This window comes from Poecile atricapillus, chromosome 15 (assembly GCF_030490865.1).
Source record: "Poecile atricapillus isolate bPoeAtr1 chromosome 15, bPoeAtr1.hap1, whole genome shotgun sequence".
Classification (NCBI taxonomy): domain Eukaryota; kingdom Metazoa; phylum Chordata; class Aves; order Passeriformes; family Paridae; genus Poecile; species Poecile atricapillus.
Window position 1 is genome coordinate 8,964,516 of NC_081263.1, and position 132,465 is coordinate 9,096,980.

Sequence of the window (132,465 nt, forward strand, 5' to 3'; positions counted from 1 at the left end):
TAGGAAAAAAAAAAAAAAAAGAAAATTTGTTTCCATCTCATTTTGGGAAGTGGTGCTTGCATGGTGTTTGCAATCCTGAGTGGTGCCTGTGTTGTTTTCTCTCCTAGATCTGCACACCAGCAGCAGGGACCAGCAATCCCCCTTGTCCTTGTTTAACTCCGTGCAGGAGCAGAAATCTGCCGGCTGATCCCACCAGGTGGGCTGGCATGGCTGTGCTCTACTTGCACCTGTACCTGACAGCCTTGGGCTGCTGGGTGACACAGCTGTCCAGCTCCTTCCTGCTGCCCAACGCCACCGAGCTGCTGTCCCCCCCCGAGGGCACGGCCGCGGGGCTGCTGTGGGGCGAGGGGCTCCCGCGGGGCCGGAGGAGGCGATACCTCTCTCCCCACGACATGAGTGTCATCCTGGACTACCACAACCAAGTGCGGGCACAGGTGTCCCCCCCCGCTGCCAATATGGAATATATGGTGAGTTGGGCTGTGCCAGGGTAGTTTTGGGTCCACAGCCCTGGTGGGCTCAAGGGGCTTCACCTCTGATGTGGGAGCCCCAGCCTAGCAGGGATGTCAGGGTGCTGGCTGGATTCCTGGCTGAACATGTGCCCTGGGGGATTTATTGTGCCCCAGGGGCTGAGCAGACCCGTGCAGCCTCTGTGCAGGAGGGATGGAGTCCCAGCACAGAGACATTTCCCCATGAGGGCAGATTTAGGATCTGTGAACCTCTGTCTGGGAGGTGGCTACAAGCATGAAAAGCTCAGGTCCCAGCCCAAAGCCCAGGTAGGAGCCTCTTCCCTGATTGCATCTGTGAGGGATGATCCCACCACGATCTCCAGGGTCCTCTTTGAGTGTTCCAAGTGGTGCCAGCTCCCAGGGGAAGAAACATGCAGGAGCCAAGGAGGGGATGCACAGCCTTGACAGGTTGGGCAGCTCCAGATGAGGGTCACCCTGGGCAGAGCTTTCCCCAGATTCTGCCCACCCTGCTTGGAGCTCCTGACCCCACCCTAAAGGTCCCCCAAGAGGAGCTCAGGAGGTGCCACATGCTGCTCTGCTCCCAGGAAGGGGTCCAGAGCTCTGAGGGAGCAGCTGGGTGGTCCCTGGATGCAGTTTGGGAGAAGCACACAGCAGCTCAGCTTGCTGGGTACCAGAGGAGGTCAGACATGCCCGGGAGCATCCTGCACTGCTTCTTGCTTGGCCTAAATTCCTGCCTTCCAAAATAACTCACACAGGCATCTCCCCAAAGGCGTTCAGGACGGGTGAGGAAGCTTTAAATAATGCATGAAGGAAGCAGCTGTGCTCACCGGTCAGGCTGTGGCCAGGGCTGCACTGAGGGCTGGGACAGCTGTGAGCTGCAGCAGCACAGGGCTGCAAGGTTTCACCCCTGTGCTCAGCTCCACCTTGTGCAGGAGCTCATTTCCAGAGGGAATCACACACACAGGGCTTGCAGGGCTGCAGGACATCCCTGCTCTGCTATGTTGTGTGTCCAGGTGCTGTGGCAGCAGCTGGGGAGGTCCATTGCTCCTGGACGTGCTGCTGTCCCTCGTTCCCCTGGGCATGTTCTAGCCTGCTGCATGATCCATATATTTTGGACACTCAAGGGCGTTCAGAAAACCCCCAGAGCACAAGGGAGCAGGTTTCTCCTCTTCCCTCCTCTGGGAAGCCAAAGCTCCTGCCTGCCCTTTTCCTTTCCTGTGAAGGTGTGGGATGAGCGGCTGGCCAGGGCAGCGGAGGCGTGGGCTGCGCGCTGCCTGTGGGACCACGGCCCCCCCGAGCTGATGAAGTATGTGGGACAGAACCTCTCCATCCAATCGGGCAGGTGAGTGCTCTGCAGGCAGAGTGAGCTCCTGGGAAACCCTCACACCCCACAGTGCTGGAGGAGGAGCAGCAGCAGCCCCTCAGTCAAGGAGCAGAGGGGCTCTGAGCTGGCATTGCACACGAGTGAGATAGAGCTGAGAGTCACATCAAGGACCCTGGGGGGAGGAGGAGGGGCCAGCTCTCACAGATGGGTAAATACAGGAAAGCAGAGGTGCCTGCTGCACATTTGGGAAGTGTGCCATTACTGCCCTCTCTGCCAGGCACCTGGACCAGGGATTATGGGTCCTGGATCTCCTCCATGTGGCCGAGCTCAGGTGTCTCTGGTCTTCTGGCCTTGAGCACAAGAGGGCTTTGCACAAGGGTGTCATTACCCCCCTTTTTCCCAGGAATGCTTGTTCCCAATGGGCTCTGGCTCCAAACCATTCCTCTCCTCCACTTCCTCAGTGTGGAGCTTTCCCTTCCTTTCCTTCACCCATCAGCTCTGATGTGGAGGAGATCCAGGTGACCTGTCTCACCATTGCAGGTACCGCTCTGTCATGGACATGGTGAAATCCTGGCACCAGGAGAAGCAGCACTACTCCTTCCCCCACCCCCGCGAGTGCAACCCCCGCTGCCCCTCCAAATGCAGCGGCTCCGTCTGCAGCCACTACACACAGGTGAGCACCACAGCCCTGGATCCAGATGCAAAGGGGAGCCTTGGGCATCTCACAGCTCCTGGATCCAGGACCAAACCCTGGCAGCTGCCAGCTTCAGATCAGGCAGTTGTCCTGGCAGCTGGCAGTGTATCTGCTGGAGGGATGCCATCGATGGCCTCCCATCCTAGGTTTTTCCAGCATTTGGGCTGTTGCAGGAAGGTCCCAGCAGCTCACAACTCACTGGAGGAGCAGCTGGGACCTTCTGGCCAGTTGACAAGGAGGTTTCCACTTTTTAAAAAGCTTTTCCCCCCTCCTTTGGCCTTTCTCTTCTCAGTGCACCTCTGGCAACTTAAAGGTGGTGAAGAGAAAAAAATAAGCTGCTTTGTACTTTTGCCAAGCATGAATCATCTTCTCTGTGATGGAACAGCTTCATAGCACCCAGCTGTTTCAGGCTCCCTGGGAATGCAGCCCCTTCATCCCCTGGCACATCCTGACAAAGCCTGGCCAGCACAAGGTGGAAAACTCCTCTGTTTTTCTGCCTGGCAGCAGAGCTGTGCCAGCCCCATTACCTCTTCTTCACAGCTCCAACCTTTACCTGAGCATCTGCATCCCCATGTGGCTCATACATGGGGGTACTCAGGGATGTTCTCGGTTGCAAAAGGGCAATATACACTTTTTATGGAAGAGATTTAACCTGGAAAGGCTTAAGGAGGAGCTTTTGTCTTTGCCTGAGCTGCCTGTGTGCAGGGTAAGCTGCTGGCTGTGGTTCAGTGTGAGGTTTAAGAACTAATCTGGGTAAATTGGAGCACTGACCCAGACTCTGCTGCTCATGGATGTGAGCTAGGCAAGGCAATGGCAGGTTGCAGGTAGGAGAGAGAGAGAGCAGAAAGTCACCCTCTGGTAACAAAGCACTGCCTGTGATGGGACAGCATCCAGCCAAAGAGACTGGGGCAGCGGGGATGCGATTCCCTGTACTGGTGTCCTGGGGCTATCAGCTGTGGGATGTCTGGGTGGATGGACACCAACAGTGTCTGTTCTCTGTCCTGGCACAGATGGTGTGGGCCACCTCCAGCCGCCTGGGCTGTGCCCTGGGCACCTGTGCCAACGTGCGTGTGTGGGGCAGCACGTGGCGCCACGCCATCCTCCTCGTCTGCAACTACGCCATCAAGTAAGTGACTGAGGAGAGCCCCCCGGGCCATCCTCCCTCCCCACACCAGTGTCAGCAGTGGGCTGATGATGCTCAGAGGTGTCACCCTCCTCTCTTTTTAGGGGCAACTGGTTGGGAGAAGCGCCCTACAAGGTGGGGCGGCCGTGCTCAGCCTGCCCCCCCACCTACGGCGGGGGCTGCTCCAACAACATGTGCTTCACCGGAGTCAAATCCAACCACGTCAGCTGGTTCTAGGGCTGCAGCCCCAGGAGGAGCCCTGGGAATGGAGATGGGGAGAACAAGAATTATTTATAACACTGACCCCCTCGGCAGCCTGGCTGTCCAACCTGCTTCATCCCTAATGCCATGTAGGAAAATGCTTTTCTAACACCTCTCCAGCAGTGTTGTCTGTCTGCTTCCCACTTTGGGGGAACTAGGGACAGTTCAGGTCCCTGTTTTCTGAAACAGGGATGGTTTAGGGGTCCATGGAGGGAGTGGGGCTGGCTGGCATGGTCCCTGCTCTGCAGACTGGGGGGCCTTTCCCCTCTGCCCCCCAGTGCTGAGGCAGAGGCCGGTGCAAGTGAATACCAAGACGTTCCCCTCGTGGTGAGCAGCTGGATAAGTGGGGAGCCCCGAGCATGCTCCTGCTCCACAGCAGCCCCTCTGACTAAGGGGCTCCCAGCTCTGAACCCCCCAATAAAGCAGCCTGGAGACCCCCATGCTGTTGGTTCTGCCTTACTCACAGCCTGAAGCCTCGGGATGACACCGAGTCATTGCCTTTGCTCTGGTTTTGGGGGTGAGCAGCAAAGGGGGTGCAGAAGCCTTCAGTGGGGCCAAGGGCTATGGGCACAGGAGATTCCTGGGTGCTTTGCTCCATCGTGTGGGAGAAGCCAGCACTGCTGGGACATGAGGTGATGATGACTCTGAAGGGCCACAAACTCCCTGTCCCTCCCAGGCTGTCCCACACCATCCCACTACTCTACCTCGCCCTCAGTGCCACTGAGCACCCCATTATCCACATCCCCTCCCTCTCTAGAACCTCTCAGCACCCAGCAGACTCGGGGATTCCTGAATTACAAGTCCTTGGATTTGAGCATCCAGCTGTGGGTTCCTGCAGCCCTTTGCATCCAGCAGCACTCTCCCCACTTCATGCTCCCTTGGGATGTGCTTTTCAGAAGAGCAGATATCCTTCATTTTGCCCCCTCAGGGCTGCAGGATTTCAATAGCTGAGGTTTTGGGGGGATCCTGAGAATGGCAAGGATCTGTGCCTCCTTCAGCCTGGCCTCTTCCTGAGGTTTTCAGGAGATATGGAAGGCTCTGTGCTGATGGATAATAATTTTTTCAGCTTCAGCTCTGGATTCCCCATGTACTTGGTGTCCTTTCAGCAACACTTCTTGCACATGGCCCTGCTGGCCTCAGCACAGCCCCTGGCAGCCCAGACTGCTCCTGTCATGGAGCCCCCAGTGGCACAGGGGCTGCCACAGCCTCGTGGGGAGGTTGGGGAGCCCATCTGCACATCTGCCACCATGAGGTCCTGCACACAGCAGTCCCAGAGGGAGCACAGATCACCATAAATGGCTGTGGCACCTCATGAATACCCCCGATGTGGGGAGCAAAGAGAGATGGAGAGGAGCTGCAAGCACCCTGTGCCCAGTTTTGTGCTCAGGGAATCACCCTGCATCCCACCACAGCACCCCTGCATCTCCCCATCCCCAAGCAACCTCTCTGCTTTGGCGCCAGGCTGACAAGCCCCGATTCACGGCTTGGGCGTTTTGCCTCTTGTGCCTCAGCCAGGCTCTGCTGTGCCATTGCCAGTTCCTACACTGGTCCCACAGCCCCTGGCCCCCAGGCTGTGTTTGCCCTTCGCTGTGAACAGGTTCAGACCTGGGTGGGCACGAAACGCTGCAGCACCTGGGGCGGCAGAGCTGGATCCAGCAGCCCTGACTCCCCGTGGCCAGAGCTGAACCCCGGCCCAGCGGCTGCCCCGGCCTTGACACCATCTGGAAGCGGGAGCCCCAAAAGAGTCCAGTAAAAGCCGTGTTTGAGTTTCTAGCTTGGCAGCAGTTACTATAGCTACAGCAACGGCACCTTGCAGATTGGTTTCCATAAGAGCTTGGTTACTATTTAACATCTCCACCCACATTAGCCCTGATTAAGCGAATCAATAAGATAACAGGAGAGGCAGGTTTCCTCGCCCTGCCTCTCCGCGCTCCCTCCTGCCTTCACCTAGTTCCTTAGTGAGAGACATTTTTATTTATTTATTTAGATTTCTTTTTTATTCCTCTACTTCCTCTGGTTTTCGCCCCAAGTGCCCATAGCAGTAGCCGGCGAGACATGGTCAATGTAAGCACCCAGCTAAGCGCTAAGATGGAGGCTCCATATGGTGAGTACAGCGTTCCCATCGCCCGCGCTGCCGGCCTGGCATCGCTCGCGGGAAGCGGGGCTGGGAGCAGCCAGCAGCCCCCAGCCCCACGCCCCAGCCCCGCCGCGCTCCCCGCCGCCTCAGGCATCTGCAAAGGCTGGAGATGGAGGCAGGAGAAGGGTTCTGGTTGATTTTGATATGTAAATCCTCTGTGTGTATTTCTCTCTCTTTCACTCTGCTTGACCCAAAGAGGAAGGCACGTGCCCGAGGGAGCAGCGCGGCCCCACGTGCTGGCAGAGGGGCTGCTGCTGCCGGGCTTGCAGCGCAAGTGGCAGCAGTTTAGAGGAGGTGAAGTGCTGCCCTAGGACACACAGCCAGCCCCGATGCACAGGCTGCAGGTGGCTCGTGGCATGCCCGGGCTGCGTGAGTGGGCACAGCGGGCTGTGCTAGCGCCGTGCTCCTGCCGAGGGCCGCTGTTACGGCTGGGCTGGCTTCCTGGCACGGAGTGTAGTGCCTGGACAAGCAGCAGCCTCCAGCCTCTGCGGGGCTCAGCACCAGGTGGCACAATGCTGCCTGGGCACCTGGCCACAGCGAGATGCCTGCCAGGCCTGTGTCCGTGCTCCCGGTGTGGCACAGCGGGCACCAGCCTGGAGCAGCCCCGTGTTGTGCTCCTTGGTTGTGCCAGATGCCAACAGCCAACAAATGCACCTGGGCCCCGGGGGACAGGTGCCCCTGCCCGGGCTGACATCGTTATCCTCAGGATGGGGCAACTGTGCCAGCATCCCCACGCAGCAGGTTTGGTCCTGTGTGTTCTGGGAATCCTGGTTCCCTGGGCATGGCCAGGCTGTGCAGTGAGGTCCCAGCAGCTGAGGTCTTACAGTTATGAGGTTCTCCATCACATCCTCATGGCTCTCCAGCACTTCCTTGTGGCTCTCCATCAGTTCCTCATGGCTCTCCAGGGCTCTCCATCGTTTCCCCTGGCTTTCCATCATACCTCATGAGGCTCTCCATCATACTACCTTTCCTTTCCTCACTCTGTTTTTCATGTCCTGTTCCTCTTCTCTTTTACAAGTGTGCAGCCCCTGCCCAGCCCACCTCCCAGATACTGTGTGTGCAAACCCAGGACCCAGGAGGGCTTCTGGGACTCCCAGGACACCTTTTTGCACTTTGCTCATGGCCTCTCTTTGGATGGTTGCTTCCCTTGATCCAGGCCTGCAGCCTCCCACGGGTGTCACCTCCAGCCCCAGCCCACCTCTGTTGTGGCATGCTGCCTTGTGCCTCCTTGCCCAGCCCCCAGCACTTTAGTACCCTGCAGATCATTTCAGGTCACATCACCCCATGGTGAGCCATGGTCAGGCACAGGGCATATCAGCATTTCAGTGGGTCCATGGCCTAGGGCAATGGAAACGTGTAGGAGTTGTATAGGATCAGCTGCAGTGTCACTGGCCTAGGCTGGAGCAGGCAGTTGTGATCAAGCAGTTATGGAATGCTGTTTTAGGCTGCTTTTATCAGGTTGCTCATTTGTGCATCCCCAGCCCGCAGGAGCCAGGTCTCTGGAGGAGCTCTGTTCCCTCCTGCCTCTGAGCTGCAGGAGCCAGCAGCAGGAAAATGCCCAGAAAACACTGTCCAGGTTTTGGTCTGTTTAGTGCAGGCTATGTCTTTGTGTCCAGCTGGTGCTGCTTGGACAAAGTGCAAGGGGCCTGTGGTGAAGGACACGTGTGAGCTGGTGAAACGAAGGACTGATACCTCTGAGATGTGCAGAGGGTCAGATGCTGGGGTGAGAACTGGCCCCGGAGGAGCCAGTGCTGAGCATCCTCCTGGATGAAGCCCCTGCTGCTGGTGGGAGACAGCTCCTGACCCAGCCAGCTCACAGACTGACTTGCACCTCATTTGCAGGAGAAGGGGAGGGTCAAGGGATGTTCCCATCAGCCTGGTGGTGCAGGGTGGCCAGGTCTGGCTGTGCCCACATCCAGGATGCCTGCATCCAGCTTTGCCCCAGGGTGCAAAGCCAACTTCATTTCTGCAGTGAGCAACCAGCTTTGCCTGACACATGAGGAGCTGAACAAGCTCTTTTATCACTTAGGATGAAGTTATTCTGCCCACTTGCAGCTGGCTCTAATGTGAGCAGCCACTTGCTGGCCCTGGCACATCAGTGACATTAAACACAGGCAAGTAAACTTTTCTGACAGTAATTTTCTCCTGAATTTTTTAAAAATGATTTTTATTAATTGTGATTTTTAAATTTGGTTTTAACTTTTCAGTCTGAGAGTCAGTAAGTGAGCCACGTGCTGAGCCTGGGCAAGTGCAGGCAGAGCCAGGTGCTGTGGGGTGGATGGGGAGGAATCACTGCCCATCCCACCTGTGGCCGCTCTCCCCATCTGCTCCTGTGGCTGAACAAAAGCAGGCTCTGGCCGGCACCCGCTGCAAGCCTGGGGCCAGGCAAGGGGGAGAGAGAAATAATAAGAATAAAAGAGTGAGATGGGCCTCCCAGACTAAAGTGAGAGGAAACTCAGAGTGTTGGCAGAAGGAGGGGAGTCCTCATAAATAAATCGGGTGAAAAAGTTATCCAAATAGAGGTGAGGAAGGGTTGGTGGGATGGGGGACTGGGCAGTGCCTGGCTTCCCCAGCAGCTCTGTAGGGTTGGGTTGGGGCTGGGCAGCAGAGGGGGCATCCTGCAGATGGCAAGGTGGTTGCCAAACCCTTCCCAAGGGGGAAGTTTACTCCCTTTGAAAGCAGCGTGGGAGCTCACACAGCAGTGGTGGTGCTGAGCCCCAGCCATGATGCTGGGGTGATGCCCTTGCAGCCAGCAGCTCCCAGCCCTCAGCAGGACAGGCCATGGAGCTGGCATGCCTGATGGGGGCACACCAGGGTCCTCCAGAGGAGCCTTCAGCCTTGGAGAGGGTCACAGAGTTATTTTCAGTTTCTTTTGGAAGATGGAAAGATTTTTCTGATTTTCCCTTCTCCCCATCTGTCTTAGGAGCTTCAGGATTTCAGCATCCATCTGAAGCCAGGGATATATTCTCTTGGGGAAGCTTGGCACTGGCATTCAGCCTCGGGACAGCGAGCAGGTCTGGCCCTCTCTTGGCAGTGGTGGCATCAGTAGGAGCATTCCCCCCACTGCAGTTACTGCAACCCTCCCCATCCATCCCTGCTCCAGACTATCACCAGCATTTCCCCTTAACGACACCCTAGGGACACTTATCTCCCTCCCATCAGACCTGTGCCTTGTGTAAAGGACTTGGAGGATGCCCTGCCAGGCAGTGACAAAGCTGGCCTGTCCCCAGCACCCTGGGTGGGTCCTTGAGGGACAAGGGACTGATGCAGCAGCTTTGGAGAGATGTGGAGCTGGAGGCACATTCAAAATCCTCACCAGAACCTGAGGACGGGCTGTGAGCTGGAAAGGGCTCCACTGGTGCTAAATCCCTGCAGGAAGCTGCTAATAGGTGTGTGAGAAGGTGGAGGATGGAGAGGGGGCAAGGGGAACATCTTCTGGGCAGCAAGGAAGGGACGGGCCCCTTGACCCACCTTTGTCCTCCCACTGAGACTTGGGCACAATTTGGGCAATTGGTCTCAATCCCAGTGCAGGCAGCACCACTCCTTCATGTTTTGGATCTTCTCAGAGCTGGGGATCCCCAGGGCTGGTGGTTACAGCAGGGACCAGCGCATGATCAGGGCCGGCCCTGAGCAGTAAAGCAGCTTTGGAAAACAGCTGAAAAATGCAAGACGTCATTGCTGCTCAGGAGCTCTGGTCAGATGTGGGGAACAGTTTCAACTGAGAAACAGAAGAGGGGGCCGATTTCCTGAGTATTTTTAATTTTCACTGACAAATACATCAAGTTTTTTACAGGTTTCCTCTAGATATGACCTCAACTGAACTTTTCCTCCTTGACTACTCACGTCAGCTGCTCTTTAACTCCTCTGTTTACTCCTTGCTCTCTGTGTCCATGGCCTAGCAGCCATCAGGGACTAATGGCTCTTAGGACACCTGGCACATCCCCCCTCCTTGTTCCCACTCTGGCCATCCCTGCTGGATGTTGGGGTGGCTGTAACACTGGTGCTGGCAAGGTCAGCACGTTCCAGTGCCTGAGCAGAGTATTGGTGCAGCCAGGAATAAACACAGGTATTTGCTGGGATGCAAAAGGGACAATCACTGTGTTAGCACCTTGGTCTGCTCCCAAGAGCTGTTTTCTGGTGCTTGGTGAAGGTTCCCTTGGGGAAGAGCTGGGGATGCTGCTCAGTGTCACAGGGTGTCTGCACTTACCCACAGGGCTGTGACTTCTCCCACCTCATTCCAGCCATTTATGGGGCCAGCAGCACACCCTCAACTCGGGCTTAGCTTGAAACACAATGGTATTTTTATAGAGAGAGTGAGCCCAGAGGGCTGCTGTCAGCAGGAAATGAGCTCCAGCTCTGGAAGGTGAGCAGCAAGAGGCTCAGGAAGGCTTGAGGAGTGTCTGAGAGATGTTCTGAGCTCAGCAGGGCAGGTGTAGGTCTGCCAGTCGTACTCTGTTAGTCATCTGCTGACATTTCTTAAATGGCATTAAACAATGTTTACTTAACATGAGTGCAAAGGGGTGTGAGTGATGGTGGTCCCACAGACAGCAAGGGCTGGGTGAGTTTCTTTTACATACAGCAGTATTTGCAGCAGGAGCAGGGCCAGCAGTGGGGGACAGGGCAGAGCCAAGGGGTACATCAGGGGATGCCTGCCGGCAGGCTTGGGGTTAGAACAGGGCAAAGACTGCAAAAAAACATCCATGACTGTTTGTGTTCAGGCTCCTTCTCTGTTTGCTTTCCTCAAATATTCAAGCAAACAAGGTTCCTGGCAGAAATGTATGTGGAAATGGCAAATGTTGCAGAATTTTCACGGAAGGCGAGTTTGAAGGTAGGGGTTGTATGGTGAACCCGGGGCTGAGGGGTCTGCCCTCCTGTCCTGGGCAGAGACACCGGGGCCTCTGAGCAAAGCTGGGTCCCAGAAGCAATTACTCCCAGGAATGGCTCCTGTCCAAGCTTCAGCCTGGGCATCAAGAGAGATTACTCAGCAAATCCCTTCAGGAAATACGTGTCTCAAAAAATAAAGGTAGGCTCAGGATGCTGCACCAAAGGGGTGGGAGGAGCAGCTCATGCAGAGCAAGTGGCTGTGAAAATGCACCAGCAGTCAAGGAGCAAACAGACCCTGGCTCTGCCAGGCTGGACCAGACTTCCTATCCCAAAATCCTGCAGTCACCAGAGGGATTCCAGCTGCATCCCCACAGTAATGGAGCTCTGGTGCTGAGAGACAGATGGGGACCACCACTGTGAGCTCAAACCCTTGAGCCTCCAGCACCAAGGTGTCCCTGAGGGCACAACTGCTGCTGGCAGCTCCTGCTGGGAAGAGGATTGGAGGTAGGGAATGGGTGATAGTGCGTGCCTCCACTGTAGGTGACCAGGCAAAGCCCAAATCCTCTGTGATGATGCTCTGGGAGCATCTTCTCCTTCTCTGCACATGCAAGTTGGTTTGACAGCCTGATCTTCATCACAGCCCTACAGACCTCAGACCTTGCTCGTTCCACTCCAGACTTCCCAGGGCAGTCTGCAACAAATCCCAACAAGTCTGCAAACCCTGCAGCTTTGCTCATCCATCTGTCAGGGTGGGTGCTCCTCTCCTGTCACTGAGCACAGGGAACCCAAACCCACCAGCCAGTGCTGGGGACCAGCAGACACCTTTCACCTGCCTGCACCAGAAACCTGTCCCAGCCATGGGTGTGTGTGAGCTTTGAAAGGTGATAACCCCTGGTAAAGTGGGAAACACAAGGAGAGACACACACTCAGCTTCCTGGCATGGTCCAACACTCTGGTTAGGAGAGCCAATGTCAACAGATAGACCTGAAGGAAGGAGCAAAACCAAATACATGGGCACTTCTCATAACAAGAGCTGTAAAACCTGCACAAACCTGAACAAGTGCCACAACACTGGTTTATACGGTCAGAATCAATAGTCGAGCCCACTCAACGTGTTTGCTGACACACAAACGACAGCCACCGTGCTGGGTTTATGGCCCAGTGCCCTTCATGGAGTCAGAGCCCAGCTCCTCCTGCCCCACTCAGCCACTTCTCTCCCCCTCTGTTCCCAAGGGATGCTGATCATTTTGCCACATGGTCCCCGAAGTCTTGATACCCCATGAGAAGAGGCTGGTGCTGCTCCTCTGCAGCATTCCAGCCTGCCCTGGCTTCCATCCAGCTGGACAATGCCTGCAGCCCATCCAGCAGGTGGGATGGCAGCAGCCACCCCACCACCCTGGTGAAAAGCAGCAGCTCAGCATGGGAAGAGGATTCACTAACACCACCCAAGGAATCTTGCCATGGGCTGTGAGGCTGGGCATGGTGGCAGGTTAATGGACAGGGCAGCACCAGGGGCTCAGCAGGTGTAAAGTAGCAACTGCTGCAGGTCCTCATCCAGCTCAGCAGCCTCTCACCTGCAGCCACTGCAGCCTGAGCAGGTGCTGTGCCAGGGACACACTCAGGTGGATGCCTGAGGGCTCATGCAGAGCTTAGTGCTGGCAGGCCAAAGGTGGCAACAGGAAATGAAGAGTGGAATAAGGAGGCAGGAGGGACAAAGGGACAAACAGCCAGGCTTCAGATCCACAGCCCTGGCTACTCCCCTGCCTGGAGTCTGCTGCCACCAAGGTGGTGGGACCGAGGTGGTGGAAGCAGAGCCTGTGGCTCATCCATGGGCGTGTGCCTGGAGACTGCCATTGTCTGGGAGAAATGTCTGTTGACTTGGGTGTGTTTCCCTGTTACAGCCACTAAAACCTGTGTGGCAACACAGGGGTGCATGGAGGTGTCATGGGGTTACGCACAGTTCAGTCCCAGCCCTGCCCTTGATGCTGCTCCCTGCTCCACGTGGGAATGTCGGGCATCAGCCCCTGTTGCCAGCACTGAGCTGAGGACAGAGCTGAGGACAGAGCTGCTGGTCCCCTCCCTGGGCACAGAGCTGAGGGACAGAGCTGCTGGTCACTCCCATTCCTGACCCACCAGCAGCATTCTGGAAGTTGCTGACTGTGGGCACTCCAAATTAACTCAAATATAACTCAGGCAGTTCTGAGTGGAAGCATAAGATTGTGGAGACAGGAATGGCTTGGGAATGCTTTTGCTCCATTAGACTGGTGCCTTTGAGGTGGTGCTTGGGACCTGATGGCTGGAGGGTGAGAATGAGCTCTCTTCTCCTTGGCACAGCAAAAGCACAGGTGGGCTTGGCAGGAAAAGAGTCATCTGAGGAGGAGGGAAAATGCAGGGAAATGGTTGTTTCAGGTGGGTCTGTTGCTGAATTGGTTCTTCTGGACCCAGAGGCTGATAAGACCTGGCTCTAGTTGGGTCACAGCCATGTAGCCCAAGGCTGAATTCAGAGGTGCCCAGGCCTCCCTTTCAGCAATCCACTCAGTGCCTGTGAAACCCCAGTGAAGTGCCACTCTATTCCCTCACACCATTTTCCTCCTCCATTATAAACAGGCCCACACTTGCCAGAACACACTTCCTGCAAAAAAGAAAATTTTGGGTGTTCAGCAGTGTCCCTGCTCCCCTCTGCACTGAACCATCCTGTGTTGTGATGTTAGCTGGGAGGGGAAAACAAGATTGTTGCTCAAGGACATGGTGTTCTGGTTATTTATATAGAAACACTTTAAAGCAAAAGCAGTCAGCTTCTCCCGGAGGAGCCAGACCCACTCCTGCTGTTAGACACACCCAGGCACATTTTCTGGATCAACCTCCAGGGCTGCACAGATGGTCAGGTACTCCCTGCCCTAAAGAAACGCAGTGCCAGGCCAGAGAGGAGGGTGAGGGACCTCAGAAAGGTGGCCCAGAAAGCAGCGGGCATCGCTGCGGGCACTGGCAGCAGGGCACAGACCCAGAGCCACCTTAGAATTTTCCTCCGGGCAGTGGCCAGAACCCTTTAAAACCTGCAGCTCTGCGGCACAAACTCCTGCTCCCCATCAAATCTCATTGTGACCAGCATTAAGGGATTAGCCTGTCCCTGCCTCTGCGCCACAAGCAGCTCCTGGGCATGGCTCGTGCCCCGCTGCCCGCGCGGGGCTCGCCGGCTGCACAGCCCCATCCAGGGGCGAGACTTCCCTAGCTCTGCCCACGCAGCTGAGCGCCCCTGGAAGATGAGTGGCAGCAGATACGACCTGTTCCAGGAAACACCAGGTACCCCCCTGCTCCCCCAGCACTTCAGCAGGGAGAGAAGCAGCTGCATAACCAGCGCTGCAGAGTTTATGTGAATGAAGGGCATTGACAGGGTGTCCAGTGTGGATTTGGAGCTGCCAGAATATGCTCGTTCCCACTGGTATTGCTGGTCCCCACCGGATGGGACCCCCATGTCTCTGGTTTCTGTTTTGCTTCGTGCAGGGTGAACATACCAGGTTTGTGGGTGGTGATGGCTCCAGGTTAGTTCTGGGGCTCAAGAGAGAGATGCCCCAACATGGGCAGCATGGTGGGTGCTGTGACTCCTAGGGGAAGAGGTGGTAGAGTTAGGCTGGCATCCCACGGGTACCCCAGTGATTGCCTGTGCTGTCTGGGAAATTATTCAGTCATTCTCAGGTCAGTTCCCAGTGCCTGGCATTACTGCCCCGGGCTGCAGCCTCAGCTGACTTGGGGACAGATCCTGCCACTTGCAGCACAGCCTCTGCTCCTGAGCCAGGTCTGCAGCCCAACTTCCCAGCCCTCATAATGAAAGCTTAGAAGCAACTAAGAGAAAATACTTCCAGTGCAAACTCTACTGGTTGCACAGAGTCCTTACCAGGACTTACACAGGGTTCCCCTCTGTGGCCCTCTCCAGCCAGCTCTGTACTCAGCCCCTCGACCCCAGCATCCACGGGGACCTCGTTGTGGAGGCCAGGAGGCTGGGTGGGCTTAGGATGCACCACACGTGTCCAAGTTCCTGCAGACTACTACCAGCACCGTGAGGAACTTGGACATGTTTGGTGCTCCCTGAGCCCTGGACCCCTATGCCTCACACAACCTCATCCCCAAAACACCCCAACAGCCTCCATTCCACTCCAGGACTCAAAAACTGAGCTGTTCCTCTTGCCTGAGCTATTCCTCCCAAGCAGGGCTTGTGCTGGTGGTGGGGTTCGTGCCTCCTGGGGTAGCCTGCACCCCCAGTCACCATCCCACTGGACGAGCTCCCCATGCCAGTGGGGAGTCACATGCTGGGGGCTGCTCCCAGCAATATCTGCGCTCTTTTATCAGCTGGCAATTGATTTAGGAAAGTTCATGGCTTCAGTGTCCCATGATATGTTTACTAGAAGTGGTTCATTTCCTCAAATGATGTAGTTTATGGTCATAATACATTTTAATTTCTTTATGATACAAGAGGCCAATGGTACTGGGACTTGCAGGAATGTAAAGGGACAAACAATTGCGTTACCCAGTGTTGCAGACCTAGGTCGAATACTCACAGGCTGATTAGCAGTTTCCCATGTTTGTTAGCTGGGAGCCAGGTATTTGGCCCTACAGTGTCTGGCCATGGCTTTCTGGAACTGTAGGGACGTGTGATCTTCTGCCTTTGCTGTCCCCCATGCAACAAACCTTTCATGTAGAAGGCTCCCATGTTCCTGTACCTTGCCTTCTGCTGTGTTTTTGTTTCTCTGGCAGTGGACAGGAGGGTTGTGTCACACAGGAGGGTGTGTGGTGGGTGTGCAGCTGCTGTGGACCTGGAGCTCCTGAGTGTTGTCTGGTTCTCACTCACCCCTTGCTGTGCTCTAGTGATTGAGGACTTTGGGGACATGGCAGGTTATTCAGGCACTCCGCACACTCCTGCAGAGAAAAAGCATTTTGCATTAACTTATTTCCTTCTGTCTCCAGAAACTAGAATCTCCCAAATTTTAACTTACCACCCCTTTGTGTTTTATGGGCTTCTTTTTCATGCCCAGCCTGCCTTTCCTGATTCAGACCTGCCAGTGCTCCCACTTGCAGCAGCCTCCCTCCTTCCTCATGCTTCCTCCCACCAGGCAGACATGGCCCTGTCCTGGGCTGTTCCCCCAGGTTCAGCTCCCCAGCTGGGGCTGACTTTGCCAGCCAGCCTGGGGCAGGAGGGCAGCTGGAGCTGTTGGGTCCAGGAAGATGCTTTTTGCTCTTGAGGTGCCCTTGACTTGCCCTCCTCCAGGGCCGTGGGCTCAGACTGTCCCCTGACCCCCCTGCCCTGTTGCAGCTCTCCCTCCACCCCTCAGCAGCATTGCAGTCTTTTGCCTTAATTTTGAGGGAGAGCTGATCCTGAGAGCCCCAGCAGCCACTGGAGGTCACTTCCAGATGTGGCTTCCCGATGCACTCAGCTTTTCAAAAAGTTATTTAAAAAAAAAAAAGCTAAAACTTGATGTTTAACCTCTGTTGATTTTGGCTGTTCTCCTCCTTCACCTATTGCTCCACAGCTTAAACGATTCAGGGGCTGTTTCATGTGTGTATAATGAATGTATAAATGTCAATGAAACGTAAAAGCCCTGCAAACAGCTGGCAGGGCTGAAGGGAGAGACTCACTTGTGTGCCAGACTGTGAGCTCAGGAGGGATCCTTTTCCTTGGAAGCTTCAGGATTCCTTCAGGCCCAAAGGAATCATACCCATCTGCTAAACAAGTTCCCCCTAGGTCCAGAGCAGGCTGCTGAGATCCCTGCCACACTGAATGTGTGAGCTGGCCAGGCATGGAGAGCAATAGGTGATTGCTGCTGACAGCAAACCCTCTTTCCAGTGCTGCTGCTTCCCTGAGGCTCCTGCTCCCCCATTTAAATGGGGCTTAAACCACTGGATTTCAGCCAAGCTTTTGCCAGTGTAGTCAGTGAACCTGGAACAGCACATGGCAAAGTCAGAGCTTTTCTGGACTTCCTCCCAAACAGGCAGGAGAGTGTTAGCAGGAAAGTGTCCGGGTTGGGGTTTGGATGGAGTGCAGTGCTTGTGGTGTAGGGCTCTAAGGGGGCAGGTGGGATCAGTGGTGGGAGCTGTAGCTTGGGCCAAGCTGCAGCTGGTGGAATGGAAGAAGATGAATCTATTCCCCTCCCTCTCTTGGCCCTGGGCTCATTGTGTGGTTTTACAAGAAGACAGAGCAGGCAGGTTCCCAGAGTCACAGCTACAAAACTGCAGGCCCCAGAGGCAGATGCTGCTCTCAGGGGCTCAGTGCAGACAGAGGGATGGCAAATACACATCTGCAAGAGCCCTGGCATTTTCAGGTACAGCCATCCTTCTGGGAACAGCTCAAATTCACTGTCCTTGCATAATAACAGCTCTCAGGAGAAATAATAATTACTTCCTCAAGAGTTCAGAGCCCTTGTTAGGCAGGATAATAAACCCCTCTCCAGTCCTGGGATGAAAAGCAAGCAGAGTGTTATCACCAGAGCAGTATATGCTGAAATGGTCTGTCTGTACCCATGTTTGCAGTTCTTTCCCTACCAGTTTTGCAGAGCAGCTATTTATTTTAGCTCCAATAATTGCCTCCAGGCCCAACATCATCCCAGCTGAGGCTGAAATGCACATGTTGCTTTTGGAGAGGAGTTCAGGCAGAGTCTTATACCTTCTTTAAAGTAACTCTTCCCCACACCCAAAAGCTGCCTCGATTCTCCATACGGGGATTTTGTGGTCTGGGGACAATATTAGTTGGTTTTGATAACGTTGGTCAGAAACAGCCTAAGGTTGCAATGAAGCTGCCTCTGTCCCCCTGAGCTGTGCTGGGGTGCCAGCACATGTCACAAGCTCAGCAGTGGCAGTGTGTCTGAGCTCTGCTCAGGGATTGTCTGTCCTGGGCAGTGCCCCCAGCTCCAAACAGCAAATCTGCCCCAACCCCAGCCACAGGCACTTCAGACCTGGGGAAAGTAAATCACCAGGAGTGATTGCTGTTCAACAGGATGATAAAATTGATTGTATCTTCCCCAGGCAAGGTCTGGCACGTGGCTGTGGTCTCCTCCTGCCTCTCATTGCTGGATCTTTCCACTCCACCTCCCTGGATGGAGCTGGTGGCTCATTTTCACCTCCACAAAGTGTTTTGCTGGTGCAGGGATGTGCAGTGTGCAGCTGGCAAGGGGCAAACAGACCCTAAACAACCTCTGCTGAATCATCTGTTTTTCTGGAGGCTTCTCACAGCTTTTGGGGAAGTTCTGGGGAGGGACATGGGAGCAGACCCCCATTTGTGTGTCTGTCATATGATTGCCAAGAGCAGAGGCAAAGATCTGCCCCCCTGAGCTGGGGGCTTGTGCTGACCTGCAGCCCCCCAGCCCCAACAAATTCCTTGGAGCTGCTTATTAACACTGACAACTCTGCTCTGGAGTCACGGCACGCCAAGGCAGAAGGCAGGAGGGTTTGACAGTATGGCCTAAATACCCCTGTTTACAAAAAGTCTGACAAAACACAAGCCCTTGGCTTTATCTTTCCCATTTGGAAATAGTCACCGAGCAAATATACTCAAGGCATGAAAGGAGGGGGGTTTATATTGACTTTAGAAAAAGCTGTTCTTTAAAAACAGGAAAAAAAGCTCATCCTCGAGCTGTGCAGACTGGCTGCGAGACCCAAAAGTCCTGTGTAGGGGCTTAAAGCATGCCTGCTAATCTGTAGCAGCTCTGTGTGAGCAAGTCATGCAGTAAACTGCTCTCTGTTAATTTTTTAATGCAGAATAAACAGGTCAAGAAATGATTAGCATGAGAATAAGTTGAGCTTAATTGGGAGAATCAGAAAAGATGAGAGGGAAGAGGCAAATTGGAGTTATCAGTTAACCATAAAGAGTGGCTCTGCCTCCACAGGCTTATGTTTCCTCTTGTTTTTCATCCCCTCTGAAGCTGCTTTTTTTTTTCCCCCTTCCCTTACTTAAATGATGAGCTAAAATTGCTGGTACAAGCACAACGGAAGCCCTTGTTTCTCCTTCTCATTTTCTCTCTGCAATGCCTGGCCAAATGAATTGCAGCTGATAAGGCTCCTACCTGGTTATTCCCGAGGTTCTTCCCAGAAAGGAAGCTGCTGACATTAAGTGCCAGATCCACTTTGTGCAAGTACCAGTGCTGTGTTCCAGTGCAAAATTTTCGGCATGATCCTGGGAGATCCAGGGACTGAGCAGACAGGTCCATGGGCAAGGGGAAGAGCAGTCCTCGGGACTGCTTGAAGTGGAGTTTGGTCAGTGGTCGGAGATCTATATTCTCAGATAGGCAGGACTTTGTCCACAAACTGGAATTTGAAATTTCAAAGGGGAAAAAAAAAAAGTCAGAAGGGACCTTTGCATGTGTGGAGATGACTACGCTGGTGACGTTCCCCTGGGACTTTTGTTCTTTGTCTCGTAACTGGGCTTCCTGCTTCCCCACACTCGCTCGTGAAATGGCGATGGGCTGAGCAGGGCCCTGGCCTGTTCAGGGCTTTGCTGCTCTGGAGAGCTTTCACACCTCAGCCCATCTCTGCTTCGTGTGCATGTGGGAGAAAAAAAGCCATGTGAAATATTCCAGCTCTACAATGGCCTTGGAAGTGTGAGTGACACGGGAGCAGAGCTCTGCAGTCAGGGCTGCAGGGCCAGCGGTGGCACTGCTGATGAAAGCTGAGGGTGATCCCCCTGCTGGCTCTGGGCACTGCCTTTTCTGCCGGGCATTTCTTAAGAGTGCAGAGCTGTGAGAGGGCAGGAGGGCCCCTGGTCATGGTCAGTGCTCAGAAAGTCTGCAGACAACCCCAGATTGGGGCGCCTGGTCGATCCACTGATGGGCAGGGCTGTGTCCTGCATCAGGCGGGAGAGCTGGGCCAGCAGCAACTGCAGGAGCATAACACACACAGAACAGCAAAAAAGTGTGGCCAAGCTCCTCACCAAGCACCTCAGGGTGCATGGCTGGAGATCAAGAGGCATAAAAACTGGAGAGAGGTTCAGCCAGTGTCTAACCATGAGGACAGTCAAGCACCAGCTGGCTGCTGAGGCTGCTCTCCATCCTTGGAGGTGTTCAAGACCCAAATAGATGAAGCTGCAAGGAACCACAGCTGGCCCTGCTTCCAACAGGAGCCTGGAGCCGGGACTCTGAGGTCCCTTCCAACATCAATTATCCTCTGATCCTACAACAGCCTGTTCAAGAAGCAACAGAGATGAGCCCCTTGAGAGGAGCCTGCTCACCTGCTTGACATGCAGAGCTAGCAAGCACAGGTGACGGCATCCTTACCAAAAATGCCCTATTAAATACTCTGTTCCTGATCCTCACCTATTGAGAAGCACAGATCTTATTTTCAGGGAATCCCCTTTAGGTTTGCATAAATTTGCCAGATGGTGATATATAGATAAGGCAAGAATTAGTGCCATGATGTGCCAGTGTGGGAAAGGATTTACTGCTGAACAGATAAAAATTAAATAATCACTTGGCACAGAACAGGTCATGCCCCAGAGCTGTCATGGTCTCCTTTGCAACCATGTCCTGACATAGGAAACAGTGGGTGCAGCATACAGAAAATGGGGACAGGAGAGAGGGGCAGATCTGGGAGCTGAACTCCCCCAGAGCACCTAGTCTGGGAAAAGCCTTCACCTACCAGTGAGGGTATAACACCTATGAGTTGTGTTTCTGTGGAATAAAAATGGCTAAACATCCGTAGCCAGAAGTGTTTGAAACAGCCCCACAAGCAGCTCCTGACTCAAACATCTCCCACCCAAAACAGAGCTGTGGGGTCCTGTTGGCCAGTACAAGCCACGAGTGCACTGGCAAGCTGTCCCAAAACTCAGCACACAACGATGCCAGGGGGAGATGAGGACTCCCCAGGCAGAAGACACCAGGGGAGACATCATCTCCAGCAACAGGGCCCAGGGAGCAGCCAACGCGTTTCCAGCGGAGCCCATCTCCAGGGCAAAGTGCGTGGTGTCCTTGGCTGGTCTGGCCCTCGACCTCCACACCAACATGAGGGATTTGGGAGGGGGCACTGGTGACCCACAGAGGACACTGGCAGTGAGAACACAACAGTCAACACAACCCTGGGTGGAAAACACCATGTCCCATTGACAGCCCCGGCCTCGTGAGCCACCTAATGCTCTCCAAACTTCCCCGCTCCTTATCTGCCGCTCTCCCGCACACGCTGCCTCTCCAATTTCTATTCCTGGCCCTTTTAATCCTTCCTGCCTGGGAAGTAAATGGCCTTTGCAGCCTCCTTGCTCAGCAGGCTATTGAAGAAAAAGGTTTGTTTTGCTGAGCAGAGCAGAACAGGCCCTGCTTTTACGATATTTTACTAGACGCTGGGGCAAATCCTGCACATATTTGACCTGGTGTCTGTAGCATTTATCTAATCAAAGGGATCACCATGGCCTGGCCAGGATTGGGATGGAGGTCTCTGGGACGAGGCTATCAATGGGGCTATGCTGTACTCTTGCATCTCCATCCCAGTCTGCACATCATAAAACCAGTTTTTGGCAAGGACTGTATCTGCCTAAAGGAAGAGCCACCAGCACATGAGTGCCTGTCCCACAGGAGCACTGACCGAAACTGTTTCCCCTGCAGCAAAGGATCATTTCTCACCTCCCAAGTATGGGAAAGCAGAGGGCTCTCCCCTGTGCTCAGATTCACTCCTGCAGACCTGTAGCCTCAGGGTAGAAAGCTGTTCAGAAGTGTTATGTAGGTCCTAGTTTTGTGGGAGCAGACAGCTGCTTGAACAATTCCATGTGCTCCTAAAATGTGAACAGAAAATCATGACCAGCATAACTTCCCAAAGGCATCTACTGGTGTGGAGCCAGAGACTGGATTTGTGTCGTGGCAGGGCAGCTTGTGGTGGCAGTGGGGTTGGGGCTGCATTGGGGTGCCTGGGAAGAGCAAACACAAGGCACTGGGAGCCCAGACTGGCAGCGTGTGGACTCAGTCGCTGCTGGTTGCGAAACCACGGGGCTGTTTTCACTGCAGAGCGAACTGATACCAAATCATTAATTGCTGGTTCTCTTGCGCCATGCAGCCGGTGCCATTCAGAGATGGGTTAAATTCCCACTCAATGATCTCGCAGTTGCACAGAAAAGTCTCAGTTCTGGCTGAAGTGGAGGAGTGATGTGCCATGGGGCAGCTGGGGAGGAGAGCTCAGGCAGCTCTGGCCCCTCTGCCCAGCACCAGCGGGGTCAGACCCGAGGTCTGGGTGAGGCACAGAACCGCTGTTGGTGCTGGCAGCAGACAGTGCACCCGCAGAAGGAAAACTCCTGCTGCTCCCTTGTAACATGTCTCATGAAACTTTTATGCCATATCAGCCAAAACCCAAGGCTGGGGGGTGTCTGGCACAGGGTGATTTCAGCTGTGGGACAGGAGCCACCCTGGTGATTCCCAGGGTGTCTGTGCCACCCCCCAGCCCTGCTCGCTGTTTGGCCATGGCTGCAGGATGGGATCTGTTTATAGAACATCCAGCCCCCTGTAAATCTTGGTTTATAGGGAAGTAAAAGGAGTCACACTTTTTACTTTATATAGCAACATGTAAATTTCCAGGCAGGAGCTGACCTTCTCTGACCGTGAGGGAGAGAAAAGAAGGACTGGAAAGGATGGAGGGAGCAAGAGAAGGGAAAAACAGGGGTGTAGTCAACCAGTGGTGACGAGAGGAAGGCAATGACAGAAGTGGAGAAGAACCTTATTCTCCTGCTAGGGCTTTTTCCAAGTTTTCCACCCTAGGTACAATTAAGAGCAACACCAGCAGCTCAGCATCAAGGTCAATAGCCCTCGGTGAGTGCCTGCTCGTGTGGTGCTGCCCGGATCAGAAACGCCTTGAGATCCAATAATAAACAGTCAACAAGAATCACTGCTGCTCCACCAAAAAAAAAAAAAAGAAAAAAAAGAAACCAGCTTAGCAGTATTCGGCAATGGGTGAGATGATTAAAGATTAACCCCCTGCCTCCTGCCTCCACCCCTCTGCGAGTATAGGCCTTGAGGCTCAGCAAATCCTTTCAGAGAAATATCTGAATTAAAAGACAACAGGTAGGGGACGCAGTGAAGACAGAGGAAGGCAGGAGGGCCAATAGCCTGGGACAAGGGAATCGGTACAATCTGGCCCGTGTTTGCCGAGGATAATGCGCCTTTCCAAAGCCCTCATAGACATGGAGATGGCAGATTATAGCGCAGCGCTAGACCCGGCATACACCACCCTGGAGTTTGAGAACATGCAGGTGCTGGCTATGGGCAATGGTAAGTCCCCTCTGTCTTCTCCCCTCTGCTGGGTGGGATGAGCCGGGGGCTGCAGGAGGAGAAGTCCCTGGGGTGGCACCAAAAATGTTCCTGGGGAGGGAAGGGGTGTCAGATGGGGAGCTCCCAGGGGGATTTCTGCTTCCCCAGGGGAAAACAGAGCAGGGACACAGAGCTGTGTTTGGTACAGGGATGGTGTCCTGCAGCCCAGAGCCCTTGGGAGCAGGCACACACCAGGAGCTGGGTGGAATGAGAGGTCCCCTCCAGACATTCAGCCCAGGGAATGGGGCTGGGGCTGAACATGGTGGGGGTCTCAGACCTCAGCCAAAAGTTTCTGTGTGAAGTGCTGTTGGTGGTTCACCAGACACACAACTGACCCTGTGTCTCCAGAGCTGAAAGCCAGTCCCTGGAGCAGAAAGGCATTTAGCACCTGGTAAGGGTGAAAATCACCACCAGAAGTGATTTAGGCACTGCTGCTGCAGCTGTTCTGAGGCCACAGCCCTCCCCCAGTGCAGCTCTGGGGTGTAGGGGTGGCATCCCCTTTTCTGGCTCAGCCCCCAGTAAGAGGGACAAGGGGGCCTTGAGGGGATAGACAAATGTTCCCATCCCTTCAGGAGGGTAGCATCACACCTAACCCTCCAGAATTCAGAATGCTGGCCCATCCATCTGGGGACCAAAGAGTCTTGGTGATTAAATGCTCAGAGATAACAGGAGATTCCTCTCCAAGTCCCCCCTAAAGTCTCTCTAAATATGAGGTTAATGACTAAGCCAAGGCACAGAACATGGCTCCCCGAGCCCTTTCCTCCCATGTGCTGTGTCACTGGGGCTGCTGGCCACCTCTGTCCCAGAAGGGCTGTGCTGGCTGTGTGGACTCTTCCATCACAGCCTGTGTGGGTCTTCCCTGGCTCGTGGCTCTGCTCTGTCAGGGATGTCACACTGTGGTGCCAGAGTGGCTCTGCTGTGCAGAAACCTCCTCCACTCTGGGTCCCAGCCCCTTCTCCACTCCTGGGGGCTGGTCCTACCCATTTAGGTGCCACAAGTCACCCCCTTTGGCTCTGCTGATATCCATCTGGGCACTCTGGGACAAGCTCAGGCCTTGCTCCCTCTCCATGCCCCTCTCCCACCCAGCAAGCATCTGCACAAGGGGCTGTGATTTTCCCACCCTGGGCTCCAAGGGGCAGAGGGACAGGATAATTTCCTGTGACAAGATCCAGTGTGCTGTGACACTCCAGGAGTGGATGAGTCAGCTGGGGCAGGCAGCACCAACTCCTCTCCTCCTGGGCCCAGCTCCAGGGCTGTTCTGGCACTGCAGGAGCTGCCCTGGAGGACACACCTCCTACAGAACCTCCACCTGCAGAACCTCTGCCTCTTTTTCTGGCCAAGGACTGCCTCAGAGCCCAGCCACTGCCCTGCACAGCTCTGCAGCTCCAGCCCCAGGGTGGCTGCTCAGCAGGGACCAAGTTTGCCTCTCATAGGCAAAATGCATCCTGTGCTTAGACAGGCTCTGGGACCTCTTGAGCAGCTTCTGTCCTAACACAGGGCTCAGCTGCAAGGTCTCAAAATCAGATTTTTTCTTTCCTCTATTTACCTTAACTCCAACCACTTGATTGCAGCAGCCAGAGCCCACATTTTTGGCACATATTTGGCAAAATAAACTTAATTGGAAAATTATCCATTAGGCAATAATTTCATTGTTGTTGACTATTAGACTGAGATGTTGCAATTTCTTTGATAAGAGTGCCAGTTTTTCCTGTTCTATGTTCATCTGATTACAGCGTGGTAGATTGCTAAAAAGGGATTTATCTGGGCTCTCGCAGATATACAAGTAATGGGATTACAGGCAGATCAGCTCTTCCTCTCACATCTAAGTCCTGTGTTTAGCTGAAACTGGGAATTTGACTTTCCTTCTGGAGTGACGCAGCTGAGCCCTCAGGATATGTATGGAGGAAGGATGTTTTCAGAAGCAAGCTGCTGACAGGGACAAGAGACAGCCAGGACAGCCTTGGGAAGGCTCAGGGCTTTGGGAGTGGAGACAGGAGCTTTGCTCTGGTATTGCTGTAGCTGCGTGACAGGGAGTGCCAGGCAGGGACACAGAGAGGCAGCAAACTGACTCAGAAAGAAATACAGGAGGGACACGAGGAATTGGAAGGACAGGAAGCAGGCAGGGAAATGAAAGATGCTGCCAGAGGTAGGGAAGACTCAAGAACCCCTGTACCCACTCACTGTTGCTTCTGTGCCAGTTGCTCCTGCTGAGGGGTGGCATGAGCAGGATGTGCAGCACCTGCTGAAATACCCCTTTCTCTGCAAAACAGAAGCTAAAAATGCAGCCCTGCCCCAGGCAGACTTGCCTTGCTCCCCCCAGCACCCACAGCTGGGCTAGCATGGGAGCCCAGCTGGGAGCAGCCCTTGTGCTGGGTGCCAGGTGGGAGCAGCTGTGGCCCTTCCAGGGTGAGCCTTAACTGAGTCCCTGCTAAACCCCAGAAATCAGGGGCCAATATGCTCAGGCATTAAAAATCCCAGCAGGTTTCTGTGGCTTTGTAGATCCTGGGTATGATTTGTGACTGGTATTTCCACTGAGGGAGGAGGATGTGCCTGTGCTGACACAGAAAGATGTACATGGGAGGGGTCAATTAGATCAACTGAATTAAGAGCTGATCCCTTCAGCCTTGAGGGTTGTTTGGCTTTCTGGAGGGGTTTTTAGCCTTTCAGATGTCCTTTCCTCCAGAGGCTGCTGCAATTCCCTATCCTCCAAAAAAAGCCCTGCAAGTCCCATTCCCCCTTGGTCTGCAGAGACTGTAAGACAAATCAATGTTTACTGTGATCCTACCAGACTCTGGAAGATACCCAGCCTACAGCCTTCTCCATGCCAGAGTGCCACCTTTTTTCTTTAATCAGTCCTTCCTTGCATGGGTAGCCTTTGCCCACATGAGTTTTCCAGCTGAAGTCATTTGAGTTTGTTATTCACCTAAAGTCTTGTTTTCCCAAAGAAGGGTTGTGCAGGCTGGAGCTCCATGCCTGCAGAAGGGAACTGTTCACCTCATCTGCTCAGGGCTTGTCTTGGGCTCTTTCAGTGCTATAACACAAACACCTCCCTAATAAATCAGCTGCTCACCCTGAGCTGTAATACCTCAGCTTTAACTCTGCATCAGCTTTTTCTCTGGCCACACTACTGCAGCCCAAAGTGTCTGCAAATCCCCAAGGAATTTTGGCTCTGCTCTGTCACTCCTGCAAATGGGCTTTCACTTTATCTGAAGGCATTGCTGCAGCCAGGCCTTTGGGAAGAGGGCTCTCACCATGGAATACAGGAAGTTTTAGTGCACCCAAAATGCAATTACTTAAGCACCGAGAGCTTACACACACCTCTCTGGCTGGCCCCTGCCACACAGCCAGGCTGCAGCTGCCTGCTTTCCCCAAGAGTCTCTGGCTGGTAGCTGAATTAAAAAATGTTGGCTGGCTGTCTTAAGGTCTTCTTCTTGCTGTGTCCATCCCCTTGCAGACACATCTCCGTCAGAAGCAGCCAGCCTCAACACTTCCAGCAGCATTGGGGTGAGCACGCTGTGTGCCATCTGCGGGGACCGCGCCACGGGGAAGCACTACGGGGCTTCCAGCTGCGATGGCTGCAAAGGCTTCTTCAGGAGGAGCGTCCGGAAGAACCACATGTACTCCTGCAGGTGAGGACAGAGGGCACAGAGACCCATGGCTCAGACAGAACGGCCCCTCACGGCTCAATGGCAAAGCCCTCAAGGTGCAGCAGAATGGCCCTTCATCCTCTGCAGCTTCTCTGCATCCTCCTCCATTTTCCCTGACATAAACCCTCAGCTGGGAGGGCTCAGTGACTGCCCTGACTTTGGGACTGCCCTCCACTGATCGCTGGGTAAAGACCCTGAGTGGTGTTGCCCCACACTTCAGGGGCCAAGCACATGTTCCTGCAAATGGCTATGGCCAACCATACCCAGCAAGCAGCAAGAAGCCAGGGGAGAAGCCCCATTTCAGGGACTTAGCACTTCACCACTCAGTGCCCTGCATGCAGCACAAACCTTGCTCACTCCCTGGGGGCAATCCTTCTCCATCACGAGATGGATGTGTGCCTGACATCCAGCCACAGTGCCTGCCACATGGTGCAAGAACACCTGAGGAGCTCCATGAGGGGCAGCACAAGGTGCACTTTTCCAAGGACAAGGCACTCGTGTTGCTCCTGAAACTCATGCTCTGCACCTCGTGCCATTGGTGGCAGCCACGGCTCTCCTGTGCCATCAGCAGCTGTCACCTGTGTGCTGCTGGCTTGGAGCAGCTCACATGTAGAGAGTCACAGAGGAAACTGAAGAATCCTCAGTTTGCAGTGTCTAAAATCCCTTGGGCTTTTTCAGTCAGTTACTCCTGATGGCCTGACAGACACTTGGGGAGCATAAAGAGCAACATGACTCTAAAACCTAAGCGACAGAAGGAAGGCCCAGGTTTATGAGTGCCTGTGAAGCACATCATCATTTGCACCCCAGGGTTATTTAAGGCTGCTGCTGCCCAGGGAGCCCCCTCCCCACAATTCCATCAGAAAAGCCAAGGTGCCCAGTTCTTTGGAAGCTCAGGCTTTTATATGTACTACAGGAATATTTTCAAAGCTGCTTTTGGGTATCCATTTAGGCAAATCATAGCTTGGGGGTTTTAAAAAGCACAGTAGAAGGAAGTCTTTTCAAAAGCTACAGAATTCTGCATGGCTGGGAGCCCTTCTCCAGCTCTGTACTTCTTTATCTTTACTCTGCAAGCTGGATCAATCTGCTGTAAATTAGAGCAAATTTGCAAGTGAAATTCATGCTGCAAGTGGCCACCAGGCTCGTGAGTCACACACATGGGAGATCAGTGTTTTCCCCACCATGTGCAGAGGATTTGGTGACACAAGCCTGGAGGGAAGGAGCTGGTTGATTCCCAAGTCCTCTCTGAAGTGCAAGTGGCAGCAGAGCAGTTTGCACACCAGCAATGCTGTCCAGAGGTCAGAAACAACCTCTGAGAATCTCAGACACAGCCCTGGAGAGATGCAGGGACTTAAACTGACTTCTTAACCTCACAAACCTTACTACAACCTTCCACCTCTTTTTAAAATTCAGAATAAATACATTCTTCTTTCCATTCTACTGGGATCTACAGTAGCAGCTTCCAAGTTGGTTCTGACTCTCCTGGATCACACTTTTAACTTCCCTGGGGTTTGTTAGTCCACTACAGACATCCTATCCCTAATGGTTACTGAGTAAGACCAGCAGCCTGAGCTCCTGCCTGTGACTCAGTTCTAGGCTGTCCTTATTGAACATCCAGGGGTAGAGGGGAGAGCTGAGATGTTCGGTGCAAAAAAGAAACCACAGGCTAAAGCTAGAGTGGAAAAATCCCAGAGTGGGGCTCCTTTCTCAGGGTGAGCCTCTGGGAACCTGCTCTGAGCACATCGTGGAGCTTGGGGCTCTGTCTTGCCCTGCCTTCAGGCTCAATCTTGCTGCTCCTTACATCTCTCTTTCTCTCTTTCTTCCCAGGTTTAACAGGCAGTGTGTGGTAGACAAAGACAAAAGAAACCAGTGCCGGTACTGCAGGCTTAAGAAGTGCTTCCGAGCAGGAATGAAGAAGGAAGGTGGGTGACTGTGGCTTTCCCCCAGCAGCAGCCCCTCACGCTGGCTGTGCATATTTGAGGAAGCCCAAGGCTGGTCCCTGCAGATGCACACTCACCCAGCCACCTTAGCCCTGTCTCCTCCACACATCCTGACCCCACCACAGGGGGATTTAGGGACACTCCATGCCTGTGTCTCAGAACTGCCCGTGCTTGTGCACACAAATCACACCAGGGCTCTTCAGCTCGCTCGTGCTCACACTGACACACACAGCACTTGGGCTCCCCCACAGCCAGTCCATCAGAGGGGTCTGGGAATGCTTCTCCACATCACTGAGCAGCAGAAACTTCAAAGAAGGCCTGGAAATTTGCAAACACTTCGGTAAAACTGCTCAAAGTGCTGTTGTCCCAGAGTGACCACAAAGCTCACAGCTGGATGGGTGAGTCCAGCCAAAGTCACACTGACATTTTGCACCTTTTTTTCCTGATAGATATATCGGTTCTTGCTGACCCACTGCAGAGAGGCAGTGAGTTTAGTTTAGTTTCAGCCACAGCAGAAAGGATCCAGAGTAAAGTGAAGCAATTTTGCTATTTAACTGTATGAAAAGAGTAGAGATATCCCTGCATGGCCCATATTCACCCCCTCAGCTTCCCTACCTCCCTGTCTCTGCAGCCCTTACAGGTCCCCACAGCAGGATTCTCCCCCTATTTAGCCCCATTTCAGTGAAGTGGCAGGAAAACCTGGTGGCCTTGATGGTGGTCCTGTTAGTGGAGGGACAAAGTGCCAGGAGCAGAGGCATCCCCCAGAGCTCACCCCACTCCTGTCTGCAGAGGGACAACTGGGAGGCATTTGGCCCTGTTATTTCATGCAGGGAAATTAAACCCCATGCTCCTCCCAGTTCACACCTCCTCAAGGAGAAACTTTGGAGTAAAAGGGTCCTTGAAGACAACAAGGAAGTGCCAGTGGTACGTTGGTGGCTGCAGGAAGACCTCTGAGCAGGAACATTTATTCCCTATAAAAGGGGATGAGGTATCACAAGCAACTTTTCTTGACTTTCCCTGAAGAATATAGGAATCCTCCTCTCCAGGCAGTTCATCCCCTGCCCAGAGCTGTGCTGTTGTCTGTTAATATTCAATAGAAGTTACATTAGGTGCATGACCAGCTAATACTGAGCAAACATTTGGAAAACATCATGGCATGACTGAACTCGGGGGCCTGCTACTGATAACAAGCAGCATAACCTTGAGAGCTCTTATTTACAGCCGCTGACTGCAGGGCTTTTCTCCTGGCCCAGCCTCATTATTGCTTTTTATCAGGCAGATTTATACATCGAGAACGTATCAATCCAGAGAGCCACCAGCCCAAGGCAGGGACTGTGCTGCTCCCCCTGCCACGGATCAATAGCTTATTTGAGCAGATGGCTTTGAGTGGCGTGGCCAGGGTGAGTTATGGCCTCGTGACAGACAGAACAGGCAAATCCTCCCCCTCAAAGCCCTCAAGGCTCTCAAGACTAGACCAAACAGGGAGGCACACTGGGGTCAAACCTGTCCTGGGATGCTTTTGCAGTAAGGTGCGAGAGAACTCTTTTGCTCTGGATGGACAAACGGGAGCAGTTCAGCACTTCCTTCCATACTGTAGTTGAAACAGAAGTTTTCCAGTTACACCTGCCCAGTGCAACAGCTTTCTGAATGGAGCTCACAGGAGTCATGTGGGCAAGGAAACTTTGCAGATACTCCTCCATTTCACACATCAGCTTTGGGCTGAGTACATGAGTGTGGCCATCGTTTCAAACCCCGTATCATGAAATCAAAACACTCAGATCCTTTGCCAGGAAATTTTCCCCGCTGAACTCTACAGGTGTTTGGGTTCTGAATCAACCCCATCCCTGGAAAGTCTAATAAAGCAAATAAGAAATCAGATCCACCAGATGTAGTCGGCTCTCGCTGGCATCCCATCACAAACCAGACACAGCTGCACCTCCGCCCTGCCTGGCAGGGAAGCTGAGAAACTGCAGCTAAGGAAGGGGAACGCCAAAAGTCTGTGCTAGTTTTTAGTGTGCATTGCCATGAACGACCTGCAGCTCAGCCAAAATCCTCTCTTGCAGCTGTACAAAATGAACGGGACCGAATCAGCACCCGCAGATCAAGTTACGAGGACAGCAGCTTGCCCTCCATCAATGCCCTCCTGCACGCAGAAGCCCTGGCACAGCAGGTACTTCTTCTTTCTTCTTAGCAAATGCAAAAGCATCAGGCACTACCTGGCTTGTAGAGACAGCTGAGTGTTTAACAGCTCAGTCTTCAAATTATCACCTCTTTTCTAAGTGCTTTTTCTGACAGCTCAACACTGGTTTTTCAAAAATAAATTGTTACCTGAAACCATCCCTTTAAATCTCCTTAGTCCAGAACTCAGTTGTAACAATATGCAGTGATTTGTTCTGCTTTAGGAAGGCTGGAGAGCCTGATGGAAGAAAACAGGGTAGAATCATTGCAATCCAAAGAGCTGCGGCTGCCTGAGCCCATGAGGGCCTGGCCTTGCATGAGCAGCCTCCCTTCCCCATGAGCTGTCAGGAACTTTGGATTCCTGCACAGTTTCATGAGGAATCAGTTTCCTGCTTGTTTTATGCAGATACTTTTTCCAGTGCTTGCTTGAAATTCCCTGTTTCCACTTGCGTGCTGCCAAGATTTGTTTCCTAGAGCGTTCACATTGAAAAGATAGCTCTGATTTAAGAGACTGGGTACTGTAAAGGCGTACACAGCTCTGGGAGGACACAGGACAGGATGGACACACACAGCCTGCAGGGAGGGTTTGTCTGTGAGAACAAGTGATGAGGATGGAGCTGTGCTGGAGGCAAGAGCTGCTGCTCTTCATGGGAGCTGGGGAGAACAGCACCCTGTGTCCTGGGCAAGAGCAGGGGGCTGAGTTGGCATCCACGCTGTTTCAAGGGTCACTGTACCCCGAAGGCTGCCCTGGGAGATGCTCCAGGACAGGACATGCTGTGCTCTGGGCTTCACATTAGGCTCAGGCTGTAAGGTCCACTTCCCCAAGGAGGGGATATGCCAGAAGGGCCAATCTCATACACAAAAAGGATATCCAGTCTAATCCCACGTCTCACCTTGTCCTATGCAGGCCCAAATATATTTATATACCCTATAAAAATAAGCTTGGTGCTGCTCCCAGAGGTGTGAGATGATGGGGTCTCGAGTCACCAAATCTACAAGGGAAGGACATTTCCAGGGCTCAGAGTCCTGCAGGGCCATCACATGTAAGCAGGGTCTGCAGATAAAAACTACAGCCATGGACAAATCCAGGGGAGCTCCTGCTCTCCCACAGAGCACAGAGAGACTCATTAAACAAGGCAGGCTCCAGCACAGTAATTGGTAACTTTTATGTGCCTGGCTAATTAGAACAAGATACTGCTGAGGAGCTGCTTTCTCCAAGATCTAGGGTCACTCACTCAGAGGTCTTTATTTATTTGCTAAGCCTTCCGGGCCCTCTGATTAGGGTAATACATGGTGAGATTTTTACAATCTTATTTATTCAATAATAGCTGGTGAGCTGGAAAGCCTCCAGGTAATGCAACCTGGAAAGAAAAAAAAAAAAAAAAAGTGGTATTTGAATTTTATTTCTTTGGGGAGGCTGGCAGGGTCCAAGCTGAAAATGCTGGCAGGAATAGGACAGGAAGAGCTGATGTTGTACAAGAGCACAGAGGGCAGGCAGAGGGCAGTGATGGGGTTGAGTTAATTGCTTACAGAAGCATGAGGATGAAGTTGTGACTAAGGGCAAATTTTCAGATGACCTGGGTGAGCAGCTATGCATGAGAACCAGGCAGGAGGTTGGGTGCCTGGTTTGGGGGAGATGTTCTGTCCAGCTCTGGGAGACAGTACTTGCCATGTTGTCAGGTTTGTCCTTTGCAAATGAAATGGCAATCACAAAAAATTTGCCACGTAACAAATGTGACCTGAGTTGTGGGCATGTTTGCACTTGCCCAGTTTTGCCAAAAGGACCTAAAAGCCAGTGGGAGGTGGGAGGCTGTTGTCTTTAAATCCTGTCTTTATCTATTCAAAGCATGTGATGTCAAACATTAGTGACCAGGTGCAATGTCAGACCTGCCAAGCTGTGCCCTGGTGTGCTCATGATGACTCAGGAGAGGGGCAGAGCCTGCTGGCCTCCTGTGGAAAGCAGACACAGCAGCTCTGGCCAAGCGCTGCCTCTGGAGCAGGGTGGGAGAGGGAACAGTTCCCTGCCCTTTGGTGGGACCAGGCAGCTTGTGCAGCAGTGCTGGGTGGACGTGTCCTTTCTACTGGTGAGGCTGACTGCCACACAAGCCCCTCTGTTCCCTCCTGGATCTTGGCTGAGTACATTTGTTCAGTAGGAGGAAGATCCTGGCTTTAGGAATGTTTCTTCTGTGCTTTCCAGTCTATTCAAAGCATTCCAGTTTATCAAGATGATCCACAGCCTCTGCTCTGCAGCCATTCATGTTCACAGATCCCCAAGCTGATCTCAGCTCCAATGAGCCTTGTTGGGTCACCTGCTCTGGGAGCAGGCTGTGTGCAATAGGAAAATGTAATTGTAATTTCTGGAGTGTGCACCAACACAGCCCATGGGCTGGGGATTTTCCTCTCTGGGGTTCCTCTGTGGCACTGAAAGCTGAAGGATCTCTCCTTCCAGATATCATCCCCGGTTCCTGTGCTCAACGGAGACATCCGAGGGAAGAAGATTGCCAATATTTCTGATGTGTGTGAGTCCATGAAGCAGCAGCTGCTGGTGTTGGTGGAGTGGGCCAAGTACATCCCCCCATTCTGTGAGCTGCCCCTGGATGACCAGGCAAGTCCCCCCATCCACCCCACCTCGCTCTGCTCTGCTGAAGTCAGCGGGGAGCCAAAGCCAGCTGAGACCTTCAAAGAAAATGCTCATTGTGCACTCTGTTATCCTGACTGCTGCAGCTGATTGGGAACAGCATCCATACAATGCCAGCACAGGCCAGGCATCCATACAATGCCAGCAGTGACCACTTGCATGTGCTGCTAATCAGCCGATGAGCACAGCCAGATAACGCTGAGCTTGAACTGGGTCCTTATCAGAGCAGCATTTTGGGGTCAGACAGTCATTTATTAATTATGGTTTGCGCAGCACTTTGAAAACCTGAAGTGCTATACAAATGCTTGGGGTAATCAGAATTAGCAGCAGAGATTTCTGGCCTAAGGTCTGCCCAAAACCTAAAATCTGCCTGTCCCTTGCTGCTTCCTGCCTAGGGCTATGTTTGTATCCATGCTCTCAGCATGAAATTTTGAAGCTGAGCGCTAGTTTGCTCCCAAAGCAGTAGAAAATATTTTTTCAGGATTAAAAAGCAATAATATATTTGCATGTAACAGAAATTACTGAAATGACATTTGCAGGTTGCCTAATGCAGATAAGCACAGTGGGTTTGGTGTCCTCCATAGAGCTGCACTGCAGGATCTCAGGCAGCCTCAAAGAGGTACAAGGAGAGGCCTCCTGTGGAAGTCTAAATTTCAGAGGTCTGCAGCAGGTGTTGAAGGACATGATGTGTGTCCAGTCTTGAGCAGCACATGTGGCTGGGACAGCACTTCTGGCAGGGCCAGCACAGGTCCTGTCACAGGTAGGAAGGTATTTCCAGTCTGTCCAGTCACAAAACCAGCACGTGCTCTCTTCAGCTAGGACCAGCCTCCAGCCCTATTGACCTAAAGGTAATTTTTATGTAATGAAGAAAAAGGATATCCAGTTGAGAGTATCCAGCTGATCAAAACCTCCTAAATCCTAAATCTGAGCTCTTTAGTAACCACCCAGCAGCTCCGAGAGCTCTGGGGAATTCAGCGCTCTTAAAAGGGGAGCATGTTTCCTTCTTTTCTATTGTCTGCAAGTACTGTATTGTTTAAAATTATAAGAAATCTGTTAAATTGCTGAGGAAAATACAATTCATAATTTATATATGAAACTAAAATATTATATAATAAATATAATATATAATAATAAATATATATATGAAACTATATATTTATAATTTATAATGAATATTATTTATAATTTATAATGAAACGATGTATCTCAGGTTCATCACTGCAAGAACAAATATCAAATGACATGGTTTGGTCTTCTTGAAGGTTTAATTCACTTTAACCCTGCTCAAACAATGAAATTTATGGACACAAAAAAGGGGGTTACAAACTGAACCTTCTTGAATTTGCAATAGGCAGGAAATTTCTAGGTGGGAGCTTCATTCCCCCCTGGGACTGGCAGTTTTTTCCTTGTCAAAGTTTTTTCAGGTAGGAAAGCTCAGTGTTGTTAATTCCTGGTAAAAAATTTTGGTAATTCAGGTAATTCCAAGCAGCTCAGCTAACATATCCACCCATGTTTGGACAGCAACAGAGAGAGGCTAGATTTTGGCATCTAGATAAAGATTCCCCAGTGTCATGTGTGTGCAGTCTTTTTGCAAGGATCTCTACTCTGTTTATTTTGCATAACCTATTTTACCATTTGGGGGAAAAAAACACAGTCCTCTACTAGACATCAGCATCTTTCCTAACCAGAGCTCTCTTCTGTGGGTGATACATTCTCCTGGCATTTCTGGTAGGGTGAGACTTCTCCTGGCTTTGACAGATGCTGAGGATAACACACTGGAAAAGGGGACCATTCCCATCAGGACATACTTTTCAGCATTTCTCTATTAATGTTTAATGATTGTTTTCCCCAGCAGAAGCTCCTGGCTGGACATTAAGAAGCCTCTGTGTCAGGATGTCCAATTGTTAACTTCTCTTTCTGCCTAAATCTCTGAAATTTTAACTGAAGGAGGGCAAAAGATTCAGAACATTCTCAGGAGCCACTGGAGGGTGTAAAGCGAAACACTTCAATCATTAACATCAGGGGAGAAAAACATCCCTTTGGCTTCCCTGTCCCCAATTCCTGTGGCTGAGGAGGGCCAGCAGGACATGGGTCCCCAAGGCTGTGGTTTCAGTGGCAGGTGGGCACAGCCCAGAGGGACAGCAGCTGTCCAGCAGCAGATTGTGCTTCACCCCACTTCCCAGGGTGGAGTGTGGCCCCTGGTTCTGCACTTGGTAGGAGCTGTGTGCAAACAGCCCACAGTGCTGGGAGATCCTGGGACAGCCTAACACGGTCTTGCTCATGACATGTGTCCTGAATATGGGATATTTCAGGTGCTGTCTGCTGGTTCTGCTGGATTTATAACTGGTTTAGCACAGACTGTTTTTTGATCTCTTTCTCTGCCTGTAACTGAAGAGGGGCCCTCACTCCCCATCCCTGAGTGCAATACAGGAATGCTGACCTTTCCCTCTTGCTTACATGAAATCACAGCTTTGTCTCAGTCTCTCCATCACTGAAATAACTTTCCCTGCCCTTGCAGGTAGCACTGCTACGTGCACACGCAGGGGAGCATCTGTTACTGGGAGCTGCCAAGAGGTCCATGGTGTTCAAGGATGTCTTGCTGCTAGGTAAAAATTGCCCTTCTGCTCCCAGCCCATCTGCTTCTGTGACACTTCTCTGCTGGGGTGAAGGAGAGGGTGGTTCAGTGTTTGTGGACATCCTTTTTGCAAGGGTGGTGGCTTGAGCTGTTCTGTATTTTAGCAAGCCCAGCAAAACCTTTGAGTGCAGCTAGGCCTGGCTAACATTGACATCAAGGCCATGATGTGTGGGGGCTGTGTGAGCATTCATGGTGCACCGCCATGGTTTGTGTAAACCAGCTGTGATGGGATTGAGAAAAAAGCTCTCATTCCTTGGTCAGTTTTTCCTCACTTGAGTGGCTCCTGGGTAATGAGAAGCTGCTCTGGCAACACAAATCAAAATTTCTGGTGTTCTGAGACAGGGTTGGGGCTGAAGGAGGGGCTTCTTAATTCCTCCATCCCCATGATTATCTCAGCATTAGTTACCTGCATTTTGAACTCCTTGTCACCCTGGATAAGTGTTGAGCAATGACAGCATGATGGTGTCTGTGCTGCTTGTCTGAAGGAAATGATCACATCATCCCACGGAACTGCCCCGAGCTGGTGGAGGTGAATCGTGTGGCCATCCGCATCCTGGACGAGCTGGTCCTGCCCTTCCAGGAGCTGCAGATAGATGACAATGAATATGCCTGCTTGAAAGCCATCATCTTCTTTGACCCAGGTATGCCCCAGCTTGGCAAGGGTTCCCATCAGAGGGGCCTAGTCTGGATTATGCTGACTAACACCATGGTGGAAATGGTGCCTGGTCTCCTGTCTGGGCCAAACTGTTCTTAGAGAGGGAGGGGAGAAGTCAAAGAAGAGAAGGATTGTCCGTCACAGCAGACGATGGGGAAGCAGAGGCAGCTCACCTCAGGCTGTGCCCAGACTTCATGCTGGCACTGGCAGGCAGCTCCCAGGGGAGCAGCCTGGAGAGTTTGCTGTGTGGGTTGTTGCAGATGCCAAGGGACTGAGCGACCCATCCAAGATCAAGCGGATGCGGTACCAGGTGCAGGTGAGCCTGGAGGATTACATCAACGACCGGCAGTACGACTCGCGGGGCCGCTTCGGGGAGCTGCTGCTGCTGCTGCCCGTGCTGCAGAGCATCACCTGGCAGATGATAGAGCAGATCCAGTTCGTCAAGCTCTTTGGCATGGCTAAGATTGACAACCTGCTGCAGGAGATGCTGCTGGGAGGTGAGTACTAGAGGGTCTGACAAGAGGCCTCTCAGTGTTCCCTGATTATTGTCCCCGTGAGACCTTCCTTAGTCACTGCTCCCTGTCTAGAAAAGTTAGAGACAGCCAGCCTGCAGGTCAGCCCTTGACTCACACAAAATCATCTCCCCTGTCCTTGACAGGGGTAACCAAGGGTCCTCTACTTCTTCTCATCTAAAGAGATGCATTAGCTGTGCCTGTGTTTACAGAGGCATCCCCAGCCCCCTGCACACGCAGGAGCTTTGCTGTGCACCCCCAGACACCAATCCTCTTCTGCCAGAAGGGACTCATCAAAACAAAAAGGTCTGAAAGCTCAGGTTGAAAGAACATCCTAGATTTTCTAGTGGGAGAATCCAATGGGACAAAACAAAATGAAAAGTTCCCACTGTGCTATTCTTCACGTGGAGGTGTGACTAAGGAATATAATTGTGTATAAGAGGACATGCAGGCAGCAGGCAGGGGTTAATTAGTTCAAGGCATCCATGGAGAGAAAGGGAAGGGTGTGCTGCAGTCACTTGTGCACAAGCTAACTGTGCACAGAGCCTTGGAGCCTTGGGTGCAGTGGGTCTGCCCATCTGAACTGTCTCCTTCTGCCATTGTGGCAATTAATGTCTTATGCATGTTCTAGGCTCATCAAGTGAAACGCCGCACACCCACCACCCCCTGCACCCTCATCTGATCCAGGAGAACCTGGGAACAAACGTCATTGTGGCCAACACAATGCCTCCTCAGATGCACAACGGGCAGATGTGTGAGTATATCCAGAGAGACAGAGAGCTCCTGGGAGAAACCAGGAGCTTTCCAGTGTGCCTGTGGAGGTAATTTCTATCTTGCAAGGAAATCTGCAAGCAAGACAAAGTCTCTGGTAATGAGTGTGTGAGAAATTCCTATGCAGAAAGGAGGGAAAGACAAACAGAGAGGTGGGTTAGATTAGATTAGGCCAGACTAAATGATTCAACAAGATACTCCTTGGCAGACTGTAACTTTTACATAGCCCTTAAGGGATGAATGATCCTATCCAGAGCTTAGTGAAATCAGTGGAAAGGCTCCCCTTCCCTTGAATGGTTCAGACATACCTCAGCTTATCCTCTGAAAAAACACAGGAGGACCTGGCCCACCACATGGGGCCACCACTGGGGACCTTGTGCTGAGATGACCTTGGCTGACCAAAAATGTGGTTAGTACAGGTCCAAACATCAGCAGCTGCCCGTATTTGATGTTGGTTATTGTGGTTCTCCTGGGGCATCTAACCATGCCTGCATGTCTGGGCTGCCCTAGAGCAAACACACAAGCCCTTAAGAGGCTGTGCTGACATCTGAACCCTGCAGGACTGAGGACAGATCCCAGTGCTGTCAGGTTTGTGAGGCCCTCTTTTAATTTGGTTTCTTTCTCTTCAGCTACTCCAGAAACTCCACAGCCTTCTCCACCCGCGGGCTCAGGATCAGAGCAGTACAAGCTGCTGCCTGGAGCCATTGCAACCGTGGCAAAGCAGCCCACGTCCATCCCACAGCCTGCCATCACAAAACAGGAGGTCATCTAGCAACCCCCACAGCAGCCAGCCTCCTTAGGAACACCGTGTGGGAGAGAAGCCCGAACTGACTCTGCCACTGTGAAAAGAGAAGCCATCCAGAGGTCCCTGGGCACAAACACACGGACTGGTTTGTTGGACTGGCCACCACCAGCTGTCTTCCTGCAGCTCCGGACAGCACGTGCCATGGGCAGCCCCAGAGTCCCAGAACTAAGGCTGAAGCCAAAACTCTCTGTCCTTGTAAGGAGGGCCAGATTCCTGCCTCCCTCTGTGGGGAGGTGGCAGTGCCTGGCTGGGGACAGGCTGCTGCCCCACTGCCACCTCAGCACTGGTTCAGCACACAGCAGACCCTGTGAACAAGCAATTCCCTGTGCCATGGGAGTGCAGGGCTTCCCTCCCATGGCCGTGCCAGCCCCCTGCAGTCCCCAGTCCAGCCAGACTTGGTGGAGGTGGAAGCTCCCCCAGGAGCATCACAGCAGGTGAAGCACATGGGGTTTGCCCAGGCAGCACTGCCAGAACTGCTCCTCAGCCTCGGCTAGTCCCTGGTCTTTGCGTGGTGTCACTCTCCAGCCCTCTAAGCCCCCCAGCCAGATCTAAACAAATCTTTTCAGCTGATTCTGGGGCAAAGTCTGGCCCACCAAGATACCCCACTATTTGCATCCCTTTGCCTCTTGAGGGTGTTGGTGTTTCTGTGCCATGCCTGCCCTCTCACCACAATGCTCGGAGAGGCAACCACTGCCAAGCCCTTCCCTTGCACCACTCACTGCCTCCTGGGAATCTGAGGGACCATGGGACTCCAGAGATTTCAGCTAATGGGATGGGCTCACCCCTTTACAGGCTGGCAGCAACTGCCCAAAATATCACTGGCCCAACTACTGCTTCTCAGCAGTCAGAAGAAGGCCACTGGATGCCTATTGGGAAGGAAGTGGGGGAAAGAGGTAGGAAGGGGAGAGACCTATGAGTGTCACAGATTGGACAAGGTCTTGGGCTTTCTAAGTGCTGGGAGCATTGGGATGCAGGATCTCAGTTCAGACCCAATTTTAATGCTAAGATATGCCACACAATCTACTTCTCCAGTGCAGTGCCACTCCTTCAGCCTCAGCTCCTTCAGTGGGTGGCTGATAACAGATTTATAGGTCTTTATAACATGATAAGAATTGATTATGACTCCTTCAGACCTCTGAGTGTTCAAGAGCACCAACCTCAAAAACAGAATCTTCTTCGAGTCCTGCAGAGAAATGTGACAGAGGTCAAGCAATAACCCTGTCTCACCCAAACCCCTTGGGTCTGCTCACCCTGCTGTGCTCCCTCGTGCCCCTGCCCCTGTCCCTCTGTGCCTGCCTGTGCCAAAACCTGTGGATGTGACCTTTGGTTTACAGCTGAAACCAGGAAAGGAGCTCTCCTGCAGCCAGCAGTGCCAGCAGGGCTGAGCTCCCAGAGCCCTGCACCACTGCAGGCCTGAGTCATTGCTGGCCTCTTGGGAGGATGAGGATGGTGGGCCCACGGCTGCCAGGAGGTCTCTGGTGGGGACAAATCTGAGCCAGCTCAGCCAGAGGAGCTGCAGCTCTGTCCCTTGATTTCCAATGCAAAAATGAAACACCTCGTGCTGGCGGTGTCAGAGGTATTGTAGGGTCTCAGTGCTGGTGGCATCGTACCAAGTAACTTATTGCAATGATGAATCCAATCATTTCCTGTAAATTATTTTGTAAATCACATTGATTATTTATAATTGGGAGATTAAATGCAAAAAAACCTCCAACCCTGTAATAACCAGGCTGTCTTTTCCAGCTGCAGCAAACTTTTTTCTTGTATGTAGACATACTTTGTGGGGAATCCTTTTTGGTCCATTTGCACCAAGTATTCTTCGATATTGTACATTAATTTTTGCTCGTTTCTGCCTTCCAATGGAAACAGAAGAATATTTCTTCACAAGGATTTGTATTCATAAAAAAAAAAAAAAAAAAAAGAAAAAAAAAAAAAAATAAATGCAAAAATATTTTCTAACTTTTCCCAGACAGATGGATTTCTTTCTTCTGGGAGGATTTATTTTAAATCAAGGAGCTAACCTCCCTGTTGGTCTGAGCACAAAGCATATGTGTATGGAGAAAAAAGCCCAAACAAGTGTTTGATGCTGTTGCCAGCTGTCACTATTTCCTGGCAAGCCCAATGCTGGCTGGTATCTGTCCTGAAGCCACGTGTGCTGGAATCATAAGACTGAATGACAATCCCAATTTTCATTAAAAGAAAAACAAACATGAAGAATAAATATTTGCTTTCATGATTCCGGGGAGCTTAAAGGCTTGAAGTAACCACATTCGGAAAGCCAAGCAAATGAAACTAAAATATCTTATTCACATTTCAAACATGTTCATTTTTATGTCACTCTTGTATTTCAAAGGTAATTTCTGAGCACGTTGGGGTGGGTGATTGTCCTTTGTTTCAAACACAGCCACCTTATTGCTGGCAGCAGGTGGAAGCCAGACTGAGCCTATAGGGCACAGTAAGATGATCAAGTGAAAATCAATTTATCACTGGCTGTAAGGAATACACTAGTAATTAGTGAAGGTTCTTAACGACCTGCTTTTCTGACCACAAGAGCCTGTGCTGTAGCCTGAGCTGTAGCCTGCCCAGGAAGAGAACAGGAAGAGGGGAGAGAGGTGTAGATGGCTGTAAAGATTAGGTCTCTGGGAAGGAACACCATCCAGCATTTTCAGCTCTGCTCTGCGGGAGTTTGCCCTCACGTTCCCCCATCTCCCACCTCTGATGAGAACTGAGGTGGGCAGTTTCACCCTAGGTACAAGGGATGAGAAGCAGCCTGATTTTCCATCCCATTAGCACATCCAGTGGTGTCCCAGTCCCAGTCACACTGCCAGCAGGGCTGAGATGCAGGGATGAGATCCAGCCTGTGTTTGAGGCATTTAGAGCCTGTCTCCACTCTGAGTCAAGGACTTGGGAGAACAGGACAGGTCTCAAATAACCTACCCTCACTACCTATGAGGATCCAGAGCCCCAGCATCACTGCTGAATGCCTGAACAAGGGAACCAAAAGCAGTCACAGGACATGTCATCCCAGCACACACGGGACTGAGTGGTTAGTCCAGGCAAGACAAAGAAAAGGAGTTAATTCATTTTTTTTTAATGTGGAACAAAAAAACCCTGGGACTCATCTGCTGTGATTCATGGTTGATTTTACCTGGGTATATGCCCTAAAAACTCCATATAAGTAATATCAAATCTTTGAAGCAATAAATTCTCCTTCCCATTAACTGCTCTATCAAGGTTGCCCTTTACCTGGTTAATCTTAAATCAGTGCACTTCCTACAGGAGATTTCTTATTGCTGGATTCAGCTCACTTGGAAAAAAAAAACCCATGAACTGTCCCAGAAGCAACCTTGTCCTTCATTGGTGTCCTCCATCCCAACTCTCACCTCTTTTGTCACTCCAGCCTGGAATCATCCTGAAACACTTTCCACTCCTGTGTTTTATCCTGCTGGGCTCCCTGGAACCCTCAGGCCATGTCCCATGTCACAGGAGATGGCTGCTCTGAGGACTGGCCTTCGACACACAACTTCCCTTACATTGTTTTTGAACACAAGAGCTTTCTGTGCCTGCAGCTCAGCCTAGGGATGATTTCCTGGAGAGCACCATCTCCGGCTGCGGAATCTTTTCATGATGTCCAAGCAAAGATCTGTGAAAGTGGTATTTTTAGGTCCTTTGGCCACTATGAAATGCATTCTTTTCATATTCCTTATATAACTTCCATCTGAAAGAGCCAACAGGCTTTGGAGCCTTTTCCACAGCTTTCCTATCTTAGTGGGAGTGGGGGAAAAAAAAGGCAAACAAGTTTTATGGCCTGCATATCATCTCTGACAAAAGCAACTATTGCTGCTATTAAACTTACAAGTGCACACACAGGCACAGATAGTCATGAGCACCAAGAGGCAGCAGGGACAGCTCAGCAACGTGGCACTGCTGAGCCAGGCAATTCCATGTGCCAGGCTGGCCAGTTCCCTCTGGGCTTAATGCAAATATCACCAACCAACTGGGAAACTCAGGCCACACACTGCACAAATCCTTTCCACTCAGAGAGGCTGGAGAAGAATGGTAAGGTGTGGGTATGTCTAAAATCCCTCTCCCCATTCCGAACTGAGGTGTGACCCTGACAATCATAAACACACCTAGCACCTGAAAAATTACCAGCCAGGCCAATAAAAATGGCAATATATTGTCAGCTTCGCTATGTGAGAGTGAGCAGGAGAGCTTGGTACAAACAACTCTGCAGTCACGACCTGCAGTTCAGTGTCCTGTGAGAGAGGAGAGGCTGCTGGGACCAACAGAATGCTCCCAGTTCAAACCCAGGGGAAGAAGAGCTCTGAGTCTAACCTGGGTCTGGGAAAGAAGGTGGTTTGGGAACTGTATTTCCTAGGCTTACTCTGACTTTGGAACTGGAGTGATGCCAGGCTTTCCTGATCGTGACTAAAATCTTCCAGAGGCCTTAGGGCACCCCTAAGCTGGAGTTTAGTCGTGGGTTACACAAAGCCCCGGGCTCTGCTGCCAGGCTCCACTCCAGCCCCTCACATCTGGTGGCTCTGCCTGGCTGGAACCTGCAGTCCCATGGGACCTCATGGATTCACAAAGACCAAGGACCCCTTGTGAGCCTGGGGGACCCCACACCAGATAAGGGGCCTGGGGGAGCTGTTGTGATTCCCCAGCTCCTCCTAGAAACTGCCCTGGGTGCAAGAAACAGCACAAGAGCTGCCTGAGGGAATGTCTGCATAGACACCCACCAGAGAAAGCATCCCAAGCCAGACAGGAATTCCTCTCTGCTGCTGCCAACCCAGGTGTCAGCACTGGCTAGAACATGACATGTTCCCCCTCACTGACCAGGAAAGTCATTACAATAAAGTAACTCATAATATTCTGTTCCTTTCCAGGACTCTCCAAAACATCACTGTGCCTTAAAAACACTTTTTAATTAATCCTGCTGATGGGTTACTTACCATTAACCACTGACATGGAGCACATTGGCTCATGCATGTCCTGGAATCCACTCAGAGCTGATTTTGCAGGGACAAGCCACTGAGAAAAAAAGCTTGAGGCAGAAGCAGCAAAGAGAAACCTTAACACCTAAACCAGAATTCCTGACTCAGACCTACAGCACTTCCAGCACAGATAAAGGACAACCATTGGGATCCTCACTTCTGAGTGGGTTTTAGCCTTCTCTGAACCATATTCTAAGGTGTGGGATTAGAGTAGCACTTTCTTGCCTGGAAGAGCACACGAGAGATCTGCTGTGCTGCACGCCCATTGGGGAGGCAGTGGAGGCACCTCCAGCATTCCAGACTCTTAATTTTCCATTGAAATCCTACTATTTCTTGCATGCAGCTCCCCTCCTCACAGTCCACCACACAGCTGCATTCCTTCACCCTAAGGATGTGCAAAGATATCACTCAGGGGTTACTCTAAAACCCAGCCCTGCTTCACTCCTTCCCACTGATATATGAGCTTCTGAAGGAACCCCAGGCTGACAGCCCCAAGAGCTGGAGCACCCAGTCCAACCCAGCAATGCTTCCCCTGGAAAGCATCTCCAACATTCACCAACTGGTTTCTTGCAGGAGCAAACCTGAATGTTTCTACTGCTCCAGCAGCTGCAGCCTGGGCCATGGAGGGGCTGCAAGGAGAAGCTGCCAAGGTCCCTGGGCAGCCCCATCCCAGCTCCTTTCGAGGGTTAATCCTGCCAGGGATCCATCCTGCCTCAGAGACAGCTGCTCTCCTTCCAGTGTGCAAGAGTATCATGAAATGCAGCAAAAGGAAATGCTCAGTTCAGGACAAACTGGGTGTTGGACTAGATGCCCTTTAAAGGTTCCTTCCAACCTAAGTTATTCTGTGATTCTATAAAATTAAACAACAGAAATCCTGTAATATTTAAAGCATTCAGAGGTCCTGCCAAGCACATTCCTCACCAAGCTTTGGCAAAAAAAAACCTGCTCATCTTAAACCTGGTAAAGCCAAGGAGAGGGAAAGTCATCCCTCAAAGCCTGGGCTGGGTAAGGCTGTGAGTCTGTGTCCCACCACACACACTGGGCTGTCTGGGGGTCTGCCAGCACCTTAGCACAGCTTTATGTGCCTGGGTGGTGGTGCCTGCCTGTGTACAGCTGCTTTGGCAGCAGATGCTACAGATTTGTGTGCATTTGCACATTAGTGCCGGTTTGCAGCGTTGTGCATGTGGGTCTGGCCTGCCATCTGTGCATGGGGAGGGCATGAGCAGAGCAGGGATGGTTCCCTGCAGCCCAGTGTGTGCTGCTCCCACCTGTGAGATCCCCTCCTCACACCGCCACACGCAGGGTGACAGCAGGCATAGAAGCCTGTCCTGGAGGATGCACACTTCCAGGCTTTGAGTGCAATATTTATGGTCATTTAGGGTGTATTTTCTTAGTCACCTCATCCTCTGAGTGCAGAGGAATAGCTGCTGGATTGTATCACAGCCAGGCACCATGTCTGGAGCCTGGTACGGCCCTGCCTGGGGTGATTAGTAGGGACTGCTGCTCCCCTACAGCCCTTCCCATTCTGCTGCACTGGTGCAGGAGGAGCAGCTCAGGCTTGAGATGGAAGCCTCACGCTCAGGCAGACCTTGTCCAGCACTGCAGCATGAGTGGCTCTCTGCTCTGACGCTGAGTTGCCCAAAAGGGTTCTGTAGTTTGTGGGGCCCAGAGGTTTCACCCCTCCTGGACTGAACTGCTCACAGATTATCTTTATTACAGGACTGTTATGTTTGCACAGTTTAGTGATTTAATATCAGTTTAAAGCCTTCTCTGTGAGCAGTGCTGTTTGAAGTCATGCTCTCGCTTTTCAGCCTCAGCTTGCCAAGACTGTAAAACGTTTATTGCTAATGGTGGAAAAGCTTAAAGAAGCCAAGATAACTTTCCCAGGCTGGGTATTAAGAGTGGGATCGGGTAAGTAAATAAGTGAAGAGTATTACATGGACTTCATTAAATATCAACCAACACCAACAGCCACTCATTTATAACACAACGGCAGAGCATGGGAGCACCCAGGAGCAGAGCTGAGAAAGGTATGAATCACATGTGATAGGAGAGATGAACAGGAGAAGGGCTGGATTCCCCACGGGGCTCCGGGTGTGGTTCCCAAGGTCACAGCACAACTCCTGATGAAAACTCCTGCACAGACTGTAGGTTTGGACCTGATGGAGTGGCAGAGTTGGTGGGGATCATCTCTCATCTGAGGAGGGTCGTGGACATGTGGTGCCACATGTCCTTCTCCCTTCTGATGCAGTGGACAAAGGCAAAACTCTTCTTCCTAGGAAGGAGAGTTTAAATTCAGTCTACAGCTATCACACCTCCTGTGACTGTCAGTTCTTGGACGTTTGTTTTCAGTTTTTAGCTTTTACTTCCTTATAGACAGGTTCTGCCTTACTGGTTTCTAGTCACAGGATGGTAACACCAGGAAGAGTAAATTACAGCTCTTGTTACAGTTCCTCTGATTTCCTGTGCCAGTATTTTCAAACTCCCCCAACAACTTGGTTTGATGCTTGAACCCCCTCACTTCCATTCACCACCTCCTGCTCTCCATAAGTTCAACATTCCCCACATAAAAAAAGCTGAGGTAAGACAGTCACTTCATTTGGGGGCCATCCCCAGATTATATTTCACTCCCAGCTCTTCCTCACTGTGCAGTATCCTCCCTTCAACTTTCCTTCATCATTCTCTCACCTGCCTAAGGCTCTTGCACTTATTTTAATTTTATTTTCCATATCTCTCAATTGATTGGTAGTGATTCTTATTTCCTGCCCTTCATATTTCCCAAAACAGAGCTTCATTCACATGTTGCTCCTTTCAAACATCCCTGCTCACTCCTAACACCCTGCTGCAGCAGCCATTAACCAGTCAGGACTGGAACTGTCACCTCCCTGCTAAATTTTCCTCCCTTGTTTGAAAGGTGTAAATTCCAAGCAGATTTTGCAACCTTTAGCATAAATTGCTGTTTGCAGCTCCAGTTCTTCCCAGCTGTTTGGTGTTTTGAAGCCTTTTCTCAGATCAGCAATTAGGTGGATCAGGTGATCCAGGAAATTCTGTCATCCCTTCAGCTGGGAGGCCACAGATCCATCTCCACACCTGGGACTCCAGGTCCCACCTGGCTGCTTCTGTCACACTTGTGCTGCAGGTCTCTGTGCCCAGGAACTGTAGGAATGGAAATGGGAGTAATACAAAATCTCTTGTCCTCCTGAGATCCCTTCCAACCTCATTTATCCTACAAATCTACTGGAAGGGGCACGGAGCAACACCACAAAAAGGTCCAGTTTACTCAGATCTGAGTAAACTGGACCTAGCTTCAGACACCAGATAGCCAGGTTGCACCCAGGTGAGGGTTTGACCATGAGCACAGGCTGGAATGAATGAATGAATTCCCCTTCCCTGGAACAGCTCTCTGCAGGAGGATCCTGTGACACACTCCACTTGTTTCCATGTTGGCGTTTCCCTTACCGGGTACAGCATCACTGAAACATTTTTTTACTTTGGAAGGGTGAACCCTTGGCAGAGAAACGAATCAGCGCTGAATGTTGTATGCTGCAGAAGGACCCTGGTTCCCACTGTAGGTTCCTGGGATTCCCACTCTTTGTCCAACTATCCTTGACTCCCTCTCCTGGCTGAGAGCACGGCTTACAGCGAGAGGGAAGAGCAGAAACCACCGCCCTGGGACTGTCCCTGGCAGGATGCTGAGGCGTTTGCAATCAACCTCTGCGTCCCTTCACCTGCGGGGTTAAACGCGGCATTTCCCCCTCCCCAACACTCCCCGGTGAGTTTGAAATGCAGCAAACCTGGGAGCGACCATCGTTTTTATTACAAATTCCATGCGGACAGGTCAGGCGTCACCACCTGGCCTCCTGTGAGCTGCCTTTCCCTTCTGTTCGGGTCTCACAGGTACCGACCTGGATACAACGGAGGGACAAAGGCTGTGCTCTGGCTGGGAGAGACCCTGGGATGCAGATATATATAAATATAAATATAAATGCTATATATATTTTTATATGTATGTATGTGTGTGTATATATATGAAAATAAAACGTAATTTTATATATGTGATTATATATTGTATATAAATGTCATCTATATATAGGTAAGTATATTTGCTGTATGTTATATAATTACATATATTATATAGCAATACTATATATACACATAACATACATAATCCATGTGTATTTAAATGTATATGTATACATATATATACACATACGTATAGAAAATATTTTATACATAACATATTCTATACACATAACATGTATTTTACAAGCGTAAAATGTATTTATAAAATGTGTTTTATAAAATATATGCATTATTTACGTATTACATGTTGGTGTGTATTATTGCTGTATGTATTATATTTATGTATTATATGTTGTGTGTAGATATACATATATATATATACACATGTGTATGTATGTATGTACATATATATATATATATAAAATTCTGCCATCGTGGCTCACGGCTGGAGGCAGTGCCCTGCCGTTGTCACGGAGGATGAGGTGGCACTGAAGGGCCGATGTCCCTTCGGGAAGTGTCCCCGGGGCTCCCCCGCTGCACGGAGCAGACGCCAGAGACAGAGGAGCCCCAAATTTTGGGCGGGAGGCGGAACCGCTCGAGGCCGCTGCCGAGGTCGCGGTGCCGCCCCGGGGCCATGGCGCAGGCGCGGCGGGGCCGTCACTTCCGAGCGCCCGGGGCCGTTCCGGGGCGGCGGGGCCGGGACGCGGCTGCTCCGCGGGAGCTCCGGTACGGGCGGGCTGCGGGCCCGGGAGCTGCGGGGCCCCGGGGCTCCGGTACGGGCGGGCTGCGGGCCCGGGAGCTGCGGGGCCCGGGGGCTCTGGGACGGGCGGGCTGCGGGTCCGGGAGCTGCGGGGCCCGGGAGCTCTGGGACGGGCGGGCTGCGGGCCTGGGAGCTCCGGGGCCCGGGAGCTCTGGGACGGGCGGGTCTGCGGGCCCGGGGACTCCGGTACGGGCGGGCTGCGGGGCCCGGGGGCTCCGAGACGGGCGGACTGCGGGCCTGGGAGCCGCGGGGGCTGCGGGGCCGCGGCTGAGGAGGAGGTCTGGCGGTCCCTGGCAGCCTCCTTGCCCCTGTGCCTGTGCGGACGCTCGGGGTTGGGTGCTCCCGGGTGAAACGCGTCCCTGGGAGCGATCCCGAGGGCCGTCCCGAGCAGCTGGGGAAGCTGAGGTGGGAGCGGGGCGTTGGGAGCTCTGTCAGGGCAGGAGGAAGGTGGCTGCGGGTGCCCAGTGTCCCTGTGGCGGGCGGCTCCGTGTGATAGCCAGGAGCGGTGTGATGTGCTGTGAGTGACTGAATGCCAGCACCTCAGAAAAATAAAGCCTGCCAGCCCCAGGTCCAGCTACAGGAATTATGGCAGGCTTGTGATTTTCTGACTTTTACTTGTCTCTATCCATTTGTGACTGGGTTTGGAATTTCAGGTCCCAGGTCAGACATCTTGGCATCACACCGAAAAGTTAAAACTAGATTAGGCCGGCCTCAGTACCCATGCAGTGCTGGCATAAGAGTCTGTAATTTTCTTACTTGCTCATCCAGCTTGTTTACTGCAGCCATTTCTTATATTCCAAGTGCTGCTCCTCCTGAATTACTCAAAACATTCACCTGGGCAGAGGTGCTGGTAAGTGCATGTGTTTGCCAGAGAGGTTAAGCAAAACTCCTGGCTTTCTGGGTTTAGATGGGGGAGCTTCTCAGAAGGTGTAATTTGGCCAAATACGAGAATCATGACAAACTGGGATGTTTGCTTTGCCTTAGTTTCCAGCTGGACGTAGGAAATAAACATTAAGGCAGATTGAATTCTGTGTTTTGCAATGGAGCTGTGTAATTCTGTATTATAACTTTATTGGGTTAGGTTTCATCCAGGTTTCATTCTACCTGCTAGGTAGGATAAAGAGATTAGAGTAACTTGCACTTTCTAATCCTGCTTGGAGAATTAAAATCAATGGAGTCCCTTGACTGTAGTGCTGCTTCTTGGAAAGGCAACGTCTTTAGCTAAGAAACAGGGATACAGAACATAATAAATATGTAAACAGACAATGGGGTTGTAAGTCTGAGGGTTTGTTTGTCACATGCAGCATTTATTTTTTGACAGATTGCTGCTGCATTATGTCAGGAGAGAGCGACTGCACGAGGACAAGTCCGTCAGCAGGGTCTCCATCGGACAATGAGCTCCTGCCAGACCGGCCAAAGTATGTTTGTACCCTGTCTCCTGATCTTGTTACCAAAGCCCGGGAGGAGCTCCAGGAGAAGCCTGAATGGAGGCTCCGTGATGTGCAGGCACTCCGAGATATGGTGTGCAAGGACTATCCTTCCCTGGGGACGTGCCTGGACGATGCTTTTTTGCTAAGGTTCCTCCGAGCCAGGAAGTTTGATTACGATCGAGCGCTTCAGCTCCTGGTGAACTACCACACCTGCAGGAGGACCTGGCCAGAGGTGTTCAGTAACCTGAAGCCATCTGCAATAAAGCCTGTCCTGGAGTCAGGCTTTGTCACTGTGCTGCCTCACCGGGACCCGCAGGGACGCCACGTCGTCTGCATCCGCCCAGGTACTCAGTCCTGAGTGTCTCTGTTCCCCATCCTCGAGGTCTGTCTGGGCCAAAAGCCTATTCCCTGCTCTCCCATGAACAGTGGTGACTTGCACAGAGTATGTGGGCTCTCTCAAATTTGAAAAGCTGACTGAGGAAGGCACGGGCTGGTCCTTAGCCAGCATTATTCCAGTTCCTTTGCCTGTGTCAGCAATAACTGTGATCATGGCAAAACGAAAATGCAGTGAGATGGGTCGATGAAATATTAGGCAATTCAAGAAAAATTAATATGCAGCAACTCAAATTGAAACAGGGCTGCCAGCCTACCCTGAGAAGCTTGTAATTTGTTTTTACAATAACCAGAGAGAGAAGCCTATAGCTGTGACTCCTGTGTAAATAATCAGTCTTTCATGTGCTTTTGGTGCTGCCAGGCTTGCTGTAAATTTCTCTTCATTCATTCTCCTCTTTTCCATTTACCTGCCTTCTTTCTGAGCTGAAAGTGCTATTAATGAGCTGTGCTGGGTGGAGAATGGGGTTCTTAAAACCATTGCCTTTGCTCCCTGAAGTAAACATGAGTTGCCATTTACCAATTGCTTAAGAAAGGCTGCTCTGAAGTAGAACTGTGGCTATACAGAATAACTTTTGAGTCCAGAAAAACAGAAAATCAGTTTTTTGGAATGTGTATTGTTAGCTTATCTTCACTCTCCGACTTACCATCCCTGTCTTGTAACCTCAGACAGATGGACACCCAGTAATTATCCGATTACTGAGAACATTCGTGCCATATACTTAACCTTAGAAAAACTCATTCAGTCCGAAGAGACCCAGGTGAATGGAATTGTAATCCTGGCAGACTACAAAGGAGTCAGCTTATCTAAGGCGTCTCATTTTGGTCCTTTTGTAGCCAAAAAAGTGATTGGAATTCTTCAGGTAAGACCTGAACTGGTGGGAAAATAAGCTTGTGCATTGTAAATGATTGCTTCTGTGTGCAGAGTTCTTGACTATATCACCACAAACTTCATCATCTTGGCTTTCACTAGAGCAGAGTTAAACGTGTCTCTGCCCAACCGGTTTCTCACACCCTTATAGCCAACTTACCTCACTTGCCCCTTGTTTTTGACTTTTGCATTCCTAAAACTGAATTTACATTAGAAATGCAGACTTTGAGTTGGAACTGACAAAAGCAGTTCGGCTAGGTAGTGGTAAGGAGGAAAGAGAGAGGAGACAGTGAGGAAATGGCCTGATACTTCAATAGTTCCTGCCAGCCAAGATGGAGCCATGGAGCAAATGCAGGTTCCAGCTCAAGTGCTCCTGCAAAAATTTTCAGAGGACTTTTGGTTGAGTTTGATTTGAGGAGGATTTCCATCCATGCCCTGAAGGCAGAGACTTCTTTAGCACAGGGGCAGCAAAAGAGACAGTAATGAAAACATCTCTGCCGGGATGTGTGGAAGGAAAGTGCTAGAGAACAAGTTAGAGCAGGGGTGTAAACACAGTGAAGCTGGACAAAAGGGGAAGGAAAAAGGACTCGGGAGTAGCCTGGCCAAAGTGGCAGGAACGTCTGATGATTTCACTTGATGTTGATACAGTCTGGAAGAGTGAGATGAGAAAACTTCTCTTGAATGGGTTCATTCCATCATTACTTTTGTTCTGGCCTGAGCTGGTTACATCCTTTATTGTATCCATGGGGGAATCAGGAGGGATAGGGTGAATCAGGGGAGTGTATGGAGATGAGATTGGTGAGTTAAGGAAGGCCTTTATAAGAACTCACTCCTTTACATTTTTATCTAAATGTGTCATTTAACTGTAAGCCTATATTTAATTTGTACAAATAAAGCCATGGGTGTCCTGCTGTTCCTGCTGGAAGATGTTCACAAAACAATAGCTGGACTTGGGGAAGGACATAAAGGTATGGTGGAATATAAATGTGTTGTGCATCAGCCTTGCTGAGCTGCAGCTCCTGCAAAGATGACGTAATTCACTGACGTTCCTATGGAGAAAAATACTCCAGCAGTGCCTCTTACCTGCTTTTCACTCCAAGCACTGACTGGTTTGTATATGTACAGCTGGTTATAGGGGAAAGAAACTTCACTGAATCCTTAATTGCTGATCGTGAGCTTTTGCCTATGAAAAATATTTCTGCAAATAAATTTCTGCAGCAAAAATCCTATAATAAGATGTTGTTTTGTCCTATGGGAAACAGTGTGTCCTAGTGATATTAGATTCCTTCTTCACATAAAAATACATTTTAGAGTCTCCTGGGCACCAAATCTTGTTGCTGGACACACTGTTAGAGGGAGCTTGCTTGGGCACTAAGTGTGGTGCACTCCTCAGGAGCTGCAGACATCACTGTGACTGCATCCTTATTAGGGCTGGGAATACCCAAAGGACAGGGGTTATCTGAGTGGTTTTGTCAAGGGAGATAAACATCAACATTGGAAATGAGGATTTACTGACAGCAGTGTATTTTTATGGAGGTTTTTCTTGTCCCTTGACTTTGTTTTTATGCTCACAGATGTCATCCAAGGACTGCTCTCTGTAACAAGTTGAATTTCTATTGTTGTTTGGTTTATGTTGGTACCTCAGATTAAAGTTGGGGAGCCAGTGGGTTGTGCTGGCGGTGAGTCTCACTTTAAAAAGAGAAAGATGGCAAATGTTTTTTTAAACTGCATTATAAAAATCTTCTTTACCCTTCAGGATGGATTCCCCATTCGAATAAAGGCTGTTAACATAATAAATGAGCCTCGTATATTCAAAGGCATTTTTGCAATCATCAAGCCTTTTCTGAAGGAAAAGATCGCAAACAGGGTAAGGTGTGATTTTAACATCAATATTAATGTTTGTAAGTTCCTTGCTTGGCCACTGTTAGAAAAAAAGAAAAATTGTAATGCTTGACAGTTAGAAAAATGTTGATGCCATTTTACTTTCTGCTTTAATTTTCAAAAATATGCCTGTTGGGAAAATTCTCTGTGAGACAGAAACTTTGAGGAACTCAATACTGGCAAAATATTAAAATGGAACTTCAGTACATGTGCTCTGTATCCAGGACATCATCCCTGGTTGGATTATTTGGGCCAGTAGCTCTTTGTTCATGAGGTGGTGTCACAGGAAAACTCTGCTGCCCCCTCCTTGCTCTTTTCCCTTATGCAAAGGTCCTGTGAGGCACAGGTGTCCTCTCCACAGGACTGGTTGCCAAGGATGATTTTTTTTCCCACAAGGATAAGTATCTTCAATCCCATGAGCAAACTTGGGGATGAACTGAATCTGGAACCTCAGCCCAGGCACATGTGAGGTCTCTTGCTGGGATTTAATCTGCACAAGGTGTAGATTGTCTCAAGACACTGGTGTGTCTGACTGCATTTGCCCACTATTCTGTGCTGCCATCTGCCCATGAACACATCACTTCTTAAAGTTGCTCTTCAGCTCAAAATAAGCTTGTTAGCTGACTGTTCAGCAGTTTGCTGTAAAGTGTTTGATGTGCAATTTTAAAGCTCTTTTGCTTTCTCCTTCAGTTTTTTCTTCATGGCTGTGATCTGAATTCCCTTCACCAAAACATTCCTCCAGTGATCCTTCCTGAAGAGTATGGTGGCACTGCAGGCAAGCTGGATATCTCTGCCTGGAATGAGCTGCTGCTGGCCTCTGAAGAGGACTTCCTGCATGATTTCTCAGAGCTGGTGCTCCCATGTGACAGCTCTCCCCATGACCTGCTAGTGAGTGGGGATGCTGATGAAAAGCAGTGTGATGATTCCCTGCGAGGGATGAAACCTCAGCTCTATTACTGTTACTAACAAACCACTGGAGGGAAGTTTTCCAGCACAGTTAAGATCTGCTCTGCTAGGTGATGTTGTGAACTCTGCCTTACTCCTAAACCTGCAGTTTAGGGACAGACTGCTGAGGCACTTTACACTGTAGAACCAAAGGAAGCTGGAGAGGGCACAATGGGGGCAGGGCAGAGTTCGGGGAGGGTAGAAGCAAAGAGCACAAGTTGTGTAGAAGACTTGAGGCTCATCAACCTCTGTGTGAATGGTGCAAACTGGCCTATTCTTTCCAATGATAAAGGGAAAAAATTATTGCAGGTAGGTAAGCTTGACAATTTCTTGTCCCCGCCCCACACAGGTGATAAGTGAGGATGATTTAGGAGCTTTGTGATCATCTGGTCCCTTCCCCTTCTGCAAACACCAGTAATCCAAGACACAAAAATGGCTTTTGAACCCTTCAAAATATAATTCTGTAGTGAAGATTGCTTAAAACCATAAAAGTCTAACTTGGCCTGTCCTCTGTCATATGGTTCAGATTGTGAGTTGGTGTTTCTGAAATATCTCAGTGAATATTTGTTCAAATTAATACAGAACAAAATTTATTCATGAATACCTGTATGTAGGTCTTATCTTAAACTTCCTCACAGTTGGAAGAACTGTGACTGATGGATTAACTACCATAATATCCATACCAAGGTTTATACAGCAGGTGCAATCTTCATTTTTAGATCATTTACTAAGGCTTTTGATTGGACAGCAGCTTCAAATAATGAGGTTCAGGATCAAATAAAAGAAAGCCATGTCAGCCACCTTCCCACATTGCTAGTTCTTTTCTGGTTGAGATAAGAAATTGGATAAGTACCTCATACCCAGGATGTGTGAGGAGGTTTTGTAGCAATTGGCATGTGATGTATAGAAGGCAATACTTCATTAAGACAGCAAGGTCTTGCTTTAGCTTGTTACTTTGGGCTGAATTTGAGTTCAAAGTCTGTGAAACCAAATGCAGACAGGCTTTTTAAAAGCACATTCTTAAATTTCCTGATATTGTAGCATTTTGTTCACTGTGCTTGTCAGCTCTTCTGTGAAATGTTACAACTTGGTTTACAACTTTGTTGACCTCTTTTGTCTTTGGTTGTCATGTTCCTGTATGAAGTTAGACTTGTATCATCTCTGTGATATTTACCCATAACTTGTATGCCTGTGCTTCTAGGTCTTTGTCTAGAGACAGAACTAACATTGATGTCAAACCAGGGTAAGATACCTGTGTCTGAATAAGCTGTTCCCACTCCCCAAGTTCATTTTGTTTAATGGTCTTGAATTAGAACCTAACTCTCAGCACACTCTTTGCACACATTCTTCTGCACTATTATGGTGTGGAGATGGGAAACCTCACTAGGACGAGGAAAGCACAGTCTGTTACTTCAAGGTGAAATAATTCACTATTTGGTGGAGAAGAACATCCCTTCTGATTGGGAACTTATCACTAGAGCACTTTCTCTGGATGAAATCTTGATTTAGTGCCAAATGTGATTATAGGCACCAGTTATGTTTCTGTAAATATAAAACTAAATTATCTTGAGGATCTCAGATGTTCATTTTTCAAAGTGCCAAACTCTGTTTTGAATGTCTTTCTTCCTCTCAGCCCCCTTGCAGCATGACTGCACTGCCAAAAGGAGGCTCCTCTACAACTGTAATGACTGACCTGGCAGCAGATCTCCTCCTGGAACTAAGGGGTGACAAATGCCACACCTGTCATCCCAACATTATAAAAAGAGACTGGGTACTGAAAAGGGGTAAAACAATGAAGCTTTTTTTCTTTCCTGGGTACCAGTTCAGAATCTGTAGGAGCAGAAAACTCATCACATGAACAGTTGTAGATTAAAGGTGGGAAGAGATTAATTTTCCTTATGTTTCTTACATTTAGAAGTCAATTGTAACTCCTCTTTGGTAACTACTACCTTTAGTGCAGGGAAAAAACAAACTGCCATTTTCATCTACTTAAATAAGGTAAAAGAGTACTGCTAAGCAGCTCCTCCTTTGTGACCAGAATATGCTCTGTGTTTTGCAGAAGTTAATTCAGTTTTTTGCCACCTAGAAGCCAGTAGCACACAGCACCAGGACTTGGACAGATAAGTGGCTGCCCACACTGCTAAACTGCTAGAACAGAGAGAGTGGTGCCTGTGTTGTTTTAGTGCCTCTTAATTCCAGTCACAAGGTACAACTGAAAAAACCAGGATGGACCATTTTACCTATAGATGAAGGCCTGACTGATAGTCTTTCCTTAATTGTGTTGCAGGGTTAGAAGTGGGGGTATACTGACTGTAGGAACACTTATATAAGTAATAGAGGGGGAGATTGGGTGTTCAAAATTCAATTTAATGTCCTTCAAAAAGAAATAAATCTAGTGGTGTTCAGCAGAAGGCCGAGGAACCTCTACTAAACACCCTTTTCCAGGCTTTTATATTTTCTTGCATGCCTTAAATAGTAGGCAGACTAGATCCACCCTCTTCTTTCCTCTGCTCACTAATAAAGAATATGATTCAAACATAATAAATGAGGTTATATGGTTGTGCTGGGTTTGGCTGGGATAGAATTTTCTTCACAGGAGTCAGTGTGGCAGCCATGGTGCTGGCTGGGGTTAGAGCACCACAATTTCCAGTGCTGAAAAGTGCCAGTCTTGTGGCAGAACTACTGCAGAACTTCTTTTTCTTAAAGCTAGTCCGGGGCAGTGGATGTCAGGATGCTGAATTAAGCCAGGCTTTATCAAGCATCTGTTATTTCTAATTTGCTGTTCCTTGGCTTTAGAACTCAGCCAGGAATTGCAGCTTCACTGAGCTGTGTTTCTAACCCTGAAGTCACTCTGACCAGTGCTTGGCATGTCTTACAGAAAGCACAGCTCTGGCTTCTGTGTGCCTGGCTACAGAGCTGAGAATGTTCTTTGAGCTTTAGCACTCAGCAGCAAAGAAATTAGTTTGTTCCCAGAATTTTTCATGTCAGCATTTGGAAAATAAACATTTGTGTCAAGTATAGCATCTCCTTAGCTGCAAGTGAAGAGGATGGCTAGAAAAGCTTACAGGATGGGGTTGTCTTTTTTTGCTTAGGGATTGTTTGGGTTTTTTTACAGCTCAACAACTACTTTGGTCCTTCTTCCCACTTGAAATAACTTTGTTTTCCAAGGTTGGATGCCTTTCCCAGTACATCAGCCATCCCTGCCAAATCCAAAATGTTGTAAGGAAGGATACTTGAACTGCATTGGCAGTAGGGGGCACAAAAGGTAGCTGCAAACTGTACATAAAAGTACTTGAATTTATACTCTTGCAAATGGGTGTTATGAGGTATTTTCAGGAACTGGCTGAAGTATCATTTTTGTTACATCTCATTTTGGCATGAGTTATTCATCGTGTTATTCAACTACTAATTTTGCCTTCTGTTAGAATTCTGGTAGGGCTTAGAGGTGTTGGGTGGTTAAGTGTACATCTTATTTTGATAAAATTTATTTTTATATTGCATTTTATAAAACAAAGTCGTCAAAAATGTGTATGTTTATGATGCATGACTGGGTGATTAAACACATTGTAACAGCTGCTCATTTGATATTTTCAATACCTTTGCCTCGTGTCATGTTGGGATATTTTACTGTAAATGTCAATAACACACAAGTTCCACACTTACAGTTGCAACTACACATAATCACCAGAGCACTGCATTAGCAAAAGATGTTGCTTTCTGTTGGAGAAGTAGAAATTTACTTGAACTGAGCAACTTCAAGGAACAGGATTTGACATTGACAGCCTCATGGGGAAGATAGTGTTTGTTTCAAAAGAAAGATGTCACTTAGTATTTACTGCATAGAGCAAACACCCAGTCACATCCAGCTGGACAGGGCAGCAGCTGATTACTGCAGGTGCTATTTTCCACTAGAGAAGTAACTGCTATTTCTTAACACTTCAACAGAGCTGGGCCACTTTCAGTAGTTAGTCTGCTTTATTCAAATGAGTTTACAGTGCAAATGCCTTAGAGCCAATAATAATAATTCCATGTCTGTTACTTTTATTAAACATATTGGACAACTGAAATCAATCAATAAGTTCTATTTTCCAACATAATCATAAAGTTGATTAAGCTACTCATACACTTACCACTCTATTTGGCAAACAATCTAAAAAAGAAGTTACCATAGAAATTGCCTCTTAAAAAGGGCAAGTTTGTCTTAAAAAGAATTAAGAGTTAACCAGTTTTTCGACTTCAGTTCTCATCTTTTGGTGAGGAATAAGGGTGCTTTTTGCCACAACACAAAGTTAAGTAATTTAAATAAACTTTTCCTGTAAATAAACTTTAGCAGTGGAATGTAGAAATCAAGCAGTATGGCTTACACTTCCAGAAACTGAAGCATGAGCATAGTAGTGCATTATGCTGATTATAATTGTTCTTTAAAATATATTACTTCATATTTAACTAAATGATAACTTCTATTCAGTAGAAGGTTGTGGCTTTCGGACAGAATAGATAATTTCTTTTGTGCTTTGACAGCACAGCTGTAGTGAATTTTAAAAATGCAGTAGTAAGATAACCCTGGGAAAGGTTAAAATAGAAAGATAACTGATAATTTTGATGCTGCATCAAGCATTATGCAATATGTAACTATCCAACTGCATTTTAATACCAACATAAGAAACAGTAACTAAAGCAATAAATGAACATTTTGGCTTTTAGCAAAGAGTTCCTCACTTTTGTAAGCTTAGACAGGTGCAGGAACTTAATTGAAGTCTCTATTAGTAAGGACAAGAGGAGCCACTAAGGTCCAGAGATAGAGAAGCAGACAAACCCAGCTGGAGGTTATCTTCACCCACACGGCTGGCCACTTACTTGTCATGGTTTTGAAATCTGCATCAGGGCTAAAAAGTAAAGAAGTCCATTAGTAGTCACAGAAAGCACTTCCCAGTATTCCTTGGTACCTCTCATATGAATCTGAAGTGAGGGCAATCCTTTGGGACACTCCAGTGCAAGACCCTTTGTGAGAACACAGTGAGACAACTAAACCAGGAGTTTCCTGTTCCTCCTTCGCAGGCTCTTGGTCTTGGAACCCAGTTTTCAATCCTGCCTGCCCATGCTGATGTGCTGCTGTTCAAGGAAGTATTTGCATGAGCTCTGCAATAGACTCCTGGTGGCTGCTGATCTCTAAGTGTATTTGCTAATTAATAAGTATTCAGAATTAATACTGTCCTGGGGGCAGTGGTTCTGAGCTGCAGCAGCAGAGCATATGTCCAAGTGTTTCCAACAGATGTAGGAAATCACATCCTTGATAAGCAGCACATCTGGCTGTCCCTGCACATGTTTCCCAGGATGAAGAGCCACTACCAGCAGGCTGGCTTCTAACAAACTTTGCAGGAGACCACCTGAAACCAATTCCATGGCTATCCTTCCTGCTACTCATCCAGCTGAAGAATGGCAGCCACACTTTCTGCCCTGGCAGCTCTGAAGTAGTGCCTTGGAACCACAGCTGCTGCTTGTGCTGTGCTCACATTTTAATTCAGCAGCACTAAACTGAGAAGGCACAACTCTAATGCCACTGGCACAGGGACACCTTCACCAGCTTGGCAGGAGTAGGTGGCACAAAAGATGCCCCCACAGGGCAGGAATCTCCTATCCACATGGAAACACTGGCACACAGAAGCCATCACTTCCCATGTGGCTCTTACCTGTACCAGTTTGTCAGTGTCATCATGATGTAAAGGGAGGCAAGGAAGAGCATGAAGTGGAAGAAGGTGTAGCTGTACTGAACCCCATCCTTCTCATTGTCCGTGACACGGCGCACTTCTCCATCCTCGGCAGCCCCGCTGCCTGTGCCCACGGTCTCCTCCAGGATGGCAGTGTCACTGCCAGACAGCGTCAGCTTGTTCACCTGGCTGTTACTTGAAGAGCGGATGCTGCAGTGTAAAGAGAGACCTGGTTAACAACTCCTTTTACAGGCAGGTATGTTTGCTAGTAAAGCAAGCAATGGACCACAATGAATGTCTAAGACTAGCAAATAATATTTTTTAAAACCCATTTGGAAGCGTAAGGAAATTCCTCCAATTGTTTTTATCCAAGCTTTTGTTAACTTAAACAGCGTTCCTAGTCCCAAATCATAGAAAGGTGTGGTTTGGAAGGAACCCTAAAGATTATCCTGTTCCAACCCACTTACTGTGGGCAGGGACACATTAGACCCTAGACCAAGGACAACAGACCAAGTTGCCCAGAGCTCCATCCAGCTTGGCCTTCAACACTTCCAGGGATGGAGCACCCATGGGTTCTCTGGACAAACATTCCAGTGCCTCACCATCCTCACAGTGAAGAATTTTTTTCCTAATATCTAATCTAAACTTACTCTTCCAGTTTTCATCTGTGTCCTTGTAAAAGTCTCTCTCCATGTTCCTTGTAGGCTCCCTTCAGACACTGAAAAGCCACAATTAGGTCACCCCAAAGCCTTCCTTTCTGCAGGCTGAACAAACCCAGTTCTCCCAGCCTTTCCTCACAGGAGAGGTGCTCCATCCCTCTAATCATCTTGTAACACATGTTGTTCTATCGATTTGGCTTACAAGGCTTATCCTCATGCACAAAACAAAAGCAGGTTTATGAGCCACATTTGGCCTTGGGCCTGAGCCAGCAGCTGGATGTGAATAAATGCAGGTACATTTTGCACTAGACCCAGATTCAAACCAAAGAGGCAGACAAATCCCAATTCTTTATCACTGGTTATCAGTGCAGATCCTACCTGGAATACAAGAGGCACAGGACAAAGATAACCAGTCCAACAACACTCTGGGCATCCCACCACTGCAGGGACTTGGGTGGAGCAGGAGTGGCAGGTGGGACAGTGGCATTGGCTGGAACAGCTGTGGGTGCAGCTATCTGGGTGATGATGTTGAGCAGACTTGGGTTACAGTTTCTTTCTGAAAGGGATTTTAAGGCAGATTAGAGGGATGAGCTTTGCCAGCATGTAGCTAAGAAAAGATGACAGGTAAACGTGCAATTTTTCATTCCCTTTAACTGCTGATCTCTTCAATTCTCCAGAGGCAGAAATTGCCTGCAATATTTTTCCTGCCTGTGAGCTAGACAAGGGCATAATAAATAAATAACATCAGAATTCCCTGACACTGTTTCTTTTTCCCCCCTTACAAACACCCCAGTTTAGTTCTGCAAAGAGGCAGTTTGATGGTTTTGGTCAAGTCAGCTTTTCAGCCTCACTGGATTTGATCTGGACAGATCAGCAATTCCCACAGAGTGATCTGTAATAACCATCAGCAGCTTCTGCTTTGACACCAAAATATGTGACTGGAGACAGCATGTTCCTTACCAGGCTCATTGGACATGGCTGCCCAAGTGAGGTACATGGTGTAGAGTGTGATGACAGAGGACTGGAGGAGGCCAGAGCGAGGCTGATGTTCCTGTTTCAAAGCAGAAGAGCGAGGTCAAAAGGGCAGGTTTTACCTAGAGTTGTATAGTTTTACCACTGCCACAGAAGAAACAATTACTAGCATGAAAACTGTTGCTGTAGAACAAAGCTCAATGCATTTCTATGTTCTAAGACTGGAAGAAACTCCTTAGAGTCATTTAATTTATGCAAAAAGCAACTCAAACACAGAAGGAATAAGCAAACCAAATCCATTTTTTTTGGTGCCCAAGACTCAGTTATGGGCTCTTACTGAGTTAATCTCAACCTTTTCAAACAATTTTGTAGATGTGAATCTAGCATGTGATTTGAGCAATCTCAGTTCAGAATCGAGTAACATGCAACTTTCCTCTTATGTTAAACAAGCTAACCCCTAATTTTAAAGCCACAGTATTAAGCAAATAAATCTCCAGCTATTTTCCTACTCCCTAACAGATTTCCCTGCTCTGCTAGAGCCTTCACCACTAAAACCATGCCAGCAGTCTGCCACATGGAAACAAAGTCCAAAACCATGTTAGCTCAAAAAAGCCTCTCTTCAGAAAATATGTCACTATGTAGTGCAATGGTTTCAGACCAAGATTTTTTTTTTTAAGTTCCCAACTAGCATAGCTTTTATAGCCAAATTTTAAAATTCTTATGTCTGACTGAACTGGTACTACATCCTTCTCACTTCCCTGCTTGGTATGTCAGAAGGAAAGAGCAGATAAAAGTAATACCTGAACTTTTGGAAGGATAGAAACGATGGAGACAACAATGCACAGGATCATGTTAAAGCTTATGAAGAACTTGTTCTCAGTGCAGTCATCAGGCTTCGTGTAGAAAACGTAGAAGAGAACGACAAAAACCAGTGACAAGGCATAGAACAAGCTTGTACAGGACAACAGAGCTGGAGGAAAAAAAAATTTACATTACACATATAGTTTTAATAGTCCATCTAAAGTGGCTTAATGTCCAGCTAACACTGGAATAAGATAGGCTTGCTTCATCACCTGGCAGTCTGAGTCACAAAACCAGACTAGCAGACTGAATTTTTGTAAGGTCTGGCTGAATTTCTGCTTGGGGTCACTAAGCAGCACCGCTCAGAGCAAGGCCAGTGCTGCCATCAGGGGAACAGGACTTGCCTTTCAGCAGCAGTTTAATTAGTTTAACTGGTATCAGGCCACAGTGGCATAATGAGAGTGCTTTTTGCACACTTCTCATGCACATTTATGTGCCCTGGATTCCTGTGCTCGAGGTCACCCATTTTGATTTCCACTCTGTAAGAAGCTACAAAATGCTGCTGTAGCATTCTTAGCTATGAGCTAAGAACCACAACAATTAGCACTTTGTAATTAATGGCCAGCTGGGGAGCAGGCACCAAGGCACACTCGGTGTGGTACTGCAGCCACTGTCACAGACACAACTGAGCTCCTGGGGACACAGCAGGGGAGGGGCAGTGCAAAGCTCAGGTTTGAAGAGAACCAGGCTCCTGGTTTATTAGGACTGTCAGATGTGCTACTCACAAGCCTAAAATATTCTGCATTTTAATGAACAAGAAAAAGGAAACACTGCTGCTATTAATTCCGGGTGTTAACAGCAGTGACTCAGGGACAATAGGGAGTTTAATTCTAGCTATGTCTGCAAACCAGTAAATGATATTCTGAAGGGTACTGGCCAGTACAAACCAATCCCTTTACAGGTTAAGATTCTTACCTGCATACCAGCATTTAGAATTCCCCTCTTCCATTTTCTCAACCCAGCTCTCATTCCAAGAGTGAGCAAAATCCACAAGTAGAACCAACTGGATAAGAATGAAGCAGAAGGCTCCAGAAACACCAATCCAAAACCAAGCTAGAAAAGGGTGCAGGAAGAAAAAAGGTTAGCTTTCATCATGTGCATGCTACCTCCATTTAAAAACAAAAAAACTCCCAATTATACTACAGACAAATAATGAAAAAAACTCAAACTGTAATTAGAAAAGCAGATGCTGTTAATCACTTTGGCCTCAATCTGGCAGGAGCATGGGAATGTTTAGCCCAACATGTTTTCAGAATGAAGGCAACATCATGTGGCATCTTTGTGTATGTAAGTGCCATCATGCCATATTTCTTGGAGGGTCAACAACCCTGAAGTTCCTCTGATGTGACCAGACAGTAGAAGTTTCCCCCACAGATTTTTCAGAGACTCTAGCAAAGTATTTAGCACTTGTCAGTGTCCTGAGTTGCCCCCAGTCCAGTGCCAGAAGACTCAGCTCAGTTGTGACTGTCTCATGAAGTAGAAAATTATTAATAACCAAAACTTAGGCAGTTGAAAAGGGATTTCTTATTGCCGTAACTTCAGCTGGTCACCAAAATGCTGGATGAACCAAGGTATTCCAAGAAAGATGGGCAGAAACTGCATCTTCTACAAGAGAACTTTCACTGTTGCCTAATAAATCTGTGAAAATGTTTGAGCTTATACAAGTCAGATTTCCATGATGAACATTAACTGTACCTCTTGTGAAAGGCCCTTCAGGGATATAAAATGCTCCAACCATGATAGCCACAATAGCAGCTATTTTGAAGAACCAAAACCTTTAAAAGAAGAGAGAAGTCATAAATATTAGTCTTATTCTACACACAGTTCACACACAGTAGTCATGTGCTACATGATCTGTAAGCAGCTTGGTCCTGCTCCAACCAAGGCTTTGGATCATATGATCCTGTTGACTGGGGAGGTTGAGGACTTCCCATCACTGGAAGTATTCAAGGCCAGGCCTGGATGGAGCTTTGAGCAACCTGGTCTAGTGGAAGGTTGGAGGGTTGAAGTGGATGATCTTAAGGTCTCTTCCAACTCAAACCATTCTATATTTTTATGATTTTATGCTCTCCAAAGGTCCCTTTCCAATTAAATTACTCTAAATGATTCAGTCATCTAGTCCAAAATTAATTCAATTAAATCAGGCAATTGGAAATCAGAAACCAGTTTCTGCTGGTTCAGTCAGACTGGCCTTGAGAATGACCCAATGAGTGCCAGAGGCTGCACAAGGTTGGAGATACAAATTAGCTGCAATCTGACATCTCTATGGAAACACAGAGCACTGCCCTTTTGGTTACCCCACCTCAGAGTGGCCCCCTCAACCAGGACACTGAACATCTTACATAAATAGGAAGCTTTTAAGGAAACCAAAGCACTACTCTGTGTTGGGTCCAAAAGAAACCCGTCCTTGTATGCATAGAGGAATTTCCCCAGTGTTCAGCAGAGAAGCTGGAGGGAGGAAAGCAGCTGAAGGGCAGCCAGCTGGCTCACACATACCCATTGTGAATGGAGGCTCTGGGGTCGTTGCTTGTTTTCACTTCAATCATGAGCATGGAGAGGAGGAAGAAGAACACGGCCATGGCAAAGCTGACACGATAGACAGCTCTGTATCCCACAAACACATCACAGCTGACAAACCCATCCAAGTGGGGGATCTGAGTGTGAAGCCCATCGTCACAAAATCCAGGTATCTGGGTAAAGACACATTTCATTGGGAATTTACATCTATATTTGCAATTACATTTTCTAAGTTCTAAGTAACAGCCAAGGCTTTCAGTCAAAAAACTTATGAGAGATCAGAGAACAAAAGACCTTGTGCTCACACCTTATTATCATCTGTCTCTCCCCATGTCAACGCTTTTCACCCAGGAAGGCTAAGATACCACAGCAGCAGGCCTCTGATAACAACTGGCTGTCTCCAGGTCTGGTCAGATTTCAGAGACCAGGCATGTACTAAAAAAGGAACATTTGCTGAATTTGCTGTTTCCACCAGAAGCCATTCAGTACGTGCAGCATCTTAACCCAGGAACAAGGACACTCAGGTGTTTGTGTCTCACACATAACCCATTCCAAGAAAAGAAAATCAATAGTCACTGGCACAAGTGATGACATTTAAAACAGTCAGAAGGAGGTTTTTCCCCCTCCATACCTTTTTCAGCTGCTCTTCCATGCCTGGTGCCAGCATAATGCAGGCAAGCACAGTACTGAGGAGGAGGAGGAAGGCATAGATAAGACGTGTCACTGTCGAATTCTTGCTGTTGGGGCAACATCGGCACAGCAAACACGAGGCACCGCTGCACAGACAGGGAATCTGAAGGGCAGAGACAGGAATAGTAAGGGCATTCCCCTCGCAGCTGACACCGGCGCATTAGGCGACAATGAGAGGAAAACCCGAGCCCCATTTAGAGACACTCCACTCCGGGGAGCACAGATAAATCGCTAATCGGCCTTTCTGACCGGCAGCGCGTTTGCAAACAGCCGGAGATAACCGGGTTTATCGGCCTTGGGCTGCCCCGGGGCCTCGCCAGGGCGGGCCCGTCCGCCAGCCCCCGCTCCGGCCAGCCGGGCCCCGCGGCTCCGGGAAGGGCACGGACGGCTCCAGCCGGGCACCGCTCCGCTCCGAGGGGCTGCGGCTCCGGCGGGACCGGGACCGCGCCCGCGGGGACTCACAGCGGCCCCCCGCCCCTGGGCCGACCCGAACCGCCAGCGGAGGCACCGCACCGGGCAGGGCCCGCTCCCCGGGATAAAAGGAGAGGTTGGGGATGTGAAGGGGCAGGTTTGGGGTAGGAGGGGAGCCCCGCACTCACCCAGCTGGCCACTGAGCAGAGCCCCAGCACGGCCCCCATGGCGCCGCCGCCGCCCCTCCGCCCGCTTCCTGCTTCCGCCCAGAGCCCGCGGCCTCGGGGGGCGGCGCCAGCCCGAGCCGCCGCCGCCGCTCATTGGCTGCATTCCAGCCCGGCGGCGGCCGCCAGCCAATGAGAAGGCGCGATGCAGCCGGGCGCCAGGGGGAGGCGCGGGAGGGTGGGCGTGGGCAGGGCGATGTTGTTTATAACACTTCTTCCGTCTTCGCCGAGGGAAGGGAGGACGTTGATTGGTCGAGAGATCAATGAGTGGGCGGTTCCTACAGCGTGACAGCCAATGAGTGACGGCGCTGGGGAGCCCGGCTGCTGTTCCATCCCTGCCCGCGGCCGCTGGGGGCGCTCGCCGTGCCCGGGCGCGCGGCCGTTGCCATGGCAGCAGCGCGGGCACCGGGAGGCACCGGGAGGCACCGGGGCGGCACCGGGAGGCACCGGGCCGCGCCCGCCCCGCCCGGCATTGTGGCAGAGCGCACCGCCTTTCCCGTCCCCTGCAATCCCGCAGGATGCTCGTGGGCCGGGTAACGCCGAGCCCTCGGGCCCCGCGGGGTGTGACCTGGCGCGGTGACAGGCGCCACCGCTGACCTCACCGGCGCCACCGCCACAAGCGGGATGCCGGAGCGAGCGGGCGGGCAGCCTTCTGCCACTTGATGTACATCTGTGCGCATCGTGCTGCGAGCAATGCCAGTGGCCCAGGGGCTGGCGACACTGCTGTCACCTGCCCTGCCGGGGGCCGCCGGCCTGCTCAGCCTCTGGAAGCCGTTTGACCGGGGCACAGTGTGTAACTCATTCCCCCTCTTGAGCCATAACAGACACGAGTGCTTGTGCCCCAGAGCTCACAGCACACAGAGTGCTCCAGGTTGGAAGAGATCCATCAGGATCATCGAGAGCAGCTCGCAGCCGTGCATGGGACGAGAATCCCACGGTGTGCCTGAGTGTGGTCAAACACTCCCTGAGCTCCGGCAGCCTTGGGGCCTGACCACTGCCTTGGGGAGCCTGTTCCAGCCTGTCCTTCAACCTTCGGATGAAGAACCTTCTCCTAGTATGACTTTGCTTTTCCTAATATTACTTTGCTTTTCCTTTATGAATTGCTGAGCACCGAAGGGTGTCCATGAATTTTGCCTGTGTAGTTAAACCAAACTCTGGGTGGAAGTGAGAAAGCTTAGGAGCTTTTCAGAGGTGGAATTTCTCAAGGAGACACTTCTGCAGCAGCTCACACCTGCCTCAGTTCGTACTTGGAAGGTGCACAGCTGCAAAAGCTGCAGATGGGCTCCTTTAACATGGAAGAAGAGGAAGGTGGAGGAGCCAGGTGAAAGGAGGTGTTGTTTCACAGCTGCCCTGAGCACAGGGATCCTGCTCTGGATTCCCAGCACACTGCACAGGTTGGAGCCTGAAGGAGTTGGAGAGGGATAGCTGAATGATTTCACTCCTCCTCACAAAAGTCTGGGAGCAAATGAAATGGATGAGAGATGGCTGTGATGATGTAACAGCACAAGGACTTGACAAAAGTTTGCACAGAGGTTTAGGAAAGTAGTTTGCATTGGTTTTACTTGTCATTAGGGCTGAAAAATATCACAGGACAGGGTCAGAACTGACCAGCTCAGGTTACAGGATATTTTCTGGCTGTAGCAGTTCCAGCTGTTACACATCACTTTACGCTTTGTCAGACCCTTCACACAGTCCCTGTCCAAAAAACCTGCTTCCATCACAGAAAGGCACTAATAATCAAAATGACAGCTTTACTGCCATCTAAAATTGCCAAGAAATGACAAAGAGCATCCAGTAAACCTGCCACTTATTTTCCACAGCAGTTTTAACACTCAGAATATATGAACACTGTGTTAACAGTATCATCTCTTGCAATCAGCCTTATTCATGAGGACATACAGGCTTCTTTCAGAAAGAGGTCACTCCATAAATCATTGGAACTGTGCTGCTTTCAGATAATAGATGAGCCTTTACTTTATTGCTAATGTATTTTTATTACCCTTCTGGTTGCGCTAGCTGGATCTCTGGGAAAGCTTTTGCCATATCGCTGCTCCTTCACTGTTTGTTCCAATGAATATACGCAGAATAAAGGCACAATCACAAGTTCTGTGTTCCCAGTAATTCTGGGCAAATAATTCAAATATATTGGAATATTGTGTATTACTAATGCAGTGATGAAACTTATCTAAATCTTAAACCTGCAAGTGTTTTCTTCTTGAGAAATTTATGAGACAAATAATATTTTAAGTACTGGTGATCCTCCACTGGGTTATGCTGGGCAGAGACAAGGGGTGCAGATAAAAAGCTTTTTCCTTCCACTGTCCACGTAACAAGAGATTTCCAAGTGCTCCTTTTACTTCCCAGCATAAACCCCTCTGATTCTGCATCACATCACCTAAACCCCTACATGTTTAACAGGAGATAAGGATGAAGTCAGCCTAGGGACTGTCAGCTCTGGGAACAAGACAGGATATGGCAGGAGGTTATCCTGGTTTGTACAAAAATACCCTGCTCTGGTTTGTTAATCAGCTCTGACAGCAGAAAGAAATGGTGCATCCCTTCTGTATCTGTACATTACATCCCATACATATGTCAGTTGAAATGCCTAGAATAAACCCCTTGGAATTAGGTAATATTTAAAGGAAATGTGTCAGATTTAGTCATTTGAAGGCAGTTCTCTGCAGTTCCTTTGTGCAACTGAGCTCATAAAAAAATGTCACTCAAGCTTGTGCGTTAGTGCTATTCTTGTTACTCTCAAGGGTCTCCTTTCTGTGATAACAAAAACGCAGAATTTTTCCTGATGTTCCCCTGAGTATTTGAGGGCTCCTGCTTTGCATGGGCTGTGTTTTTGCAGGTAATAGATCACACAGACACATTATAATTCAATACTCCTTTGACCATCCGGAATCTTTTAGTCAGGCGATGGAACCTGCAAATTGGAATGGCTGTGCCAAACTGCCTGTAAAAATTAAAAAATTGTAATCAGACATTGTCTGTGTTTCTACAGTAGCATTGGCTTGACTCACATGCAGGTATAAACATCTTACTGTCTCTGGCCTGCATAAACTTCCAAATTTAGATGTATCAGCATCACCTTTCTAATATAACCCTCCTAATTATTGGACTTCTGTAAAGTTTAAGCTACATTTACATCTGTGCTTTGATTTGAGCTCCAGAGCATAAAGAATTTTGCAGTTTTCTTGGGACAACTGCTTTTCCAGCTGTTTAGTCCAGAATCTGAGTTGAGCTCTGCCCAACCATTCAGATTTTAACCAGTGCTTTGAGAACATCTGTCAAAGCCCTCATCCATGAGGAGGTAAGTCATGAGATAATGGGCAAAATACTGCTGTGGCTGGCACCACCAGTGCGTTTAATTAGTCTTTAAACGTTCAGAATTAACAGCTTCTACAAAATCACGATGTACCAGCAGGGTAGGAAGTCCTGCCAAGTATAAATATTGTTAAGTTTGTGGATGGCTTTCAGTGGTGTGTGATCTCACTGTGTGCTGTGTGTACAGGGGCTCACTCAGCGCTGCTGTGCAGAGACCAGGGCCAGCTCTCTGCTGCCATTCCCTGGGGACACGCAGGTGAGGGGTGCCAGTGGCCTGGCTCATCTCTGCACACAGCCTGCCTTCACACTCACCACCTCCTGATGTGACACCAAGAAAAATCAACCTAGTCCATGCCCTTGAGCTGATTTCTCTGCAGTCCCTCGCTCATGATTTTATAAATCTCTTCTCCCCCTGACTGTGTGCTCTGTGACTGTATTAGCACCTGCCTCTGCACTTCTTAGGCTCTCTATTTTCCTATCATGTCATGGATACGTGAGTCATCTTATTTGTGATCTGCTGAGCTGAGTGAGAGTCATAGTAGAGTTGTGTGCTTCAAGGCCATTAGTAACGCAGCTAAAACTTGCATAATATATTCTTCTGTGTCTAAATCCCTGAGAGATTGAGTAACTGTTTTCTTTTTCACCCCAAGTGACTATGCAACAGGATGAGTCATTGCTGTTATGATAGAGGAATTGTAATCTCTGTGTCTTTCCAGTTCTGTTTGGCCAGAAATTTATTTTATAGGACACCTTTGTTCAATCTCCTCTAAGTCTTTATGTGTCACCAGAGACCTTTTCACTCTCTTCAGTTCACTTAAGATCATGTGCTCTGGTCTGGAAACTACATTAGTTTAGGTTATTGGTGAAACAGATGGAGAAAAATGTTCACCTTAATCTAATACCGTGGAATGATATTACTGAGTTCTTTCATCTCATTATTTATGGAAGCATTAAAGAAACATAAATGTATTGAAAAGTATTTAAATAAAATTAAATAAAAGCTTATATAAAAAAGCCACCCATAACAATAAGACAAACAGAGATAGATTGGAGGGAATATTTTGCACAAAAGATCTGCAGTGACATCTGTGAATGAACCATGGAAGGCACTAGCAACAGATGGCTGGTAAAAAGGAGGAGGGAGTGAAGAGTTTCATGACAGGTGAATGTGGTGCCCTGTAAACAACACAGGGTGCTCAGACAGGGCCCCCAGGGGTGCAGGATCTGACCCAGACAGGGCTGGCACTGTTGGATCAGCCCCAGCCCTGTGCTGATGTCAGCTGCTTGTACCTGTCCCAGGAGGAGCCTTGGGGGCAGAGGCATTGCTGGAGCTGGCACCTTCCCCATCCCAGCTCAGCAGAGCCAACACCAACCCCTGCTCCCCTGGCAGAGCTGGGCTGGGCTCACCTGTGCTGCTGGAGCACCTCAGGCTGTGCAGGGCATTGAGCACCACACTTTTAAGTAGCCACTTCAAGAGTAGGCCACAAAGCAAGCCAGTCTTCCACTTGAGCATTGCCAAAGCACACTTATAAATGTTGCAGAGTTTATAGTTTCAAATGGTTTCATGCCTTTTCCTTACTTGATATATTATCTTTTTATTAAGGCAGGATTTATTTCCCCTCTCTCTGTGACCCCATCTCTCCCCTGAGAGCCTGCACTGAAATCCAGCTGGCCAGCCTTTGTGTATCAGCAGAGCAGCTTCTAGTGAAACAACAGTGGGAGGAAAAGTCAGGAATTTCTTGATTTAATCCTGCCTTGAGCACCAACAAGTTGTGTGGCTTTAGGTGAGCCACCAGTCTATGTGAGTCAATATGTAATGTGAGAAAATAAGCATATCCCAGAGTCATGGCAGACTCTGTTCATTCATCTTTGAATGCAGCTTAAAACCCAATGAGTGCCTGACCCATTTTTTTCTTGCACTAAAAAGAGCAGTACAGAATCATACTGGCCATGATAATTTCTCTTAGCTGGAGACTTTTTTCCACTTCTTTTCCACTGTCCCCCCCACTGCTGCTTTCCAAGATGCTCTGAAGCCAGTGAAATAGTTCTTTCTCATAAATCTTTTAAATCATGTAAATCCTCCCAGCATACCAGCTGACATTTCAGATGTTGCATTTTTGCATTTGTGCCAGGAAGCTTTGAGCATGTTACAGTTGCTTATGTTGTTATATTTTTTTAAAGGAGGCAAAACAGTTCCTTCCTCTTGAGTCTCCAGCAGAGACTGTTTCTCCTTGAGAAAGGAGTTCACATGATCATATAGATGCGTCAGATAAATCCCTTCCCACGTTTGATATTTGCTAAGTTGAATGATTGTTATTCCAAAGCCATAGCTGGGATGGTTGTGTGATTTAACATCTCCAGAGCAATTTTTTCTTCTATTCACAAGCTTTAAAGAAATAGTCTAAAAACAAAACCCTTCAACTTAGAAAGACTCAGTAATTGAACACACTCAGCCATGTTATCTTCACAAATATTTCTCCCTGTTTGTTTGTTTAAAGTTGGCCAAGAGTTCCAGAAATACTTTTAAGATAACCAAAATGGGCATCCAGCTCAGACAGGAACTCTGTATTTAGAAACTCTGAAATACGACTGGGGGGTGGCTGTGCTGTTAACTCTTTTCTGGTTGTCCTGAACCTCCGTGGCATTGGGGAATGAGTCATGACATTCTTTATCTAACTGTTTTTCCCATTCTAGATGACTTAGGAGAAAAAACGCGCTGGGGAAGTCTAATAATACAATGCCATGCTAGTCACATCTCTGGGGTCAGTAGGGCTGTTGCCCAAGAGGGTGTAAATCAAGAGGTTTGCAGAAGGCAGCGCAGGGCAAGAACTAACAAGGCTCAGCATTCACAGCATCCACGTGCACTGGGGGCAGAAACAGCCACAATCTTAATCCTGGAAGGGAAGGAAGGGGAAGAACTGAGGGCTGAGTGTTGGTTTATCAGGGGATCTTACAACAGCTTCCTGCTGCAGAACACACTTGAGAAAACTGAGCTGCAAATGCACGCAGTCGTTTTGAAGTGCACGTTAAGTGTGTCGTGTTCCTGCGAAGCCGAGCGTGTCCATAGGAAACAAAAGCAGGTCACTGTGCTCAGCGTGACGTACTCAGGTGCTTCAGTGGCAGAAGCAGAGTCATTTCCCCCTGTTACAAATAATAGTTCAGTTCTGAATTTGTTGGCTTTTTTGAGGTGATGGCAGAAATTTCTTCAGACTCTACAGGACAACTTAAAATTTTTAATTAAAAGGTGTGCTGGTATAACTGTATTTCTTACCTTGTTTTCCCAGGCTTGTGCAGAATCCAATGCCTGGACAGGCACACAGTACAATTCTTGTGGATATTTTCTTTACAAAGCTGTTTGGTTTTTTTTCAAACATGCATTTTGTATCATTACAGTCTTCAAACAATTTAATGCAAGATCCATCAAAGCAATGCCCCTGTGTGTTTCAGTGTATGCCACACTAACAGTGGGTTCTGGCTGAGAAGCAGTCCCTGCAAGAACTGAGCTCTCCCTCCAGCCAGTGAAGGTGGACAGACAGGATGAATTTCTCTCTGATACCTGATCTACCACCGTTCCCTTAGTCCTGGCCTCTATTTACTGTCACGGGAACTTTCATGTCTTATTTTTAGATGAGCTTTTGTGGTTTTAAAATTAAAGTCTGATTGTAGCTGGGTATTAATTTCAGTGAAAAAAATAACGTGGAAAACCTGACACATGCTGGTCAGCAAGAAACATGCTTGAAGAAAATTACCTGTAGGGCTTCAAATTTACTTAGTGTTTTATGGTTAGGCACCAGCTGATGTGAAGATGTTGCTTAACTGAAGAGTCATTATTTACCATTAATAAAACTGATACCATGACAAATTCCTTATGGCGTAGATGTGCTATCATATCTTGGCAACGGTAGCAGAAGAAATTATTCTGCCTGGCTTGCAGGCTTGTCTTCATTGTAAAAAGAAAAATAATGAGGCTGTAATTACCCAGCTTGGAACTAAACGAACCCAACTGAAAGTGCTGAATGATTAAAGATGACTCCTAACTGCTTCCCAACTGTGGCTTGTTTGGATACCATCACTGACAGTGCCAGCTCCTGGCTCTCCCTGGGCTGGATCCATGGCCAGCAGGCACAGCTCGGTTGTTTGGACTGTGGTGGTGTCCCAGTTTGAAGCACCGTGGAACAAATAGTGGTAAATATTCCACAAGCCTTGCCAAAAATGACCTGTTTGCATGAGGAAGTCAGCATGCAGCAAATTGGGATGAAACTCAGAGCACACAAACCCCTCCATATAGTTTCTTGGGGTAAAGAACCTGATCAGGTAATGGTTTACTCTAAAATAGTAATTATTTTGCAGGTGGGATCATACACTTCTCCCTCCAACATCCAACATTTCAATATGAAATCTATCATGTTTCTCTAATTTTGCATCTTAATTTTATCTAATAAACCAGTAGATTCAATAGTCTGATTTTTTTCTCTTGTGCAAATAAATATGGGAAAAGCAGGTTTTTTATTCTATTAATTCTAGTTCTCAGTTTCATACAATTTCTTGTTAACCAGTAACACAACATCTAGCAGACTTACTTCCCAGATTGGTTTAGATACTGAAAAGCTGGTGACTTTTTATCTTCAGGACAGAAGTGGAGAGGTAGGGATGAACTTCCCCTGCAATGAAGAGGCATTAAAGAATGTTTCCAGATGCCCAGCTGGCTATGTTCTTGTACAACTCATCCTTGAAGACAGCTGAGATTTAATTATATTATTAATGATAAATTACAGTGCCTGGAGACTTGGATAAATAATAACTAAAAGGGCCTCTTAGCCACAATAAAGTGGATTTTCCTTCCTGGTTGCCCAGTTTGAGCCCTTGTTCCTGCAAGAAAGCAGGTAGTGCTACAGTGGAGCACACACCTCTTGTCTGACCTGTGAGATCTCCTGCTGGTTGCCATAGAGATGGAGAGATGAGGCCCTTTTGTGTAAGAGTTCTGCTCTGCAGGTGCCTCTTTGGTCCCACGTCCCCCTTGTCAGCAGCTCAGCCCTGGGACCCACGGCCGCTGCGGGACACGTGCAGGTGTCCAGTGTGGTGTGGAGACTTCTCCCTGGAACACTCCTGTGCAGAACAGGCAGCACATCAGAGTGGGTTCAAAGAGAGAAATGGATCTGTCCATACAGAAATAACAGCACAACTGGCACGCTGATGGCTTGCTGCATACCTGGCAGGTCACATCCCTGCCACCACCGCTGTGGGAGTCAGGAGCCATTGGGCACCGCAGCAATTTGGGCAGAGGGTACTTTGGGTGGTGACTGGCATTTACTTCTCACTCAGAGGGCAAGGAACCAGCCCCAAACACAGACTTTTCCATCAAATACAACTGAAAGTTTCTGGCCCAAGACAGCCTGGATGGTGGCTTTTATTAAAAGGTCTTCTGCAAGACCTTCCTGAGACATCTAACTCGGGACTGTGTGGAGCTAAGGTTTTAACATATAGCTCAAGAAAGCTGATGCCTATTTAAATGCTATTGCTAGATTATTCTTGCAATGGATAATCAGAATAAAGACCCTTGACCTTTATCAGGCCAAGTTTTACAAAGCTGAAAACAATTGCTCGAGAGATGTTATAAAAAGAAATTATTTAATCCACAGAAGTGAGTGGCAACAGGGGTCTGTATGAAAACATTTAACTCTGTCTCCAAAAGGTCATAATCCTTCCTAAAACACCTGTCCAAGAAAACCCAGCCCAGCACTGGGAGAAAGTAAGAATCTGAAACAAACATAGTGAACTATATAGTGAAGTAAGAGAGTAAGAAGAACCCTTTAAAAACTGGAAATCCTGGAATAACCATAAGGGAATAATCATGACAAACAGTAGCTCATAAAATACTTCTCAGAGCAGCAGGGAGTGAGATTTGCCATGATTAGGTGAGGAAGGTCTGTCTGCTGGCACAGAGCCATTGGGCCATCCATCTGTGATGGCCATGGAGGAGCTGCCAGTGACAGCAGACAAGGTTAATGCTCTGGGCTGGGTGAAAATCTGTCTCTGTAGCGGTCATTTAGCTGTCTGTCCTTCCACCAGGCACCTGCCAGAAGGAGATGATAGTACAAGTACCTCTTTAACTTTGTCTGTCTTGGCTATTTAAAGGAATAAGACTTCTGAGGATGGGGCTTTGCTTTAGGATCTACTGCTTCAGTAGGGAAGGAGCAGGGATCTCAGATTGAGACACTGATGTCACTCACTGAGAACTGATGGCTCTGCCTCCTGGCAATTCCCATGCCCCACAGCATCCTGCATTCCTCCCAGGAGCCAGCACTGTGCCCACAGCTGGCAGGGAAGAACAGGGCTCCCTCAGCCACTGTGCTCACCCTGGGGTGGCAGAGCCTTCTCTGGGCCACCCAATATGCAGGGCAGCCCTGTCACCACATCTTACACCTCCCTGCATCAGCCACTGTGCACCTGGGCAACACCTGAAACCCAGGGCATGTTGCCAGCACGGTGCTGGGAGCGGAGGGCTGTGTGCAGGGCCCGAGTGAAATGCTCCCAGGTTACCAGGCAAACCCTGGTTTTATTTCATTTACACTGTTGACACAAACAGAATATTTTGTTCTCTGACCAGAACACAGAGCTCTTCTCATGGAGCACCCTGAATTCCTGCTGCTCTCAGACAAAGTCACAGTGATGCTGCACCTCCCTGATCTCAGGGTCTGTGGCCTCGGGAAGAGCTAGAATGGATAAATGGCACCATGTCTAAGGGCATGGGATAGCACAGGACACAGGAGCAGCCTTGCTGGGCTCATCCTGGCTGTTGCAGTGGTCAGCTGCTTCACAAGAAGGCATCTGGTTACAGTACTCCCTTAATCAACCAACATGGAAAGCAAGGAAACGTAACAAGAGGTTAGGCTGAGGTTTTTCCCCACCATAGGTAGAGTGTGAGTGTGTATGGTGAAGCCTGAGGGTTGGAGTCCTCAGACTCACACAGAGGATTAAAACCACCAGTTGTATCCCTCACTATTCCAGAGCAGGAGTCCTCTTTGCAGACTTTGTGGAATAAAGTCATATAAAAGCCCATTTAGCTGAGAGCACAAGTTCAAATCAAAATATTTACTTGTCTGCTGCACATGGGCAACAGGAATCTTTGTGTGCCTGCCAACCACCGGTGAACAATCAGCTGTTGGCTGGGTGGCTCTGGCACATATTAAACACTGACAGGGATGACTATTTGCTTCTCATTTATCAACAAACCCCTTTGCTCTTCAAAGGGGAGAAGCACGGCTGCCAACCCAGCCTGCTCCTTGATTTCTTCCAGCTACATTCTCTGTCAGAATCAGAGAGACAAAGGGAAGAAGTACCTGTTTATGGACCTCAGGACATCTCCTGCTTCCTTGCCAGTAACACCTGAGCAGTCAGTCATGATCAGCTTAAGCAATACCTCTCCTACTGCAGCTTCTCATCCTGACAATCATTTTTAGATTTTTCTCTATATCTGACCCTTGCTAGCAAGCAGGATGAACCTATTTAATTATTACTTGTATGTTCTTCCCCCCTCTGAACACATCCTGAGCCAACAGAGATGTTATTCACCCTGTGTCCCAGACAAGAAAGCTTTTACCACAAGGGATGATTTTCTGATGAAGCATGTGCTGGATGTGTGACCTTTGTGGGTTTACACTGGAGAAGCTTCTGGAGTCCTTTAGACAAACAAACCCCTGAGCAAGCAGGATTTGTGCGTGTTTTGTAGCCTTTGTGCCCTGGAGCCGCTGCCACGCTCGCTCCCATCAGCAGCAGGTAAAGTTCCTCTTGTAGAGAGTGTGTGAGGGACTCTGGAATGGGCTGTGGGACCCCTCGGGAAGAACGAGGTGTAGGCAGTCTGTCCTTGGGACTCTGGCTTGCCATGAGAGCCGAGCTGGAGATCTGCTTGTGTTCGCTGCAGCTGCAAAGAGGTAATTGTCAAGTGACTTCTTTCTTTTGCTGTCAAGTGACTTCTTTTGCAAGAGCCTGTGGACAGAAGGGATTTTGCAGAAATGAAAGATGAGAGGGTGCATGTCCATGATGGGCTTCCAGTAAAGCCCTGGAACTATGCTTTGGGGACTATCAAAAACAAAATTCATTTATTTTCTGAACTGAAGACGTTCTCCAGGGAAAAATGAAAAGAAAAAGTTCGGGCTGAGACTCCCATGTATCTAATTGGGACAAACCTTTTGGAGGTGTTTGGCACAGAGGCAGAGGAGATAAGGTCAGTGGAAAGACGTGGCCGAGAAGGGGGAAGGGATGAGCTCGTGGAGTGAAATTGCCCAGAAGCAAAGCACAGCCACTCACTTTCCAATGAAAAGCTTTATCATCTCTGCACAGATTAGTGCAGCTAAAAATAGCTTCAGCTCAAAGTAAACAGTTTTTTGAGTGTGCTCTGCCCTGCTGGAATGCCAGCCCCACATAGAGCCACCATGCCAGCAGCCACAACCGTGTCCCCACGGTCCCAGTGCCGAGAGGGGCTCCCCACAGCCCTGCTCAGCTCCTCAACCCTGGAGGGGGGTCACTAATGAGTCTAGCCTCATTACAAGCTTTTTTGTGTCTCACTTGTTGAACCTTTCTGGATGAGCAACTTCTATAAAAACAAAATGGGTCTGAACACCAGGTAATTCATTCAGACATCCCAACACCCACTCTCTTCCCTAATCAACAGCAAACTGTGTCCCTCCCTTAACAGCAAGAAGAGTGGCTTGTCACTAAAGCTGCTTTTACTTGTTGGTTTCTCTTCTTGTAAATCTCCAAGTGAAGCTGTTATTTGATGGCTTAAGATATCCACTCTTGCCTTGGGGAGCCCAGCACATCAGTGAAATATGTTCTGTGGGGTTTTTTTCAGATCAAAAGTAGTTTATTTAGAGTATTTATTTTATGGGAGGAAGTCTGGAAAAAAAACAGGTTGTCCCATTTTTTCCATGTGTATCTTGTGCCATTCCACATTTCCTTGCAATCTCGATGACATCAAGTGACACGGAGACCTCAGTGCCTGGGAAATGCAGCGGGAAGCTGCTCTTACGTGAGGAGGCTGCGTGTGCATCAGCGGCTGCCACAGCGCTGCTCTAACCCTGGCAGCACGGGCTTCTCGGGGAAACGAGGCTTAGGCTGCAAAAACATTCAGGTCAGAGGCAGGTCAGATCCTTCTGGAGTGACAGCCTGTCTCCTTGGGCTCCAGAGCTTCCCAGAGTGCCCTTTGTGCTGGTGGCTTTCCTTGCTGGGGCAGGCAGCGTGCAGTCCAGCACGGCAGTGCTGCCTCAGGGCTGGGCTTATTTACACTGCACCTCTGGGGATACTCTCACCTCATTTTGACATTTGCCCTCTAAGACATTTGCTGTGAGTTTGTCTCTCTTCCAGCTAAAGGTTGACAGTCAACCTGCAGGGGAGCTTCTTGCTGTTCCTTGAGCCGTGCTCTCCCATCCCATGTGGCACCAAAGGTGGCCACAGCATGGGCTGCCAGCCAGCACAAGCCCATCCTTTCCCTGGGGCACTGCTCTCTGCATCCCATTCTGTGGCACAGAACTAAAAAATTCACAGTTCACTGCAGACCAGCTGCAAGGTCAAAAGCAGCAGAGCCAAACCTCCAGTTGTCCAGAGTGGTAATGGCACCACCATCGATCCTGGACTATGCAGGACAGCTCGGTGTGAGGCAGATGGACACCACAACCTCACCAGAGACAGATGTGTGAGGAGAGTAAATCACTAAAGGCTGATTGTGGCTGCAGCCGAGTCAGTCAGCTCAAGGCTGTGGCAGCATCCGTCACACACGGATCTGTCTCTAACATCTGCCCGTCACCTCTGGATGAATGTCTTATGGTGGACAAAGCAACAGGACAAGAGATGGTGAGCATGAGCATCAGCTAGAAGTTGGGGTCATTGTAAAATGTCAGCTTTTGCTTAAGAACAGGAAGACCGAATACATTGGATGCCATGCACTTTTATTCTAATACGTTAAGATTTCAGGCAAACTTTTTGTCATCTTGGGACTGCCACCCCTTCTCCTGCTTGTGAAAAAAAAAATGCAACCTGTAGAAAAACTGAAACTGCATTTTTTTACTTAAAAAGAGTTTTGATGGAAAATGTTTGACTAGTCCCTGTAGGAATGGTGTTAGATGAGAAAGCCACTGTAAGGATTGTGTGCAGAAAAGGATGGACTTTGTGGCAGGTGCCTTGGGGGGCTTGTTTCCAGGGCTACACACAGGATTGGGAGCTTTGAGTGAGACAAGACTTGTCTTAATTTAGAGGATTATATTTAGGAGGTCATACCCTGAGCTCCTGGCTTTCCAAAGGACTTGGCTGTTGCCATTGTTCTTTGTTGTCTGTTCTGTGATGTACTGGCCACATTCTGCCAAAGAGATGCCTGGGTAACTGGTGTAGCACTCGCATCCTTACCAGACTTGGCCTCCAAACCCTGCAGTGCAAGTGTTAGAGTGAAGCTATAACCTTCTGGATCCTTTTCAAATGTAAGCTGGAGTAAAGGGAAAACTGCAGCCTTGGCCAGACCAGCACAGCAATCTCCTGAGGCTGTGCTGGCCCTCAGCACAGCAGAGCCCTCCTCCCTCCCTGGCATCTCATGATGACAGGCAGAGCATTGTGGTGAATCCCTTACTGCAACACACAGCAATGTGTGACTCAAAACAGCTGGAGAGAGATGGGTTCTGCCAGGTAATGCATCTCAGGAAATCAAGTGGGCTTCCTGGGGCTGCTTTTGGACTAAAACTGAGTTGAGTCAGGAGGCTGCAGAAGGTTGGTTTAGGGATGCACTGAGCATGGGTGTGTTTTGCTCTATCGAGGTCCACTCCCCTTCATCTGTGCCTCAGTATTGTCATCAGGGTTTCCTGTGCTGCTTGCTGCTGTTGGTGTTTTTATCTCTTCCTCTGATTCTGTGGGTATCTTTCACTCAACCACAACGTTTTTGGGCACTCACAGATTCTGGCTGGAGGTGGTGATGGCAGCAGAGGTGGAAAAGGTCCAAGTGTGCAGGGTGGTGCCAGGGTGGGAGGAGAGGCTGGTGCTCTTCACCTGGCACTGAGTGACTCTGGGTCCCATCTGTCATGGGAGAGCTGCAGGAATGCAGAGATGCTGCTTCTGTGCCTGTCTGGTGCTCAGCGAGGGTTGGGAAAGTGCTCCTGGCCCACACCACTCCCTTTGCATGCAACCTGGAACAAAAACTCACCTAGCTCGAGTGGGGACTGGATCCATTCCTTGGCAAACACCCTTTGTGCTCCCCAGTTGAGCTGGGAGGACTTGAGTGTTCTGACAGCAGGGATGGAGCAAATCTTTCACTCTGTCAGCAAAGCCATTCCCAGCACTGAGCCCCAGCGCTCAGGCAGGAGCAGACAGCACCAGGCACATTCCTGTGTGCTCACACACCTTCCCTCCACACTGCTGGGGCTGGGCTGGAGCTCAGGCACAGAGGACAACTGCAAACACCTTGATTGTTTGGTTTCAGCCAGCCAGTGGGGTCTGCAAGGCTGATGGGACACCAGGAGGTGATGCCAGCCAGAGGGACGTTCCTCAGTCCGTGAGGTATCGAGAACATCCAGAATTTCATCTTCTTCTGTAGTGACCTCGAGCTCACTGAGAGCTCCCAGGGTGTGCTTCTCATAGCAGGGTGGCTACAAAGGCGTGTGCTTTAAATGGGTGCTGCCTTTGCACCTTCCCCCTTAAATCCAGGTGCTGTCACCAGCTAGCTCTGCATTTCACCCCCAAATGCAGCTGGCACACAGGGGCAGATGAGCTGAAGTACTCCTGGGTTTTACTCCATGGGGGGCAGTGGAGCAAGAAGCACTCCAAAACAACACAAAACTGGGGTTTTCTTGGGAGGCACTTCTACAGTGCTACACCTGGTAGGACAGTTCAGGCTGCACGGGGTGTGATGGTGTCTCTGGCCAGGCCCTGGTGGAGAGGATAAAGGGTGGGATGCAGGTGGGACGTGGGATGTGCCGGGAAAACCTGGGGGAGCAGGAGGGAGCAGAATCCTCAGCGCTGAGCATGGAAGGGAGGATGCTCGGGCACACGCAGCTGCCGGGGGATGGGGTTACAAGCCGAAGCTAAACAAAGATCCCGGTGAAAAGGAAACGGATCCCTCCTGCCGACTGTAAGGTAGGAGCCGAGCGGGAGCTGCTTGACATCATCGGGCAGAGCATTGGATTACAGCAGGCAGGGACTGACTCGAGGGGAGGAGAACACGCCCCTTGGCCCCACAAGTGCAACTTCATTTAGCAGCTCCCAGCAGAAGGAAACTGCAAGTCTGAAAGTGGCTGCGAGGCTCCCGGCCGGCTTGGCCGCTCGCCACAGCGGGCAGAGGCTGCGGGAGGGTGAGATCCGAGCCAGCCGAGAGCCCTTCCCCGGCGGCGGCACCGCGGCACCCGGGAGCCGAGGAGCGGCTGTGAGTGGGGCTGGGAGGCTGCGAGTGGGGCTGGAAATGGGGCTGGGAGTGGAGATGTAAGGCTGTGAGTGGAGCTGTGAGTGGGGCTGTGAGTGGGGCGGTAAATGGGGCTGTGAGTGGAGATGTAAGGCTGTAAGTGGGGCTGTAAATGGGGCTGTGAGTGGAGATGTAAGGCTGTAAGTGGGGCTGTAAATGGGGCTGTGAGTGGAGATGTAAGGCTGTAAGTGGGGCTGTAAATGGGGCTGTGCTCGCTGCGGTGGGGCCGGGGGGCTGGGGCAGGGGGTGACCGGGTGACAAGGACACCTGCCCGGGAGTGCAGCCAGGAGTTCTCCGCCTGCCCACGGCCGCGCCACGAGGCTGGGGTTTGTTGGGAGATTCGGTGAACTTTTACCCACCCCACTGCCAGCAGCGAGGGGCTGGCTGCCGGCAAACCGTGGGCTAAAGAAGCAGAGCAGATTCCCGGTTTTTCTGCTGTTGGGAGAGAGAAGCCGCTCGCAGGCTGGTGATGGCAGGGAGGTGCCGGCTGTTTCGCTCGGGAAATAACGCGGTTCAGCGCTCGCCGCGAACGGGGAGCAGGGAGAGCAGACAGAGGATGGAAATCACAGAGGACCGTGGATCAGTGACCCCCGCGGGGATTTCTGGCCTCATTTCCAACATGTGTCGGTATATTCTGAGCGGTGTGCCGGAGGGAATCCCTTCCAGCACGGGAATGGGACGGGCTGGGGATCCATCCCTGGGGATGGCAGAGCCGTGGAGCTGCCCGGGGCTCCCCTCGGAGCTGCGGGCACCAGCAGGCTCGGAGACTTGCTGGCATCCGGCTTTCCAAGCAAATGTTTGAAAAGGCAAAGACTCGGGATAAAAAAAGAGCTGCTGTGCGGTGGTATTCTCAGGAGGCTTTGCAGATTCCTCCACCTCGAAGCTGTGTGTCTTTCCTCTCTCTGGATTCCCCTAAGCAGCTGGTAGCGAGCCGTGGTGGGGAGCTTTCACATGCATGTAATGCCTCGGCCCCGAAGGCGTGTTTGGGAAATTTCCCTTTGCTTGGAAGGGGTAAATGCAGATCAGGAGCCAAGTATAGCTGTGAAGCCAGAGGCAATGCCCTGCGTGGCTGTGCTGGGGACTCAAACGAGGAGCAGGACAGGCTGGGCTCAGCGGGGATGCTGCTGCCCTGCCAGGGTGAAGGGGGATTTGTGAGGGGTGGCTGAGGGTCTCCGGTGGTGACAGCCCCTCGAGCTCTGGGCTGTTTGCTCGGTGTGCCTGGCTTGGTTCCTGAGGGGCAGCGCTTGGCTTCAGAGACTCGTGGCTGGAAAGAGCCACCCTGCCAATGTGTGGCCACTCAGCTAAGAAATTGGCACCGTCCAGCTCCAGTTAGGGATGGTGTTCAAGAAAGAAGGATCCATGAAGAGGTCCCCAATGCTGTATTTCTTTATAATACAGATGTAGGTTAAATGGCCATTTATAAACGTGGATATACCAATAGAGCTTAATGTACCTTGGGCCCAGAACGCAGCACTGAGTCCTTCAGACAGAGTTCCACAGGGATGGGAGCACCCCATGCCATCGTTTTGGGGAACACTTTCCCCAGAGTGTAGACTCAGATGCCTCAGAGAACTGGACACCATTAGCTACAGTACAGAGGCAGCTTGGTCACGAAGAGATGAAACCCAGGAATGTTCACAGCTGTGCATCTTCCAACCACCTGGCACTTCTGTAGCCAGTGGCTGATTCTGAGGGGTGTACAGGCTCATGATGAGCCAGCATGAGGAGTTTTGCTTTATCCTCTCATTCCAAAGAAAAATCAATGTACTTTTGATCCCACTCAGAAGAATACCCACAGGCACACAACTTTGCCACCCAAAATAACTATGGAAGATGTTTTCCAAGCTTCTAACATTTCCTGATCTCCCACATTTCAGAGCCAGTTCCTGCAGCACACTGCTGTGCATTAATGCCTCCAGCCTGTCTGGGCACCCAAGCACCAGCATCATTCCTATTTTACATGGGGCTCACACAAAGCAGGTGATTTCTCTGAGCTCACACAGGTCTCAGGTCTCTGGCAGAATGGGGAATGAATCTACAAAGCCATAAGGAAGAGCAGAAGCTTCAACCTGAGTTTTTGTTTGCCTGTGTCACCCTGTTTTTATTGCTTCTATTTTGACATTCCAATTGTTTCTTCAGACCCTTAGGGGTTTCTTTAATGTCACCAAAGCTGTTTATATGGACTGATCTGGAAAAATTTCCATCACAACACTCATTTTAGAGAGGATGAGAGGGGGAAAAAACCCACTGCTTCTGGTTGTCTTTTGCTCATGACTAGAAAAAGACAAGTCATGAGGGAAGCTGCTCCCCAGGCCTGCCAGCAGCAGCCAGGGAGAAGGGAAGGTTCAGGTGTTCCATGGGCCTCATCCCAAGCTCCTCGTGGTGGCAGTCAGGGAGATTGAGATCGCTCCAGACCTTGCCTGGAACCTGCAGCACAAGCAGGAAGAGCAGCAGTTGGACTATGAACTGCCCTGGGCCCCACTTCAAAACTCTCACTCTCCAGCCTCAGGGAATATGTACTTTACACCACTCATTTCTGGTTTCCACAGCGAGTTCCCCAGCACTTCCCTTCCCAGGAGAGCCCAGAGAGGCTGAGTGCTCTTTGCACAGCTCCTCCATGCAGGCACATTGCTGCTCACAGGGCCTGCCTGGGGAACTCCCTGCCTGCTGAAATGCCATTTCTGTTGATATTTGCAGTGATGTAATAAGCCAAACATATCCCCACCAGAGCGTCACCAACTTTACTGGAGTTACTGTTTCCACAAAGTGTAATTAATCTGTGGTGCTCATTGCCATGAGATAGCGGTGGAGCAAAGAGCTCCGAAGGCATTTTAATGGATATCAGGTAGTTATCTTGGTAACAAAACAATCCTGGGTATGATTAAGAGGATATTGCATTGTAAGGATTGTAACACCTCCTAGTTCAGAGTCATTAGTGACTTAGGAAAAGCATTCCATTACAATTAGAGGTTTTCTTGTACCTCTGAAGCCGGGGATGCCAGCTGCTGCTGGAGACAGGGCACTAAATGAGGCAGTCTGGCTGCTCTGGGAGGACCAGGCTGCTGCCCTGATCAGCCACACATGCAGCCTGTTGTTTACCCAGCAGCCAAGAGACACAAGAACAACCTTCTCTCTGCTGCCATCATCTTGCTTGAAACCAGGGAGGATTTCCTCTCTGGATCAAAGCAGCACCACAACAGCTGTTGTGTAGAATAGCCTTGAATTCTGCCAAAAAAACATTCTGGGGTGTTGGTTTTTTTTGGAGCATACATTCATTTTGAAGCAATGCTGAGTGAACTAAGGTTGTTTCATGTGTTTGCTCCTTTTTGGGTAACAGCTGATCAGCATGGAGGGAATCTGAACCTCAAACATGTGCACTCCTGCACACTGAATAGGACAAGAGAAAATGGTCTTAAGTTGCACCAGGGAGGGTTTTAGGTTGAATATTAGGAAAAATTTCTTCACCAAAAGGGTTGTCAAACACTGAAATAGGCTGCCCAGGGAAGCAATGGAGTCACTGTCCCTGGAGATACTAAAAAAAATGTGTGGATGTGGCACTTGGGGACATGGCTTAGTGGTGGCCTTGACAACCTTAAAGATCTTTTTCAGTCTAAATGATTCTAAAATTCTATGCTAATGCCCTTGTAATTCATTCCTGATGGGGTATGGATGCTCATCTAACCAATGAACATTTCCACTAGGGTCCCAGAATAATCCATGGTACCCTGATGTGTTCCAGGGCTAAACCACAGAACAAAGTGTTCTTTAACAGGTCACTGTAGCCCTTCCTTGGTGCCACCATTAAAGTTCCAAAGTTCTAAAGTTCCAAACAGCCTGGCCTTTGTGCTGGGGGCCCTCTGGAGCTCTGCCCATCACCCTGGGAGCAGCAGGACCAGGTGAGCCAGGAGAGAATGAGCCTTTGTGGCTAGAGCAAGAGGGTCAGCTTCAAATCTGCAGACTCCAGATGCCCAAGCAAGGGCTGTGGGGAGAAACATCTAGGTAGAGTTGTTTCCAGCCTGCAGGGTTGGAAAGCCAATACCAGCTGCTAAGGAGATTTTGTCTCCAAAATCAGCTGGTTTTTGAGAGAGAAAGTTGGGGTTTCCCACCATGTCCCATCACGAGCAGGGCTGATCAGTAATAACTTCTGCTTCAGAGCATCATTGCTCCAGTTTACTTTAAGCCTCTCTTGGCAGAGGCCCACGTGTTTTGAGATATTTTGCAACACTGCTCAAGTGCTGGAGGTTTAACTGTTTGGGCAGTGTAACACACAAGCCAAGGCAGGAAGGCAAAGGAGGAAAATAAAGACTTGTGGATTTCCAAAGCTGTGTTTCTTCCTTCCTGCTTTTGTTTGCTTGTGTGGTGCCCGAAAAGGGCAATGGATATTCCCAGAGTTGTGGGAATACTATTTCTTTTCCGGTTCAGTGTTTCCAGTAAGCACTTTGCTATAAATGGGGTTAAAACTAACAAAAGTTTATTGTTAAATCCCTGTGTCTTTGTTTAGCTCCTGTCATGATCATAATTAGCATTTTCCACTTCTGCAAGCCTGTCATCTGCAGAGCTGAAAGTGCTTTAAAATATTTGAAGCATCTAACAGGGGGAGGGAGTATTAATAGCTCCATTTAACAGATGGGCAAACTGACACATAAAAGCAGCAAGTGCCCTGTCCTTGAAGCAGGGCCAGAGCCAGCAAGTAGTCGGCTCCAACTACAAAGTTTTGAAAGTGGGTCAAAAAAATAAAGAGGAAGGCTGTAGATCTGTCCCAGTTTGGAAAATGATGGGAAATAGTTCTAGTAGCAGTGGTACTCAGCCCAGATGGACCAGACAGATGAACTGTTGGATGAGCTACTGCTTATATGGTTAAGTGGCTCATCTCTTGATTTCTGTTCTGCTAACATTTGTCCCTGGGACAAAGGGAAAAACACAGTCCATGATGTTCCAAAATAGTCAGAAAGCTGAAACAGCTGCTAAAATAAGCAAGTGTCCTGTTGGCTGGGCTCTGCAGGTCAGGGATTGCAAAGCACCCACAGATGTTGAGGCCACAGAGGAAATGTCTTTGGGCAGGGCTTGGGGACAGCAGGAGGAGGCTCAGCTGTGCACAAACAGCAGAGACCCAAGGAGCTGGACACAGACCCAGCAAAGCAGCCAGAACCAGATTAAACTTCCCCTTCCACCTCAGAGAAGCTGATATGGGAGTTTCACTTCTTTAAAGGGCACCAGAGCTGCAAACACCAATATTCATTTATAGTCTGGAGGCAGCTGCTGGTCCCTGCAGTGCAGGTCAGGACATGAGTTGTCTCAGTTCTCCCAGCACCTGTGGGAGGGCAAAGAAAGAAGAAAAACCAAAGAGGACTTCTCTGTGCAGCCCAGCTGGACTTTCCATGTGCTCTAACACAACAGTCCAAGTCTATTATCCATGCACAAACCCTCCTGAGGAGGTGCCATATGAACACAACATCCCACAGCCCCTGGGCTGGTGTCTCCACCAAGCCAGGCTCCATGTGAGTCTGCTGGGCAGCCCCTGCCACCCCTCTGCTATCCTGCTCACAGAGAGTGGGAAGAGCAGCTGAGCTTTATGCTTCCCAAAACAAGCACAGATAATGTTTTCTTACTTTTTTTTCCTTCTTCTTTCCCAGAAGCTGTTGTCCTGCTGTGCATGAAGCGTGTTTGAAGTCATGTCCAGAAGGAAAGTGCTCTAAATCAGGTAGGGACTCGCTATGGCTGATAAAGCTTTTATTCACAGGGAAATATTGCAAACAGAAATGGGTTTTTTCCTTCCTGTAGCATCGAGTCATTTGACCTCCCTCTGTATTCTGAACTACTAGATGCTAGAAGGCTGCTAAGAGGAGAAATAATACCAACAATTCCACCATAATGACTTTCCTGCTGTATTATCCACACCCACAGCCATGTCCTTGTAGCAAGCCACATTGCAGCTGTGGCTCCAAGCAGCCCCAGTGCCAGTTGTGCCCCATGGCCTCTCCCTGGCCATGTGCTGTGCAAATCCTGCTGAAGGCTGCCCACATGCAGGAATGCTGTTTGCCTCTACAGAACAATGTAAGAGTTCATCTCTTGCATCCAGCATTTTCCCTACGTGTGCTGGAGACACCCCGTGTCCTTCTATGCCCAGGCTGTAGACCATGAAATACTTGGCAATTGATTTTATTAGAAGCTTTCCCTTTCCTGAGACTACAGCTGGCAACAATCACTGAGCATTCCCAGTGCTACAGGCACATCTCAAGCACCACTTCAGCCCAGGTTTAGATGTCACATCCCTGGGGACTTAGGCAGAAAGATTTACCCTTCCTGCAGGAAGGATCAGGAGCTGCTGTCACCTGACACAGATATGAGGAAATGTTGCATCTGTCACAGAAACCTTCAGCAAAGGAGGTGTGCAGTGCTTTCCCTGCCCAGACAGGGTCCATCCAAAGGGGATCCTGATTCCTTTGGCAGCAGCAGCCAGGGTGGGGTCCCAGCAGTGCCTGTCTGTGCAGTGGAGCAGACACATGGGGCAGCCAGCTCCAGGGAGCAGAGCTAAGCCTGGGTTTGCTAATCAGCTTCATTCTGTACAGACACTCTTATGAGGTGCCCTGGTTATTTTTAGGCACCACTGGGAGCTGCCTGAGCTCCTGCACCCCAGCCTTTCTCTCAGCCCCTTACACTGCTCTGAGTCAGGAGGACTCTTTGGATGCTGGATGCAAATTCCTGTGGGATTCTGCAAGTCTCACTGAGGCAGAGCCAAGGCAGGTGGCTCTCAGCTTCAGGCACCCTGTGCTAAGCAGAGCTTCCCCAAGCAAAGCCTCCTCAAGCAGCAGCAGCCAAACCTGCCCAGTTACAGCCCTCACAACTGCTCTTCCAAGCTCAGCTCCCCTCCCCAGTCATGCTTCCCCACAGCAGCAGAGCTCAGCTCCTCAGATGACAAAGAAGAGCTGGACTAAATAGCTCTATTTCATTTTAGGCATAAAAATGAGGCCTCATCCTTGCTTACTTCTGTCCTTGTAGAAAGGTCTCCCTCAACCCAGAAACCACTGAAGGCTGCTGTGGCTTTGCCTTCCTCTTATGTGTGACAAGGGCAGCTGTGCTAGAAAACAGCCCCAGATGCATCTCCTCAGTGCTTCTTTGACTTGTCCTTGCCCAGGGAAGCCTGCAAGGTACTGGGGAGCTTGTGCTGGGGTGGAGCATCCCTGGGCCAGGAATTCAAGTGGGGTTTTAGAAGGTGATGTTCACTCAGAGGTCAGTGCCTCAGTGTGATCAGCTCTTCTGAGCTGTGGGGCCACGGGGGATTCTCCAGCCTTTGAGGTGGAATCCAATTGGACTTTTCTTCAAGAACAATCTGGAGGAAGGCAGGAACCCAGGCCAGAAGGGGATCCCCATTGCACAGGGATTTACCCCATGGCCCGGGTGTGATAGGGTGACCACATATCACAAGCGGGGGGAATCCACGGGATGTGCCTGCCACAGCAGCTCTGGGACTTCTGTAGCTGAAGGGTCACTGCTCTGTGCTTTGTCTGCTTTGTAACTTCAGGCACTAGCAGATCTTCCACACAGTTGTTTGTGTAAAAATATGTTGACATATAAAGGCAACTAAGTAAAAAGGTGTGAGAAAATAAAAGTAATGGAGAAGAGACTCATAGAGACTCCTAAAGGCTTTGAAAGGGTCCCTGCAGGGAACAGGGGGTCCTGTGGGTGCCCATGGCTGCTCTGGGTGAACAGGAGGGATTTGGCTCTCTTCCCTCTGCCACAGAGCTGTGTCCATCCAGTGAGAACCTGCCTTGAGGGGGTGAGAAATGGGCAGGGAGAAAGGTGCCAGCCTGCCACGTCCTGAGGGCCTGCTGGGGCTGAGCCTTGTCCCTGCTGTCAGCCATCCCTCACAGGGATGTGTGTCTGTCAGAGCTGGGGACAAAGCAGTGTGCCCTGGTTCATTAGCACCTTGGAGCTGAGAGATGGGAAAAACAAGCTCGACCTGGGAACAAAACAAAAATACAACTGCTGTCACGGCAACTGTCTCCAGATGCACAAAGAGACCAATTATTTCCATTAATCAACTTAGCTAGAAGCTGCAGAAGAGGCTTAAGCTAGGTAGTGAGGGGAGGGAGGAGCAGAGGGGCTCCATCTTCCTGTGATTCTTCCTGTGGTGGAGGATATTTGGAGCAGATTCTCAGCACCTGTGCCTTGTGGGGACTGACAGAGGGGTGCTGCCTGCCCCAGGCATGGGGATGGAGGCTGGCAGCACTGCATGGCCAGAGCTGGGCACTGGGCTGCCTTCCTGGTGGATGGATGGATGGATGGATGGATGGATGGATGGATGGATGGATGGATGGATGGATGGATGGATGGATGGATGGATGGACAGACAGACAAGCAGCTCTCTCCCACCATCATCCTGATGCTAGCAGGAGGCCACTGGGGCTGAGCAATGCCCTCCTGCCTCCCTCAAGCTCCCCCTCTCCCCTGGGAATCAGAGCAGAGCACACAAGGACTCGCCCTACCCCGATGCTGAGGGTCAGCTGCGATTTTGAAATCCAGCTGCAGCATTTCTTACATCAGTGGGGAGCCAGGCAGTGGCTGTGAGGATGTGGGACAGCAGGAGGTGCCTTGGGACACTGGGGGGCTGTGGGGATGTGCTGAAGGCCGTAAGGGAGGGGAAGGAGACTGGGGAGCTTGGCAGAGCTAAATACAAAGTTTGTGAAGTCACACAAGAGTCAGTCTAAGCCTAATCTTAAACATGGGGCTTAGCAATTGGTTATCAGTTCTACAGGCATTAAATGATCTTTATACTGTAAAACCAGGCCAAATGAAAAGAAGGGATCTATTTGTGGACACTGAACCTCAGCTGTAGCTGCTCTCCTCCTAAAGGAATTAAAATTTTCCAGCAAGTCATAGAGAATGCTGGAAGCTCTGTTTCTGCAGAACCTTTGCAGTGTCTGGAGTAGCTGTGATGTCTCTCCTGGCTGAATTTATCATATTTAGTTAAGAGCCTGAGGGTGCAGAGTTTATTACAAGGAATCCCACAACAAAAACCTTCCATAAATACAGATGTGCCAGACACAACTTGATGTCTCTTCCTCACTGAAGCCTGGTGAGGGCTGAAGGCTTTTCTGTGCTGTTCTCTCCTGGACAGAAGCTGCTCATGAGATGCACACGTGTGCCCTGGCAGGAATTCAGGCTGCTGCCCTGCTCCTGCCTATTTTCTCACCAAACCAGGACACTCAGAGCTCAGCAGTTTGGAGCACAGCAGTTCAGGCCAGTAAGAGCCATCACCCCCACTTTGTGGAGAACACAGAACCAGCAGGAAAGCAGGGGAGCTCTGTGCCTGGTGCAGACCCTGCCACCAGCCTTACACAGCTCTCAACAGGAGCATCTTCATCCTCAGCTGCATCTTCAGCTCAGTTTCTGGCCATGGATCTGAGCTTTAGTGCATGGGGGCCCTGAGACATAGCAAGGCCTTTATGGCACAATCACAAAATACCCCAATAACACCATTACAGAGCCCTTCTTTGATAAACAACCCCTCACGCATGTTCCCAGACAAGACCCAGTGGAAAATTTGCTGAAATTCCAGCTGGACATTGTCAGATAGTTGGTGGAAACCCCCTGACCTCAAGTGCTGGCTTCAGCCCTGCGGGATATTTTTTTCTCCTCTCTGGATGTGACTCTCCCAGCAGGAAACCTCACAGCGAACCCACAGGGAGCACAGAAATCCCGGTGCTTCCATCTTTATGCTCTACCAGGCCCCCCTCTTCAGTAAACCATCCTACACTGTAAATATTTTAAAAGCCCAGCAGGGCTGTTGAGTATGTTTTGCTGTTGTTATGGATCCAGCCCCAGCAGGAGAGGTCTAATAATAGTCCCTGTACCCTGGAATGAAAGGGCAAGGGGCACTGCACAATACGGAGAGCTCCGAGGCGACTGCACCGCTTCGTGCCTTGGTGGTGGGATGTGATGCTTGAGCGGAAAAAGGGGTCAGATCCCCGTTCCCCAGCAGAACTTCGGAATTTCACCCCAGAAACATGGCAAGGTTTTGTTCAGCTTCGGGGCTTTACAACTCCAGAAGTTTGGGGAGTGCTAAATCCACCGGTTAAACCCACCAAGCCGGAGGGAGAGCGTGTCCTGGGCTGGGATGTGGGATGAGGGAACCATCTCCAACCAAAACCTGCAGCTCTTGGTCCCAACTGGCAATGGACAGCCTGAGGCCAAAGTTGGGCTGCAGCACCTCAGGACAGGACTCTGCCAGGGCTCCTGAAGCTGGGAATTCCTGCAGCAGGCACAGGGAAGGCTGAGGTACAGGGCTCCCTGCCTCAGGTGTCAACACGGAGGGCAGGGCTGTGCTGGCTGCCTGAAGGGACAAGGATGTCCTAGCAGGGGTCTGATCCACCTCCTGCCTCAGGGATCTGTGCAGAGAACAAGGGGAGGAGGAGGAGAACGCTGGGAAAGGTGAGAGGTTAAGGGGCAGAGCAGGAGGCACAAAGCGGGCAGGGGGGGAGATGGCTGAGTTCAGCCCAGCCTGCTGATAGCCAGCACCAGCACCCAAAAATAGCCCTTCCTAGCCATAAAAAGTTTACCCTAGACAAGGGACAGATGCAGTATCATGTGGAGGGTTTCCTTGAAACTGGAGTCAGGGCTGGGTGTGACGGTAGCATCCACTGATCCCAGGGATCAGCCCTGGGCACTGGCTGGGGTGGCAGAGCCTGGGCAGAGCCCTGTGCTGAGGGTGACCTGCCAGGTGTGCCCAGGTCACTTCTCTGCACTCCTACGTTGTTTGCTGTAGTCCCTGGTGTGTGTACTGAGAAGCAGACAAGGGGGACACAAATTAAATGCAAGCTTGTCAGTGGATGGGTCATGGAGCTGAGCCACAAAAAATGCCTCAGTTCATTCTACCAAAAGGGAGAGGAAATATAAAACCTTTTAATTTCTTAGCACCCACCTTCTAAGTGGGCAAAACTCAGCCCCAGAATGAGTAGGGCTGGTTTAGCTGCAGCCCCCAGAGTGGAGCCAGCTGCTCTGTCAGCTGCTGGGTGATTTCCCTAGAAAATGCCAGCAAGCCCAGTCACAATCCAACAGCAAAACCACTCAGGAAACCAAGTCCCCACCAGCAAAGCCAAGACTATTACAGCTCAGATTCTTTAGTACTCACGAGACACTACAGAAAAATAAGTCCAAAGCAAACAGAAGGCTTGGCAGATCCAGGGACAGGAGCTGAGGCAGCTCTGGGGACATACCTGGTGTCAGTGCCAGCTTGTGAGGGGCTTCTTCACTTGTGGCCAGCTGCCCTGGGACAGGCAGCACCACGTCTCCATGGCAGAGGGGACAGCCTCCCTCCAAGCAGCAAATTTTTTGAGGAATGTGCAACAAGCAGCAGATCCCAGCTTCCCAGCCCCATCCCTGCGGGCTGGCACGCTGTGCTGAGGATACAGGGACTGTCTCTGTTACCATCAGCAGCAGAGAGGAAAGGGAGGGCAGGAAAGGACCCTCTGGGGGCCAGCTGAGTCACCTCTGTGAAGCACCCTGGAAACCTTTGTGCACTGCGTGTGTGTGTGCCATGGGATTATTCCTGCAACAGCAGGCCCATCACCCTGCCCACGGGAGAATGAAAAACCAAAGGTGGAGAGCCAGCAGGTGATGCACCTCCCTTTGCACCCCTGCCACCCCTAAGAGACTGTCCACAGTGACACTGAACTAGGTAGGCAAGAGGGAAGGTGGTTCCTTTGCAGTCCCTGGAAGATGTTAAAAGCAGTTACCGAGTGAAAACCCACAGAACTGTGGGTTCTGTGCCTGGAAATATGGAATGCTGTTTGAAAAATCAGGTTTTCCTATCACAATCGAGGCAACTGCTCCCACCACCCTCTCAGCCCAACAACTTCCCGGAGGTGGAGGCTGGAATCTCTCTGTCAACGGGGAGGGATCTGCCTGCAAGGTTTTTGAGAGCCACCCACCTTGAAAATCCCAGAGGAATTGCTCAAATATGAAAGCTTCGCTGTTAAATCTGCCTGTCTCCAGCTCTTTGCATGGAAAGCCGAAGGCAGGAACCCTCCCAGCCACGGAAATAAATAAATCACATGCGCCATCTCCCGGCCACCAAGTCGGGACCCAGACCTACACACTTGCTGCACTCTTCTTTTTAATCAGGATCCCATCCTGTTCCCGTGTGAGAGGAAAAAATTACTTGGCACAGCACTTCCACTGCTACATCAAGGGACACCGGGAAAATGCTGCATCCCAGAGGCTGGCTCCTGCTCCCCAGTTTGGGGAAACCTGGTGCTCCTGCCCCTGGTACGAGGGCAGCAGGACTCCGGAGCATATCAGCTCTGGAATGGCCTCAGTGATTGGAGATGGACCTGGGCTTGTCGGGCTCACTTCTAGGGAAGCCTCCCGAGTCCATATGACACCTCTGGCAGCTGTAGAAGGTCAGCAGTGTCTGGGCTCCAGTGACCTGTGAGAACTTGTCTGGGAATGATCGATGCTTGTCCTGTCCTGGAGAAAAGGCACTTTGCTCGCTGAGCTCATCCAGCTGCTGCATCCAGAGTAGGTGCCTTATCCCAGGAAGGGCATACCAGGGATGGAAGGAGGGAAGATGAGGAAAAACATCTGGGGCATTTCTTCCTGGGGCAAAGGATGCAGTTTTTCCCAGGGCTCATTTAACAGGAGCTAGATGGGTGCCAAGTCTGGAGAGGAGGCAGGCGTTCACAAGAATTGTTGGCTTTGGGGAAACAGGATCTCCTGCAAGATCTGGGTGGGCCAAGCCCCACATCCCAGCAGTGAGACAGTGCCAGCACTCCCTGAGCTGGCATCCACACTGGGAGAGGAGTCCCTGGGGCTACCAAAACATGCTGGGTTTCCATGGGGTTTTGGTTACTGCACCCAACTCAGCTCAGGAACAGAGAGAATCTAACCTCTTCTATCCCAGTTACTGCATCTTCATCTGCATATCCTTTCCACTGCCGTAACACCAGGGATTAGAGTGAGGAGTGTGATTCCTGTTCAGGCTGGTGCCTGAATCAACCAACAGATTTCCCTGGCAAAGAAATCAATATCAAGCAGGATTTGTAAAGGAAGCTGAGCAAACTCCTCTGTGGGTCATTAACTCCAAGGCACAAAAGCGAGTGAATGTGCATTAAATGTGCATGGATTTGTTTTCACTGCACACGAGCGTTTCTAATCGGGACCTGCTCCAAGCACTGCCAGCAATCAGCAGGGCTAAAGGCACATTTTACAGTGATCAGAATCGCAGATAAGGCAGCAATTAATCTCTTGATTCCACACAGAAAAACAAACTAAGTGCCAAACAGAGTGTACAGTGGCAGGAACTGAGAGCTCCAGGTTTCCCGTGCAGGGGCAGTGTGTGCTTGCCAGCTCTGTGCCCAGGATCCAGGATGCCCAGAACACCACACTCTGTGTGCTGTGCAAGCGCTGGCAAGGGAAACCAGCAGCCGAAATTAAAACCCAGCAATTTAAGGATTCATCAGCTGAACTCAGAGCTGGCTCGCAGCAGAGCTCACATGTGACAAGTGGCCGCTGCGGGCCTTTCTTCGTGCTGTGCACTTGGCACTGGCACAAGTCTGGAGTGGAGGGATCCAAATGTCTCACAGAAGGGCTGATTTTCACATGGTAAAAGCGTTTATCTCACAGCAGTCCAGCCCAACGCTTCTTCAGTGACACCCAACAGCCAGAGGAGGCCAGTACTGCTCCAAGCCCTGTACCTATAAAATACTCCCTGTTCCCCAACTTTCCAATGGGTATCCATCATTTCCCATTACAAATTCAGGTTGGATCACCACCCCATCCCCCAAGCAGTGAGCCAAATTTGGCCTGTGTTCAAAGCTCCCGAGGCATTTTGAGGAGGAAGCAGGGCTTTCTCTGTAATGCCTTTTCTGTAGGGAAAAGCTGCTGCAAGCAAGCTTGTGCACCTAAAGAAGGCTGGAAACTCAAAGGAGAGACAAATACCGTGTCTGCCTTTGCAGTGGGAAGGCAGGACAGGTCAGGCATCTGGGATGGATCCTTCCTGCCTTCCTGTCCTCACCTGGCACCGTGGGTCACCCAGCGTGGTGGGTCTCCCCACACGTTGCCCCACATGAGGGAGGTGATACCTGACATTCCAGTACCTGCTGTCAGAGGAGCTGGAGCAGAGTCACAGGGGCTGTTTTCTGTAATGTTACCCCACAGAGTAACCTGACCTGGAGGGAGCTGTGACTCGAGCCACACCGAGCATCCTGGGACTCACAGCTGTGTTTTCTCCGCAGCATTTTGCAAGTGAATAGAGATGCAATGGAGGTAGAGTCCAGCACCTACACCGACTTCATTTCCTGTGACCGGGCTGGCCGGAGGAACGCTGTCCATGACATCCAGCGAGAGGCAACCACCATCAGCATGCGCAAGCTGACCGAGGACATGGGTGACCTCGCTGTTGAGGGAGCAGGTGAGCTGCCCTGCACACAGCCAGCCCAGCAGCTCCTGGCACAGCCCGGGAGGGCAGGCACAAAAGGGCAGCACAAATGAGCAGTGCTGTCTCCAGGAGCATCACACTGATGCTCAGGAGGGACATCCCATTCATTCCTCACTGCTTCACTCAGTGTCCTCATGCTCATGGATGCTCAGGTAGTGGGAGACTCTCCAGGTCAAGGGGTGCTTGCAGAGAGGAGAATGATCCCTGGTTCCTGGCACAGGAGCACTGCACACTCCAGCCCAGGCCCTTTGCTCACTGGTGCTTAAACAATACTGCTTCACTGACCAAGACCCTTCCCAGAGCAAGTTACACATCAGTTATACCTTAGGCTTTATGAAAATCATGTATTGGGCAGGCTGTGGTTTGTTTTTTCTTTGTTGGTTGGTTGTAAAAAAATCAACCTTTGAGCAGTTCAGCAGTATTTCAAATAACAACGGAAATAATTTTCACATCAGCAGCCATCTCCAAATCCTCCCTTTCAGCCCAAATGTGGCAGCAGTGTCACCCTGCTCAGTGTCAGCTGGCCAGCTGGCTGCGAGGAGCCTGAATCCTCTGTCCAAACCTGCCACTCTCATTTCACTAACGAGCAACACAACACAATCTTTGCAGAAGGGAAACTCAGTTTTTCCCCTTGCTTTCTTAATCCTCTAGCCTACAACCTGTAACTATAAAAACACTTTAAAATACATTCATTACCCCTGAACTTCTTTCAGCATGACCAGACCAGCATGTGTCTGTCCACCCATCCATAGTAAGCACAAATTGGAGCTGCTCTACCAGAGTGCTGCTCAGGCAGCTGCCAGGCTGTCAGGAAGGCAGTTCTGGAGCACTTGAAAGTTGGGTGGATGCACATCCTTACCTTGAGGCTCCCTCCCAGCATTGCCAGGTGTGTTCAGAAGTGTTTGTACCCCAGGAATGTGAAGGTAGAACCCAATACTCTTAATCACAGAATCATAGAAAATGGTTTGGTTTGGAAGGGACCTTAAAAACCACCTGCCATGGGCAGGGACACCTTCCACTAGACCTCCCAGTCCAATCCAGCATGGCCTTGAACACTGCCATGGATGAGGCCAAGTGTCTGGTCCCAGGAGGGGAGTGATAGGTCTTCAGGTGAACATCTTTCATCTTTCTGGATGAAATCAGCTGTAGCAATCACTGATGGCTTGTGTCCTCACCAGGGTGTAACTGTTTTCTTCCCAATCCTCCCTTCTGCAGAAAGCCAAAGAGATGCCAGTTCTTCTGACAACGACCCTGGAGCAAGACCAAAGGGGCAAGAAAGCAGCCCGTCCCCATGAGAGCAAAACAGGGGTGGGATGGGCAGGAGGAGGGCCTTGCTGTGAACATTAAACAACAATTGGTTGAATCTGTGGACAAAAGCCAACCTGGAACAGCAAGTCGTCTGTCAAATGCCTCTGCTGGAACCGTGCTTGTGTAGAGAGACACAAGACACTTGCAAGGACTGGCACCTCCAAAAGACTTCTGCCCCCATCCCTAATGGTTTAGAGCAACACTGCCGTGGCTGTAGTGATATGAGCCATTCTCGAGATGCCTTAGCTGCAATTTTCTCTTAGGGGAAAAACAGTTTCAGTAATAATAGACACACCACATTTTCCTGTCCAAGGTACCTTCCTCCTTTGTAGATTTAGACTATTATTTATTCTGTTTCCATAGGTTAGAAATTTAGATTATTGTTTTTTCTAAGCCTCACCCTCATCTGCATCTTAGACCTGGCCTCTGGATTGTCCACATGGCCCCTCGTCAGGGTGGGCAGCAGGGAAAGGACCCGACCTGTCCTGCTGCCCTCATGTCAACACCACTCACCTGTGCTGCTGCTGCTGCTTAGCATCAGGAAAGGACCAAAGCACAGCTCTGTGGGGATGAGCCCCACCTGGAGACCCAGCAGCACCAGCCACAGGCATCTCTTTCTCTGGGCTTTAACACTTCAAGATGTTCTTAAGGGGAGGGGAGGAACATTTTGCTGGTTTGACTGTTGACATTCAGGCTTAACTTTGCAAGCTGTTAGCTGAGATGATCTCTGGTAGGATCTCACACCCTTCTCTTTAAGAGACATGTTTTGTGTTAAAGATGGTTTGATAAAACTACAGAAGCTGTTGGAATAAATGACATAGCCTTCAAGTCCTGAAGGTGTTTTTTTCTGCCTGGATGTTTCTTCCTTTGTTTCATCTTTGGCTGTGGGGCGATTTCATAGGGACACACGGAGATGTGCAAGAAGATTTCCCTGAGTCTGGGTCTGTGAAACCCGTGGGTTTGCAGCTCACAGATGGAGGCAGATGTAGATAGGCCCAGATGATAAAAGTCTGTTCCCACTTTCCCAGGTTTACTGCCCAGGCACCAGCAGGATTGGTGCCAGTGGGAAGAGGTGTTTTCCCTCTGCAGCACAGAACTGCAGGAGCATTGCTGGTGTTTCACTGATCCCAGTGGAGCAGCCTGACTGGGACTGAGCACCAGCTCAAGGACAGGGCAGAGCTGACCTGAGAAACTCTCCACTGGTGACACAAGGACAAGCATCTCCCTGACAGCCTAAGGATGAACTGAATGAACTGAGATTTATCAGCCAAAACAAGGCCATAAATCAGCCGAGAAGTGGCTGCCAGATGGAGGGAGAATTGTTTGTGAGAAGTGATGTCCATGGGGTGAGCACAGAGGTTTCCACAGCTCCAGCCCCCACAGGAAATGAGGATTTGGCAGGCAGGCAGTGGCAGTGGCTGCTGCTTTGGCAAAAGGCTCCTGGAGTGGCTGGGTATCATTGCAGAGCCCTGCCTGGACAGCAGCCAAGAGCCTGCTCCCACTTCCCATGCCCGGGGGCAAACCAGCAGGTAGCTCCTGGACCTGGCTGACTGCACAGTTGTGTCTTTAAGCCCCGTTTCCAGCTCTCCTCACCAAAGAACAACAATTTTGGCTCATGCTGACACACACACAGAGCTGAAAGGCAGTGCATAAAGACTGAGCACCACACAAGAACTCCAAGAGTCAAATGTGGGCTAATCTTAGCTCTCCCTGGTCAGAAAATATCTGTTTCAGAATTATATTTAGGCAGAGGAGTAGGGACCTGTTGGCCAGCTTCTCTCAGGGGATGGGTGAGAGGCATCAGGTTCCCCCTGCAAGTGGCAGCCAGCTCAGCCACTGTCACTGAAAGACCAAGGGCATTGCCTTAATCCAGCCACATCCTGATCTGCAAAGCTGCTGGGCACAGGGATGCTCCAAGCCCTTCTTTTCAGCTGAACATGGCCATCCCAGACTTGTCAAAGTCTAACCAAGCACTAAATGACCCAAAAACCTTTGAGCAAACACTCCCCTGCCCACACTGATGGTGTAGCCCAGCAGCCCAGACTGCCCCTCTTGGCTCTGAGCATCAACCAAAATCCCAGGAGACAGGGAAAAAAAGTGACTATTTTTGATAAACACCTGGAAAAGTGAGAGTACCCCATGATGGCATTGCTGCTCTAGCAGCGGTGTGCACCCCTTGGATTAGTGAAGGGAAAAGCACAGGGGAGTTTGGAACAACCTGCAGCCGTAAATCCAACTTGGCTGTTTGGCAAGGGAGCAGGCTTCCCTCTGGCTGCCAAAGTGCTCCAAGCTGGCACCAGGAGAAGGCAGCAACTGAGCTACCAAAGCCCCCATCACACCCATCAATGAACCCCTGTGGTCTAGCAGGGGTCGAGGACCACCTGCCAGTCTGAACAGTCACCCCTGAACAGAAAGGCACAAGGATTTATTTTTTAATATAAATTTGTTATTTTATTAAACAGGATTAACAATCAACTGTCCAGAATCCAAACAAGCAACTCTTCTTCAGAAATTATTTTTGGAGAAAAATGACCCCAAAAAGGCCTGTTTCTTGCCACAATCATGTCCCTTAAAGTGATACTTTATCTTTCGCTTTATAAAAGTAAGAAAATCACTCTCTCATCTTCATTTACCTATCTATGCACCACATACTTCAGAGATGAGTATTTTACTCTGAAGACCAATATGGAAGCCCAGAAAGGATGGAAATACTCCCAGCACACCATCACTGCTGGCTGAGACTGGACCAGCCCATGGTCTGTCCGTGGCAATGGTGACCATGGCTCCTGGTCAAAGGCAACTTTTTGGTACAGTATCTTTGGAGTGAGCTTCTTGGCAAAGCCCTGGGATGCTAAAGCACACCACACACTCAGGTAAGAAAACAGTGGTCTCTTCTCTGGATGCACAGCTCTATTGCTTATTGAGTAAAAACACGATAATGCCATAAAATCATTAAGGAATTTTTGGTGAGTTTCTCTGTATAAATTCTCCACCAAATTGAAGATCTGACTTCTAGCCAGTGTCATAATTGAGTAAGAGAAGCAGTCAGATGGGCCCCGAGTCAATGTGTGACATGGGGTCCAAGTTAATTTACTTATTCAGCCTTAAGAGTGCTTAATGATTGTGTCAAATCAGAAGGAGGGCAGAATTGTTAAACCAGGCAATCAATCACGTTTTTTCCAAGTCCTAAACAAAGGTAAGAGGAAGATCAAACTGCAGTTCACAGGAGTTCTCCAAGATGAGTAAAAAAGTGGGAAAAATCCCAGAAGGCAGATTTTGGCCCGAAGTGGTAAAATTATGTTCCAACTTCCTATGTGTGTGTGAGCACGGTCATGGCCAGCTGTGAGCACAGCTGGGGCCTGAGCCCAAGGTGTGCACTTCTGCAGCAGTGACATGGGGAGAGGCCTGACACAGGGGAGTTCTTGTCCAAGAAAGGATGCCAAAAAAATTGTATTTTGTTTTAAATGCCCTTCGGACCTGTGCATGGGCAGGAGCACCAACTTGCAGCTTGTTAGTACAAGACTAACCCTGGGTAAATATAGCTGTGACCAAACCCTCCCACTCACAGGGACGAGAATAAAGCCTCTGTGTCTGAAAAGGCTGCTCTCTCCCTGCTAGCACTAGCACATCTCTTCCCTGGAAAGGTGAAGATTAACCCAGGCCACAGCCAGAGTTGAAAGTGGTTATTTCAGCACTGCAGGCAAGGGCCAGGCAGGTCAGTGGGGCAGGACAGGTAAAACAGGGAAAGAGCAGGGGAAAAAAACGTAGGGGAGGTTTTTCTGTTTGCATTTGCAGTACAGAAACACCAGCAGATGGAGAAGGGAGTCAGGCCAGCAGGCAGAGCCAGTCTGCTTGCACAACAGCAGGACAGGAAGCTGGATATCCATTCAGGAGAGAGTTTGTGGGGTACAAGTAGGTGTATGTGATAGTCTGATTCTGATGAGCACTGTAAGGGTCAACACAGGGCTGCCAGGAATAGAGACTGACTCTGGGCACCTCCTGCCAGTGCTCCCTCTGGCACAGAGCAGAGTCAGGCACTCGTGAAGGAGGGCCCTGCTCCACGCTGGCTCCGAGGGACGGGTCACGATGCGTTGGGGACCATCCCATAGGCTTCGTACAGCTTGTTGAGCAGCTCCTGCTTTTCCTTCTCGGGTAAGAAGCTGGACTGGGCTGCATTGATGTTCTGAGGAGGCAGAGGGGGAACACAGGAACATTAAGACATATCAGACATGAACACATAGTTGTGCACATCCCAGCACCTGGCTCTGAGCAGCAGCAGGTGAGAGAGAGTATAAAGTTTCCGCTCTCAGATTCATTTCCATGGTCTTATTTTATGCCAACTGCTCTGGCCCATCACTAGCAGCAGTCCCAGGAGAAATGAGACCAGCACAAAGCAAAGGTCTTTAAATACTCTGGAATTTTTGGGATGTGTACTTTGAGCCTGAACCTACTTTCCTGCTTAGGAGGCAAGAGCAGAATTTTTAGATTTCCATTAAAAACTCTTAAAGGTCATGAAGAAAAACCAGCAGGTTGTTCTGGGCTGCACTGAGACACCAGCAGAACACCCAGCCAAGGCCAACTTACGACTCTCTTGAACTCCTCTTCAGTGAATCCCATGTGTTCCTTCACAATGCCATAGTCCTTGTCAATGGTGGAGTTGAAGATGAGGGGGTCATCCGTGTTTAGAGAATAGTTGGCACGATCCTTCTTAAACCTGTAATGAAATCAGGTTGAACTGATGGGCAGAACACTGGGTGTGATACTGTGCAGTTCTCAGGGTGAAATGCAGCAAAAGCAAAGACCTTGGGGCTGTTTCTGCAGCTGGCACTGCTGGGGAAAAGCACACAAGGTTCAGCTTGTCCCCCACATGACCCTGCACTGACCTGCCAGCAGTGGCTGGGGTGCAGCATCTCATGCCCCATAACTCAGAGCAGGGCAGGAGGGACAGGACAGCCTCCCCAAGGGACCCCCACACCCCTCCAGCTGCACCAGGCTCTTCCATGCCAAAGGGCATGGATGTGCCACATTGTCCTACAAAATTAGATGTGCCTTAGCTTTGCAAAGCAATAAACGAGCTGTTATCAACCCAAATCCTAGTTATTTGAGATTTCACATAATTGAGAAGTCTTACTGTATTACAGGGTGTTTGGTGAAGTCCGGAGAACATGCTCCAGTGAGATAACTGGACCAAGGGCAGACCTGTTTTTGGGAGTTAAGCATGAAAAGCAGAATCAACCACGTGGATCTGAACCCCAGCTGTGGACACAGATAGCTCTGCACACTGGTAACTCAGATTAGAGCTCTGTTCACAGCTGCCCCTCAGCACTGCCCTGACAGACCATGGACATGTCCCAGGATGCGAGGAGCCCACAGCTCACATGACAGTGGCAGGAGGCAGTGGGATGTTACCCATGGCCAGTCAGTCACCAGCCCAGTGCCAATCACAGTAACAAAACCACTTGCATTAAGTACCTGTTCCTTCTATTGGCTGGATATGGCCATTCTGGGGAAAAGCAAAAGAAATCCTTACATGCACTCTAACTCCCAGGCATTTCCTCTAACCAGACTTGCTCTGGTACAGCAGCCTGATTTGTGGAAGGACAAGCCTTCAGGCCTGAGGTGTATAAATCAGTGAATAAGGTCTCCAGAGTGTATCCTTGGCCACACAAGGATCCTTTCTTTCTGCTACGTCCCTCCCACAAGCTGCTGTGCACACCAGTGCTCCCAGCAGCACATCCCAGCACAGACAGGTTTATTCCCAAAGTTTTTCCTGTGGAGCTCTGGGCATCTGGGTTAAACACATCACTGTACACGTGGTCAGCATTTGGGTGTCAGGTCCTGTCCCTGGCTGCAGCACAGCCTGAGTGAGGGCTTGTTTTCCACTCAGCAGCTACTTGGTTGTCACACTCCCACCACATGTCCTTACCTCAAAATGCATCTTTGTTTTCAGCAGCTCCTTGTAGAGCTCAGGGTCCTCCACGACATGGTACCCATGGCCAACGCGCTCGGCCTTCAGGACATAAACTGCCTAGAGAGCACAGGAAAACCCCTCAGAGCCTCTGAGCACAGCTCAGCCCCTGCCTGCCCAGAGCCCCCCATCCCACTGCAGGTACAACCCACACCACCGAGCTGGCTCCTGGGATGGCCTTTTGCAGCCATCAGGTCAGACCTCTGTCCATGTCCCCAGTGTTCACTTTGCTGTGGATATGGGGAGGACCTGGACACCTGTCTCTCCGGTGCAGGACATGTCACACCCCTGTCCTTGTCTGCCTTGAGCCAGGAACCCCTCGTACCTCCTTGACCATGGCAGCCGGGCCGGCCTCTCCGGCATGGACGGTGCGATGAATCCCACATCTCTCAGCTTCCTGCAAAACAAGGGAGAACATGTTCCTGTCCCATCACCTGCAGCAAGGTCAGCAGGCTCAGGGGCTGGCACTGCTCTCGGGGGCACAGCAAGGCTCCTGTGCCAAGAACCCACAGATCACGAGCCTTGCACTCCAAGGGCTGCATGAGCTCGGTAATGTCACGTAGAGAGACACTTAAAAATTCTGGTTATCTTCCACTGGACCCCAGCCAGGCTCTTCATGGACTTCTAATACTGGGTGAGTTCATTCCTGCCTCCTCTTCAGACAGCAGCAAGTTCTGAGCTCCTCTTCCTCCACCCACTTGCCTTTCTGCATTAAATTTGCAGGAGTTCCATGCTTTGGAACTTTTATATTTTTGGTGGCTGCAGCCAGGTGGGAGGGTGCAGAAGGACCCCAGGGCAGAGATGAAGAAATGTTCTGACACTGAGCACCTCCCTCCTGCAAGGGGCTGGTGCTGGAGGCAGCCCAGCCATAAGGACCCTGTGAGTGCAGATTTGGGTACAGCTCCATGATCATACTGAAAATTTCCTTGCCAGGGGGTCACAGGCTGCCTGGACTTTGGGAAACCATGGAGCCTGCAGGGAAGCCTGGCTCCTGCTTTGCTGGAGAAGGGCCAGCCAGCTGGCAGCAGGCAGGCTGCAAGCCCCATCTTGCAGCAGACATTCTTCACAGACAGTCCTTCAGGGATTTGCACTCAGGAGTTTTTCAGTTACTTAATACAGATGGGAGGGGGGTTTGCTTCAGCATCTCAGAGCCTGAGTGAGCCCCTGGCACAGAGACAAGATGCATCCTTCAGACAGAGGAGACTGGACCTGGATAATACTGCTGGTCCACCAGGGCAGGACGAGATTGCCCTCCCATCAGTTAATGAACTGCTGTTGCTGTATTATTGTTTATAATCACCCTGTTCACTCAGCACAGCAGGGCAGGACAGCCTTGTATCAGCTCCCATTGATGGGGTGAAGGCCCCAAGGAAGCCCCATGTACTTTCAGACCTGAGCACTGCTTGCAAACCACCATCCTTTTTGTCAGTGATGGTGCACAACCTCCTCCCCCACTGATGGTGGGGACTAACAACCCCAAATTTCCCCCAGCAGAGAGGAGTGAGGTTTTCCCTTTTCTTCGAGCCACTGCAAAGGCTGAGGTTTGGTGAGAGCCTGGGATAAGGCTCCTGAAGCCATTCCAGTGTTTGCATTTGAGATGATCAGATAAAAGCCCTGCAAATGTGCAGCTTCTCCTCTGTCCCCCGGGTGATTTCTGCCAGACTGGAAAGGCCAGTCTCTTCCACCCTTGGCTGTGGTTTCACCAAGCCCCAGGAGCCAACAGCAGTGGGGTGGGGGTTGATTTGAGCTCTGTGTCACTCCTCTCACGCTCAGTGCTACAGGGTAGCATGCCAAGCCCATGTTTTAGCAATGATGCCTGCCATTAATCATTTAGGAAATATAAACAAATACTTCTGCTATTTAACTGAATGTTTTTAATAGCTGCAACGAATCCTTAAGCTGTCCCAGCTGTTTGCAATTTGAACAGTGTCCCTTCACACACATCCCCTCAATATATATTTTTCTTGTAATTTCTTTTTAAAAACTTATTCCACAAACCTCATAAGCCTTCTTATGCTCAGAGTAATCCTCCACCTTCAGGGTCTCATCTCCAGCCAGGTCCACAGCCACCACAGAATCGTTTTGATACTTCTTGCAGAGCTCCACCACCTCTGGAGACCAGCCTGGAAGAGGCAGCACCAAGATTCAGGAGGAAGCATTCTTAAGGGTCATACCTTCAGCATTTTTCTAAACAAATCCTGGTCCTATAACTAGAAGGCTAGAGCTATTTTCTTTAGTCTTTCCCAAAATTTGATGCCCAAAAAAGAAAGCTAGGAAACTGCTAGAAAGGTCCATCATCTCTGTGATCTTCAGACAAATAAAAGCTGTCAACTGATCAGTCTGTTGTCAATGAAAGAGAAATCAAATGCATTTACCAGCTATAAAACTGCTCTCATCATGTTTTTCTGCTCACTTAAAGTAGGGGGGAAAATTAATTAAAAAGCTTCCAAGCAGTGGTGACTGCTGCAGTTGGCTCGAGGTAAGATGAGCTGCACTGCCTTGGGGCTGTACTATGGTGTATTGGAGAAATCCCTCAACTCCTGAGCTTTCATCCCTTCCCTGGCTGGGCAAGGTGAGGGTAAAGGCAAGAACTGTCCCACCAGATGAGCTGTGTCAGGGCTGCGAGGAGTCTCTGGGGGGCCCTGTACTACAGCCATCTGTTGCAGGGCATCCTTGACTCTCCAAAAGATTCTACTCCTGCTGGGAAGGAGCTGAAGTTTGAGCTATTTACCATCCATGAGAAAGAGACTAACAAGTTCTAAAGAGACTAACAGAGTTCTCTCTGATCAGGATAGATAACCTCTGGGAAAGAAACTGCATCTACCAGCTCACATAGCACTTAACCTTGGCAGAAAGGCCAAGAAACAGAGATAAACAGTAGTGTTAATAATTAACAGGCACCTGCTGTGTACAGACTATCCCCAAATCATATCAACACACCAGGACGATGTGTGCATCTGGGATTTTTTTCCACCATTTTCCAACTTGCTGGGTTAGGGTCATTGTTTTATTAACAAGTTTAATATGAGTTAGCTCTGACTGGTATCTCTGCCTTTCTCTCAACAGTTCATTAATTACAGGGTGGCTTCTCACTGTGCAGCAGCACATCCTGAATGCACTGCTAAAGACTCTTTATCAAGCATGTCATTGGCTCTGGGTATCAGCTGGTGCCCTGGGACACAGGTATGAGAATACCTGGTTGCACAAGCAATCCCTCCTGCAGTGAAGTGCAGGCTGCACATGCCCTTGGATGCTCCTGCCACCTCCTGCCTTTACCTTGTGCATTGGCAGGGACTGTAACTGCAGATCAGTGTGACTGTGCCTTACATCTCTCCAGCTTCTACAAAGAAGAACATTTTTTCCCTAGAAACCGGAAATGTAAGGATAAAGTTTTCAAAGTGTAACAACACTTTGGTATTGACTGTGCAGGCAGGAAAAAAAAAAAAAAAACCACTCTCAAATCTCCCAGCTTCCAAGAATATAATTTTTCACGTTTCTAAATGCAAATTAACATGTACTCACTAGGAGAAATCTTTCCACCATCTACCCTACTAAGCCTACATAAAATTGGTGTGAGGTATGAAGATACTCAGAATAAACTCTTCACATAAAACAGCTACTGTCACACATCCTCTCTCTGGCTGCATCCTTCCCTAGAGGAAGATCTTTGCAAAACTCAGCAGCCCATTGAAATGCTGGAAATTGGATTTTCTTCCTATTCTGGGTCACAGCACCCGTTACCAACAAAGTTTTTTGTCAGAGCTGCTGATCTCATAAAAGACATTTTATATATGTGCCTTAAGTATATCTGACTTGTGTTTTCAGCTTAAGCCAGCAGAGACTGGCTGCTGCCAATGGATTCTCTGGCTGCCCCATGACCCAGGCTAAGGATCTGAGCAGGTCACGACATGAGGTCATGTAGGACCACGAGCAGGGAAGTGTGACATGTTGTGCCTGGTCCTCTTTCCACGACCATTTGCTTTCAGACCTCCAGTCACTCATGGCAGATGCAAGTGCTCACTGTGCCAGTGGCTTTTACTGGCCCAAGGTGAGCTCTAGCTTTGGTCAGGGAGCAGAGATCACAGCTCCCCCAGGAGAGGACAGAGGAGCCCCTTTTGTCCCTCTGGCAAGACCTTTCAGATACTGGTTGCACCCCGCTCCTGCATCCAGTAGACCTTTGCCCAACAGTGAAAGGAGCAGAGGACCCCCAGAATCTCCTCAGCACTGTCTGGTCCTGCATCAGACCCACAGATCAGGGCTGTCCCCACGTTTCTGCAGGGCCCCAGACCCAGGGATGTCCCCCCACCACGCATCAGGGAAGGGGAGCAGAGCAGCAGGGGAGCTGCAATACATTACTTGGCATATGGCGCATGCAGCATAGAATAGACCTGGCTTTGATGTGGAAATCCCTTTCTCCATCCTTCAGTCCCTGATTTACGAGCTGAACAACTTCGTCTGGAGTGAGGTCTCCCCTGCAGGGAAGAAAAGCCATCAGCAAGAGGCCAGGCACTTGCCAGGGAGGCAGGCAGGAGCCACAGGTCCAGCCCAGCATCCCCTGGGAGTTCAGGCTGCCCCAGGTCCCATGTGCCCCACAAGAGCACCCAGAGCCCAAGAGGACCTTTTACACCCACTACCAGATACCAGGCACTGAAGCAGGCACAGGTGACACTAAGACTTAGAAAGGCCTTGTGGAACTGGGTGCCCATCCTGCCTGAGCAGAGGAACCCCCTTTTTGCCAGAGCATCTCATTAAGGCACACAGTTCTCTGCAGCCAGGCAAGCCCAGGGCTCAGCACCTACCACAGCACACTTTGGAGGGGCCCCAGAGCCCAGCACTGATTTAATGAGAGGCCCATATCACAGAGGGGATGACATGAAAGGAAGGGATCAGACCACCAGTCCCCTCCAACACCACCCATCATCGCTGCCAGCTCAAATTCCCATTTTGTGGTCAGGCAGTCCATATGTGGACATTTCTTTCCCTCTCACAGGGAAGGGCTTCAGCCAGAAGGTTGAGCACAGCTGCTCTGCACATGTAGAACTCGGTGCCCAGAGCAAGGGACATTAAAACACTGCAGCACACAGAGGTATCTAGGATGAAAAACCCTACCGATGGGAGAGGGAGGTGGAAGCTGGCTCTCGTTGCATGGGAGAAGAAAGAAGGTTTGTCACAGCAGCTTTTGAATGGGGCTGACTGGCATGGGGATGCCTTCTCCATCCCCAACCAGCCACCCACCAGCTCCCCAGCACAGCAGGATCACTCACTCATTTTGTCCCCAGGGCATGGGAGCCACACCAGAGTTTGCCAGGAGGTGAGGGCTGTACCGGACCTCCACGTAGGTGACTCCTTCCTTTGCTTTTGTTTCCACAAACTCATAGGCAATTCTCTTCACCGCCTCACGGTCACCCCTGCAGGGATGGCAGTGGGTCCTGTCACCCTCAGGGCCCACAGGAGACCTCCAAGGCTGAGCCAAGGGATCCAGCCAAGGGTTGAGGGGGGAAAAAGCAAATAGCAGGGTACTTACGCAATGGCAGGCATGTAGTAATTGAATTTCTCTAGAAACTTGGGAAGTGTCAGTGGTTTGTCATAGCTGACATACTTCAAGAGCTCCTCAACAGTATTCCCAGGGAGAGGGATGCCTCTTTTCCTGGAAACGAAGTCACATGTTACTGACAGGGAAGGTTATTGCATTTTTAATCAGCCCATTTTATACACCAGTTGTATCCAAAGCTGACAGCATCAACCACCATTTCCTCACAGGGAAGATACAGCACATGCTGACCTTCCAAAACCTCCTCATGGACAGAGCCCTGAATCTCAGCAGAGAGGAAGGTGATCCAAAACACAGGCAAAGCACAAACAAACCAAAATACAAGCCCAGGCTGACCCGGCAGGAACACAGCCAGGGCACATTTGAAGCTTAAGAAGGAGTTCATCTAAAGGGGCTCTGGATTATTTCTTGGCACCTCCTAGACCCAGCAGCAGAATTGCCAAAATTCTTTAGAAACGTTAATTACCACTTATGCAGGCTCAAAGGGTTGAAAAATCAAGAAGATGCTCCAAGGCCTGGGATCACACAGGCAGAAGTGTCGTGGCTCATGGGTTTAGTGCCAGCAGCTCCTGCTTCCTGAGCCCAGCATCCTGGTGGCATCTTCTGTGACAGGAACACCTCCCACACAGGAACAAACAGCAACAACTGCTCTCACTGAAGGGACAGACTCACTAATGCCCACATAAATGCTTCTAAGAGGGAAGAGGCCATCTTTCCCCGGAGCAGCTGGAATACAGAGTTGGTGAAGGTGTTCCTGGTGTGGCGACAGCTCTGATCAAGGAGGCTGCCAGCCAAGGGTCCTGCAGCTTCCCAGGCAGGCTTTGCTATCCCCCCCACCCTCTGGTACCCTGCACAAGCCAAAACAAATTTGGAATGATAACCAGACATTTGTTTTTAATCCTCTTTCCTGCCACAATGAATTACAGCTGATTGATGGAAGAATTCTGCTAATAGAGACAAAACACCACAGACAGCTTTAGTACTGCAATGCCAGCAACCATCCCAATGAGCCATGCAGGGACACAGTCCAAAGGACCCGGCTCCTGGGCTTGGTAAACATTGCTCCTTTCCCACTCAGCCAGGAAGGAAACCAGCCCCACACTCAGGCCTCACATCCAATCTACACAGATTAAGTTGCTGGCACTCAGCAGGGAACAGTCATCGCTGCCAAGGCATCGGTTTTCCTCCCTGCCTTGCCCTTTCCATGGCACTGACAACATCAGTCTCTGCTCCAGGAACTGACCTGCACCTTCCTCCACCTGCCCCAGGAAAGTTTCCTACAGCAAAGCCACCTCCCTGACCTCTTTCATGTCCTTCCAGAAGCAGTGCCTTCATGCAGGTATCAGTGGCAGTGCTTTGGGATGATCCACACTGGAATCACACCTCTGGATGAGGAGATCTGGTGGATCATGCCAACCTGGCTTTTGGAGCTGCTGCCACCCCATCCAACCCTCCTTGTAGGTGGGGTTCTTCTTGAAGCAAAGTGGCCAGAGGGGATCACGTTTGTCCTCACTGCCACCTTGGTGTCCTTCCTAGACTCCCTCCAGCTATGGGCAGCACCATCCCACCACAGAAAGGGTGTCTCCTGGGGACACCTCGTCCCCATGAGGGGTCAGTCGCACCTCTGAGCCCTTTAGCTGAGCAGGAATGATGCAAAGACTGACCCAGACCTGACAAAATTTGAGACAAAGTTTATAGGAACATCTGCATTCAGCAGTGCACTGCCCAAGGGGGCTTGTGCATCCCAGCAGCTTGGAGTTCTGTGTACATGGTCAAACACCACCTAGCAAAATTATTTCCAGCTCTTTACCTTTAAAAATAGACCACAAACAGCTTTCTGTGCCCAGGGTGAGATTATTAAGGCAGTCAGTCCCCTATAGCCTTCTGCACTGCCCCACTGGTTTGTGTGTGAGTGCAAGTTTTAGAGCCCATGAATAGCACAGCCTTGCTCACCCGAGGGCTGGCAGCTCAGGGGGATGCCAGGACTGTTTAAAAATAAGAGGGAATTCAGCACACACTCAGGCAATGAAGGTTTCTGCCCTAAGCAAGGCTCCTGGCACAGGATCCCCGGACAGCCAGTACCTCCTGGGTTTCAGGGCTCCTACAATTCTCCTAGGGGACTACACTGGCATTTTCTCTTTGCAGGCAGTGGGGCCCAGAAGAGCCCCAGGGAGTCAGCACCAACTTCTTCTGTTCATATGGACCTGTATTCCAGCCCTGCAGATCACCAGTAGGAACCCTGACTGAATTCACCATGCCAGCATACAGCAAAAAATGGGATGGACAGCCCTGACTCACCCTCCTTTCTCTGACTACACAGCAAAAAGTATGGCCAGGCCCTGCAGAAAAAGCTACTCCAGAAAGAATATTTCCCCCTAGGACTGCACTGCCTTGGAATCTGCTGGACTCACAGGATGCTAGAACCACTTCTCATCCTCCTCAAACTGACTTCCTCCCCAAAAATACCAGAGCTGTGCCTAAGAGCTGTTTCCCAAAATCCTTACTCTTGCCACCTTCTTGACGTAAGGCTATCAGTGACAGCTGGAAGAAAACTTGTTTATTTTGCTTACAAATGTGGAGCCAGGCCCTTGCACAGGTTAAACATTCACCCCGTGCTTCCCACAAAATCTACACTGAAGGAAGATGCACGTGGGCTCTGTCAAGGAAACAACCTCTCTCTAAGTCACTGCCAAGTGCTTCCCTGGGTCACCCTCACACCAGCGTGACTCCTTGACTGCTGCCACCAGGCAGACAGCCTGGGATTCAAATGCACGTGGCAGCAGGGCAGGCAAGGGCACCCAAGCTGGTTTTTCCTCCCAAACTGTGGAACAGCACCACCACCAAGACAACACTCCCAGCCTGCTGTCATTCCACTTGGTTTTGTGATTAGGAATGTGGAAAAAGAAAGGAGAATACAGCACCTCTGCTGTGTCCTGGGTACACTTCAAAGGCAAGCAGTTCTTTATGAGACATCTTCGGGACTTTTCTCATGGTGGCTCCTCTGAGCTTGCCCACAAACACACAACCACCTCAGTCACATTCCTGCTACCTGGGAAGCCCCAGTGTCTTTTGGGGTGTGCTCAGTGTCCTCACACTGTGCAGTCAGGCCTGGGCAGGGACAGAACCAGCACCAGCCAGGTTTGCTGCTGGCAGGAACTCCCCTGCCCCAGATCTGGAGAAGCAGAAGGGAGGATGCCTTTGAACTGCAGATCCCAAGGGCTTCCTTCCCCCCACAACTCACTTGCCAAAGTACAAGATGGTCTCTGGTCTGATGGCTCCATCCAGGTGGACGTGAAGCTCTACCTGCAATAAGAGAAATGGGTCAGGTACTCTTGAGCTGCAACAATAAATTCAGAGAGAAGTAACTGGTGCTCACATGGGTATAAATGTAGCCAATACAGAGACAAAGTCACGACCAGGAGGCACATACACATTTTTAAAATATAATCATTATAGAGTTTATTTTTCAATATCTAAGTATTGTCTAAATATTTTGTTATGGCTGCTGCAGCTCACACATTTAATGAATCTTTAGAAATTTATCCTGTTTCCAGTAATTTTTAGGAACTGCCCTATACTTATTTAGAGTTCAGGAAGAGTGAAAAAAGTAAACACCTTCACTTTCCAGCTTGCTTCCTCCTTGAAATCACAGGCAGCTAACACTAATTAATTTGCTAAGAGTCATTACACAAAAACTTTGACTTCACTTCCAAGAATCAGCTCCTGATGGGTTGTTAATTACATGGTATTATCAAGGCTTACAGGCTCTCTAATCCTACACAAGGGGTCAGTCCCACAGCACAAAGGTGCTGTAAAAATTTATAACAAGTTGCCCCATAGAACTAACAAGGTTTAAAAATAAAACACTTCATTTTTTACTCATTAAAAATGGGACTGAGTAACTCAGGTCTTTTCACTCTAAAGACCTATTTCCCCATTATTGCTGAAACATTGGATTTTGGATAAGGAGACCCAGAAAAAGCAAAAGCAAGTTTTTTCCATTAGCCAGCTGGGGATTTTGGAGGAACATGACAAATATGATTTGGAAGTCGAATTGGGAAGGAAAACATTAGCTGTAAAATGTTTCAGCTAGATATCCATCTTTCCAGAACTGTTTTCTTTTAAGTAACAGAATAGCTTACAAAATACATAGTTGATTTTATTGTATTTTTAAATGAAACTGTAGATTAGAAACTTAATACACAAAGTTCTTTTTAGTTATAACATCGTGGACATTTAGTTATAACATCTATGCATTTTCCTGCATAGATGATAGCTGCAGGGTGCCAAGGGTAAGACTGGAGTAGGATTGAGAGGACTGGATATTTGCATGGATAACTAAACTACCCATGGTTACTAATTAAAACTCACAAACCCTCTGGCGTCAGGGTATGTATCAAACAATAACTACGAGGAGCTGGGAGAAAATTGAGTAAGTGGTGCCTGCAAGTGTCCAAGAGGTGAGCTCCTGGCACAGGGCTGGCAGTGCCCATCTCTGGGGCTTGCTCTGATGCCCACGAGCTCACACCCACCCCCAACACACAGCCCTGCACACCTGCCCTGCAGGCAGAGGCACCTGACTCACTGCTAGGGCTTTCACTTGTCATTTCTGCAGCAACAAGCATGGCAGGGACAGTGCTGGGGCTCAGGCCATCTCCACATGATGGCCATGAAGCTGCCACTGGAACATTGGTGGCATGCAAAACGCAGGTGGGGCAGGCTCAGGATAGATCAAACTTCTGGTGGCAATCAGCTGGCCCAGGGCTCATGAATATGCCCACAGACGCCACTGATAGCAGACTGTAAAAACATACCCCTGCCACTTCTGCCCTTAAGATACAATCTGAATCTACAGAAAGGAAGATTGAAAAAGGGCAAAACCTGATCTTTCCCCCCTCCTCGAGTTATGCAATCCTGCTTATGAGGACTAAATGTCCTGCAAAGCAGCAAATAGGAGGATACAAACATGGTTTGCATTGCCAGATGTGGACGCCTGGCATGTTTTCTACTCTTGAGTTCCAATTCCTACTTTAAAACCATGCATGATCCACTCCTTGAGGTATTCAACAGCCCTTATGACTTTCTGGTGGAGAAACAGGCTTGAAATTTGCTCACATTGGATTTAAAAAACAAAGCAACATGAACCTATTGAGGTCTTTTCCCGCAAACACTTTTCAAGAGTTTCCTGCAAGAACATCCCAACATGACATTTCCATCAATGAGAAAGCAGATTCTGTGACATCCTTCATCTACGTACGTCACCTGCCACTTCTGCAGGGGAGATGCTTGTAAAGAAGCAAGTTCCTCTCCAATATCAGCAACAGGCTCTTTGTCCCATGCCAGCCCTTTTTTGGGTCTGAACACTTAAACCAAGTGCTAAGAAACCCTTGTGCAATGCTGTTCAACCCAAAAAGTTTTGGATTTCCTGGAGACCAGTGCTTCAGAGCAGAGTTTTCTGCAGCTGTGAACTAATCTATGCTATTTAGATGGCCAAAGGACATTCAGGAGAAGCTGGAAAGGTGTGCCTACAGGGCTCCAGATAAGGATGCAATCAGCAGAGGCGCAGCTCATCTGCCCCGGCACCTTGCTCGCAAACCCTGAGGGCTTCCAGGTCTGTGGGAGGCTGCTCACTGCAGATTACATTTCAGCCCTCTTCCTGCTTGTTTGTTTCGGGTAAACAAAGCACAAGTCTTTTCCAGATACAAATGGGTGACACGACCTTGCCTTAAGCCAAGGAAAGTACCCAGATAAGGATGAAAGAGTTTTCTCTGAACTGTGGCTCCAGGGGACATGCCTGAGCAAGTAGAAATTAGGTGAATGCAGAAGCCCAGTGCCTCTTCCACAGCTCTCTCCTCCTCAGTACACAGCTCCATGTGCATGTGGTCTCCCACCCCAAACCCTCAGATTTATTTGTAGAGAAAGCACGAGCACACATATTATATTGGGATCTCAACACCTGGTGAAGGATCTGAGCAGCACCACAGGCTGCACCAGCACTGGACAGGAGCCTTCAACCATTCCAGGACCACAGACCATAGAATCACAGAAAGGTTTGGGTTGGAAAGGAACTTAAAGGTCATTTAGTTCCAACCCCTGCTGCTGTGGGCAGGGATGCCACCCACTAGACCAGATGGATAACTTCCTTTCTCACATCCCAGCTGGATGTGGTACCACCTGTTCTGATGAAGAATAGGAAGGCAGGTGAACTCTCCAACGCTTTCCTGAGGAACGAGCTTTGTTCTTCTCCCAGGGACAGTCAGGACCCTCAAGCCCAGCTTTGTGCAGGAACCCTTCAGTCCCTCCTGCACCTCCACTGACCTTCCATCAGTGCACCAAAAACCCTGAGTGTAATGCAATAAAACTTTTAGTTTCACTCTAGACTTGTTGAAAGCCAGAGGGATGGGTTCAAAGAACGTTCAAAAGGCTGTAAATGGTGTGTCCTCAGCACATACAGCCCCCAGCAAGGCCATCAGAGCAAACAACTTCCAGTTTTATGCAAAAAAAACTTTAGCTCAACCATGGCACATGACTCATTAGTGCAGATATCAGCAAGTTGGTTCAGACTTTTTAAAAAGGAGAAGTTTTAAGGGCTCTGGCTTGACTTCTATGAAAATATTTTCATGTTTTCTTTGAGACGTAATAAGCTTCAAAAATAAATTCAAACACAAAATGAAGGTACTCAAACAAGCATGTTCCATTCCAGGATCAAGTCTGATTATTTTCATTTTAGTGAAATTAAGGGGAAAAAGTTAACCACACATTCAAAGTATTTTCATCCACAGTCAACCCAACACAATTTCTTTATTATGGTTTGATCAGTGGACCATGGCAGAGCAGCTACCTGCTCAGCTTGCCCATTATATGGCATAAAAAGAGCCATTCAAGCTAAGGCACTTGAAGGATTTTCTGTGTTTGGTGGTTTTAGGGTATTTTTCAAAAATATATACAATGACCAAAGCCAGTCCACCCCTTTTACTGTGATGTTTCCAGCAGATGTTAATAGATAATCAGGCAGCTGATAAAGTTGCATCATTTTAAAACCCTTAACAGTGACTTTGCCCAGGATTATTTGTCAGCCTCTTAAAAGGTGATAATTTAGGTTCATTCTAATAATCTCAATGGCTGAAAACCAGGGTAGCTACAGCTGTAATTTGTCAATTATTAGATAAGCGCGGCAAATCACTGCAAAAAACAATTAACTATATTCCCCAGAGACTGGTTTTATGGAAGTGTGCTGTTAGGAACAAAATGTTCCTCATCTTAAGTTGATCTCAAATGCTCGTTTAGAAGCAAGAGGTGAGAGTGGCTCAAGAGAGTTGTGAAGTGGAAGTAGCACATCATCATCCTCAAACCTGAGGACACCACAAATGCATTTGAGAGATGTATCTGTCACATGCTTTAAAGGGTGAGCCTTTAAAAGAGAAACATGGGAGACTACAAGTCCCACAGTGCTCCAATGCAGGAAATATTTGTGCTTTCTACACATCCATAATAATTGATGGGTTTGGTGGCTGAGGAAGAGGAGGATGCTCCAGTGCTGAGCAGCCTTTAGTACCACCCTCCTGGCACCAACTACTCACCCTCCACTGACCTCAGTATGAGACTCCTGGTGACACTAGCAGGTGATGGTGGCTGTGTGTCATCACAGGTGATGCTTCCCATGGGGTGGCAGGGCCATGTGCCACCACAGACCTCGCACCCACACCTGGCTGGAGCAAGGCACTGCTTCAGAGAGACAGAGTCCTGGCTCTTTGTGCAGCACCAAGACAACCTCTTACTGCCACCATGTTTGACAAGTGGACCTGGGAAGGTTATCCAAGAGCATCCCCATACTCTGTTATTAAAGAATTGAGCACACAAGGTACCACTGTGTAAGGTATGGCTTGAGCTCAGTGCAGTCTCAGCAGCACCAGGCTCTGACCCATGCCAAGTCAGGGGTCAGGCTGTGCACAAGAAGTGGACAAGCCAAATCCAGCATCACTTGCCATCCTCACAAAAGGCAGGGAGAGTCTGCAGTACTACAGGGAGTGGGGCAGGAGGTCCATCCAAACCCCCTGGGTATAGCCAGCACAGGCACCTTTGGTAGCACCCAGGCTGGGTCAGCATCCACTCTGAGAGGCTGCCACACACAGTGTTCCTCACAGGAACACCTGCCCCATGTCACCTGATGATTATCTTGCAAATGAGCTACACCAGCCACTGGAGAGAGTGGGCCTGACCCCAGAAACCCCTATTCCCATTCTGCTCTCCACAACACAGCTCAAGGCACGTGGGAGCTGCAGGAGAAGACAGCCACATGTCCTAAAGCCCCCAAGCTGGGGCTGGCCTACAAGAAGAGGGCAGTGAGCAAGGACACAGTCTCTGCTCTGGTTGTGGAACAGAAAGGGTGATGGTTGACATCAAAGGAACATCAACCTTTTCTGTTCTTTTATGGCCTATGATAAGCAGGGTTCAAAGTTGTCCTCCCACAGCTCCCTGTTCATTACTGTGGTCACTGGGAGTCAGCGAGTTCCTGAAAAACGCATGGGCAGCCCTGGCCCCACATTCAGCTGGGGCTGAAGCTGCTTCAGTTACCAGAAACATCTCTAAAACACAAAACTGATCATTCCAAATGGCAGAGGATCCAGAGGAATGAATAGGGCTCATTAACTGACTTCAGGCCCATTTTTTTTCCCCGAGCCTGACTTAGCAGGTTCACAGGACTGAAAGGGACTGCCTGAGTCAGGAAAACCAATCTCATAATTGCAAATAGCCAGAAAACAGAAGCCTGATCTTAGCAGTCAAACCCTGCAGTTTTTCCTAGATCTTTCTCTTTGGTATCCCAGTCTCACATAAACGGAAAAAGTGGAAGCATGAAAGAAGAACTTCAGTTGCTTCTCTTGGCCAGAAGATTAAAATCACCAGGGTGAACCAACAGCCTTTTTTCTTAGTGGAGCTGATGAAGCACCACCATCTCCCAAAACTGAAGTGGACTTTAAAAGGCTTTAATCATTAGCAGATTCCAATGCTCTCTGGATTTTGGTATCAAGGTTTGCCTGCTATTGCATGGATCAGCTTCCTAGAAAGGGAACCACAGTGATGGAATGAAACATCAATCAGACCTTTGCACACTGCCCTTTCCAAGTATGTGAGACTTTTCTGGTGCAAACTCAACTGAGAGATAAATAGTTTGGAAGTGGGAGAGGATGCAAATAGCAGCAAAACCCCCCAATCCTTTCAAGGTTTTGGAGACAATCTATTTCTCTGGAAATGCCACAAGCAGTTGCCACCACTCATGCTTTCCCAGAGCAGCACCACAACTTTCACATCACTTTTCTTGGTCTCCTCTACCTTGATTCCTACTTTCCCACAAGAGCCCAACCTGGCAGACCTGCTCCCTGTACAGCACCTTACCCAGACCACAGCCTGAGAGCTGAGCCATCCTGCAGCACAGGCAGTGTCTTTCCATCAGATACAGGATTATTGCTAACCACAGCTGTTTCATCTTCTTCCTTCTCTATTTTACAATCTGGATAATAAACACATTACTGCATGATGCTACTAGAGATGTAATATACAGAGCACGGAGAGAGCGAAAGACTGGTGCCTGCTGTCAGAGAGTGTTCCAAAGTGGTGTAATGGGTATCTGAGGGATGACTGAACAAAGTATGTAAGAGAAAAAAAAACAAACAAAATCACAAAAAAACCCAACCAAAAGCACGCAAAATCAACAAAACCAACCCCCAGAACAAAATATATTAAAAAAAAAAAAAAATCCACACGAGGAAACGCCTGTTTTAGCATGTTAGCACTCATCCCAACGACAGTGCTTGGGATGCAGGGCCCTTCAGAGCTTGCCCCTTCCCCAGCCAGGCCACCTGTGCATGCCCAGCCCGGTGGAGCCGCGTTCCCGGCCGGGCGATGGGACGATCCTGGACCCGCATCGCTCCGGCGATGTGCGGGACACCCGGGACAGCCCGTGCCCGTCCCTGCGGGGAGCACCGGGCCAGGGCAGCGCAGCGCCCGGCTGGGACCGCGGGGTGACGGCGCCCAGCGAGCCCCGGTCCCGGGGGACACATGCCCCGTTCCCAGCCGGCTGCAGCCCCGGGGTGAGGAGAGCTGCGGCCGCTGGGCTCCGGGGCGCGACCGGAGCGCAGCACCTCAGCCCCGGGCTCCGCACCTCAGCCCCGGGCTCCGCACCTCAGCCCCGGGCTCCGCACCTCAGCCCCGGGCTCCGCACCTCAGCCCCGGGCACGGCACCTCAGCCCCGGGCTCCGCACCTCAGCTCCGGGCACGGCACCTCAGCCCCGGGCTCCGCACCTCAGCCCCGGGCTCCGCACCTCAGCCCCGGGCTCCGCACCTCAGCCCCGGGCTCCGCACCTCAGCCCCGGGCACGGCACCTCAGCCCCGGGCTCCGCACCTCAGCCCCGGGCTCCGCACCTCAGCCCCGGGCACGGCACCTCAGCCCCGGGCTCCTCACCTCAGCCCCGGGCTCCGCACCTCAGCCCCGGGCTCCGCACCTCAGCCCCGGGCTCCGCACCTCAGCCCCGGGCTCCGCACCTCAGTCCCGGTTCGGCACCTCGCACCAGAGCAAGCCGCGCTCCCCGCTCCCGTGCACAGCACCTCGGTGCCCGTGCACGCCCCGTTCCCGGCCCTGTGCCTCCGGCAGCGCTGCCAGCTCACCTTGGGTCCCCCGAAGATCCTCGGTGCCCGCTCCATGCCGCCGCTGCCGCCGCTCTGCCGCTGCCGCTCCGCGCCCGCCCCGCGGCCCCGCTCGGCCGGCCCCGCCCCGGCCCGGCCCGCCCCACGCACGCCGGGCCCGGGGCAGGCACTCGGCGGCAGGGCGCGCTGAGGGAACGCTGGGGTAATTCCTCTGTGGGGGAAGGTTGGAGTGATTCCGCTGTGGGGGAACGCTAGAGACCCTCTCATTCCACCCACACTGCCGGGGGCAGGGAGCCCTGCCGCTATCCCAGCGTGCTCCAAGCCCCGTCCAGCCTGGCCTTGGACGCTTCCAGGGATCCAGGGGCAGCCACAGCGTCTCTGAGCAACCTGTGCCACCCTCACCATGCTCACAGGGAAGAATTTCTCCCTCACGTTTAGTATAAATCTGCCCTTCCTGCAATCCCACTCGCGTTTCCTTCAGGAGCTGAGGGCCCGGGTGGATCTGCTCCTCCAATGATCACACTGGCAGAAAATAGAACAGGAAAAAACGACAGCTCCGCCTGAAGAACAGGAAAGCAATCTCCAGCTTTGATTGCAGTCTTAAGCCAATTCAACAATGTTTGTATTAACCTTTCCTGCTCTCAAACCTGCTGCTCAGTGACTCACTTTATTTTGTCTGATGGCTTTTGGTCCACCATACATCTACTTGCAGCTCGGGCAAACTCACACTCAGCTTTTCATTTCTTATTTTCAGTGACCTGGCCATGTTTTATGCTGCTCCTCTGCATCCTGCTTTCCTCTCCCGTGGGTGATGCAGATGGCAGCCCACATTTGTGAAGACAGCGAGGCAGAAAGCCACAAACAAGAATGGGAGCTCTGGAGATCATTTCATCCAGCCTCCCTGCTAATAAAGTTTCACCTAGAGTAGGTTGCACAGGGTTGTGCCCACGTTGTGTCTCCAGAAAAAGAGACTTTCAGGGAAGTTCTGCGTGCTCCTCTCCCTGGATTCTCTGATACTGAGGAGAGCAGAGTTTCAGTCACTCCAGACCTAGTGTCCCTATCTAGCTAGAGGTAAATTTGCCAAATGGAACCTTCCCTAGATCGACCCTTGGGGAACATCCCCGGGGCCCATATGCAGCCCTGGGTGAGATGTGCTCTAAACTTCCCAGAAGGCACTGACCAGGCAGCTGGTATTTCCAAAATCACTGCAGAGACAAGGACCACAGTTTAGTTCTTCATGACAGGAGTTCATGTGCCCAGGTCGTGAGGCCATGCCCAGACCACAGGCCGGGTCTGCAGGGAGCCTTGGAGACAAAAGTCACTATATCAATGAAAAATACTATTGTTACTTGCTCTGGTGCGTAAGCAGAGAAAGCGCTTGGGGCTGTAGTTGTGAACACTACCACAAATGGTTGCAAAATAAAGTTTCCTCATCTCCTTCCCCAGCTGTGTTTACTCCAGATGGACATTGTTTGTGGAAGCTGGCAGCAGGGGATTAGCTAGGCAGAGCTCTGCTGGTGGGGATGGGGAAGGCTGGGTGCTCCTGCAGCCCTGTGCTGTCACAGGCAGGTGACAGCAAACAGCCCAGGGGAGAGCAAGCAGCCCTGAAAGCGAGGGCTGTGAGCTGGTGCTGGCACTGCTTGGTGAGTGCAGGACGTGCTACAGGCTCACTGCTGCACAAGGCAATGTCACCGACCTCCCTTGTCACTCCTCCCCAGCTTTGCCATGAGAGCAGCCACGGAATTTCTGCCCCAAAGCCAAGTAGGCAGTGAGAAAACAGTAGTTTTTCAACTCAAATCCCAAGGTTATTTGGGTATGTGCACTGCAGTGGAGCCTGTGGGAACAGCCCAGGGCTTGGCTGGTGTGGAAGGTTCATCAGCATGTTCTTTTATTAAATACAACCTTTCAGGGATGCCCTGACTGCATCCATGCTGTACAAAGCACATTAGCCATAGCTAACAGGCAAAAATATTCTTTACAAAATAGTGACTGGCGGGGGAAAGTAATCATTAGCTGCCAAGTATGGGGCCAGCACCACACAGGGCTTCCAGGAGACTGTGAGATGGAACAGCACTAACCAGGCTTATGGAAAACCAGCAGGGATAAACAGCATATATTTTAAAATAGTTTCAAGCTCCCAAAGCTTTGAAAGTGCTGAATTTGAGAAACACACCCCTCCCCTCTCTGAGTGTGCATAGATGGTCTGGGCACAAACAAAGTGGTTTAGGCAGGGTACAAATCAGCCACTGGGTGTGAAACTGCCTTTGAGCAAGAAGAGCTCTGGCTCACATGGACCGTTTCACCTGCATGTCATGGGCTTTTTTTTATCAGCCATCTGAAAAACATCTATTTTGCCTAGATAATGACTCACAGCATCACATATTTGAGGTCTGACTTCTGGTTCAAAGCCATTACAACATAAATGGCCCCGGTGTGAATAGATGGTGCTTTCCAAGGATCTTTTGTGGGCACAGCCCTGCTCGGTGTGTCATGTACACTGGGAGGACAGAGGTCAATTAGAGCATTTCTTTGAGATTAGAGGAAATTACAGGGTAAAAAAAAAATAGCCTGCGGGTAATTTTCTGCTAGGAGGAGAGTTGATAGCAAAGGTCAGAAAGAGGCAAATGGAGCTGAACTGGCCCCATTGACTGGGAATGGTGCAGTAAGGGGTTTTTGATAGGTTTTTTCCTGCTTAGCAAATACACGTGTGCTGCAGACTCAGCTCGTTCCAGGAGTGTCAGCAGAGTGCATTCATTGGACACAAGTGTGTTGCAGAGCCTTAGAAACACGGCTTGGGCTGATTTTAATTGACCTGACCCTGATCCACTTTATCCATCTTTACCACTGGCTTAATTGGGTGGTTGCAATAGCTGCTGTGCTGTTGGTATTATATCTGTGGTTCCCTATGAGAACACCACATCTCCACAGCCAGAAGGCTCAAGAAGAGCAAATCTGTCTTTTAATGGTGAATTCCCACTTGGGAAACCAGAGGGGCACAAACAGGGCCCTGTCTGGACAAGCACAAGGATGCTCTGGGGCCATCCTGCAGGAAAGCAACTGCTCCTCTGCACATGTGTCTGGTCCCTGAGGTTAATTGTTTATCTTTTGTATTTTTAAGGAAAATTCCAGGCAGCAAAGTAGAGGTAAAACTGATCTTGGAAGCTATTCCAATGCTTATTTCCCAGGAACTATATTTAAACCTGTTCCCTTTCTCTTGCCCCCAGAAGTTAATACCAGCTGTGTGTCAGGGTTGCTGACACCTGCAAACAGCTTTCCAAAAATAATAAGAAGTGTGTTTATACTGGGCTTAGATCTTTAAAAAGGCACTTTTCTATTTTGGTTTGGGGGTTTTTTTGGTTTGTTGGTTTTTTTGTTGTTTTTTTTTAAACGAGATACCAGTATCGCACTACAGCTCATTCTAAGTGGCTAATGGAGGAAAATGTGTTTAGATTCATTAATTCTGTGGGTATAAATGCCACTGTCATGTATAAATATGACATAATGCTGTATTGGTTGACTTTGCCAGATGAGACATTTTCAGCCCTCACATCCATTGCTTCTGCAAAATTTTTGTTTTTGAAACAAAGCCTTAACTTATCTCAGCAATTCCCATTTAATTTCTGCAGCTTCCCTGCAGGGCAGGGGAAACCTCTGCCCCTGGGTGAGCCATCACTGGAGTCACTGGTGGGAACTCAGCTGTCTCTCATTTGGCTCCTGCTGGGGATCATGGACTCTGTGGTCCATGGGAAGGGCAAAAGCCCTGCTGAGGATCCACCCTGCTCCCCAAAGGGACTTCATTTCCCCTCTGCTCTCAAAGGAGCTGGAAGCAGACACAACACTGGCCTCCAAAAGCAGAAGCAGATCCTGTATTACCCCCTGGTCTCGGGCACACTTTGTCCCAGCTCTCCATCAGCAGGGAATGGATGCTGGGCTTTTCCTAAGGATATTCATGCAACTGCAGGGCCAAGAGCATCAGAGAAAACAGAGAGGGCACCAAGCAGCTCCTTGGAGGGCTGATGGCACTTCAGAAGCACCACTGGGCAGACCCCTCTGGGAGGCTCCTGTCTGGCACTGCTCACAAGGAAAACACACCCCTTACAGCCCTAAAACAACACCAGCCTGAAAATAGAAAGAACCTCTGCAGTAGAAACCCTCTGAGAAATACCCCAGGGAACAGATGAGGCTACCCTGTAAACAGGTTGCATTTTCCCATTTTGGGGCATTTTTAAGCAGCAGAGAAATTCACACTCAGCTGATGACATGCCCAGCATGGGCACAGCCCAGGATGCAGCCACTGGCAGAGCCACGTGGGCTGCTGCAAGCCTGCTGCACTGATCCCCTAACCAGATTAGGGCTGTAACACAGAGGGTAAATTTGCAGCCAGCATCACGTATTTCAGCCTATTCTGAGCATCTCCTGGACAATAAGGCTACCTGAAATGAGCTGGGGCGGGGTTGGACTGCTCCAGACCCCACTGGACAAGTATGCCACCCCCCCAGATTGGTATAAACACAGCTTTGAAAGTGATAAAGCAGAGAGAAGGCAGAGAAACACAGTCAGTGCTTTGGGCTGTGGGGAAGAGCAGTGGTCTGAGTCTGGCAGCATTTCAGACCTGGAAATGCCTCCAGGAAAGGCTCCTGGAAAGGCCCACCCTGGAAGCTGTGGGATGTCTAAGGATAAAGGCAGCCCCACTCTCACACAGCAGTTTGGATCCCAGGAGCACACAGTCCCTGCAGTGCAGAGCACCCCCCTGCCCTCTGCTCTACCTGCTTTGTCAGCCTTTGTCACTGTTAAATCCAGTGTTCAAGTTCAAGAACAAGGGCATTATCATCACAAACAGAAGCAGGGTTCACCTTGCCAGATAGCTCAGCTCCTCCTGGGCTCTGGCTGCCCTTGGATTTCTCTTGTGGATAAAGACAAGGAGCCACTTCCACCCTATGGAAAGACGTGGCCCTGTTCCTCTTGTGCCAGTGCTGTCAAGAGGAGCTGAGAGAAACCTGAAGCAGCCACATCAGCTAAGACAAAACCTCACTGGGATGTGACCTCTGCCAAGGACAGAACATCATTTTATGCCAAGATCAACCTGAGGTGACCAGGAGATAAGGGGATGGGTGGGTACAAGGCTTCCCTGGCCAAGTGCACCCATCACCTTCACCACAAGGAATGATGACTCAGGCCCTGGGGAAAGGCTTTTGTTGCTAGGGAATTACTGAACCTGATACTGCTTGCAGGATTTGAACTGTTTTACTTACTGTCTTACTTCTGGTAGGACGATAAGAGGTTCCCCCTCCTGCCTGGGTCAGCCCAGAGACCCCCACCAGGCAGGACAGGGGACCTTTCTGGTGCCAGCACACCAGGGGACTCCAGCCCAGGTACACATCAGTCCCTCCCTGTCCTGACCCCAATTTTCACAAAGAGAAGCCCAGAGACGAGAGCAGCATGTGAGCCAGGCTTGTTCCAGCATACCCCAGCGGGTTCCCACACCATGCTGAGCAGGTCTCAGTGCAGCTCAGACTGATTTCCAGCAATCAGGACATGGGGACACATTCCTCTTTTGTGTTCCTTAAAAGAATAAACACATCCCCGATCACGGCTGGGTGTAGCAGAGCCGTGACTCAGCAAGGCAGCTCTGCCACCCTGTTTGCCGAGGTTGCTGCCCTCCTTGTTAACACCACTCACCAACAGAGATGAGATTTGCACCCAGATTCACCCCAGTCTGCCACAACAAGCTCCTCCTAAGGGTTTTTTAGCACCATTTCAAAAGGTTCATCTGACCTGCAGATCGAAACCTCCACAGGAACAGCACTGCTGTGTCCAGGCTGTGGCTGGAACATGAACCCAGTGGTCCAGTCTGCCCTTCCTGCCCTCTTCCACAGAGCTGGAATAGCCCTTCTGGCCTGGCCCTGGGCACCCTGAGCCCACAGCACAGCCTATTGCTCTGGGATCACTTGGGGAGGGTGGAGGGAAGCGTTCCAGGCCCCATCCAGAACACATTCCCCCACACAGCCCTTCCCTTCTCTCGAGGGAATTCCACCGGGAGCAGGATGCCCTGCTCCAGCAAAGGGTCACTGGACAGGGCAATTCAGCTCCCAGGCTGAGCACAAGCCCAGCTGTGGCCAGCTAACACATGTCTCTATTCAAGTTCACTTTTTGAATGAGGACCAAGAGACACACGCTGACACCTCTGATTTTATCTCTGCAAGGCAGGCCCAGGGGAGCCAAGGCTTGTGCAGTTTTTCACGTATGCAAAGCTCCACAGCCCCAAACCCACAGTGCCCCCGAGCTCTTCCCCCCCGTTATCCAGAGCTGTACGAGGAGCAGGTCTCCATCCCCACAGGCAACTCACAGCTACATCCAGCGAAGGAGCTAGGTCAGATGTCACACCATGTTCCATGGCCAAGTGCTGCCTAGAAGTCATGGAGTCACTGGGCAGAGTGACAGGGATCCCAAAGGAAGCCTCTGGCCAGGGTGCTGTCTGCACCCCCAGCAGCTGTGACCAGCAGGACAAGCTGCTCTGGCCCCAGGAGAGGCTGATGCCAGGGGTTTAACAGCACATGTCACACTGTGGAGGGCTGAGCTGTTCTGCAGCCCTCAGGGTAAGCAGGTAATTAGATTAACAGCACAGATCCTGCCACTGGGCCACTGAAGGACAGAGAGGAGCTGAGGACAGCACTTCTCAGGACAGCAGGTGCCACAGGTCAGCACCATGCATCCCATCCTCACTGGAATGGCACAAAAAGAAAGGGAAAATGCTTTTGCCAAATCTGACCTTCTTAGAGATAGTTCAGATAGCACCAGGAAATAGAAATGATCAGCATAATATTGCCCCCCTCAGACTCTTTCTAATATCACAGCCTCAGCCCAGGCTGCTGCCATGGCAGGAAATCCCAAACCTCCCCAGCTAAAAGCACAGCCCAGGGGACTTTGGGGGCTTCCAGTTAAACTAAATGGCACTTCTCACCTCCCCACAGGGTGCCCAGACAACACCTTCTGGAGCCTGCTTTGTTGGGTTGTGCATTCCCACACACCCCAGGGATCCACAGGATCAGCTTTGTGCTTCCCCAGGGATTTTAGCTGAGCTCTCAGCCCTTCATCACACACTCATTTGGGTGGGACTGGGGGAAGAGGGGTGGGAGCAGGGCTGGCAGGATGCAGGAGACACAGCTCTTGTGTAAGGAGGTGCTGTCTGTGGAGTCCTCAGTACTGGGGAAAGGAGGGCATCTCATCCATGCAAAACCCTACCAGAGCAGGAATTTAACTCTGGGTGGTTCCATGGATACAGGCTCTGCCCAAGCCATCCTGCTCAGGCTGTAACACAGCAGTGCCAGAGCTGAAGGGGGTCCCTGATCTTCTCAGCAGCACTCACAGACCAGGGTTAAAGAGCCCATTATTGCACATAGCTTCATCTCCAGCCCAGATCAGGCCAGATCTTTGTGTCTATGCCCAAACCAGATGTTGGGCCAGAACAGGGAGCAGCACAGACCCAGAGGTGGCAGCCAGGTACAGCCAAGAGCACAGATCACAACATCACAGGCAACATCACAGTGATGGGGTAGGTCCCAGGCCAAGCCAGGAAGTCAGTGTGACCAGCAGGGCTAGGATCAGGTCCAGGAGCACCAGCAGGTCCAGAGCAATGGTGCAGGAATGACACTGAGCCAGGGAAACAGTCAACAGGTGGAATTCAGGACAGAAGGACCCATGGCCAGGCACCACTGTGGCTGTACTGGAGCCCAGCATTGCCCCAGCACAGCCAGGAAGAGTTCTGAGGCTCTGGGCTGAACTTAAATACAGCTCCTGGGCCCGTGGGCATGGGGCAGGTGAGGCTGGTAAGGGCTACAAGGCCATTAGTGTTCTCAGGGCTCTGACACCTGCAGGTCACATTCTGCAAAGCAAAACTGGGGGGACTGTCCCCACTCTTCTGCCACCCTGACCCTGCAGAGCCCTTAAACCTGGCAGACAGCAGGGTTTGGTTCTGGCATTGGTCCATCCCTGCTACTGTTCCACCTTCCCTGCCGGTGGTATTAGTACAGGAGCTTTTTCTCATGGTCAGATTTAGGATCTGAAGAGCAGAGCAGTAACTTAAATTGTCCTCCCTGGTCCCAAATCAAAGATGCCATCCCAGGATGTCCAGATCACTCATCCTGAAATCCCAGTGAGGGTCTGGCTGATCCCAAACTGAGGATCCCAAACTGAGCACTCATAGGGGTTGTTGACTCCTCAAACAGGGCTTGCTGAACACCACCAGAAAAATCAACACTAGGAGCTACTGCAGGTAGAGGAAGGCAGGAGAAGGGCAGAGGGAGCAGAGGAAGAAGGGGAACAACCAGGTGCTCCCACAAATCTCCCCAGTGCAAGGGGCAAGGTGAGAGCCCCGCAGCTCCCGGCGAGCCCGAGCGCAGCGGCCACGAGAGGGAGGCAGAGCCCGTGAGCTGCGGAGGGGCCGGGAACGAGGGATTGGGATTGGGAATGAGGGATTGGGATTGGGAATGAGGGATTGGGATTGGGGCTGGGAATGAGGGACTGGGATTGGGAATGAGGGATTGGGATTGGGAATGAGGGATTGGGATTGGGGCTGGGAATGAGGGATTGGGGCTGGGAATGAGGGATTGGGATTGGGGATGCAGGATTGGGGATGAGGGATTGGGACTGGGGCTGCAGGACAGGGGATAAGAGATTGGGATTGGGGCTGTGGAGCCGGGAATGAGGGAGTGGGATTGGGGCTGCGGGATGGGGATAAGGGATTTGGATTAGGGCAGTGGGGCTGGGAATGAGGGATTGGGATTGGGGCTGTGGGATGGGGATAAGGGATTTGGATTGAGGCTGCGGGACCGGAGCTGTGGGACTGGAGCTGTGGGACCGGGGATAAGGGATCAGGGCTGTGGGATTGGAGCTGTAGGACCAGGGCTGTGGGGCTGCCACCACCTGCCCCGTCAGACAGACCAAGAGTCCAGCCCCTCTGCCCCGGGAACCTCAGGTTGTCTGCTCAGCCTGGCCGGGGGAAGAGGCCGAGTACAAAAACACACAGGTGATGGCTAAATCCTTGCCAAGGGCTGTTTTCTCCTCCTCAGATGCCAAGGCTTTGTCTCATTCCCAGCTCACAATGAAGACGTGGGTTGTGGGTGGGACATCTTGCAGGCCAGGAGCAGGACCAGGCATAGAGGAGCACCTGGGAAATCCCTGTGGTTGAGCTCCCATCTCAAATCCAGGGCAATCACCCCACTGTGCATTGCAGAGGGACTGTCAGACATGCATTAAGCAGGGCAGGAGCTCATGGGGACGGGCTGTCAGTCCCCACTGTCCACCCTGTGCCAATGGTTCTGGCTCAGCCCCAGTTAACACCGTGACAGATTGAACCAGGTGGGCTCAGAATCCCAGTCCTACCACTGGGACCCAAATGGGCCCCAAAAGCGCAGTCAGGGAGTCCCCAGTGTCCCATTCTGTGAATGAATGGTCCCTTTGGGTACTGCTGACACACTGCTGCTGAAAAACCTGAACACTTGCTGCCAGCAGAGACTGGGCACTGGCAGCTTCAGACATGCCTGGTCAGGAAGAGACAGCTGGAAAACTGCAAAAGTGTGTGGACTACCAGGGGCCAGAAATATGCCAAGGCCAGGAAAGAAGCTAGTGGAGGGCAGGGAAACATGGGGAAGCTTCTTGTTTTAACAATCACATCATGCCAGGTTCAAGCATAGACTTTGCAGTGACAGAGAGGAGAACTGGCTCTTTGACACAAAAGTGGCCCAGACAGTGACTCACAACACTCCAGTGACATTTTAAAGACTCGTTTTCCAGCTAACTAAGAACAACCTGAGGTCAACCCTGTAAGCTGCCACGTTGTGAAAAAACCACTCCTTGCAAAAGTCAGCCTTTTGAGGGATGTTGCACAAGGGGTGGCACCTGGACATGGTGGAGCCAGTCCTCTGGCACTGTCAGCATGCTCATGTGGCCAGGACAGTGCCAGCAACACTCCAAGCCAGTGCTTGGCTGCCTCATGGATTTCCAAGGCGGACCAAAAGCCGAAGGCTGCCCACCCTCCCCATTCACCAGCTCAAGAAAGAAACTGGGGATGGCAGAGGAATGTAAACCAGGCCAGAGGATTCATTCATCCTCCCGCTCCTGGTGCATTCCAGGCAGTCTTACTACAACACAGCATTTTGTGTGCTGCAATCCATCCGTACACACGCCTGCCTCTCATCCTCTGCCAGGGCTTGCTCTCCCGAGGCACCTCGAGCTGAGTCTGTAATAAATCAGGCAGCAGCGTCCATCCAAGACACGCATTCCCTGGGTTGCTCTGCTGAAAAATGAGTGCTGAGCTTTCCATCTGAACACCTGCAGCAACCAGGCATGCCGTGCTGACCCAGGGTGTGGTATTGTCTCCCACATTAAAGGCACGTTGCTGGTCAGACACTGTGAAACTGTAGCCAGATTGCTGCGCTCGGGATTGGGATTTGGCTCCCACACCTGATCATCCAGGTTCTGGGGACCCTGGTCTGGCTCAAAGCTGAATTTTAATCCATCAGCCTCTGAATTCAGTGATGAGCATTGCTCTGTAATGAGCTGGTGAGAGATTGTCAGCAAAATCCTCCCAGACAAAGGAGGCTGGGAGGGAGACCTGGGAATGGGTACATGCAGGGCATGTGGGATGTGCCACAGGCACCTGGGGAAATATCTCCAGCAGAGGAGGTGGGAGCAGGGAGATTTTGCCCAGGGCTTCTGTGGTAGCAGCCTGGCAGATGCAGCCTGGGGCAGGAGCACAGCTCTGCCAGCCATGGGAGGAAGAGCAGCAGTGCTGCTTGGAGCCCACTGATCCACTTGGGAAAGTCAGGAGAGCGACCAGAGCCAGGACACAACAGGTGGCCACACTCCCAGTGAGAGCAGCCAGCTCTGCAGCAGCAGGGTCAGTCTGATCCCACCACAGCCAGCCTGAGCCTGCAGGGACAGTGGCTGGAGGTGGGGAGTGCACAGCCTGAGGCTCCCCATGCCCCACAGAGGAGCATGGCCCCACTTGGGAAAGCTGGAGACAAGGCCAAACTCATCTGGCTTCACTTCACGCATTGCTAAGATCTTTCTTGGGTTTATTTTTATGCAGATCCCCAGAATGCAGAGACAGGCAGGAAAGTGAGAGCTGAAAGCAAACAGGAAAAAGGCAGGTTCTCTTCATTTCTATTTTTAACACTGCAAACAACATTAGTGTCATTATATTTAGGGAAAAAAAATATTCAGAGCGTTTCCTGCCTCCCCTTTTAATACCTTCAGCTATTTCCTCACAGATGTTTCCAGGGGCCAAGGCTCAGAGGCAGAAGGAGCAAAACTGGGCTCTCACCCTGCAGACAAGTCCTGGGAGAGGAAATTTGGTCCAAATCAGGTGCCTGTGGTCCTGCATGGAGACAAGGAGGACAGTGAGGCTGTGGAGGATGTGTCCAGGTCCAAGCAGAAGCTGTGTGACAATGCAGGACCTTCAAGCTGCCTCTCTGTGGGCCGTAGCGCCTTTGCTGCCATCACAGGAGGCACAAGGTAAGTGTAGGGCAGGGGAAGGCACAGCAGCACTGTAGGGTTGGGGTTATGGAGAGAGGCTGCAGCAACCAAGGCTGGAGGCACGACTCTGCCTGGCTGCAGGGACCCTGGGCTGAGCAGAGCATCCCTGGACCAAGCTGCTGGTCACAGGATGCTCTGCAGAAGTAGCACCACCAGTCTGTGGTGAACTGTGGCAGCAGCAAAGCGAGATCTCGAAGCTGCACATAGAGAGGGGCTGGTGTCCCTTGGAGTCAGAGCCTCTGCACTTGTCCCCTGTCCACTCACACGTGCCAGGCTGGCTTGGCTTCTCCTGCCCAGCTCGGAGGATCTTCCCTTGCCTCGGCTCATTGCCTCGCGCTCCAGGACTGCGGTTTGCCAAGTGTTTGTGTTTAATCCTCCCACAGATGATCCAGAGCAGGATTTCTGGGTGGCAGGCCAGCAGGATGGCTTTGCCTGCACGGGTGGCAGACCACAGCTCAGCAGGACCACGGAGTGTGAGGAAAACTGGGATTTGAATGTGGTCAGCTTCTGGCAGTGGAGAGGGCAGCCAAATACCAGGGGAACGGCTCTCCTAACCCCAACCACGCTGTGCTACATGTGGTTTCCAGCAAAATCACAGACCAGCATTTCTCCATGTGGCCTAGGGAGCTCTCTGCCCCAGGAAGGACATGGGGATAACGTTGGAAAAGTATCATGGACAGCAGTGAAATCACCTCAAAAGGTTCTCTGCAGCCTGGGCCAGTCAGGAGGGCAGTGGAGCAGCCTGGCTGCCCCCCCACACACACTGCTCTCCACACTCCAATTGCTGCCCCAGTGACAGGGGTTCCAGGCTGCATTTTCCTTCCTGGAGCTTGGTTCATGAGAGGAGCAGCCGTGTAAGATGGTCCTCTGGGGCTCTGGCTGCCTCCAAAGTGGCTGGGAACAGCTCCTGAGACAAGCCAAGCCATAGCCAGGCTATCACCAGCCTTGGTGCAGACAGTCACATAAGTCAAACACTCCCTTTCTCTATTTCTCTCCCAAAACCCTGCAGCAGGTGGAAACCCACTCCAAAGCGTCTTGATTTGAAAGTACAGGAG

General features: G+C 50.2%; 6 protein-coding genes and 2 long non-coding RNA genes across 12 annotated transcripts; 4 read left to right on the forward strand and 4 right to left on the reverse strand.

Annotated features, from left to right (window-relative positions):
- Positions 1-206: 206 nt before the first annotated feature.
- R3HDML (R3H domain containing like) lies at positions 207-3,845 on the forward strand. Its single transcript, XM_058850725.1, has 5 exons — positions 207-467; positions 1,691-1,809; positions 2,332-2,464; positions 3,496-3,611; positions 3,713-3,845. Exons 1-5 carry the CDS (start codon positions 207-209, stop codon positions 3,843-3,845), a joined length of 762 nt encoding a protein of 253 aa, XP_058706708.1.
- A 3,140-nt stretch (positions 3,846-6,985) lies between these two features.
- On the reverse strand, positions 6,986-19,080 carry LOC131585097 (uncharacterized). Of its 3 annotated transcripts, none has more exons than XR_009278863.1 (4): positions 18,879-19,080; positions 15,384-15,741; positions 14,343-14,432; positions 6,986-10,966 (listed from the first exon to the last, which is right to left on the reverse strand). It is a non-coding gene; the product is annotated as an uncharacterized LOC131585097 (long non-coding RNA). The 3 variants fall into 3 exon arrangements; XR_009278862.1 differs by lacking the exon at positions 6,986-10,966 and adding an exon at positions 11,762-13,200; XR_009278861.1 differs by lacking the exon at positions 6,986-10,966 and having other exon boundaries at positions 11,762-14,432.
- Positions 19,081-22,806: 3,726 nt separating this feature from the next.
- On the forward strand, positions 22,807-42,084 carry HNF4A (hepatocyte nuclear factor 4 alpha). Its single transcript, XM_058850785.1, has 10 exons — positions 22,807-23,051; positions 26,545-26,719; positions 28,562-28,656; positions 30,738-30,844; positions 33,302-33,461; positions 36,013-36,096; positions 36,611-36,766; positions 37,041-37,277; positions 37,924-38,046; positions 38,693-42,084. The coding sequence occupies exons 1-10, from the start codon at positions 22,937-22,939 to the stop codon at positions 38,833-38,835; spliced, it is 1,395 nt and encodes a 464-aa protein (XP_058706768.1). The 5' UTR covers positions 22,807-22,936; the 3' UTR covers positions 38,836-42,084.
- A 3,755-nt stretch (positions 42,085-45,839) lies between these two features.
- LOC131585123 (uncharacterized) lies at positions 45,840-47,768 on the reverse strand. Its single transcript, XR_009278866.1, has 3 exons — positions 47,660-47,768; positions 46,807-47,021; positions 45,840-46,140 (listed from the first exon to the last, which is right to left on the reverse strand). It is a non-coding gene; the product is annotated as an uncharacterized LOC131585123 (long non-coding RNA).
- A 750-nt stretch (positions 47,769-48,518) lies between these two features.
- TTPAL (alpha tocopherol transfer protein like) lies at positions 48,519-57,777 on the forward strand. Of its 2 annotated transcripts, none has more exons than XM_058850354.1 (5): positions 48,519-48,614; positions 49,970-50,422; positions 51,138-51,331; positions 53,096-53,206; positions 53,911-57,777. In XM_058850354.1, exons 2-5 carry the CDS (start codon positions 49,984-49,986, stop codon positions 54,184-54,186), a joined length of 1,020 nt encoding a protein of 339 aa, XP_058706337.1. In that variant the 5' UTR covers positions 48,519-48,614; positions 49,970-49,983; the 3' UTR covers positions 54,187-57,777. The 2 variants fall into 2 exon arrangements, with proteins under 2 accessions (XP_058706337.1, XP_058706338.1); XM_058850355.1 differs by having other exon boundaries at positions 48,566-48,661.
- A 344-nt stretch (positions 57,778-58,121) lies between these two features.
- SERINC3 (serine incorporator 3) lies at positions 58,122-66,329 on the reverse strand. Its single transcript, XM_058850353.1, has 10 exons — positions 66,172-66,329; positions 65,514-65,675; positions 64,862-65,055; positions 64,061-64,140; positions 63,281-63,418; positions 62,305-62,474; positions 61,493-61,583; positions 60,911-61,088; positions 59,856-60,083; positions 58,122-59,051 (listed from the first exon to the last, which is right to left on the reverse strand). The coding sequence occupies exons 1-10, from the start codon at positions 66,208-66,210 to the stop codon at positions 58,913-58,915; spliced, it is 1,419 nt and encodes a 472-aa protein (XP_058706336.1). The 5' UTR covers positions 66,211-66,329; the 3' UTR covers positions 58,122-58,912.
- A 15,414-nt stretch (positions 66,330-81,743) lies between these two features.
- PKIG (cAMP-dependent protein kinase inhibitor gamma) lies at positions 81,744-98,571 on the forward strand. Of its 2 annotated transcripts, none has more exons than XM_058850729.1 (4): positions 81,744-81,934; positions 87,607-87,671; positions 96,205-96,380; positions 97,623-98,571. In XM_058850729.1, the coding sequence occupies exons 3-4, from the start codon at positions 96,230-96,232 to the stop codon at positions 97,700-97,702; spliced, it is 231 nt and encodes a 76-aa protein (XP_058706712.1). In that variant the 5' UTR covers positions 81,744-81,934; positions 87,607-87,671; positions 96,205-96,229; the 3' UTR covers positions 97,703-98,571. The 2 variants fall into 2 exon arrangements, with proteins under 2 accessions (XP_058706712.1, XP_058706711.1); XM_058850728.1 differs by having other exon boundaries at positions 81,747-81,934; positions 87,604-87,671.
- A 1,581-nt stretch (positions 98,572-100,152) lies between these two features.
- On the reverse strand, positions 100,153-120,009 carry ADA (adenosine deaminase). Its single transcript, XM_058850709.1, has 11 exons — positions 119,897-120,009; positions 112,476-112,537; positions 109,208-109,330; positions 108,948-109,091; positions 108,040-108,155; positions 105,682-105,806; positions 104,009-104,080; positions 103,642-103,743; positions 102,847-102,914; positions 102,300-102,429; positions 100,153-101,898 (listed from the first exon to the last, which is right to left on the reverse strand). Exons 1-11 carry the CDS (start codon positions 119,930-119,932, stop codon positions 101,797-101,799), a joined length of 1,080 nt encoding a protein of 359 aa, XP_058706692.1. The 5' UTR covers positions 119,933-120,009; the 3' UTR covers positions 100,153-101,796.
- Between the last annotated feature and the right edge of the window lie 12,456 nt (positions 120,010-132,465).

Excerpts from the sequence above, each read along its gene's own strand:
- R3HDML (XM_058850725.1), top strand. The coding sequence starts at position 207 with ATGGCTGTGCTCTACTTGCACCTGTACCTGACAGCCTTGGGCTGCTGG. Across the intron at positions 2,465-3,495 it reads TCTGCAGCCACTACACACAG|ATGGTGTGGGCCACCTCCAG; the intron begins GTGAGCACCACA and ends GTCCTGGCACAG. Across the intron at positions 3,612-3,712 it reads GTCTGCAACTACGCCATCAA|GGGCAACTGGTTGGGAGAAG; the intron begins GTAAGTGACTGA and ends CTCTCTTTTTAG.
- HNF4A (XM_058850785.1), top strand. The coding sequence starts at position 22,937 with ATGCGCCTTTCCAAAGCCCTCATAGACATGGAGATGGCAGATTATAGC. Across the intron at positions 30,845-33,301 it reads CAGAAGCCCTGGCACAGCAG|ATATCATCCCCGGTTCCTGT; the intron begins GTACTTCTTCTT and ends CTCTCCTTCCAG. Across the intron at positions 37,278-37,923 it reads GCAGGAGATGCTGCTGGGAG|GCTCATCAAGTGAAACGCCG; the intron begins GTGAGTACTAGA and ends TGCATGTTCTAG.
- TTPAL (XM_058850354.1), top strand. The coding sequence starts at position 49,984 with ATGTCAGGAGAGAGCGACTGCACGAGGACAAGTCCGTCAGCAGGGTCT. Across the intron at positions 51,332-53,095 it reads AAGTGATTGGAATTCTTCAG|GATGGATTCCCCATTCGAAT; the intron begins GTAAGACCTGAA and ends TTTACCCTTCAG. Across the intron at positions 53,207-53,910 it reads AGGAAAAGATCGCAAACAGG|TTTTTTCTTCATGGCTGTGA; the intron begins GTAAGGTGTGAT and ends TTTCTCCTTCAG.
- SERINC3 (XM_058850353.1), bottom strand. The coding sequence starts at position 66,210 with ATGGGGGCCGTGCTGGGGCTCTGCTCAGTGGCCAGCTGG. Across the intron at positions 65,676-66,171 it reads TCTGCTCAGTGGCCAGCTGG|ATTCCCTGTCTGTGCAGCGG; the intron begins GTGAGTGCGGGG and ends TCTGCCCTTCAG. Across the intron at positions 63,419-64,060 it reads TGAAGGGCCTTTCACAAGAG|CTTGGTTTTGGATTGGTGTT; the intron begins GTACAGTTAATG and ends ACCCTTTTCTAG.
- PKIG (XM_058850729.1), top strand. The coding sequence starts at position 96,230 with ATGGAGGTAGAGTCCAGCACCTACACCGACTTCATTTCCTGTGACCGG. Across the intron at positions 96,381-97,622 it reads CCTCGCTGTTGAGGGAGCAG|AAAGCCAAAGAGATGCCAGT; the intron begins GTGAGCTGCCCT and ends TCCCTTCTGCAG.
- ADA (XM_058850709.1), bottom strand. The coding sequence starts at position 119,932 with ATGGAGCGGGCACCGAGGATCTTCGGGGGACCCAAG. Across the intron at positions 108,156-108,947 it reads ATGCCCTGGGGACAAAATGA|GGGAGACCTCACTCCAGACG; the intron begins GTGAGTGATCCT and ends TCTTCCCTGCAG. Across the intron at positions 102,915-103,641 it reads AAACAAAGATGCATTTTGAG|GTCTGCCCTTGGTCCAGTTA; the intron begins GTAAGGACATGT and ends TCCCAAAAACAG.